The sequence below is a fragment of the Scyliorhinus canicula genome, chromosome 13 (genome assembly GCF_902713615.1).
Source record: "Scyliorhinus canicula chromosome 13, sScyCan1.1, whole genome shotgun sequence".
In the NCBI taxonomy this organism is placed as follows: Eukaryota; Metazoa; Chordata; class Chondrichthyes; order Carcharhiniformes; family Scyliorhinidae; genus Scyliorhinus; species Scyliorhinus canicula.
The window spans coordinates 90,399,836-90,544,014 of NC_052158.1; the positions used below are offsets into that span (position 1 = coordinate 90,399,836).

General features: G+C 43.6%; 2 protein-coding genes across 6 annotated transcripts in view; one reads left to right on the forward strand and one right to left on the reverse strand.

Annotated features, from left to right (window-relative positions):
* Positions 1 to 265: 265 nt before the first annotated feature.
* Positions 266 to 101,634, reverse strand: cul3b (cullin 3b). Of its 2 annotated transcripts, none has more exons than XM_038817476.1 (16): positions 101,294 to 101,634; positions 58,988 to 59,185; positions 57,429 to 57,542; positions 54,712 to 54,872; positions 47,655 to 47,769; positions 47,280 to 47,508; positions 40,016 to 40,161; positions 37,659 to 37,835; positions 26,838 to 27,008; positions 25,152 to 25,259; positions 21,071 to 21,195; positions 11,138 to 11,234; positions 7,511 to 7,645; positions 6,315 to 6,501; positions 2,915 to 3,060; positions 266 to 2,260 (listed from the first exon to the last, which is right to left on the reverse strand). In XM_038817476.1, the coding sequence occupies exons 1-16, from the start codon at positions 101,354 to 101,356 to the stop codon at positions 2,129 to 2,131; spliced, it is 2,304 nt and encodes a 767-aa protein (XP_038673404.1). In that variant the 5' UTR covers positions 101,357 to 101,634; the 3' UTR covers positions 266 to 2,128. The 2 variants fall into 2 exon arrangements, with proteins under 2 accessions (XP_038673404.1, XP_038673405.1); XM_038817477.1 differs by lacking the exon at positions 101,294 to 101,634 and adding an exon at positions 59,883 to 59,934.
* Positions 101,635 to 143,348: 41,714 nt separating this feature from the next.
* Positions 143,349 to 144,179, forward strand: part of LOC119976323 (guanylate cyclase soluble subunit beta-2-like) — a 42,786-nt gene continuing 41,955 nt past the window's right edge. Inside the window, exon 1 of one of the 4 annotated variants that reach the window (XM_038816774.1) lies at positions 143,349 to 143,580. In XM_038816774.1, the coding sequence (XP_038672702.1) occupies positions 143,578 to 143,580 (3 nt within the window). In that variant the 5' untranslated portion in view covers positions 143,349 to 143,577. Of the gene's footprint in view, positions 143,581 to 143,736; positions 143,799 to 144,159 lie in introns of those variants that run through there. The other 3 variants (XM_038816775.1, XM_038816776.1, XM_038816773.1) reach the window with 3 other exon arrangements.

Consider the following 144,179-nt stretch of genomic DNA (forward strand, 5'->3'; position numbering starts at 1 on the left):
ACATAGAAGAAAGTTTCTTGTATTTAAACCAACTTTCTTTAAGCCAAATTCAATTTCATTTCATAAATACAGAAATTTACTAATTTCAGGTTTAGCAATCAAGTCAACAGGAAAAAACCTACATAGAAACATTTTCTGTAAAGAAATAAATTATGCACTTTTACAGCAGACTAGCTTAATTCAAATATGAACGTCAGAAAATACAAGGTGACACATCTAAATAGGTGACGTTTATATAAACAATTTCTCCAGTCAGTGTTTTTATTTTAAATGGACTTCATTTCCTTTCAGTATTGTCCGAGAAGTTACATCAAAACATTCAAGTTTGTACTTTGCGAAGAACCTTTAATGTGCATTCCATTGGGTGGCACCGTCAACAAAGACCGTGGCTGAACTGGACTGATCGTAATATGCCCTTAAAAAGCAGTACAGCAAACAATCTGACATTTACCTCTAATAACAAACCTCATAACTTAAAAAAATCAATAACCCATCAAGATTAACCTTTTAAACATAAATTATAGTAGGTATACATATATTAAGTGTCCCCAAAACTTTGCTAAACTTTTTTTTTTATTAAAAAAAATAATCCCAGAAGGGATCACTTGCATTCATTCTCACTCCACTATAGCACTGAGTAAGGCTTTAAGAAAGTAACTCCAATTTAATTGTGGATATACTGAAGTCTCAATACAGAGCAACTGATTATTGAAGTAGCACCCCAGATATTTCCAGCTACAGGAAACATATTTGGCTATTCTGTTTGCATGAATTAAGAGTGTACTGTGTAAAATTAATTCCGTCAGAGCATCACGAAGAACATTTTACCAATGAATAATGTAAATTAATTGTCTGGGTAAAGGTCTGAAAAACTAGACTGTGAAATGGGTTAGGTCACATAGAGACCTGGATGGAAATCCTTCAATGCTGTGACAGGGGAAGAAGCCTCATTCGTCTTTAGCATTCTTCCAAGATGGGTATGGAATTCTACAAAAAAAAACTACCCCACTCCCAGTAAAGATGGGAACTTTCAATTTTCTGAGACAGACTTGCTTAGTTTGATACAAACATATCCAAAAGATAAACTATGAGCAAGCTTTCAGCTTATCCACGATTGTAACTAAACAAGAGTTTTTCTTTAAAGGCTCCCATCATAAAAAATGATCTATTTCATGCATAAGTCACCTCTATCTTAATGCTTCATTTCAGAATAATAAGATAGGAAAATCATCCCAAAATGTATTACGATTGTATACATCTTGTGTACAATGTGGATTTTCTCTAGTTTACTAAATAGTTTTTATTTTGAATTCCTCTGTCTACAAGAATTGTGATGAAAACAATGCCCTGTACAAGCTACTATTAGCAGTGAGTACAACAGCAAAAATATTATACATTTTATACACACGGAAATAAAACTTAATCAACCTAAGTAACTGGATATGGACTGCACTTGCCATCGACAAAATGAGAAACAATTTTTCAATACAATATTAGCGATGTAATGGGCGGTTTTACAGGGGTCCCATCCAAAGATTTTTTACTGAAATAACTCCTGCAGTTAATGATAAAATACAGCATGTTCAAACAGCACATTCTTGGCATTTGAAAAATGTGCATACTATCTGGGAGTTTCCATTCAAGGCTTCATCCAAGCAGAATTTCGCAGAAGCAGGGCAATAAAAGTGAGGCAGCTGCAGTTCATTTATATACCCAATCCGTACAAGCACAGAGGTGCCAAACACTTCAGAAAAAAATGCCATTACATCAACATTGAGAATCGGGGAAAAAGAAATCGAACAATTATTTTATTTTTATTGATGGTATTTCATGTTTTCTAGATTTTATTTAAATTTTTTTTTTTTTACAGTACTGAAAACAAAATGAAAACACATTCACATTTTCCCGAGGAACTGTTAAAGATGATCTCTACATGGGTAAAACGTTGAGCAACCAGAAGTTGGGTCCATTTTTGTTCAAAATTATCACAGGGAATGAGGGCTTGATCTGAATAATCTAGTACACTTACTGCAATTTATTTGGAGAAGGTCTTCTTAATATTTTTAAAACGAACCTCCCAATTCATGCGATTATACAGTCCAGAACAGATAAACCTGTTGAATGCATCTTATGCTACATAAGTGTATACTTTGCGATCCTCAGGTGTTCGTGCCAAATATTCTCTCTCAATAAGTCCCTCGATTCTTTTTTTAATAACCACTGGGCTTGGTAAGAAGCGGGCTTTCAGCTGCTGGGTCACCTATGGATGTAAAAGTGCAAAAAAGTTACTGAAGTCTCTAAACTGATCACTAAAAACATCTAACTTTTGAAATTTAATTGATTCCAGATTTTGCAGCTCTCACGTGGGAATCTTGCAATTTTATAAAATTTGAAAAACAGTGCAAAGGAAGATAGATGCTAGTCTTTGACAGATATGCAGATTGGGAATGAAAGACTCAATTTGTATGGGGGGGCAGGGAAAGCATGGGTAAGTGGAGTTTAAGGCGAGGAAGCAGGGTTCCTGTCGCAATAGGCTGTGGCAGTACTGGGGAGGATTCTACAATTTCACATCATAGGGGAGGTTGCTGTGATTTGGAATGCTAAAAGGACTAGCAAGAGGGCAACCGAATGAAAGAGAATGGGCCAAGTGGATAATCCCACACACCAGTTATCCCAAAGTTAAAGTGCAGAGGTAAGTAAAATCAATTGGACTACACTAGCATGGTAGAAAAACGCTACAGAAGATTAAATTATAGGACAGATGCATGACATTTAAGGACCAATGTTATAAATGATTCTTGGAATTTGATATTGGAAAATACGTACTAAAATGAACTATATACACAAAACAACCAGTTTTAATTATTAAATGTTTCACATGACGTTTTCTTTTACAAAAATTAATTATTCTTACCTCTGCTACCAGAACATTATGCTGCATCTTCTTCCTCGATTTCATGATGCGTACAATGGCAGCTTCAATTTCATGCTTTCTGTCATCATCAACTTTCTGGCGTGTTTCTTTTCGTTCTGGGTCAGACTCTCCTTGTTTGGCAGCAACTGTAAATTCAATTCAAGAACCTTTAAGAATCAACACCAAATTCACAATGTCTAAACTTTTGACATTTCAATTAATGTAAATCTAATTTTCCATTGACGAAACCAGAAGAAATGAATAATTTCAAGCAGAGCTGCAGCACAGAGTACAACACAGTAAATTAATAGGGTCTTTTCTTTGAGTAAGTGTGTTGCAAATTTTAAATGTCACCAAATCATAAGAATACTGAATTTCGCAGTGAGGATATGTACCAAAGAGTTTCTGCTCTGCACAGTATTCTGCAGTAATTCAATGAGTGAAAACTTCACTGCTAATCTACATAACGGAGCAACGGCAAGTGGGATGGCCCAAATGCAAACCATCATATACATTTGGCAGGCAGTACAGCAAACTTCTGTCCCCTATTTTGAATTAATGCAATGTAGGATCTGGAGAAAAGACCACCCTGTCATTTCAAGAAATTCTTATTATTCCTCTGCCCTATTTGTCAGATTAGCTCTTCTAGCCTCGGTCTGAAATCCACCGTTATATTCTTTGATCAGGAAAGGTAAAGTGCAAGGATCCAACGGAAATGACTTCTTCATAAAATTTAGGCTCAAACCCCTGCCTAAGGCAAAAGTGCAGATTGTAAGAAAGCAATCATAAAACTTGTCCAATATTTAATGGTGACCTACATAGAATGATTACTGGCCAGGACCAGATTCATTTCAGGCTCCATGAGAGTGGAGAGCTTTCAATTAATTTTGAAGTAGCCCATGGATCCAGCTGTCATCTTTTCAAATGCACAAGTCAGCATCTGATAGTCACCTGACGAACCTTTGTTGAAGCATTTTCCTGTCATTTAGGTCCACGTTTTCCCAGAAAATCTACCCCTGTATTTATTACTCGGATATTCAAGAAACTACACTTTGAAAAATTGAACAATAGTTAAACGTAGAGGAAAAATGATCTGAACCAAAGTTTTCTCAGTGATCCAATTGAGGTATGGAAAGTATCAACTAAGAAAACAGATACTTGGTGCAAATCTTCGCAAAAGGACGTTTGAACTTTTGACTTAAACTATTTCCTAATAAGTTTTGGTAGTTATAATGAAAGAATTATGAAATCCAACAGTCATTCAATGAGTGACAGGGGTTGGGGAAAAAGCATTTGGTTTGGAAGAGTGGAACAGCAGCTTTATGGATTAGAAACCTCATGGGGCAAATGTACTGAGGTGACTCGTCAGTGGAATGACACTGTCGTGGAAATAAGATAGTCAGATGCTTCGAGCTTTGTTTCAGGTAATTTATTTGGACACGAATCGTGGAGGGGCTGAAACAGTCGGAGGCCACTCCAAACACCTACCATACAATATTAACATATATTGATACCATGAAATAAACAACAAAGGACAAAAACAGGCTTCCCCGGGCCATGTTTACACAAAACAAATCTTGGGAATGTTCTTGGGAATGTTCTTCATAAGTTATTGAGTATGTTTTTTGTCCCTGGCTAAAACAATTTTAAAGCAGATTGTCAGCAGAAAAAAGCTGCAGCATTTGTTTATATTATTCGACCTTCCAAGAGTTTGTACTGAAGCAGAGATAAATATAGCCAAGTATCCCATCATGCTTTTAGCAAGTGCCTTTTCTTACAAAATATAGCCAAGCAACTAGATATTAATGAATGGCCTTAAACGGGCAACTAATCCGCACACTAAATTCACTTCAACAGACATGAATATTTTATTGATAAGTGGAGGCTGAATGAATGAAATAATAAAATGTTTACAACCAACTCTTACAAAGTTGTCTTGAGCATGAAATTCCTTCCTTAAATATCCATTTTGCTGCTTAATTCAACTGACATACCATTGCACACCTCTGCCTCTACTTCAGCCCCACCACCACTGAAAAGCTTGCACCCATGCTTCAGACATTTCCAGACTCAATCATAATACTCTGCCAATCTTCACTCTCTTCAAATTTCAACCTGCTCAAATCTTTGTTGCTTATACCTGCCCCAACATGTTTCATTCGCCTGTCACCCCGCTACAGTTCAACTACATTGGTTTTCAGTTTCCCAAAGTATTGTGTTTAAACTGCTTGCTCATAGATCCCCATGGCTTTGCCCACTTTGACATTTCAAATCTCTCTAATTTTGTCATAATTTAAATTTGTTGGAGAGGATTTCAGTGGCCTTGAAGCCTCAAGGTTCAACACTTAAATCAAGCTATTGGTCACTTTTGATAATCTCTATTTTTTATTCAACACCTATTTTTCCTCGTCTATTTGGACAGATTCGTGGGATGTTTCTTATAATAAATATCTTAATTACTTACAAATTGTTTCAGTTTAGTATTTCCAACAATGCTTTAAGTAAATGTTGTCACAGTCCCAGAGGACCATAGTTGCCCTTTGAGAGCTGACTGATGGTAACCTGCAGTCACCACATCACAGCGAGGGGCAAGGTTGAGAAGATTGAATAACCTTAGCCAGCACGGGAATTGAACACGTGCTGTTGGCATCCCGCCGCATCACAACCTTGCCATCCAGCCAACTGAGCAAATGTTTAACACTGTTATGGCATTATTAACGTTTTCCCACATCACCTCTGGAGATACTCAAGGGGTTAAAAAATAAAATACTTGTAGTACAAAGTACTCATCTCCTTCCCAACATTATCCTTCCCTTTTAATATCTAGCATTTTTATCATGTGTTTTTCACCCAGAACCAGGTTATCAATCCAAAATACTGCAAATGCTAAAAATCTCAAAAGTAAAGTTGGAAACACAAAGGTGGTCAGTCAGCATCTGTGGTGACAACATTCACATTTATCTTTTAGATGCAGGCTCTTTTTCATGCAATATTAATATGCCTGTGCATCACTAGAATTAGAAAAGCAACATTTCTCTCCACAAATGCCGAGAAATCTAGTGTTTCCAGTACTGGGTTTTTGTTTGATGCTATCCGCAGGAGATTCACAACATCTAATAGTGAACTTATATCAAAAAAAGGTTAGCTTGAAGTGATACCCAGTTGCAAAACAGTTGGTTTGAACTCATCAGATAGCTGGGATTCAAATCTTATCCAAATAGGATATAGGCCTGCTTACCAAAAACCTGTCAGGGCTCATAAATCATTCTATTTTGGACAATATTAATAACTTATCTATTCTTAATTTAACTGGTCAAACATTTTCATGCGTTGTTACTTTTATCTGCGGAAAAAAAAATCATTCTGGTTTAATTGATTAAAAAAAAACAAAAAAACAAACCTGTTTGAATCTTGACTCTGTGCAACTTTGATGTGAACTGATCGTTCACTATAAAAACATGGCCAGGCTCAATTTCTTTTGACTTGGGCTCTTTGCTAAGGACTCGTTGTGTTGGTTTGCCACATGCTAATGACTGAAGAGCTCTGATCAATTCTCGTTCAGGAATATCTGTCTCTTGCTGAATTTCCTGCAAATATATGATAGTGTTTTAAAAAGAGTATATTTATAATTATACCACATTTCTATTTGCATTATTTTGTTAAGCATTAGCCAAGTGAAGAGGGCTTTTATTAAAAATATCCATGTGCTTAAATGAAACAACTCTACTTCTGGCTTGGTCCACATCATTGCAAAGCTTAAGTCCGGAGTAGAACAAGCACAAATATTGGAGAATAGAAAATGTTGCAATGAGGAGACACGTCAGTGCTCTCACAAACACCCTAGAAAAACATACCATCTTTGATACTGTTGTTTGCAGCTCATGCAATGACAAAGAAGAAACATAGACATACCAACATCCCTCTTATAAACAGACTTTGGACAATTTACAAGCACGTTAGAAATAAAAACAAAAGTAAAATACTGCAGATGCTGAAAATCTGAAATGACAGAAAATCTGTTAACATTTCAGGTCGCTGGATTTTCTTCAGAATTAGAATCTCTCCTCTTTCCTTTATTTCTCCAACTTGTTTCCAGTTCCGATATTAACTCATTTTCTCTCCCTCCAAAGATGCTGCCTAACCTCAGCATTTTGTTTTTATTTCTTATCAATAATGCACACTGCTATTAACTTGAGTTGCATTGCAAGTTATAAATCACACTGTTTAAATCTTCAACTTAAAAATATGGGCTATAAGGTCATTTTGAAGCCAACCATCCTCTGCATCCACTCTGGATCCTATTAAGTGACTTGGGCTGTTTCACTTACCAGTACTGCAGTCATTTCTGTTGATAAACATTCACAACATAGGATCAGTCTATTCTGAAGCACATTTAACAGTAAAAATAGCAATTACCTATCTCATAGGGGCACTTGAACAGTCATTAGCTCTTTACATACAATCTTCTTGCTATCAAAAAGGGCATGCAACAGGAAGCCAAAATCTAATATTGTGCAGCTATGTCAGCAAGAATATATTTTTCCTAATGTGACAGTTTTTAACATGAATCACATTTTTGTCATAGTCTATTCTCACCTCAAACGTATATTTCTCTCTATTGTTGAACAGCATTAATATAGTCATCTGGAACGTCGATACTTGCAATATGTGCTTTCTGGTATTCGAACCAGTTACCTGAGCTCCACCTACTCCAACTTCAGAACCATCTTCCTGTTACGATAAAAATGTATCATGTATAATAAACATTCAACACATGCTAACAATTACTTTTGAAACATTAATATGTGACACAGCTGTTCTAGGGCAATGAAATCACATGAAACACAAATATGCCCGCTTAAAGATTTGATTGAACTTTCTGGGATTAAAATCAATGGGCTCCACCTCAATGTGCGCATAATCCTAAGAAAACAATGGGATAAAACTAAGTGTTTCTTTTTAAATGTCAATAGACCTGCAAAGCAATGCTACAAATGATTTCACATCAAGCAGGATAAATTGACTTTTGAAAATTTTCTTTAAAACAAAAGCTGAACACTGTTGCAACTGACATTTTGGTGAACTCCTAAACTGTAGTTATTCAAAACTAAACTTCAATTCACTATTGAGAATACAATTTCTCCCTGCCATCATTCAAAATGATCAGTTAGCAGCATGTTACTCAAAGTATCACCGGCTGATTGCTCTTGGTTTACCAAACACCCCATTCATCAGCACATTTATAAATTGAAATTTTAATCAAACGCTATAGCAAACTGAAAACTGTTTCCAATTTCTTAAACTTCTGAAGGGTCAGGTTTTGCTTGTTTTTTAAAAAATATGTAAATACCCAAGGACAGCTTCAACCCTTTCCCAAAGGAGAAAAAGATGCAGAGTACATCTCAGAATTACTTTTACTAAGGCTTTGATAGCTTAAACATTGTTTTACACTATATAACTTTTCTGTTGAGCAAAATACTACAGATGCTGGAAGTCGAAAATGAGAACAGAAAATGCTGGAAACATTTAACAGGTCACGCAGAATCTGTGAAGAAAGGGTTAATGTTCACCATTTGGAACTTTGGGGCAGCACAATAGCACAATGGGGTGGCAAGGTAGCACAGTGGTGGGGCGACATGGTAGCACATTGGTTAGCACTGTTGCTTCACAGCGCCAGGATCCCAGGTTCAATTCCCGGCTTGGGTCACTGTCTGTGCGGAGTCTGCACGTTCTTCCCGTGTCTGTGTGGGTGTCCTCTGGGTGCTCCGGTTTCCTCACACAAGTCCCAAATGATGTGCTGTTAGGTAATTTGGACATTCTGAATTCTCCCACAGTGTACCGGAACAGGCACCAGAGTGTAGCAACGAGGGGATTTTCATTAACTTCATTGCAGTGTTAATGTAAGTCTACTTGTGACAATAACAAAGACTATTATTACCTTGGTCAGAACCTTAGAAGAGTCACTAAACCCGAAATGTTAACTCTTTATATCTTCTTCTCTCCACAGATGAAGTTTGGTCTGCTGAATGCCACCAACTTTGTTGTTGATCTATTATGATGGAACCTATACTTACCTTTGTTTGATATTTGGAGGTCAGGAACTCTGATTCCCAATGATCCTCAGGCATTTTGTGCATGGCTGACAAGGAACCGGCCGCACACCTGTCATTTCAAGCTATTCAGACCAAAGACCAATCCTGCACAATGGCGCAAAGACAGAAAGAAGAATGGCACTCAAAGCCATGTCAGCTAACCTGATACGGAGTGCCATTGTCAAGTAGCTGTCCCAGGGAGAGGGGACAGAGAGAGGTCTGAAGAGGAAGCCCCAGGTAAGGGATAAAAGACAGGGTACATAAACAGGACCCATTAAGTTAAAAGAAAGCAGAGCAATAGGCACAAAATTAAAAGAAGAACTGCATGGAATAAACTTTAAGTGAACTGAGCATGAGAGAGGTCTTGAAGATTTGAGAAGGCAGCCAGAAATGACTCCATTCTGTGGGCCATTGAGGCAAAGGTACCCTTTTGGAGTAGTGGTGTTCTGTTTGCCACTGCCGAAGGTCTGAGATTGTATTTGGAAGGTGAAGTTCAAGTGTATTCGGAATTCCATAGGAAAGGAATCTTGGAAGGCAAGATTGAAACCCTGTGAGTTGGGTCAATTTTGAAGCCATCCTTGGAGAGACTTTTGAGAATTTCAAGACATGATCTTCAAACGTGGAAGATTGAACCCTTCTTGAGAAGATAGAAGTTTCAGTGAGACTAGTTGGCTCAACATGTGACTGGATGGAGTCTTCAGAAATCCATGGAATCTGTTTTCGTCACATCAGTCCTTTATTATTCAGTATGGTGTGCTTGACCACACTTGCTGATTCACATATATCTCATACTTGTGCTGATTATTAAAGACAGACATTGTCAATTGTTTTATCTTTCTGAACTTGTAAAGTTTATTTCTTATTTGTTCCAAACCCATGGAATCTTGTGGCTTTATTCACTTAGTAACCTTCTTGAATACCAAACATTTTCTACTTTAAAGAGAACATTATTGGTCCTTAACTGGAAGCACTAACAACTTTGGGTCTGATCAAGGATTATAGCATTATGCATTGATGAATTTAGCATTGTCTACAAGAATTGCTCTATTGTAGCAGAGCTGGCATGATTTCAAGATTTTGCTCAGAAGCATTATGATTGTCTTATTGCATGATGTCATTTGGACATATTATCTCAGGCAGGCTGTGATTAATTTTGATTATTTTTCTCCAGAAGGTATTAATACTATTGCCTAAAATGGGCTGGTGACACAATCATCCGTGTACTTCATTGGAATATGCTTATGCATTTAACTAGAATGCTTAACACTGAATTAATAAAAATAAATAAATCTATTTAAATTATTTCTGCTGAAAATGTGACTCCTTATAAAACTAGTTTACACAACTCAATATATACAAAATAAACCAAATGATTAAGCTCCAGAGGTTGAAAAGAAGCATCTTTAAAGATCAAATTCGAGATTAACAAATTCGGGGCAGCACGGTAGCATTGCGGTTAGCGCAATTGCTTCATAGCTCCAGGGTCCCAGGTTTGATTCCGGCTTGGGTCACTGTCTGTGCGGAGTCTGCACATCCTCCCCGTGTGTACGTGGGTTTCCTCCGGGTGCTCCGGTTTCCTACCACAGTCCAAAGAAGTGCAGGTTAGGTGGATTGGCCATGATAAATTGCCCACAGTGTCCAAAATTGCCCTTTGTGTTGGGTGGGGTTATGGGCATGGGGTGGAGGTGTTGACCTTGGATAGGGTGCTCTTTCCAAGAGCCGGTGCAGACTCGATGGGCCGAATGGCCTCCTTCTGCACTGTAAATTCTATTAAGTTTAAATCCTCACCTCCATTTTCAATTAAATGTGTGCAACTATATGCTGCTTGTTTCATTAACATATTTTGGATTTAATTTATAGACCACAGCATCATCTTGAAGTCTTTGATATTTCACCTTTGTGAAATTTCACTTGATATTTGTTTGTGGCAAAACAAATGCCACAAAAAGTATGCATAACTTACATTGCATACCATCAGGCAGAATTGAGAATACTACCAAGATGACAATGATTTCCTTGATTTTCTTTCTAGTTAAAGAGTGGCTTCCTTTTTCTTCTTGCCTATAATCAATTTGCAACAGTTGGTAGACGGTGAATTTTTTTTTTCATTAATTACTGTGAAGGTACTTGCCTTTTTCACAGGTCCATAGAAAGTGGCATTTAGATCTGCTGAACCCATGTGGTGTTGGAGTGTGAGCTGTCGGCCACTGTGCTTTGCCAAATAGAATCTGCAATAAAAACAGAAGTCAACATTCTATAAACCTTTATAAAAAATCTCTAAATCAAAATGCAAGGCATAAAGACTATAATAGCATTTAATTATACTTTAGTATGATTAAGCTCAAGCACTGGTTTATTTATTTATTCTTGGTTGGTGTTGACCACAATGTGTTACTAATGCGGGATTTGGGCAGTTATGTTTTAAAATGTCTCCGCTATTATGGAGCGGTGAAACAGAACGTTCTGGAGAGAAGGATGGGGGCCACACTAAACCTCTGCCCAGAACTGCAACTTATATTTCATGATTGTGGAGTTTTATTCATCTAGCTTTTAATTATTGTTGGAGATGTAAACATTTTTTCAATCTCTCTCTTGTAGCAAGTGGCTGTGGAAAAGCTCATGGGAAATTAAACAGGTACAGGAAAGTCTAAGGAACGGCACCCGAGATAGCAAATTCTAGTTTACATTCTGAACAATGCAGGTTAGTACATTACTAATTTAATAGATTCTAAAATGTGGTCAGTTTGTACTTCATAAGGGCAAAAAAAGCACAAATTTGTAAGTATTGCTATTGAAGGAAGCAAGTTAAAATAATGTTCCCAGCTGAAGGTCTGAGTCATATAAACCAGCGTTTAGAAATAGAGCAAAGTAGTCCATATGGCCCTATGAACCTATTCCACCTTTCAATATGATCATGGCTGGTGGTCAAGAGCTGATTGGTCACACACAAGGTGGGTCCGACTTGGAGGCTTACGTTTTGTCCCTTTCTACCCTGTTATTGGGAGCTTTGCAAGAAAAAAAGTGCAGAATAATTGGATGGTCTTGGTTTCTCCTCCATAGGGGAATGGCGGCAGGTTACAACATCCGGCAGAAGTCGAATACAGCTTCAACTCTAGAGGTGGAGTGCCCTTGTGGCACAGCAACAGAAAGCTGGGGTATCATTGTTGCCTACCCCACTGCCAGTGGAGTAGTTAATGGAGTTCATCAAGGGGAAATTCAAGAGACTTTGGCAAGAGTTGCAGAAGGACCGGTCCAAGGCAATCGCAAAAGCCCCTCATCGCAGGACTATGCAGCAGTGCAGCAGAGGTTGGAGTCACAGGGTGCTACAATCTGCGAGATGGAAAGGGTGGCGCCTGCTCATAGTGATTGGATCTTGGAGCTGGAGGCAGAGGTGGCATTGCTGGGAGCACAGTAAGAAGTCTTACAACACCAGGTTAAAGTCCAACAGGTTTGTTTCAAACACGAGCTTTCGGAGCACGGCTCCTTCTTCAGGTGAATGGAAAGGCTTGTTCCAGAAATGTTTATATAGACACAGTCAGAGATGCCCCGGAATGCGAGCACCTGCAGGCAATCAAATCATCAAAGATGCAGAGAGAGAGGTAACTCCAGGTTAAAGAGGTGTGAATTGTCCCAAGCCAGTTCAGTCGGTAGGCCTCTGCAAGTCCAGGCTTGTTGGTGGGGGCCGAATGTAATGCGACATGAATCCCAGATCCCGGTTGAGTCCGCATTCATGCGTGCGGAACTTAGCTATAAGTTTTTGCTCAGCAATTTTGCGTTGTCGCGTCTCCTGAAGGCCTCCTTGTAGAATGCTGACCCGGAGATCAGAGGCTGAATGTCCTTGACTGCTGAAGTGTTCCCCAACTGGAAGGGAACAGTCCTGCCTGTTGATAGTCGCACGATGCCCGTTTATTCGTTGTCGCAGTGTCTGCATGGTCTCGCCAATGTACCACGCTTCGGGACATCCTTTCCTGCAGCGTATGAGGTAGACTACATTGGTCGAGTCGCACGAGTATGCGCCGCGTACCTGGTGGGTGGTGTTTCCACGTGTAATGGTGGTGTCCATGTCGATGATCTGGCATGTCTTGCAGAGATTACCCTGGCAGGGTTTTGTGGTGTTGTGGTTGCTGTTCTGAAGGCTGGGTAATTTGCTGCAAACAATGGTTTGTTTGAGGTTGCGCGGTTGTTTGAAGGCCAGTAGTGGGGGTGTGGGGATGACCTTGGCAAGATGTCCATCCTCGCTGATGATGTGTTGGAGGCTGCGAAGAAGATGTCGTAGTTTCTCCGCCCCAGGAAAGTACTGGACGACGAAGGGTACTCTGTCAGTGGTGTCCCGTGTTTGTCTTCTGAGGAGGTCGGTGCGGTTTTTTGCTGTGGCGCGGTGGAACTGTCGATCAATGAGTCGAGCGCCATATCCCGTTCGTACGAGGGCATCTTTCAGCATCTGTAGGTGTCTGTAGTTTTTGCTCAGCAATTTTGCGTTGTCGCGTCTCCTGAAGGCCTCCTTGTAGAATGCTGACCCGGAGATCAGAGGCTGAATGTCCTTGACTGCTGAAGTGTTCCCCAACTGGAAGGGAACAGTCCTGCCTGTTGATAGTCGCACGATGCCCGTTTATTCGTTGTCGCAGTGTCTGCATGGTCTCGCCAATGTACCACGCTTCGGGACATCCTTTCCTGCAGCGTATGAGGTAGACTACATTGGTCGAGTCGCACGAGTATGCGCCGCGTACCTGGTGGGTGGTACCAGGTCAGATCATCGACATGGACACCACCATTACACGTGGAAACACCACCCACCAGGTACGCGGCGCATACTCGTGCGACTCGACCAATGTAGTCTACCTCATACGCTGCAGGAAAGGATGTCCCGAAGCGTGGTACATTGGCGAGACCATGCAGACACTGCGACAACGAATAAACGGGCATCGTGCGACTATCAACAGGCAGGACTGTTCCCTTCCAGTTGGGGAACACTTCAGCAGTCAAGGACATTCAGCCTCTGATCTCCGGGTCAGCATTCTACAAGGAGGCCTTCAGGAGACGCGACAACGCAAAATTGCTGAGCAAAAACTTATAGCTAAGTTCCGCACGCATGAATGCGGACTCAACCGGGATCTGGGATTCATGTCGCATTACATTCGGCCCCCACCAACAAGCCTGGACTTGCAGAGGCCTACCGACTGAACTGGCTTGGGACAATTCACACCTCTTTAACCTGGAGTTACCTCTCTCTCTGCATCTTTGATGATTTGATTGCCTGCAGGTGCTCGCATTCCGGGGCATCTCTGACTGTGTCTATATAAACATTTCTGGAACAAGCCTTTCCATTCACCTGAAGAAGGAGCCGTGCTCCGAAAGCTCGTGTTTGAAACAAACCTGTTGGACTTTAACCTGGTGTTGTAAGACTTCTTACTGTGCTCACCCCAGTCCAACGCCGGCATCTCCACATCATTGCTGGGAGAAGCCATGAACGAGGGTGAATAATCAAGAGAAACATTCCTGGAGGAAGAACCTGAGAATTGGACTACTGGAGGGGGCCGAGGGAACGAGGGACACATATTACATGGTGAGAATGTTCGTGAAGCTGTTTGAGGAGGGAGTCTTTGAGATGCCCTGGAGGTGGATCAGTTCCACGGGTCGCTGCAGCAGAGGCTGAGAGAGGGGGAACAGCCGTGGGCAGTGATCGGCCGGATGCACAAGTTCCAAGAGAAGTAGTGACTTCTGAAGTGGGCGGAGGTGACACAAGACTGCAGCTGGGACGGGAATCGGATAGGAATTTACCAGGACATTGGGTCTGACTTGGCCAAGTGGAGAGCAGGTTTTCACAGGGCCAAGGCGGAGCCCTTTGAAGCAAGGTACGGTTTGGGATGTTGTACCCAGCTAATTTGTGGGTGACATTTAACGGCAAGGAACATTATTTAACAATGCCAGAGGTGGCAAATGACTGTCAGGAAGCATATTGGAGGGTGGGGGGAGAACTAACGGTGGGATTTCATAGTTTTGATATGTTTGAAATGTGAATGTTTGGAAGTGTTATTGTTGCACATTTTCTTTTGTTATGGTTGATAGGGGGGGTGGTTCAAGTCCTGGGTTTTTCCATCTACAGCTGGAGATTGGGATGGTGGGGGTGGGGGGTGGGGGGGCTCCGGCAGAGGGGGGGGGGGGGGGGGCTGGGACTGTCCGAAGGGCGAAGGTTGAGAAGCAAGAGTGGAGGAGGGGTAGTTTGGGTGATGTGGGTGGTCGGTGGAGTCCTTTGTGTAGGCCTGCCTCCAGTTGGGGGCTGCCATGCTGGCAGGGATGCTAGTAAATGCAAGAATTGTGGGGGAGGGGGCTGCAGCGGGTAGCCAGAGAAGTGGGGGGAGTAGTTAGGTGGAGGGCGGGTTGGATGGGAGATTTGAGGAAGAGACAGGAGGCTTGGGAGGAGAGAGAGCCGGTGACGCAGGTGACTTTGTGGCAGGGTGAAGGTAAACATGGTGTGTGGGGGGGGTGGGGGGGGTTGGTGCCATTTTGGGTGGGCTGGAATGAGAGATGGGCCCGGATGCATTGGAAGCTTTTTGTTGAAATGTTTAATGGCAGACATGGTTTCCCTGCAGGAGACACACCAGACAGTGAAGGACCAGGCGAGGTTAAGGAAGGGATGGATGGGGCAGACATTTCACTTTGGGTTTGATTCGAAGTAGAGTGGGGTTGCGATTTTGTACAGTAAGAAGTTGGTATTTGTGGTGGCTATCGAGGTACTGGACTCGGGAGGGCGGTACGTGATGGTGATGGTGAGCAGGGTCATCAGTCGTCTTAGTTAATATTTATGCGTCCAATATTGACAATACATTTTATACATTTGAAGTACCCAATTATTTTTTTCCCCAATTAAGGAGAAATTTAGCTTGGCCAATCCACCTACCCTGCACATCTTTGGGTTGTGGGGGAAGAGCCAAGCAGACACGGGGAGAATGTGCAAACTCCACATGGACAGTGACATGGGGCTGGGTTCAAATCCGGGTCCTCGGCAATGTGAGGCAGCAGTGCTACCCACTGCACCATCATGCCGCCCCTTATATGTGGAGTCTCACCCTCCACATTTTCTGAAGTGTTTAAGGCAGTGGTCTTGGGGAGGGAGGCGGCGGGGGTGGGAGGGTTGTTAATATTTTATAAGGCCCACAGGGACAAGGTTGAGAGGGCTGAGAGACATAGGTTGGTGGAGGCCATCATGCAAGTGGACTGGTGGTAATCAGTGGCCCGGAGTATGAGAGTCGTTAGCAGCGAGAAAGAGGCTGCAGGTTGAGTTTGACTTGATGTCGACTGGGAAGGTAGTGGATCAGCTCCGCCACTCAAGCTCAAGGGGTGTGTTTTATGGGGAGAATGTGCAAACTCCACATGGACAGAGACATGGGGCCGGGTTCAAATCCGGGTCCTGCTAGCCCATCATTTGAGGCGGCAGGTGGCCACGCAGGTGAGGGAATGGGGGGGGTGGGCTGATGCAATCGGGGAAGGCACCAGGGTCGGATGGCTTTCCGGTAGAATTTTATAAACAATTCATGGCAATGTTGGTACCAAATCTCCTGTGGATGTACAATAATTTGTCACACGGGGTTGCTGGCTACGTAGGCTCAGGCATCAATCTCAGATTCCAAAAATGGATACGGTCTCAATGGAGTGTGGATCATATAGGTTCATTTCCCTGCTGAATATGAAGGTACTGGCTAAGGTGTTGGCAAGTTGACTGGAGGGGTGTGTGCTGGATATGGTTTCTGAGGACCAGACGGGTTTTGTCAAGGGACAGCAATTGTCAAGCAACAGGAGGTGGCTGTTGACAGAACAAATGTGATGAGCTAGGGATATTTCCGGCTGCACAAGCACAAGACAGGAATGCGCACTGTTGTTTACATTGGCTACTGAACTTCGGGCTATCGCATTGGAGGCACAGAGGAGTGGAAAGGGAGGTTGTCTATGCAGACAGTCTGTTGCTGTATATTGCTGTATATCTCAGACCCGTGCATAGAGAAGATAACGGGCCTGTTAGGGAAATTCAGAATCTTTTCAGAGTACAATCCCAATGTGACAAAGAGGGAGATATTCCCAGAGAACTGCCAGGGGAGAAGTGGATACTTGGGTGTCCTGCCATTCAAGCTGGTCAAAACAAGGTTTAGGTGTTTGGGGGTTCAGGTGACTCATGAGTGGGTTACAATGCACAAATAGAACGTGGCCAGTTTGGTAGAGAGAGTGAGAGGGGATCCAAAGAGGTGGGAAGCCCTCCCATTGTCCTTGGCGGGGAGAGTGCAGGCCATAAAGATGAACATTCTCCTGAGGTTTTTGTTTGTGTTTCAGCCCCTCTCGATATTCCTCCCCAAGGCATTTTTTCAGAGGGTAGATAAGCTAATCTTGGGCCTTCGTGTGTGCTGGCAAAACACCCAGGATTTGTGGGGCTTTCTTGCAGACGGTACAGCATGTGGGGGCTGGTGCTTCCAAATTTGTTATATTATTATTAAGCGTTGAATGTTGAAAAGGTGCAGCGGTGGTGGGAGGAGGTGAGGGTCAGAGTGAGTACAGATGAAGGAGGCCTCCTGTGTGGGAGCATGCTGAAGGGCTTTAGCGATGGCCCCTCTCCAGTTTTCGCCAGCCAGGTATGCAGCGAGCCCAAAGGTGGTAGAATCACTAAGATCTGGAACCAGTTTAGGCGACACTCTGGAGCGGGGGTTTGGGAGGGGGAGAGAAAGAGTGCCAGTGCTAGCTGAAATGTGGAAATCATAGGTTTGCACCAGCTAGGATGGACCGCACATTTAGGAGTTGAAGTAGGGAGGGGTTGAACGGATTAGGGACTTGCTCGTGAAAGGGATGTTCGCGGGGCTGGAGGAGTTTCGGGGGCAACACCAGTTGCCGAGTGGAAGTGAATTCAGACGCATGGTGCGGGACTTTGTGCGAAAGAAGTTCCATTCGTCCCCTCAGCTGCTGAGTCATATCGTACTGGATGATGAGTTGGGGGAAGGGAGGATTGTAGATACTTATGGGTGGCTACTGGAAACAGGGAAGGTGAAAAAAATGAAAATCGCTTATTGTCACGAGTAGGCTTCAATGAAGTTACTGTGAAAAGCCCCTAGTCGCCACATTACGGCGCCTGTCCGGTGAGGCTGGTACGGGAGGTGCCATTAGAAGAAAAAAAGAAGTGGGAGGAGGAGCTGGTGGTTATTTGCCTGGAATGAAATTTTGTAACGTGCCAAATGAGTCAGATACCAGAGTTCGAGGTGATCCACAGAGCTCATGTGACACGAGCTCGGATGAATAGGTCTTTATCCGAGGTGGAGAATAGGTGTGAGAGGTAAGCAGGGGTACTGACGAATCATGTACACATGTTTTAGTCCTGCCCGAAGATAGTAAAGTTTTGGGCATCAATCTTTGAGACACTGTTGGAGATCATGCAGGTGAGGGTGAAGCTGTGCCCTCTGGTGGCGATCTTTGGAGTGTCAGAGATGCTGGCGCTACTGGAGAAGGGAGCGCTGTCGAGGCCTTCGTTCGCCTCACTGATTGCTTGGCAGAAAATTCTGCTTGGGTGGAGGTCAGCGGCATGACATGGAGGAATTCCTACAATTGGAGAAAATTAGGTTTGCTTTTCAAGGGTTGGAGGGATTTTACGTAAGGTGGAGGCTGTTTAAAGATTTGTTTGTCGCCGAGTACGGGTGGGGTTTGGTTGGGTAAGGTTTAAAGGGGGAGGAAAATGACAAACTGTTTGTACTTTAGCTGTTTTTTTGGATGGTTGTGTATTTTTTTGGTTATGTTTGGAATAAAGTACATTTTTAAAAACCATGAGCACGGTTGATCACTGGCCACAAGCACCTTCCTGCCTACTCCCATATCCCTTGATTCTGTGTCTAAAATCTGTTTTGCAGCCTTCACTGATGGGGCATCCAGAATCCTTTGGGACAGAACTCAAAGGATTCACAATCCTTTGAGGAAAGGAACCTGCTCATATCAGTCCTAAATAATCAGCCGCTTATCTGGAGATCGTGTCCCGTGTTCTAGATTCCCCAGCCAGGTCCAACCACCTCAGTATGTACTCTACCAAATTTCTTCAGAATCTTGTATGACTTGTTATTTATTGGCTGGGTCTATTGCATTCAAGAGCTCAGAATATAAAAACACCTTAAATGGAGTAAATCTGCATAGTTTAATGATTCCACATGAAACACTGTACCAATCAACGTCAGGACAATTGTCATTCGGCAACTAAAATTAAAGCATTAGTGTAAAGTCATGGGTGCCGAAAATATGGTTGCATTATAGATGCAGATCCAATCATTAAATTTGAAATGATAATTTATTCACTCCATATAAAACATTAGCTTAGTCACAGGTGGGAGCACTTAGTCCAACTGAGCAAAAGCATGAAGAACCCAGTGAAGGACGAGAGATGATTCCAGACTGTATGTTAGCGAGAGGTGAAAAAAGCAAAATGACTCTCCATTCAAAGCAAGACAGCTGAGGATGCAATTCAAATTGAAACTAACTCAACTGAGTAGGTTAACATGGAATGGCATTCCATGTAATTCCATATTATAGATCTTAATAGAATCATAGAATTTACAGTGCAGAAGGCCATTCAGCCCATCGAGTCTGCACCGGCCCTTACAAAGAGCACCCTACTGAAGCCCACGTATCTACCCTATCCCTGTAACCCCCACTTAACATTTGTTGGACACCAAGGGCAATTTAGTATGGTCAATCCCCTAACACGTACATCTTTGGACTGTGGGAAGAAATCGGAGCACCCGGAGGAAACCCAAGCACACGGGGAGAACGTGCAGACTCCACACAGACAGTGACCCAGCCGGGAATTGAACCTGGGACCCTGGAGCTGTGAAGCAACTGCGCTAACCACTATGCTACCGTGCTGCCCTTGATCTTTTGAGCACTGCATTTTTTAAAAAAAGGTTGGTTGCAATAAGCCAGGTTGAAGGTACATAGTGACATAAAAGGACATGATTAGAGCTTATGTGGAGGATAAATAAGAAAATGGGTCAAATTAATAGGCTGTTTGCATTTTACTTTCTATGTAATTAATTCCAAGCACCTGGTTTTATGCATGTTGTTAACGTTTGCTGCCGCAAATAAATTCAGTTAAAACTAAAGGCAGATTAGAATGTCAATTAAGCAGACCCATGGAGGAAAAGGCTTAAAAAGATAGTCAGATTCCGAAACAAAAGAGTTGGATTGGATAGGATATCCTTGGGTTTCTGTAGGTCCAATTTACACAGATTCAACTCTTTAGAAAATTCAACAAACCTAGCTGCTGGAATATTTTCTATTTTGCCATCCCCTTTGTTGTGCTAAGTACCAAAAGCACCAAATTGCCCTGCAGTAATGGCGCTTGGTCAATACTTTGCAGAATTAAAATTTAAACACGTTTTATACAGATTTTATAGTGACAAAATAAGACAGACTCCAATTATTTGCTACACAATAATTAATACAAATGTTTAAATTCTACATTTAATATGTCAACTTGAGCTCGGTGGTTTTTTTTTAAAGCTTATACATGAGTGAAAATTAAAATAAACTTTTACATGCAATGCATTTAATCCTGCAGCCAAATTACTCTCATAATCAACTTAAACAGAAAACAATAACTTTTTTCCCCCCAAAAGAGAAAGTATTGATTAAACATAGAATTTACAGTGCAGGAGGAGGCCATTCGGCCTATCGAGTCTGCAATGGCCCTTGGAAAGTACACCCTACTTAAGCCCACACCTCCACCATATCCCATAACCCAGTCATCCCACCTAACCTTTGGACACTAGGGGCAATTTAACATGGCCAATCCACCTAACATGCACATCTTTGAACTGTGGGAGGAAACCAAGAGACACGGAGAGAACGTGCAGACTCCGCACTGACAGAGACCCAAGCCAGGAATCAAACCCAGGTCCCTGGCATTGTGAAGCAAGTGTGCTACTGTGCCAGCTTTTAATTTTGATTCTGTGACCTTGTAACCATAACATCTCAAGCTACTGTTGAAATAGAATAAATAAATTGTCAAATGTTCTTAAAACAAAGTTGTTTGTTCATGAAGCTATACCTTCTAAAGACTTCAAAGGCATGTCGTGGTGCTGGAGGGATGTTACATTTTGGTGTAGCAGACTGAGTAGGCCAATAACCTGTCGTCAGAACTCTCACCGTCAAGTCAACGCCCCCTAGAGAGACCTGATTAAAAAAAAAGGAGCATAACTCATTTTCACATTTTCTGAAATTACAATACGCACTGCACTAGGCAGAATATAATGGTCTAGATTTTGTGATTAGCTGCAAACCAACAATGTTTCCTACAGTCCTCTTCAGAAGACATCTCAATAAGATCTTGTGATCTTTATGGTCTTGATCCACTTGAACAGCAGCAGTTTATGTGGTGCAGGTACACACAAGTAGTGACAGTGAAAGATCAGTTCAAGTCAGAATGGTGTGTGGTTTGGAGGGGTAGATACAGGTGGTGGTGCTCTCATGCGTCTGCTGCCCTTGTCCTTCTAAGTGGGAGAGGTTATGGGTTTGGAATCTGTTGTCGAAGAAACCTTGGTGAGTTCCTGCAGTGCCTCTTGTTGATGGTATACACCGGTATACCTGGATGGTGTTGAGCTTCTTGATTGTTGGAACTGAACTCATCCAGGCAAGGGGAGAGTATTCCATCACACGCCTAATGTGTGCCTTGTAGATGGGGCCAGGTTTTGGGGAATCAGGAGGGGAGTCACTCTGCGCAGCTTCTGACTTGCTCTTCTAACCACAGCATTCATATGGCTAATCCAGTTCAGATTCTGATCAATGGCAACACCCAGGATGTTTACTGTGGGGGATTCAGTGATGATAATGACTAAATATCAAGGGGAGATGGCTGAATTCTCTCGGTGGAGATGGTCATTGCCTGACCTCTTTTGTGGTGTGAACGTGATCTGTCCAAGCTATCTGTTGCCTAATGCTACCGACTGCTTCAGCTTCTGACTTGCTCTTCTAACCACAGCATTCATATGGCTAATCCAGTTCAGATTCTGATCAACGGCAACACCCAGGATGTTTACTGTGGGGGATTCAGTGATGATAATGACTAAATATCAAGGGGAGATGGCTGAATTCTCTCGGTGGAGATGGTCATTGCCTGACCTCTTTTGTGGTGTGAACGTGATCTGTCCAAGCTATCTGTTGTCTAATGCTACCGACTGCTTCATTATCTGAGGAATTGCAAATGAAATTAACATTGAAGTCCCCAAAGGACATCTGACATGATGGAGGGAAGGTCACTGATTCTGCATCTGATCTTGGTGGGACCTGGGATGCTACCCTCAGAAATAGTTTCACTGTTGTCCTGGGACTGAGATTAAGCACCACCATCTTCCTTGGTACTAGGTATGACTCCAACCAGTGGGGAGTACACCCCCCCGCCCACCCCATCAGACTCCTATATTGTCCAGGCTGCTTGATATCACATTCCTTAATGTCCCTGCTCAACAACACTGCCCCCCCCCCCCCCCCCCCCCCCACTTCCCTCCTCCCTCCCTATTAGCATCAAGAGGAAGACGGTGTTAGCAGATTTAGTGGGCTTAAAAGCAGATAAATCCCCAGGCCTAGGTGAGATGTGGCCTAGGCTACTGTGAGGCAAGAGGAGATTGCAGGGACTTTGACAATGTTTCAAATCCTCTCTGGCCACAGGTAAGGTGCCAGAGGACTGGAGGACAGCTAACGTGGTACCGTTATTCAAGAAGCAAGCAAAAACCAGGAAATTACAGGTTAGTGATCGAGTCTAACATCAGTGATGGGAAATTATTGAGAAGAATTCTGAGGGACAGAATTAAACTCCACTTGGAGAGGGAAGGATTAATCAAGGATACTTACCATGGATTTGTCAGGGGGAGATCATGTCCACCAAATTTGATCGAATTTGCGAAGGAGGTGACTAGTGTGTAGACGGGGGCAATGCCGCTAATGTAGTCTACATGGACATCAGTGAGGCTTTTGATAATGTCCTGCATGGGAGACTGATCAAGAAAGTGAGATCCAGGGAAGTTTGATAAATTGGAGCCAAAATTGGATTACTGAAAATTGGTGGTGTGATAAATAGTGAGGAGGAACCTCACTATTTTAACAGGGCGATAGACAGGTTGATCAGATGGGCAGAATAGTGGCAAATGGAATTTAACCCTGATAAGTGTGGTGATGCATTTTGGAGGGCGAACAAGGCAGGGTGCAGAGGGTGATGCTCCAAGGTTTTTTATGTGACTGGGACTCAGTGTCCAGTGGTGTACTGCAGGGATTGGTGCCTTGCTGTTTGTAGTGTACATTAATGATCAGCAAGTTCACAGATGACATACAAATTGGTGGCGTGATAAATAGTGAGGAGGAAAACCTTAGATTACAGGGTGATAGGCGGGTTGATCAGATGGGCAGAAGAGTGCAAATGGAATTTAACCCTGAAAACTGTGGTGATGCATTTTGGGAGGGCTAATAAGGCAAGGGAATTCACGGTAGAAATCTAGGGGTACAGTGAACCAGGGGTACACCTTGGGATGCACGTCCATCGGTCCCTGAGGCAGCAGAACGTAGATATGGTGGCTAAAAAGACAAATGGGATACATGCCTTCATTAGCTGAGACATTGAATAGAAGAGAGGTTATGCTGGGGCTGTGTAAAACACTCGTTAAGCTACAGCTGGAGTAGTGTGTGCAGTTCTGGTCGCCACACTACAGGAAGGGTGTAATTGCACTAGAAAGGGCGCAGAGGATATTCACCAGGATGGTGCCTGGACTGGAGCATTTCAGCTATGGAGAGAGGCTGGTTAGACTGTGGTTGTTCTCCTTCGAGCAGAGAAGGCGGAGGGGGGTCCTGATTGAGATGTACAAAATTATAACAGACATAGATAGGAAGTAATTTTCCCCTTAGTTGAGGGGTCAATAACCAGGGGCATAAACCCAAGGTAAGGAGCAGATTTAGTGGGGACTTGAGGGAAAACTCTCTCTGGTAACAAGCTGAAAGAGTGGTAGATGCGGGAACCATCATAACATTTAAGATACATTTAGATGAGCCCTTGAAATGCCATAGCACACAAGGCTATAGATGAAATGCTGGAAATGGGATTAGAATAGATTAGAGTTAGAGGATCGATGGCCAGCGCAGACACGATGGGCCAAAGGGGTTCTTTCTGTGTTGTAAAACTCTATGACCTTTCTGACGTTTGTTTGATTCTGCCACCAAATCTAGGGTATCACTGTGCTTCCAGCAGCAATGTTATCATTAGGCAAACTGAACAGGCAATCATAATGAAGAATTTTCACAAATAATATTGATTATCATTCACTTCAGAGTGAGGTAAAGATTGGGGCATACCAGATTCCCATATATAGAAGTTGAATATCAAACTTAAAAAAAATGGAAAACCTATAGAATTTAATCATGTGGAAGTTTTGAAATCCCACAAATATAAAATTAGTTTACAGAGCCAGAGTTGTTTAACTGTATTTATGAATTTTAAGAAAAACAATTAAATCTCATTCAACAAGGTGTAACTTTTTTTTTTTAAGAACACCAATATTAGAGCACAAAGGGAAAAGTCACATCAGTTAAAGTGATTTCTAAAGACGACTGACTATGTGTTCTTCAACAGTGCACCCCAGTGGAAAAGCAGGGAATTACTAAGGTCAACTTCTGGATTTTGCATTTAACTGCACAAATGTGAGTGGTTTCATAGTTGTAATGAAATGCTGGTGGTTTTTGCTATTAATTAAAAAAAATCACACAATCTGAGCTATTGTTCATTTTACGCTAAAAATTCAGCTGGTCGTTTTTAAAATAATAGATTCAGTAATTAGAAAACTTAAATATTATTTATGTATATCATTACAAATAGGAAGCTTTTGGTGGCCTTATGCTTAAGAGGCAAAATAAGTTTATTTGTGATCGTATTTTGCTGGTGGGTGGGAGGGAAAGGAGGTGAAAGCTTGTTGAATACAGATAATCTTCTCTTCTAATTATACAATTTTTAATCAACTGTCATCTAAAAATAGAAACATTCAACAGTCAATAGATAATAAATAGTCCAATTAAAAAATTTGATTTTCAAATCACATGGTATTGTCCATATCCAGGACTATACTAAACACTTTGCTGAAACATCTTCTCACCCCAGTAGTTTGTAAGTGCTGCCGGAACTCATCCATTGTTGTATTAGAGATACTCATGTCCCTGAACATTCCTTCCAGTTTAGATGTGAACTGGCAGCCACACTCCGTCTGAGGGAAAATAAACATTTAATGCAAGGTTCATGAAATTGGATGTAATCGGAATTGACATGCAACAATCCAAGTCCCAACAATGTTGCTTTAAAAAGGGAAAAAGAGTTTTCCTCATTGAATATGTACATTTTGCAGATCCTAATCTCTGAATTCAAAAGGATTAAACAAGCATCAATACTAAATGATACTTTATATTTACTTTCTAAGATGACACAAAAGAGGTCTCATTGAAGATAAAATGTCAGATTACGATTTTAAACAAAGTTGCTTAAAATGAAAATCTCAAAATTTTGAAGAAAATTAGTTTTGAACAATGTTAGTTAAGCAAATCCTGGCAGTTAATGTATCATATTAGAAATTGCCATTCGGTTGAATAATGTTGAATCCAATTACGTACTGCGAAATTTCCAGTGAAATAAATTACCTTTGACATATTGCTGCTCTTCTGAACATTATTTTGGCATTTAAGGTATACTATTAAGCAGTATAAATGAAGCCTTATTTTAAAATCAGGCCAAGCCTGTACAGCAGAGCAAAGTTTCAGTGAGCTAGTGGTACTGAACTAAACAGCACTTACATTAGCAGTAACTGGAGGTAAATTAATTTCACACAATTAAATTCTTGATTGTCCAAACAACAGAACTGTATTTATGGCTCACAGCAGACCAGCCCTGTTTTGCGCTATAGCAATAGAAAGTTATCTTTTGCTAACGCTATGGAGTGGCACGGCGGCAAAGTGGTTAGCACTGCTGCTTTGCAGCTCCAGGGACCCGGTTCAATTCCGGCCTCGGGTGACTATCTGTGTGGAGTTTGCACTTTCTCTCAGTGTCTGCGTGTGTTTCTTCCGGGTACTCCAGTTTCCTACCACAGTCAAAAGATGTGCAGGTTAGGTGGATTGACCATGATAAATTACCCCTTAGTGTCCAAAAGGCTAGGTGCGGTTAGGGATTAACGAGGGTGCTCTTTCCAAGGGCCGGTGCAGACTCAATGGGCCAAATGGCCTCCTTCTGCACTGTAATTTCTATGATTCTATGATAACATAAGATGATGTGGAACTGAAACAATGATCACACAATTTCCTTCCAACTATAAAGCAAATTTGCATAACTGTTTTTAACTAGAACAAGTGTTTAAGTTTCAAGCTTCACTCTATTTCTGATTCAGTGACGCAATATCTTACGGCAGTTTTATGAACTAAAATTTTCACTGCGCTTTTTTACTGTACTCAAAAGATGTTAATAAGCTATAAAAAATGTTAAATTAACCAGAGTAGAAACTTAAATAATATGGCATATTGCAGCAGCGAAGATATATTTTAAAACTATTTAGGACCTTATTACCCTGGGTAATCATGTTATTCTCACCAGTGGTAATTATAATTCACTATGCAATTATTCAAGCTGCATCTTACATTTCCTTAATGTCATTCCCTCTAAATACAGTACATAAATAAACTTTTGAGTTTTACAATTATGCAAATGCTGTGGAAGATTATAGTAATAAAGTGTTCACCAACATTAATGCAAACATGACAAGAAATGGTTTAATACTATAACCGAAGATTTACATTTTCACCTTAAGTTTCGAGATCATATTTTTCTCCGAGTCATCAGATACACTTTTGTTAGTAAGAAGCCTTCTGGCCAGATGTTGTTTGTAGTAGCGTTCAAAAACATCCTTCTCCTGCATAAAACGGAACAGGACCATGGCCTTGTCCAAGATAGTCTCTACTTCCTGTTCTGTCAACTTTAAACAAAAAAATAAACAATGAATCTCACCTTTGTAACAGGACATCTAAAATTGGCGGAAATTAAATGCTACTTTAAATGCACCGATGAGTTTAATTTCAGCACAGAACATTTAATTATTTCAAATGATAGCCATCTGTACTGAGCTGTAAATATGATTGGCATTTAAATCTCAATTACACCTCACCACATGCTGCCCCAGAGAGTTAACAATTTAACTAAATACTCATGAAACTTTCAGTCTGAACAAGTTGCAAGTGGAATTTCTGAATTTATTTAATCACACCCGATATTAAAACACCTTGATATTTCTGGATGATTTCCACCAGATAAAACTGCAACCTATACTGAAATGATGGCACAGCTTTGAAACAAAATATTTGTAGCCATAACCATTTTATGCTGGAAAATGCACAATCATTTATACAATATCAAAAATCCATTCAAGAGACTTCCGGTTGCGGCTATGCGGAGCTAAGGCGCACGTTCGGCAGCTGCCGCTTTAATAGGACTTGTGGGCTCTTTTAAGGGCCCCAAACGGCGCTGATTCGACGATTCCCGGTGGATAAAGGGGTCTGGAGCAAAACCCCCCGGGATTTATGGTGCGGACCCGAAGTGGGGCGAGGAGAAAAACGGCAGCAGCTCCCCTGGAAAAGCGGGGGAAGGTGGACAAAATGGCAGCCGGTGGAGCCCCTGAGGAGTGGAGGCAGTGGGCGGAGGAGCAGCAGGCGACCCTTCTGTGCTATTTTACGGAGCTGAAAGGGGAGTTGCTGGAATCCCTGAAGGTTACGACAAGTAAGCTGCTGGAGACCCAGACAACCCAGGGTGCAGCGATACTTGAGTTGCAGCAGCAGGCCTCTGAGCGCGAGGATGAGGTCTCGGCCCTCGTGGGGAAGGTGGAGATGCACGAGGCTCACCACAAAAAGTGGCAAGATCGTTTCGAGGAGATGGAGTTTCGATCAAGGAGGAAGAACTTGCGGACCTGGGCCTCGCGGAGGGGCTGGAGGGGTCGGACCTGCCGGCCTATGTGGCTGTGATGCTGAACTCGCTGGTGGGGGCAGGATCCTTCCATCTGCCCCTGGAGCTGGAGCTGGAGGGGGCCCACAGAGTACTGGCCAGGTGGCCTAAGGCGAATGAACCCCCGCGGGCGGTGCTGGTGCGGTTCCATCGGTTCAGTGACCGGGAGTGTGTGCTGCGATGGGCCAAGAAGGTGAGGAGCAGCAAGTGGGAGAATTCGGTAGTGCGTGTCTACCAGGACTGGAGTGCGGAGGTGGCTAAGCGGAGGGCCGGGTTCAACCGGACGAAGGCGGTGCTCCACAGAAAGGTGAAATTCGGCATGCTGCCGCCTGCGTGCCTGTGGGTCACCTACAAGGACCGGCATTACTATTTTGAGTCCCCGGAGGAGGCGTGGGCCTTTGTGTAGGCTGAAAAGTTGGACTCGAGCTAGGGATTGGGGGCTGTGGGGGTTTTTTGTATCACTGTTTATGCTGTTGCTGGTTATTCTGTTTGTTTACTTTTTCCCGCTTTCGGATGATGTTGGTTATGGTTTTGTGTTTTGAGGCGGGGTGTTGGGGTCTGTGGTTGATCTGTTTTTGTTTGTACGGGGTTGGTGGATGGGTTGGGACTGCTATTTGGGAGCTGCGTTGAGGGGGTGGTGTGGGGCAGTGGGAAAGCGTGGGCTTTCCTCTGGCTTCCCGCGCTGCGGGACGAGGGGGGTGGAGCTGGAGGCAAGGGGCGTGGATATCAGATCCGTTTTCCAGCGCTGGAGCGGTGTCAAGGAACTGCTGCGGGGGGGGGGGGGTGACCCCATATCGGGAGGGGTCGGAGATAGGGCGGGAGCTGCCGGGGTCAGCAGAAGTCAGCTGGCTCACGGGAGTACTATGGAGGGAGCATCGCGGCTAGGAGTGGTACTAGCCTTGGGGGGGAGTGGGGGAAGAGAAGAGAGATACCGGGTTGCTGCTGGATTGGCCAGGGAGGAGCTGGTGTGGGTTGGGGGGGGGGTCGGGGTGAGGTTCTATCGCCGTGGGAATCGGGCCGAGTGGGTGCTGGCCAGGGGCGAGCAGTCGATGGGCTATGGCTAGTCGACGGGGGAGGGGGATGGGGTGCCCCCTGATCCAGCTGATCACGTGGAACGTGAGGGGGTTGAATGGGCCGGTTAAGCGGGCCCGGGTGTTATCGCATCCGAAGGGGCTGAAGGCGGACGTGGCCATGCTCCAGGAGACTCACCTGAAGGTGGTGGACCAGGTTCGTCTGAGGAAGGGGTGGGTGGGGCAGGTTTTCCATTCAGGGCTCGACGCGAAGAACCGGGGGGGGTGGCGATCCTGGTGGGGAAGAGAGTGGCGTTTGAGGCGTCTGAGGTGGTGGCTGAGAGTGGCGGCAGATATGTGATGGTGAGCGGTAAGCTTCAGGGGGAGAGGGTGGTGTTGGTAAATGTGTATGCCCCAAATTGGGATGATGCTGGTTTCATGAGGCTTATGTTGGGCCGCATTCCTGACCTGGAGGTGGGGGGCCTGATCATGGGGGGTACTTCAATACGGTGCTGGATCCCCTACTGGATCGTTCCAGTTCAAGGACAGGCAGGAGGCCGGCGGCGGCCAAGGTGTTGAGGGGGTTTATGGACCAGATGGGAGGGGTGGGTCCCTGGAGGTTTGGGAGGCCGAGGGCTCGGGAGTACTCTCTTTTCTCCCACGTGCACAGGGTTTATACCCGTATTGATTTCTTTGTCCTGAGTAGGGGGCTGGTCCCGAGGGTGGAGGATGCCGAATATTCGGCTATAGCAATTTCGGACCATGCTCCGCATTGGGTGGATCTGGAGATGGGGGAGGTGCGGGACCAGCGCCCGCTTTGGCGTCTGGACGTGGGGTTGTTGGCTGATGAGGTATGCAGGAGGGTCCGGGGATGTATCGAGAGGTACCTTGAGGTCAATGATACTGGGGAGGTCCGGGTGGGGATGGTGTGGGAGGCTCTGAAGGCAGTAATTAGGGGGGAGCTGATCTCCATCCGAGCCCATAGGGAGAGGAGGGAGAGGGAGAGACTGGTGGGGGAGCTGTTGAGCGTAGATAGGAGGTATGCGGAGGCCCCGGAGGAGGGATTGCTGGGTGAGCGGCATAGCCTGCAGGCTGAGTTTGATTTATTGACCACCAGAAAGGCGGCGACACAGTGGAGGATGGCGCAGGGAACAGTCTACGAGTATGGAGAGAAGGCGAGCAGGATGCTGGCGCATCGGCTTCGCAAGCGGGACGCGGCTAGGGAGATTGGTGGAGTGAAGGATAGGGGTGGGAATGTGGTGCGGCAGGGGGCAGAGGTCAATGGGGTCTTTAGGGGCTTCTATAGGGAACTGTACCGGTCGGAGCCGCCGGTGGTGGGAGGGGGAATGGAGAGCTTTTTGGACAGGCTGCAATTTCCAAGGGTGCAGAAGGAGCAGGTGGAGGGACTGGGGGCGCCGATCGAGTTGGAGGAGCTGGTTAGAGGGATTGGCCACATGCAGTCGGGGAAGGCGCCGGGACCGGATGGGTTCCCGGTTAAATTTTATAAGAAATACGCAGACCTGTTGGGCCCCCTGTTGGTTCGGACGAGGCACGGGAGGGGTGTGTTTTGCCCCCGACTATGTCACGGGCGCCGATTTCCCTGATCCTGAAGCGGGATAAGGACCCCTTGCAGTGTGGATCATATAGGCCAACTTCACTGCTCAAGTTGCTGGCGAAGATCTTGGCCACTAGAATAGAGGACTGTGTGCCGGGGGTGATGCATGAAGAGCAGACAGGTTTTGTGAAGGGGAGGCAGCTGAACACTAACGTGCGAAGGCTGCTAAATGTGATAATGATGCCGGCGGCAGAAGGAGAGGCAGAGATTGTGGTGGCATTGGATGTGGAGAAGGCCTTTGACAGGGTGGAGTGGGGGTACTTGTGGGAGGTGATAGAGGGGTTCGGGTTTGGCGAGGGGTTTATTAAATGGGTGAGGTTGCTGTACGAGGCCCCGATGGCGAGTGTAGTGACAAACAGAAGGAGGTCCGAGTACTTCAGGCTCTACCGTGGGACGAGGCAGGGGTGCCCCCTGTCCCCCTTGCTTTTTGCGTTGGCAATTGAGCCTCTGGCCATGGCGCATAGGGAGTCAGGGAGGTGGAGGGGTCTGGTGCGGGGTGGGGAGGAGCACCGAGTGTCGCTTTATGCAGATGACTTGCTGCTGTATGTAGCAGACCCGGTGGAGGGAATGCCGGAGGTGATGGAGATTCTTGCTGAGTTTGGGAGTTTCTCGGGCTACAAGTTGAACCTGGGCAAGAGCGAGCAGTTTGTTGTACACCCGGGAGATCAGGAGGAGGGGATTGGTAGGCTCCCGCTAAAAAGGGCAGTGAGGAGTTTTAGGTACCTGGGGGTTCAGGTGGCTAGGAGTTGGGGGACCTTGCATAAGCTTAATTTTACTAGGTTGGTGGAGCAGATGGAGGAGGAGTTTAAGAGGTGGGACATGCTGCCGCTGTCGTTGGCGGGTAGAGTACAGTCCGTGAAAATGACGGTGCTCCCGAGGTTTTTGTTTTTCTTTCAGTGCCTCCCCATGTTCATTCCGAGGGCCTTTTTTAGGAGGGTGAACAGCAGCATCACGGGATTTGTTTGGGCGCACGGGACTCCGAGGGTGAGGAGGGTCTTTTTGGAACGTGGCAGGGATAGAGGGGGGCTGGCGCTGCCCAACCTCTCTGGGTACTATTGGGCGGCTAACGTCTCGATGGTACGCAAGTGGGTAATGGATGGGGAGGGGGCAGCATGGAAACTGATGGAGATGGCGTCCTGTGGAGGCACGAGCCTGAAGGCACTGGTAACGGCGCCGTTGCCGCTCCCCCCAACGAGGTACACTACGAGCCCGGTGGTGGCAGCTACCCTCAAGATTTGGGGGCAGTGGAGGTGACACAGGGGGGAAGTGGGGGGCTCGGTGGAGGCCCCGCTGCAGGGGAACCACCGGTTTGTCCCAGGGAACATTGATGGCGGGTTCCTGGGGTGGCACAGGGCGGGCATAAGGAAGTTGGGAGACCTGGTCATTGACGGGAGGTTTGCGAGCCTGGGTGAGCTGGAGGAGAAGTTTGAGCTCCCCCCGGAGAATATGTTCAGGTACCTTCAGGTTAAGGCGTTTGCTAGGCGGCAGGTGGAGGGGTTCCCTTTGCTGCCCCCGCGGGGGTAAGAGATAGGGTGCTTTCGGGGTGTGGGTCGGGGATGGGAAGGTGTCTGCCATCTACCAGGTGATGCAGGAGGTGGAGGATGCGTCGGTAGAGGAGCTGAAGGCTAAGTGGGAAGTGGAGCTGGGGGAGCAGATTGAGGAGGGGACATGGGCGGACGCCCTGGAGAGGGTGAACTCCTCCTCTTCATGTGCGAGGCTTAGCCTAATCCAGTTCAAGGTACTGCACAGGGCTCATATGTCCGGGACGAGGATGAGCAGGTTTTTTGGGGGCGAGGACAGGTGTATTAGGTGTTCAGGGAGCCAAGCGAACCATGCCCATATGTTTTGGGCATGCCCGGCACTGGAGGAATTCTGGCAGGGGTGGCGAGGACGGTGTCGAGGGTGGTAGGGTCCAGGGTCAAGCCAGGCTGGGAACTCACAATATTTGGGGTTGGGGTGGAGCCGGGAGTGCAGGAGGCGAAAGAGGCCGGTGTTTTGGCTTTTGCGTCCCTAGTAGCCTGGCGGAGGATCTTGTTGCAATGGAAAGATGCGAGACCCCCAAGCGTGAAGACCTGGATCAATGACATGGCGGGATTCATTAAGCTGGAGAAGGTCAAATTCGCCCTGAGGGGGTCGGTACAAGGGTTCTTTAGGAGGTGGCAGCCTTTCCTCGACTTTCTGGCTCAACGATAAGGAACTAGGTCAGCAGCAGCAGCAACCTGGGGGGGAGGTGGGGAAAGGGGGGGGGGGGGGGGGGGAGTTTCAGGGGGGTATTCTTTATGTTAATATGTAAATTATGTTAATTTATTTTGTTCTTTATTGGGTTTGGGGGGGTGGGGGGATTAGTTATATGCGTTGTTACGGGTGCCGGAGGGTGTTTATTATTGTTATTATTATTGTTCTGTTGCTATACATTTTTCAAAATATTTCAATAAAAATTATTTTTTAAAAAATTAAAAATCCATTCACATGAAGTAGCCATCACCCATAAACTAATTATGTTCCAGATCAGAATGCAGAGTTCCTTTTGAGGTGTTCACGTGATTGCGCTAAGAATCTCAAGAACACTGGCATCCATGGTCGCATGAAATCAGGCTTAGACACTTGTACCTAAAGTTGCCTGCATCTGAAGTCTGATCCAGATTCAAATCTTCTGCAACCATGGCCTAGGTTTCACCATCAGCAGTGAAGCATTAGCATGACCTCAGAAACTCTACTCATAAAGATCTAGCCATCTGTGGCATGGATTTCCCTTCCCAGAAGTCAGTTTGAATCTGGTGTCAAGTCAATGGGATCTTCAGGTGTCCAGCAGCAACAATGTTATCAAGCAGAGTGTACAGTCAAATGTAGAGAAGAATTCTCAGGCAGCAAAACACACAGAATTTTTCAAATTTCATTTAAATATTGTAGAGGATGAAATAAATGATTGAGGCAGATACATGAAATCAAGTTAGAAGATGAATTATCAAGTTAAAATGTGATTGTTTACCAATGTAGAAATATGACATTTCACAGCTATAAAATTAGTTTGTCAGGGCCAGTGCTGTTCAACAGTAACTATGAATTTAAAAAAATTATTTCAACAAAATGCAACTTAGTTTGAACAACAGAGTTAATATCATAAAAGGATGAATTTTCAGGAGTTGAGATTTCTGCACCACTACAGTTTGGGAGAACATCCAACATTGCGCACTTTGGGGAAATATAGACTAGGAGTTTACATGCAGGCAGTGGCCCCCAGCCAATAAATGTGGGTAAGCCAGCTTCCGCCATCCTTGGAACCACAACTCAATTTTACATTCTTTAGGGCCCTTGGAGGTAAGATATCCAACACCAGCAATTCAGCCCTAGATGGGTCACCGAGACTGGTAGCAGCTGCTGGAACTGCAGAAGGCCCAGTCTAGCTGTCATCAAAAAGGCCCAAGTGCAGGGAGGTGGAGTCGGGGCTAACCAGGGCCTTCAGGCAGGCCCTGGCCAAGGAGTGGGGAGGAAATGAGGGACAATCAGGACAGCAGGAAACCCCTTACCACTGGGGGACCCCTATGAACCACAGGATGTCCAAACAAAAGAGACCATTGCATTGAATTCCAACACCTGACCCTGCAAGGAGGCCACCAAGTTTCCTCGGCAGCCTCCCCAGTTGGTGAAGTGCCCATAATCCAGTGATGGTGGGAAGAGGCCCTTCTTATGTGGCTATTAATTGGTTATTTCCGGCTGTCAATTGGCCCAAGGAGAAGCAGGCCACCTCCATACTGCTGGTAAAATGCCAGGAGAGACATGCCAACTCTGCCACCCCACCTAATTTTACATTCCATCATCTCCTAGCCCATTCCAGGTAAGGTTGTAGCCATAGAATCATTGATTCTTTGTATGCTTTGCTTAACCTAGCATCTTCAGACCCCAGAAGTGCAGTCAATTTCAGAAGTATAATGAATGAATTGCTGATAGTTTCACCCTCATCAGAGCCACATAATCATAGTCAGTTAATTTAAATTCAGTTTTAACTCATTTAAATTGAATTACAATCGAAAAGGGCACATCCATGTGTTTTCAGCTGATTGTGATATATACCAAGGGCAGACCAAAGCAGACAATTGAAGCTAATTAAAAAATATGACTCAGAGCATTAAAACTGCCAACTGAAGAACAGCTGATTTCCTGATAACTGCAATCCTGTGTTTCAATCACCAATTGAGTACACCGCTTTACTGCACTGATTCATGCCTGCTTAGTTGGACTTCGAAAATGGGTTTCTGCAGAAACTTGTACACGCCATTACATCAATAACGTAGCAACATCCTGCACATCTTTCCTGAATCTAAGAGTTTTGGCAGTTGAAAGATCAAAGATATACAAACGAGAGCACAAATTTTGCAATAAAGTCAAAAAACAAAGTCAAAATTAGAAAGTTAATGCACTGTGGAAAAATATTGAAGACTTGATAAAGTTATGGGGCTGGATTCTTTGTTGGTGGGATCCTCCGCTTCGTCGGCAGCGCACTCACGCCCACGGATTTCCCAACAGCGCGGGAGTGCACACAACAGGAAACCCCATTGGCCAGCTACCGGAACGGGGGAATCATGCTGCCGGCGGGGGCGTGCCGCATCAGAAAATGGGTGAGGCGGGACGAAGAACCCACCCATAAAATGCAAAGCATAAATATGCCAATCCTATTAAGAATCAAAATGTCAGGCAGCAAGGATATGTTATAACAAAGATTAATTTAGAGTCCTGGTAACGAATAACCTAGCTGCAATGACAGAAAACAAAGTGTAGAATTTTTAAAAATGATTATACTTTCATGTGATGTGGGTGTCGCTGGCTAGGCCAGTACTCATTGCCCATCCGGAATTGAGAAGCTGATGGTGAGCCACCTTCTTGGATCAGTCCCTGTGCTGTTGGTACACACCCACAGTGCTGTTAAGAAGAGAGTGCCGGATTTTGACTCAGTGACTATGAAAGAATGATGATATAGTTCCAAGTTGAGATGGTGTGGGACTTGGAGGGGATCTTGCAAATGCTGGAATGTTTCTTGGTTTTAGAAGTTGTAGGTTTAAAAGGTGCTGTTGAAGGAGCCTTGGTGAGTTGTTGCAGTGCATCTTGTAGGCGGCATACACTGTACCATAGTGTGTCAGTGGTGGAGGGAGTAATGTTTAATGTGGTGTATGGGGTGTCAATCAAGCGGAATGCTTTATTCCTGGATGGTGTCAAGCTTCTCGACTTTTGTGGGAACTGCACACGTCCAGGTAAGTGAGAAGTATTCCACCACTATTTTAAAGGGTCAACCACACTGGGTCTGGAGTCACATGTAGGCCAGACCAGGTAAGGATAGCAGATTTTGTTACCTCAGTGACATTACCACCATGACACCGTCTCCTCTTGCTGAAGTTCAGCAGTTTTGCCACAGTTCTTAATTATGCAAAGTGCTGGAGTATTTTTTAAGAAGGACATGGTGACAAAATTAGTAGCCTAAACAGCATCAGCAAAACCTCTGATTGTATTCATGTCAAAAAAGAGTAAAACCTAAGTTTGATGTTGGGACTAAAAGTCGAAGCAAAGCATCAGCTCAAAGTTTGGGAACTCAAGATTATTGTTGCTGGTTTACACGCATCAAGTACAATGTTCCACTGAAAACCAGCATTAAAAAACAACTAGTACGTTATTCATCCTAACATTCTGCATGTCCTTCGTACTTTGCAGATATTTAAAGGTGACTGTGGTTCACACACTAACTTGCTGCAAGTGTATGAGAACGAAGAGTAATTCGTTTGGTGAATTTATCAAGTCATTTAAAGTTAAATGGCTTAAAGATTGACAAAAAATGCCCCTGATTTTTCTCATTGCCATTTTCAAGTGGTGCGGGCAAGTTAAAAATCTAGCACATTCATGATGAAAAACCTGCAATTTAGAAGCCACCCAAAACAAAATAATCAATGCACATCACTTAAGCCAACATCTGTAAAGTCCCACATACTTTCCCTGGTATATCCAAAATTAGTGAGGCAGAGCTCCAAGCTCCAAATTCTTTTCGTTCTCAAGGCTTACTGACAACACCAAAATATTTTGACTCCCCAGCCCAGATAGTTTGTTCCATTCTCAAACTTGTTCATGCCTTCAATGCATTAAACTTAAAAAATAAACACACCCTTTTTACAACTCCCTCCTTGCACCTGGGTCCATACTGACTCTGAAATGCACCCTTTAATCTCCACTTATTGTCCTTCCTTGCACCCTAACATTTTTACCTCACTGCTAGTGGTAGAATATCCTGTCACCTCAACCCTCTTCGGGAACTCGCCTCAGATTCCGGTTTCTCTGGTACCTTTGTTTCCATCTTTTCACTGAGGGATTTAAACATCTCTCTCCCTATTGGTTCAATGTTCCAACCCTCCTATTAGAAGCACAGAACAATATCACACAGGATGAGGCTATACACTGCCAGATCCCCCTCTCCCTGCACCCCCTCATTAAAATCATACTATTTAGTTTATATTGATCTCCCATTCTTTCAACCAAAATCACAGAATCACAATTTTTCTGGGCCATGTCGCCAGTCTGTTCTGTCCTCCTGCGGTCTGCTATCATCTCCATTGCTGTCTATTACATTTCCGTGTTTCAGATGGTTTATATAATGAAAAAGGCACAAAATATGCAAATCGCTGTGGTGACACTACAAATGTCTTCAGAATTTCTAGTCTACTGAGGTGGATGAGAGTTTCTTTTGACATTGCAGGGCATCGTTACAACAGGCCAGTGACTTCCTTCCATGCTATAAAACGCTATGGTTCCATGGATAAGGGTGCTTCAGTTCTTGACTGTTATCGTACACTTCTAATGGAACTTTAACATGTAATCAGGTGGAAGCAGTGACCAATCATTATTCAAATAGCCTTTTTGACATTTAAAACAAAGGAGAAATCAGAAGGTGTTAAATTCCAGAGGTTCCAGGCTAAATGCCTCAAAGAACAAGAAGAATAAAAGGTGAAAAATGGCAAGAAATACTTACGCCTTTTACTCCCTTTTTAAGTTTGTCATCAATAAATAAGGACAGATATTCTGGGGATCTGGAGTTGAGGTTGAGGAAATATTCAAAGTCACCAGCAATTGTCTGTTTAAAAAGACGATCGTTGTTGAATGAATCCTGAAGGAAACGATCAAATCTGCCTTTCAGATCGAGGAGGCCCTGTTTGAACAAAAACATGCATCTTTAGTATGCAGGCTCATCCTGTATATCTTTATTTCAATAAGCTTGTAGTTCCAAGAACCATGGTAAACCACCATAGTTATATTTCAATCAATTATTTCAAAATCACATTTATCCTAGAATAATTTGGGTATAAAAAATATTTGAATATTTGAATATTTACTCCCTTTTTAAGTTTGTCATCAATAAATAAGGACAGATATTCTGGGGATCTGGAGTTGAGGTTGAGGAAATATTCAAATATTGACTTTGTTGATGGCTTAGTCATTCAATATTTTTAAAACTAGCTGCCGATGACCACAGCCCTTGTATTGTTCTGATCATGGGAGTGATGCTTAAACTGGTAAAGCTGGGTCACATCCCTGCAGCAAAAATCACATCCATTGAAATCTGGGTCAGCAAAACTGCTATTGAGTAAATAGAGCCAGCAACCCTCCAACCCCCGCCCCCAGGTCACCTCTCAGTTTCCCCTTTTCTTGGCTGTTCGTTTTTAAAACGCTAGTTATGCCGAGTCAGTTCTCAAATTATCGTTCTAAATCTATTTTGTATTTTTGCTCATGTTTTTGTAATATCGAGACCAGAACTGCACGCAGTAGTTGTCTAACCAAAATTCCATTTGAATTTTACATAACTTCTTGGCTTTGGAATTCTATTTGTCTAGAAATGAATCCCAGTACTCTGTACATTTTAGGGCATTGTTAACCTGCACGGCTATTTTTAAATGATATGTGAATCTGTATTCCCAAAACCTTATGTGCTCTATTCCATTTAAACATATTTTGGAAGCAATGACCGAATCTTTATTTCTCTTACCAAACAAAATGCATGACCTCACACTTAGCTATGCTGAAATTCATTTTCCATTGACATGCCAATTCGGCAGGTTTGTTTGGATCATCATATATTTTACAAATTTTCCTCAGTTTTAACTATACACATTGACCTCACCTCGCTCCAGCATAGCTATGAAGCTACTTTTAATTTTTAAAATAAATTTAGAATACCCAATTCATTTTTCCAATTACGGGGCAATTTAGCGTGGTCAATCCACCAACCCTGCACATCTTTGGGTTGTGGGGGCAAAACCCATGCAGACACGGGGAGAATGTGCAAACTCCAGAGCCGGGCTAATCCACTGCGCCACCGTGCTGCCCTGCTATGAAGCTACTTAACCAGAACCAATGAAAAGGTGCACAGCTATGAAGCTACTCAGCTAGAACCAATGAAAAGGTGCCATGATGTATAAAAGTACACAGGTAAACTTGCAGAGACCAGTCACCAAAGTCTCCTACAATCACACAAATCCAGCTCTGAATTTATAACTTAAACAACTTCTGATGTGCTATTAGTCAGCCAATGTTGGCCTTCTCTCATTTACCAGATGCTGATTCTCACAATTCAATGCAAGTTATGAGCTCTGCAAAAGTTAGACAAAGCCCCAGAAATACTTTCTCCTTTTTGATAAGAAGAAAGGAAGTTAGATTAAGTCGAGTGTGAAAGAGTGGGAACACAATATATTTCTCTCATCGTACACTTACACTAAAAGTATGTTCCCTCTTATTCAAATTCATAGGGATGGCACAGTGGTTTGCACTGCTGCCTCAAAGCACCAGGGGCCCGGGTTCAATTCCAGCCTTGGGCGACTGTCTGTGTGGAGTTTGCATTTTCTCCCCGTGTTTGCGTGGGTTTCCTCTGGGTGATCCGGTTTCCACCCACAATCCAAAGATGTGCAGGTTAGGTGACTGGCCATGCTAAATTGCCCCTTTGTTTCCAAAGATGTGCACCTTAGGAGGGGTTGCGGGGATGAGGGCAGGGAATGGGCCTGGGTGGGGTGCTCTTTTGGAGGGTCAACGCAGGCTCAAAAGGCCTCCTTCTGCACTGTAGGCATTCTATGGTTCCAAATGTATAATTTATTCTGATTGATTTATTTTAAGATTTTTAACTCAATGCAAGCTTTAAAACGGTATCATTTATGAAGTGAATGCAAATTGAAAATTGTTTCAATATTTCACCTTATACAACAGCTATAGATTAAAGTGAAATTTTTGAAAAGCGCATTGTAATCTGATTTACTTATGCATTTTGATTCATGCTGCTGGCTGTTTTCCTTTTTACTTAACAATAATTACAATGAAAGGACAGAACTGTCACATGCTGACCTGAATATAGTCCACTGGGTTCTTGCCTTCTCCTTCCTCAGACACCAATGCCTTGCCCTGTTCTCTTAGGTAGGAACTCATACATTCACACATAGTTTTCAGGCCATTTGGCACACGGCTGAAAAGCTTGTACATACAAGCTAGGTCTGAAATAGGATATAAAGGACATTTTGTACTCACTTGATTGTGCATTGCAAAGTGGCTCCACAGTATACTGGTTAAGCTTTAAAATACAGACATATAAATTTTAACTTTAAAGTCAACAAAGCTAAACATTTCTATGCGCACAACTCGTGGTTGTACAGTCAATATTATGTTAACTGCAGTGTCCCTTTCAATAAAAATACAAATTGGCTTCAAGTCAAGAGATTCAGATGTCAGCTTGACTTGAGATAACCATTCATTTTTCTAGATGGCTTTCAAGATCTTGATTACTACTGAAAGTTCAAGTAGATTTTTCATCTACAATAAATTATTGCTTCAATAACCAACAAGGAAAAGCTCAACAAAGTGATGGATAAATGCTGCAAATAAATGAAGATATTTGAGATCAGTCCACAAAGGTTTGCTCAATTCATAAGAGTGTGACCATTACCATGACAGCAATGCCTAAATTGGTTCCAATAAGAACAAATGCCTATGGACAGAACATTTTCAGATGGCTAACAAAGCACTCAAGATTGAAGTTTGAGATGTTCACATTGTCAGTTGTTCGGCATAGAAGAAAGTGGCTTTCATTCAAATAGTACACATGAAACTCCAGCCCAGCACTGCTCAGCGGTACAATGACATTCGGTCTTTACTCTTTCTGCTCAACACATTGCAATGATATTTACCAGTAAAAACTTTGTTTCTGAATAATGCAGAGACATGCAACAACTATTTCCATTCTTATGTCCCTTACCAGTTCTTCAAAATTGGCAGAGCTGGTCACATTACTTTGTTTCATATTAGTGTACGAACACAATAAATAGCAGGGGTAGCCCCCAAGCCCATTAAGCTTTCTCTGCCATTTAACACAATCATGGCTGATCATTGGCCTCAAGTCCACTTTCCTACCTGCTCCCCATGTCCCTTCATTTCCCTGAAAAACCAAAAAAATCTGTCCTCCACAGCCTTAAATATATTGAACAAAAGAACATCCACAACTCACTGGGATAGCGAATTTCAAAGATTAGCAACCCTGTGAGTGAATAAATTGTTAATTTTAGCCCTATATGATTGGTCCCTTATCCAGAGACTGTGCCCCTATGCTCTAGATTCCTCAGCCAGGGAAAACAACCTCTCAGTGTCTACCCTACCAAGTCCCTTCAGAATCTTGCATATTTTATTTAGATCATTTTGCATTCTTCTCGACTCTAAAGTATATGCCAATTAATTCAACCTCTCATTCCAGGGCAACCATCTCACCCCAGGTACCAATTCAGTGAACCTTTGTTGTACTGCCTCCAATGCAAGTATATCCTTCCTTAAATACGGAGACCAAAAAGGCAGAGTACTCCAGGTGTGGTCTCACCAAAGCTCTGTATAACTGTAGCAAAACTTCCTTATTCAACATGCCATTTGCCTTCGACATCATTCGCTGTACTTGCATGTTAACTTGCTGTGTGTTTTGTATGAGTACACCCAAGCCTCTCTGAAGGACCCAAGCCCCTCTGAAGGACCCAAGCCCCTCTGAAGGACCCAAGCCCCTCTGAAGGACCCAAGTCCCTCTGATTAAGATTGACAGGCCGACATGGGAACTGTAACAATTTCTGGGGGGCAGGAAATGACTAATTACATGAACACATAGACAGGGTATGTTGAAGACTGCAGCAATATTTGCTGGATCACAACAATCCTTCAAGTACCTTGATTACTTGGATTCAGAAACTCAGAAATTGGTCAACGGATACATTCAAAGGTGGCAGCTCAGAAGTTACACCATTAGTCAGCTAAAAACTGGCAGAGCAATGCCAGGTATAAAACGTAATGTGTATTGGTGTAAAATACTGTTCACAGGGAGAAAAAAACTGGGTAAAATGTTTACCAAGGAAAAAATATGAAAGAAAGTCTTTGACTCAAGGCGTAACAGGTTCAACCAATAGAGTAGCAAACATCAAAGCCAACCTAACACGTAACCGTTCAGCCAAACCAGAGAGCACAAGTCTGATTCAAACAGCGCAGTGGCTCTCGTCAGACAACACCGAAGGACTATTTGGTCACTAAAACGGAAATTATATTCAATCCATGCAGATAGATGTTAGGAATTATCATGTTAGAAGTCGGAGTTACGAGTAAAGATTCTAGAAACCCAAATGTCTGAGCAGTGCCCACAGAGGTATATGACAGACAGTGATCTCAATGTATTACATTAATTAGAAACTTTACTTTAAACTAAATTGAGAATGGGATAAAAGTTCAAATTAGTCAAATAAACTTTAGATTTAAATCAGGTGCCCAGAGAGAATGTTCATTCTATGGAATTAATTTCCAACAACAGAGATTGAAAGCCTTGAAATCATTTAAAGGATAACTGGATGTCGCAATGAGGCTACTTCAAGGTCTTCCGAGATAAATATGAAGCATGTCAGTTGGCTTTCTTCATTAACAATTTTCTTGTAACATGAGATGGAATAGTAAAGATTGCATCTAAAATATGATCAGTGCACTTTTCTATGGAAGCTACTATTTTAAGGCAATGGATGTCTCTTAGAGTAATCAACCTCTAGAGACAAGAAAATGTGCCTCCATTTTACAAAGTAACTTGAAAAAGATCAAAAAAGGATGAGGGGAAAAAACCCACAGCCAAGTCCTTAAAATTAGTCCAAGAATCCTATATAATTGTACAGAGCATTGCTTCCTAGTAACAGGTGGATTGCGACTACCCTTTCATCTCTGTGATAACAGCTCAAATCCTGCTTAGGTGATAGAAAGGACGTGCTGGCTATGAAGATCCTAAGTAAATATTGGCATGGTCACAAAAAGCCCTAATTAGGCATTAATTGGAGATCAGTGTCAAATCAGAAAAGAGCTGTTAATGGAAAATAGAAGAAAATATTGCAGTCGGACTGCTTGGTTAAATTTAAAACTGAGGTAAAAGACATTTTGAAAGGACAAAGTAGAGGAAAAGCTACTCTTGCCCTGTGCTACACTTGATCTATCAGATGTTTGGTACCAAAAACAGACAAGTGATCCCAGTGCCAACATTGCTGAATTTAATCAGCACAGAAATTCACCAAAAAACAAAATAAATCCCCTGCTGGTTAGAAGACTCAAGAGCTGCATACAAGAAACGTAATGAAAATGGAAATATTCAAAGTAAAAAGGATTCTGTACATATTAAACTGAATTTTTAGAGTGTGTTCAAGGCTGCCAATGAAGGGTTTGGATATTTGTAAATTGACTCGAGCATATAAACTTCAGTTTTTCCCTCATTGCTTAGATCATGCAAATTCATGTGTTACAACCATTATTCTCAATGTAATTTACGTGAGACATACATCAAACTTAAAAAAAAAACATTGGGAACAAGATTAATTACAGCCTTTAACTCACTCTCTAACAATTTATATTCAAATTAAGTTTAAAATAACTTCTGTTTCTTACTATTCTTGGAATTGTTCCAGTGTCTCCGTACTGTGACAAAAGGGTACTTTGTGGTTTCTACACAAAGGAGGCCAATAATGTAGGTTATAAACAAGACAGTCATACTTTATTTCTCATACCTATAGATTTTTATCCCTTTTCAATCACTCAGATCATTTGTATAATTTAAGTTCTTGAAAAATTTGCTGTTTGATGTTTTGGGAAAATTCTGTCTCATTATAAGAAATATGTTTAATTAAAAAGTTTTTAAAAATTGGGATCATAGAGGACAAACACGAGTTGAGTGCTCGGAATATAACAAAAAAGCAACCCCATTTTCTTTTAGTTGACAACTTAAGAGAAATTTGTAATTAGAGATATTTTGGGGACATCTTTTCAGGTACAACAGCTCCTTGTCCTAACTAAACCTATTTGTAAAACAGCAATGCAGCCAAATTATTGTCAACGGTTTGGATTGCTACATTGCATTACTTGGTAAAATCTGCAGTATACAATAGAGAATAAATGGTGACTGGGAGCAGTAAGTAACACCTGAAGCTTCAGAAAACATTAAACTATGAATTTATTAAAAGGTTATTTACTCACCTAAATCCAGAGAGTCTATTATAAGCACTGAACACATTTCCAACAGCCCAACCTCAAACCGACTAGATCAGCAATTTTCAGCTCCCTGTACTAACTGCCGAGTTCTCGTCAGACACTTGGGTTGTTTCAAACTGCTGAACAACTCAGATTTCAGTGGCGCGACCATGCCAACAAAACCAGATTGAACTATAATGCTCACTCCTACTCTCCAAAACAAAAATCCACCTAGGAATCAATTTTAAGCAAATAGGGAAGCGATTTCAAATTATGTAAGCTTCAGCAAGGTCTGACATGGGAAGAGCCAAGAGACATCTAGATGCATTATACAAAATCCCAAAATTAAAGTTAAAATTGAAGGACAAAAAATACATTAAAGGCTACATATTTACAACATTATAACAGCATTAGAAAAGCAATGCCAAGGAGATGAAATATCAAATCCATCCTGGGAGAATTCCCTGGAGCTGCTCGCAGTTAAATGATTAATATATAGTTCTGTGCCATTTACATCTTGCAGAGACCTTGTTGGAAGATTCACTAAGAGTTTACATTTTCCATTACCATCGCAAAAAGTTGATTTGATACAACACCACATAATTTGCAAAGAAAACGTTACAGGTGCAAAAGTAAACCTTTTTGTTAAATTTATACTTGGTAAAATTCCTGCTGCATTTTCTCTGTGGAAGTGTTCAGAAATATAAAATTATACTTAACAGACTGCAAACAGAAATACAAATTCACATCTGTTTCCTCAAACAGAAATAGTTTGTTAATTGATAATGGTAATCAAACCTTGCACTAGAGTTAATATCAAATCAAAACTACCAACAAAATAAACTACATTTGTGTGTGTAGTTGGACTTTCAGAAAACTTTTGATAAGGTCTCTCAAAAGAAGTTAATGGTAAAAATTAAAGCACATGGACAGGGGCAATGCATTGACATGGATCGAGAATTGGTTGACAGACAGGCAACAGAGTGGGAATAAATGGGTCTTTTTCCAAGTGGCACGTAGTGATTAGTGGGTACCACAGGGATCAGTACTTCAGCCCCAGCTGTTCACAATGTATATATAAATAAATGTCCTGGACATGGGAGCCAAATGTAACATTTCCAAGTTTGCTGTTGGCACAAAATTGGGGGGAATTGAGAGTTGAGGATGCAAGGTGATTTAGACAAGTTCAGTGAGTGGGAGAACATATGGCAGATGCAGTACAAGTTCGGTAAATGTGAAGTTATATACTTTGGTGTGAAAGACAGAAAGGAAGGGTATTATTTAAATGATGATATATTGGGAAGTGTGGATGTACAAAGGGAATTGGGTATCCTTGTACACCAGTCAATTAAAGTGGAAAGGCAAGTGCAGAAGGCAATTAGAAAAGCAAATGGTATGTTGACCCCTCATTGCATGAGAATTTGAGTTCTTACATAGGGGTGGCTTACTGCAGTCATACATGCTCTTGGTGAGACCACACCTGGAGTAGTGTGTGTAGTTTTGGACTCCCTACCTAAGGAAGGATATACTTACAATAGAGGAAGTGCAGGGGAGGTTCGCAGGGCTGATATTGGATTTGGTGGGATTGTCCTAAGAGAGATTGGTTCGATTGGGTCTGAGTTTAGAAACGTATAAAATTCTAACAGGGCTCATTTCACTTCTTCACAGTTCTGTCTCAGCACAGAGCACCATCTTCAGAAGATCAGGATCATATCAGGAAAGATGTTTTCCCTGGTTGGGGAATTTGGGGGGGGGGGGGGGGGGGGGGTAGTGGGTAGGTGTTCTACGAGTAAATACAACAAGTAAACATTTGCATTCGGAGATACACGAGGAATTGGATTTTTAGTTGTTGAATTCCAAGGGCGGCAAGAAGTTTATAACTTAGAAGAGGACATAAATAAGACAACGTTATAAAATGTTATCTTACATGGGCCGCACTATGGCACAGTGGGTTAGCCCTGTTGCCTCAAGGCGCTGAGATCCCAGGTTTGATCCCGGCTCTGGGTCACTGTCTGTGTGGAATTTGCACATTCTCCCCGTGTTTGCGTTGGTTTCGCCCCCACAACCCAAAAGATGTGCAGGCTAGGTGGATTGGCCATGCTAAATTGCCCCTTAATTGGAAAAATGAATTAGGTACACTAAAATGAATTAGGTACATGAAAGATTATTATACCCTGGCAAAGGTAAATTTCAAAGAAGGAAAAGGACAATGGGAAGATGAAAGAGAAAAACATTTAAAGCTGTACTGTGTGTGGCCATGTAAGATCTCCTGAAGATGGTGCTCTCTGCTGAGACAGAACTGTGAATAAGTGAATGAAAATGAATGAAATGAAAATTGCTTATTGTCACGAGTAGGCTTCAATGAAGTTACTGTGAAAATCCCCTAGTCGCCACATTGCGGCGCCTGTTCGGGGAGGCTGGTACGGGAATTGAACCGTGCTGCTGGCCTGCCTTGGTCTGCTTTAAAAGCCAGCGATTTAGCCCGGTGTGCTAAACCAGCCCCTGAAATAAGAAGCCTTCAGCCTCCTCAGAGAAATGTCTAGTTGTCCCAGAAGCAGAATTTTGGTTTAAAGTCTTGAATTTCAATAGCTAAGTGGGTGGGAGAGAGAGAGAGCGATAATGAGCCAGAGTGAAATATCTCCGCTAAATAAGAGTGGGTTGTATGCTAGATATTACTGGAATTTTTTTTAGATTAAATAGCTGTAAGAACTGTTGCCTTTTGTGAGTTTAACCAAGTAAGAATCCTTTGGGGAATTCTTCTGTAAGACTAATTTTAAACTGTGTAAATATAATCTTGTGTGTTTAAGTTTCTTTTCTTCTAATTAATGTTTTCATTTTAATATTTAAAAAATCTCCAAAAGTGTTACTAAATTTTGTGGTTCCTGCCTTCAGTACTCCTGACCTTTCTTGTTATATACAAATAGAAAACAGCTGTGTTCACTTAACAAGTTTCCCGTTTTGTGATTTGGCTTGCCACCTACTGGATCATAAAATATAAACGTAATTTCAGAAAACATTTATATCCCCAAAAATGAAACTTGTACACAATTAACAGTAGATGTCATCTTCAGGAAAATAAATTATCCTTCGAATTTACCTTCTGTCTTTCCATTTTTTAACATATGAACTAAGCCAGAGTTTTCCATTTCTACAATAGTCTTCATGTGTTTAGAAATTAGTTCTCTCTCCACCACCTTCACAATTGGTTCTTCTGTAGATTTATCAAGACAGTGCATAACTCGTTCAATTTCTTCATTAATCCGTGCCTCCACTTTCTTAATGTACACAGATGCACTATTTTCCGCTAAGAACTTCTGGCTTTCCATCTACGTAAAAATAAATATTTGACCGTTATACTAATTAATAAGCATGAAAAAGAATTGCTTTACACAATGAAATTTACAGCAAAGATTTAAAAATGGCACATCACCTTATTGAAACAGAATTAACATTAAAAGCATTTAACAGATACCTGGAAGAATTCAGCCGACATTTCTAAAAACGGGGCCTCAAAATCTTCCTCGTACACTGATCTGCCTTCTAGACCAAGGATCATTAGCATCTGGCAGGCATTCCGAATTGCACCTCTAGTAAAACAAAGAAATTTGAAAAACAGTTTATTTGTGAATACTATTTTAGGAAGTATCAGAACTCTCTTTTAAAAAAAAGAAATGCCTAAATTGAATGGATTATACCAGAGAAAGTAATACTTTATTGACATTTAAAATTGGCCAGGAGAAAATTAGGTTAAAAACAGTCATTTCAAGTGAAAACGTACTGAGTTCCAATGACCAAGGACTTATAACAACAGTAGTTCATGTAATCTGAAAAAAGTTTACATGTTTCCACTCTGACCGCTCTCCAGGGAGAACTACCACTTCCGACATGTGACCCTTTAAGTAACCACGTCACCACATTACCACTCAGGCTACATCTTCCCCGGTTAAGTTGGGACAACTGGTGGTAGTGAGATACAACAGTACACATGAACAGTAACTATGTGCAAATCATGTTATAACATACAGATCAGACAAGCTAACAACACATAACTATTTACTTAGAGTGAAACATAGATTAAATTGCTGCAGCTAGTGCACAGTCCACTGTGCACCCGCCACCATTTTTTTGCTGTTTAAAAGACGAAGGTCAGTTGTAGACTAGTTCATTGCTAGTCCTGGAATCTTATATTTGGTTTAATCATGCACTCAGAGCCAGTTGGTTGTGCTGGAAATGCTCTCGGGTTGGATTATCTGAAGTGTACCTAGTGGGTGCGGTACTTGCTGCACAGGCCTCCGAAGCAGCCTCCATTTCCACTGGTGTAGGGAGCCTTTATTGTAGGCAGGATGACTGGGATAATGTGATATTTGTTGGTGCTGGCTCAGATACCTGTAGTGATGCCGGTTTCGTACATAGTAGGCACAGTTGGAGACTACGACGCAACAATTTGGCTGCAGAGCATGACTGTGTACCTCTGCTAATATGTCGTGACCATTTAGGGTCTGGATCCTGATCATTTGACCAGGTGACCGTATGACCAGGAGCCTGTTGACCAGGCTGTGAAAGCCTCCTAGATAACGGCAACACCCCATCGACACTTAGAAGGCACAAACTGAAACAGCAACAACTGGGGAGGTGCCAATCACGTTGAGTGTCACATGGTGGAGCATGCAGAGGCCAAGGTAAACAACAGAAAGAGAGTGCAGAATCCAGAGCATCCCTCCCACCAACCTCATCAAACACCACCTGCCAAACCTATGGCAGAGACTGCGGATCCAGGATTGGACTATTCAGCTATGCAGAACCCACCTTCCTGGAGTGGAGGCGAGTCATGCTCAAACCTAAGGGACTGCCCAAGAGAGAGGGCCAATATGTGGGCATCACGATCATGTCAGTCCTAAATCAGCATTCCATGAGGGCACCACTCATATCGGTTTAGATATTGATCTGTGATATTGATATTGCAAGAGAGCCTTGGCACCTGGAGAACAGTCGCTGTACTGACGCGGGTACAACATTTTTTGACATGTTTCGCAGACTGAGTGCAGCATAGTAATCTGCATGATCTCGGGCACATTTTTCTCACAGATGCTTGGCTGAGCATACCACCTGTTCTGCCAAACCATTGAACTGTGGGTGTAGCAGGCTGTTTGTGATGTGCGCTATGCCCCATGTGTGGGCAAAGTTCCTAAACTCACTGGAGAGACGAACTGGTGAGCATGGTCAGTCATTATCCCCCGAGGGATGCATTGTGGGGCGAAGTGTCTCTTGAGCTTGATTATGACTGTTTGTCTGGCAGGTAGTCAATTTCAAACCATTGGGAATACAAGTCAACTAAAGCCAAAGGCGGTTTAATATTCCATTCAAAAATGTTAGTGACCATGGAAGCTCTGGACCTCATGTAGGTGCAGTGGCTCTTGGGCTTGATGCGACTCGAGTTCACTGCATGGTACACATGTGGTAGTTCCCTCTCCATAGCAGCATACATGGATTCCTTTGCCCTGTATCAAATTGCGGGCAGCACGGTGGCGCAGTGGGTTAGCCCTGTTGCTTCACGGCGCCGAGGTCCCAGGTTCGACTCCGGCTCTGGGTCACTGTCCGTGTTGAGTTTGCACATTCTCCCCGTGTTTGCGTGGGTTTCACCCCACAACCCAAAGATGTGCAGGGTAGGTGGATTGGCCATGCTAAATTGCCCCTTCATTGGAAAAAAATTAATTGGATACACTGTATCAAATTGCTTCCAACCCTGGGTGCAATATCACTGAAGAGAGTTAGGGATGATGAATTGCTGACCATGCATATCAACCCGTTCTGTGTCGTTAGTTCATCTCTGAGAGTGAAGAATGTGCGGAGCTTGTGGGGAAGCTCTCGAGGACTCAGGCTAGCCTCTCATGATGTCCTGAAGTTGTCTGCATGTGATGTCGACCTGCAGGGCATTTTAAGTTCCTGGATTCTACGAGAGGAAAGCACCTCTATGTCATGGTATTTATATCTTATGTCTTTTCCATTATCTGCCTGGTATGTAGTGAGTAAGGCATGCTGAAGCATCTGCCCCTGCACTATTCCTCAGCTCCGGTGAAACCAGGACCCCAATTATAGCCATCAACAGAAAGGGCTCTAAACCAATATTTAGGATTGCTGATGTGGTCCCAAATAGAGACACCCAAAAACCCACCAATTTGGGACAGGATCAGAACATGTGCGCATGATTCATGGACTACTCAAACACTGCTCACACCTATCCTGAGCCACCTCAAAAAATCGACTCATTCTGGCCTTGGTGAGTGCACCCTGAACATATACCTTGAACCGAATCAAACGCAGGATTACATAGCATTCACCCTGCAGAGGGACTCACTCCACACCACTTCCTCCAATATGGGTCCCAGCTCCTCCTCCCACCTGGCCTTTACATAGAACAATACAGCACAGTACAGGACTACGATGTTGCGCCGGCCATTTATCCTAATCTCAGATCAATCTAACCTATACCCCTCAATTTACTGCTGTCAATGTGCCTGTCCAAGAGTCACTTAAATATCCCTAATGACTCTGAATCAATCACCTCCGCTGGGAGTGCATTCCATGCACCCACCACTCTGTGTAAAGAACCTACCTCGGACATCTCTCCTATACCTTCCTCCAATCACCTTAAAATTATGTCGCCTCGTGACAGCCATTTCCGCTCTGCCTATCCACTCTATCCATGCCTCTTATCACCTTACACACCTCTATCAAGTCACCTTGCTTCCTTCATCGCTCCAGTGAGAAAAGGCCTTGCTCCCTCAGCCTTTCTTCATAAGACATACCCTCCAGTCCAGGCAGCATCCTGGTAAATCTCCTCTGCACCCTCTCCAAAGCATCCACATCCTTCCTATAGTGAGGCAACCAGAACAGGATACAATATTCCAAGTGTGGTCTAACCAGGGTTCTATAAAGCTGCAGCAAAATCTCGTGGCTCTTGAACTCAACCCGCTGTTAATGAAAGTCAACACACCATACGCCTTCTTTTTCAAAAAATATAAATTTAGAGTATCCAATTAATTTTTTCCAATGATGGGGCAATTTAGCGTGGCCAATCCACTTATCCTGCACATCTGTGGGTTGTGGGGGTGAGACCCACGCAGACATGGGGACAATGTGCAAACTCCACACGGACAGTGACCCAGGGCCTGGACTGACCCCGGATCCTCAGCGCCATGAGGCAGAAGTGCTAACCACTGCGCCACCTTGCCACCGCAGAAAGCCATTTACACCAAAATTCCCTTCCTTACTTCAGTGAAAGCCAGCAATACATTTCTTGGTAACACTCAGTCCTTGGGTGAATTAGGTCTGGTGTCCTGCTTCCTCAAACTTCAATCTCTTCTTTGCATGAAGGTCTTCATTGTTCTATTTTAATGCTTATCTGTCTGAGGTTTTGCAGCAAATTCCATGCAGCAATGCAGATTTGTTTTGAAACACCTTGGTTAAGGTAGGTCTCAGGAAGTGATTCCAGAATGCATTGCCCAAGCAACTGAAGGAAAAGCTGCCAACTGTCAAGCAAAGGAAGCAAATGTATAAAAGTTCCAAGGCAGTGGAGTGGAGCATAAAGTTCAAGGAGTTGTAGGAGGTTACAGCGAAAGATGAGGTCAGGCAACAAAGGGATGTAAGCATTAATGCCAGACCATCACTGATTTTAGAATATGCATATCTATTTAAATAAAATGTAAATCACTAAATTATCCAATCACAATTATTTGATCTACACAGTTTCAGGCAGGAGAATAAATTATTCAATCCACGTAATCTACTTCAGTAGGATTCCCTTGCTGCATTTTGTAATAGTTCTGATCCTCCAACTTCCTTCTTGAAACACACCATGGTTTCTTGTTCCATCAGCCATGCTGGTAATTGTTTCATATATTTACCACCCACTTCGAAAAATGTTTGTTTGTATTTTCCTTTTTTGTTGTCTAAAGATCGTAAAGGCCATATTGTGCTTATATGCTGCATACAGCAGAAAAACTTACTGGGATGCAAAGTGCCCAAATCTTTCATAATTTAAATACTGTCATATCCCATCTCAAATTTCTCTTTTGAAGAAAGATCTGCTGATAACAAAATGTTACTCCTGTCAGACAAATGTTATTCAAAAGATTCTACATCAAACCACATAGGCGACAATTTCTTGCATCTCCAAATTTGTTTCCTCAGTATGAGTCTAATCTTCAAAAATTGTACTACAAAGATTAGATCTTCAAAACTATCAACATTCCTATAACTAATAGCTACAATTTAATTCTGCCAAGGTACAAAAGTGAGGTTTTACAAGATTGTGTTTTAAACCTTCTCTTTAAATTAAGGAAAAATTAAGTAAAAAGGACTATGTTATCTCTACTGAGTTCTATCAGACAACAAGCCAGTGTCGTTTGGTTACCACGGAGATCAGGGGTCTAGATTAGGAGGTGCTGGGAGCAAGGTGCAAAATGTTCACATGTGAAGGCAAAGGCAAGAGCAGCTTCTGTCTGTGGATATAATTTCACTCTTCAAGTTTGTAGACAGGAACAAAGGGAAAGGGAGAAGCAGAGAGAGAGCGGCACAGAGAGACAGGGAGGCAGAGAGAGAGCGGCAAAGAGAGACAGAGAGGCAAGGGGGGGGAAGAGAACGGGCGAGGGGAGGGGGTGGCGGAACGCCCTGGACAAGGGTAGGGAGGGGGAAACACCCCGGGCAAGGGGAAGGGGGAAAACGCCCCGGGCAAGAGGGGGACACAGAGAGAGAGAGCGCGAGAGAGAGAGAGAGCGCGAGAGAGAGCGAGAGAGCGCGAGAGAGAGCGAGAGAGCGCGAGAGAGAGCGAGAGAGAGCGAGAGAGAGAGCGAGAGAGCGCGAGAGAGAGCGAGAGAGCGCGAGAGAGAGCGAGAGAGAGCGAGAGAGCGCGAGAGAGAGCGAGAGAGCGCGAGAGCGCGAGAGCGCGACAGAGAGAGACAGAGAGAGACAGAGAGCGACAGAGAGCGACAGAGAGAGACAGAGAGAGACAGAGAGAGACAGAGAGACAGAGAGAGAGACAGAGAGAGAGACAGAGAGAGAGACAGAGAGAGAGACAGAGAGAGAGACAGAGAGAGAGACAGACAGACAGAGAGACAGAGAGACAGAGAGACAGAGAGACAGAGAGACAGAGAGACAGAGAGACAGAGAGACAGAGAGACAGAGAGACAGAGAGACAGAGAGAGAGACAGACAGACAGAGAGACAGAGAGACAGAGAGACAGAGAGACAGAGAGACAGAGAGACAGACAGACAGACAGACAGACAGACAGACAGACAGACAGACAGACAGACAGACAGACAGACAGACAGACAGACAGACAGACAGACAGACAGACAGACAGACAGACAGACAGACAGACAGACAGACAGACAGACAGACAGACAGACAGACCTTGGAGACTAAATGCTGCAACTGGTGTGGTCTGCAAACAGAAGGCGGGTGTAAGTTATCTGCATGTTACCAGGCAGAGTTTACAACGAAAGACAGTCTCCAGTTGAAGAGACGCATTTTGTTGCTATTTAATATTTCAAAGATTTGTCCTGACAAGGCTGGAGGAAAGAAAAATGCTTCAGTTGACTTTACTGCTGATAGTCGGTTTGAAAATTCTGCAAAATCTGAGGGCGCTGCTTTGACTTTATTCAGCATTACGATTCTTGTGAAACTGGGATGTGTGAAACATTGGAAGGTGACAGTGGCTGTGGACCGTTTTCTATAAAAGCCTATATTACGGTGTAAAACATGGTGTAATGCATGTGTATGTGGCATGGGTCACTTTAACGCATTAGTAAGGGCTAACATTTCTGTTGTTCACAAGGGAATGTTTAGTTGAAATTGATTTTAGTTGGTTTGTTTTCATTTTAAGACTTTAAATCATTTTGTCAGTCACTGGGAATTCAAATTGCTTGATCAAAGTTATCGGTTTCTACAGTGATCATAACAGCCAGGATAGCACTAAAATCAACAAGTTAATTTGGTCATATCTTGAAACCATAATAAAATATAATCTAGTTTAGTAAGTTTATTTTTCACTTTCTTTCATAACACGTGGGCATCTCTGACAAGGCTGGCATTTGTTGTCCATCCCTAGTTGCCCTTGAATTGATCGGATTAGGCCATTTTAGAAGGAAAGGAAGAGTCATGTAGGTTTGGAGTCAGACTAGATAAGGATGACAGATTTCCTTCCCTTAAGGACATCAATGACCAAAACGGATTTTATGACAACTGACAACAGTTTCATGGTCACCATTACTGAGCCTAGCTTTCAATTCCAGATTTTATTAATTGAATTCAAATTCTATCAACTACCATGATGGGAATTGAGCCTATGTCCTCGTAGCATTCACCTGGACCTCTGAATTACTAGTCTAGGTGAAGTTACTACAATGTCAGTGTCCGTCTGTCCACTACCCCCCCCCCTCTCTTTCAACAGAAACAAGTAGGTCAATACATGCCGTTGCGCTGAAATCAGAAGCACTGGTACCGAATAATAAGTGATTGTCCTGATTTACCTGTCCACTACCTCTCCTTTCCTCTCCCTTGCAATCATATCCAGGAGAGTCTGACGTAGGTGGTCTCGGATGCAACCGTAACGCACAACCTGATCTCTGAAAATGATCAAGCCCAAGTTGTAAACATTCTCTACGTTATTCTGCTGTACATACACACGATCCTGCAAAGGAGAAAATAAAATTAAAATTACAATAATTTGATTGCAATTTTTTAACCAGTGACCAATTAATTTCTAGTAGTTATAGCATATTTTATTCCAGTTTAACAAAATAGAATAGTTAGCTGACAAAACTTAGATAGTAGTCGTATACCCCAAAATTTTACTGTCCAATTTCTAGCATATGGCAGTGTGGCCTGTGGGATCACAACGTAAAACCGTTGCTATATATAGTACATACCATCACACTGTACATGCAGCATATCTTTACCCAAAGTGAAATGAATAGCACACTACGATACATAAATGCCCAAAACATTATTTTCAAAATGTGATCCAACAATTTCTTATACTGAGAGAGAGAGAAAGAGATTAAAATTGGATGAACCCAAACAACTTTGGAAAAAGAAGCTTTCATTATGCAATTAAGTTAGAATAGCTATGAATATTGAATGAATACCATAGCCTGGATCTCTGCCCCCTTGACACTGCTCTGCATTTCTTCCAGGACCTTCAGAACCTGGCTTGCCCACAAATGAAGCGCACAGCATCCCTCAGAGAGCTCCGCTACAGTCCGTGTGGAGTTTGCATTCTCCCCATGTCTGTGTAGGTCTCACCCTTGCAACCCAAAAGATATGCAAGGTAGGAGAATTGGCCATGCTAAATTGCCCCATAATTGGCAAATAAAAAATTGGATACTCTAAATTTAGTTAAAAAAATAAAAGATTTCCCCAAATAGACTTCCCTGCTGCTCAGATCTTCAAGTTTGAATTGGTATATGATAAATGTATCATGGAAGGTGTAGCTTTCACTCGGCTTCTATAATGTTACAATATCTGGAGTGCATCGCAACCAGAGAGTAAAATGACTGGGGTGTTCTAGCTCATGTGTGTGCATAAATTATCCACAGAGTGAGAGGGGAATGAATCACGAGAGTTACGCTTCTTTTCAATGGAACTACAATTCTTTAGTGACAAACAGGCCAAAAGTTCACAGAAACCGTTTTGAGGAATGAGTAACAGAAAATAAATTTAAAAAAGTTAATGGACTGGGTTCAATCATTTAAAAATAAATTTGTTCATAGGATTTGGGCATCGCTGGAAAGGCCAGCAAATACTGCTCATCCCTAATCGCGCTCGATAAGGTGCTGCTCAACCATCTACTTATACCTCTGCAGTCTAAAAAAGTGTAGATACACCCAGTGTTGTTAGGAAGTGAGTTGTATGATGTTGATTCAGCCACAATGAAGAAAATCCAAGTCAGGATGGTATGTGAGCAAAGAACATGGTGTTCCCAGCTTTAATTACAGCTTAAGCAAGAATTGAAAGTACACAGTAGAAAAGTAGAAAAAATAAAATCAATCTGACATAACTAAATGGAAAAGATGAAGTTTGGGAGAAGGAAACGAATGAAGCTGATGAACTGGATAAAGGTCTTGCAAAAATTGCATAATACATATATTTGAGGCAAAAATTAGTGGCAAACAGATATCGAAAACCCAAAGCCAATTTCTACCAACCATTTATTTTTACAAGTAGTAGTTAGTGATTTACAAAATTCAATTAAAATTCAGGCGATGATTTGCATTAAATTAGGGCAATGCTACTTTTCGACAATTGAAAGATGCTAACTACACCAACTCGCAAAGATCTGAGGCCATGTTTTTATAGAACTATTCCATTTACATTTTTTGTTACTAAATAAGAAAGATTGGTCTCACTAGATTTGAAAAATTAACATTCGACTAATCACAAAAGTACACATCAGTAAAACACAAAAGCAATATGGTTACACCGTGTAAAATGTAAACACTGACACATTTGTATTATCCATATTTTATGATACCATTCATATGGTAATCATACAAAATTTAAAAACTTTTTCCACTTTAAATAGTGTCCTTATCAGTTTCTGCAAGTGACAAATCAGATTTCACCCATGCACAAAAGGTTCATCCATTTCAACCATAGACCAAAGTTCAGGTGGCTTATTTTCTGCATGTGTGTGTTGATAAAGGAATCACAAATAAGATTCAATGACAAAGTAATTATTCAAACAAAACTTATCATCCTAGCTTATTAATATTTTTCATTAAGCTCCAAATTAATGTATTAACAGTTATGCAATTTTATCGAGGAACTGAACCACTTATCCAGTGCCCCAAAATCCAGGAGGACCTGAAAACTGGTTACATTCGAAGCTGGTGCCCTGGGTAGCAATTTGAATACAACCCCACAACACTTTTGTTCTTTAATTTTCATAATTTACATATTATAAGTACAAAGGGCAAAATCCGTAAAATCCCCAAATCTGGCATGCTTGGTCCCGAGCTTCCTGGATACAGGATCCGGCACCTATACAGCAAGTGACAAATTGTAAGATCTTGTGGCTAAGTAATTCCATTAGACCCCTTCACTCACTGATTTTTCCCACTCTGATGGTTCCAAAAAACAGATTATTTCCACAATTCTACAAATTGTGAAAGCGATTTAAAGTATAGTGGAAGGAGGTAGAATTTTATTAGTTTAAGTTAAAATACATTGATGAAGGCCTACCCACCATGTACATGAGGATGTCTCTTATCATCACCATTGCTGTCTGGTGGTCGTTCCAAGCTTGATTTAAGGTCTGTAGAAAGTTATTATTTAACGAGTTCAACACATCTTCTCGTACCTATAAAAGCAACATTTATTTAGCTTGTATGGGTAATCTTTATGGTGCTAGTATCCATTAGTAGAACTATTAATAACTAACCATTAAATGCAATCAAGTCAAATTATCAAACTGCAGACAAACTGAGTAAAAATCATCTGTTTTTACCATTCAACATTAAATGAAGGGAAAAATTATAACATTAAGTGAGTGGTGGGCAACCTGCAGCCTGGGGGCCACATGTGGCCCATCAGGGTTCTGCGCGCGGCCCACAAGATATTTTGCTGACTGCTGACCACGCAAAGTTGCCACATTCCACTTGTTTCCATGCACATAGCTTTTCCCTATCGGTATAAATGAAGTGATACGCACGTACGCAGGGCACAAAAAGTGAGGTGCATGCTGATTGCACACACCATTAACTGTGAGAGCTGTGTTCCCACTCGGCGTCCAATCAAGCGTAAATATTTATTTTGTTTTTATCACTTGAAATTGAAGACAGTTCTATTAATACATGAACGAAAAAGCATTTTCTATAACTTGTGAAATATTGTGCATTAAATGCATTCAATCTTATTCAAGGGTCATAGTTAGGGACCATGCCAGATTTCAATATTGCGGCCCACTGAGATGGAGGAGGGCCACTCAGTGGCCCGCTCACTAACCTGGGTTTCCCATCACTGCATTAAGCACTCACATCCACATCCCTGACCCAAGAGTTCCTCACTGATGAAATAACTTGTTATGGGCCAGGTTTTAGAAAACTCCAAAGTATATCATGGAGTTTACCTGACCTACAACTTTTAATAGATTTTGGTTATGAGGAGCACAAGGGCCTACTTTCCAGGTGTTATGCAACAGAGACCTTAAATATTTTAAAACAAAAGAATGTTTATTCTATGAATTCAGTTAACATTTTATAAATACACAGTAAACATTTTATCAACTACCAACACAACTACCCCCCAATGATACAGTACTCTATATGTAATCCTTAATAACTTTCCTAACAGCATCCATAAGCCAAACCCCCTTTTTAACAAAGCAGTAGGTATAAATTATTTACACAAGACAGTTATCACTTTTGAATTATCAAGTGATCTGGACACTTTTTAACATAGAGAGAGAGGAATAAAATGAACCTTCCTTGTCTGAATTCAGCTTTCAACTGCCTAAAAACGAAAGAAAAACACAAAGCCACAGCTTCCAGCTCAAAACGAAAGTAAAAGCCAGAGTCACAACCCAGCTCCACCCACACAATGACATCACTGCTGCTATTTGGTAAACACCCATCTCTTAAAGGTACACTCCCATGACAAATTTTACCTTATTGTTTAATATGGTTCTTTGCTCAAATTTAGACAGTGGGATTTATGAACTTATATAAAATCAAAGTAAACTTCAACTTTTCTCACAAAATACTGAATTACTTTTTAAGTTTCTTAATTTGAAAAAGGCACACATACCTTATTGATCAGATGTTCAGTTACAACTTCTCTCAGTCCAGTATATAATTTCTCACCATGCTTATGCAATACCATTGTATATGCGTTTCTGTAGAGTTCCTCAAAACTGAGCCCACTATTATTTTTGCGCTGAATCTCTTGGATAGCATTCTTCAATAAGTCCCAGATACTATTTACATATTTCTCATCCATAGTCATCTGCAAGGCAAAATTCACAGAAAATTACAAATTTAAAATTTCAACATTTCAAGTGCAATGAGGATTTGGGAGAAAATTCTACACTTTTAAGGCCTTGGCAGCTGAAGGCATGATTTCCAATCATGGCACAATGAAAATTGGAGATGTGCAGAACAGCAGAACTGAAGGAGAGCAGGGGTCGAGTGTTGTGAGGCTGGAGGATGTTACCACGTTAGCGAGGGATGAGAAGTTTAAAATCAAGACATTGCCTGACTAGTGAGTGAATGGGACTCGATGTGAGTTTTGGATGAGTTCAAGTTTGCAGGGGATACAAAGGAGTGTGGTTTAATATTAAATCTTTCATAAATAAAAAGAAACAGGAGTAGACCATTTGGCACTTTGACCCCTCAGTACAATTGTGGTTGATCTATGTTAACTCAGCTTTTCTGCCCACTCCCCACATCCCTCAATTTTCTGAGAGAATACGAATCTCTCTCAGTCTTGAGTATACACAACGATTGATCATCCACAGCCCTCTGGAGCAGGCAATTCAAAGATTCAAGGCAAGTACACGTTTCCTTAAAAATGGAGCCCAAAGCTGCACACAGTACTCCAGGTGTTGTCTCAGCAAAGCCTTGTACAATTGTCGATAGAATACCCCAAAACCCCTTGTAACAAAGGCCAATGTGTCATTTGCCTTCCAAATTGTTTGCTGTACCTGTAAGCTAACTGTTGTGCGTGTTCCTTGTACGAGTAACATCCAAGTTTCTCTGAAAATCAACATTTAAAAATTTCACATTTTTAAAAACATATTCTGGTTTCCTATCTTGCTACAAAATGAAGAATCTCACATGAAACTCCATCTTTTAACTTATTGCCCACTTACAACCTTTCTATATCTCTTTCCAGCTTTTCTGTTTCTTTTTCAGAGCATTGTGTCATTAGCAAATTTAGGTACGTTTGTTGCTGGTCTCAATTAATTAATTAATATAGATTGTCATTAGCCGAGACCCCAACACTATTCCTTGCAGCACTCCACCAGTTACAGCCTGCCAACTTGAAAACGTTGTTTATCCTAAGCTTCAACTTCCTCTCCCATGACCAATCATCCATCCATGCTAATGTATTACTCCAAAATCCATGAACCCTTATCTTGAGTATTAACTTTTTAAGTGGCACCCTATCAAATGCTTTTTAGAAATCCAAGCTTGCAACATCTACTGCTTCCTTTTTAACTGACCATGCTCGTTACATTCTCAAAAAACTAATACACTTGTCAAAAATGATTTCCCTTTCACAAATCTATTTTGACTTTGTTACTGTGATTTGTTAGGTCTTCCTTAATATCTGATCCCAGCAGCTCCTCAACAACTGGTATCAGACTAACTGGTCTGAAATTCCCAATTTTCTCTCTCACTCCCGAGTTACATTTGCTGACTGCCAATCTGCTGGGACTGTTCCAGATTTAGAGAATTCTAGAAAACCATACATCAGCATAATTGGTGATTAGGAATAACAAGAATCAGAAAAGGAAGGTGAGAGTAGTTAATACATTCCCTAGTCATATTGTTGGACAGAGTATTAAGCAACAGATTATTGGCACTTGTAACAAAGGCAGTGCAATAATCATTGGGGGCTTTATATTTCATAGTCTCCACCAGTGTTTCCCAAACATTTTCAGCCACAAAACCCTTTTGACCTCCCAAGACTACTGAAGGAATCCTTGGGAAACATTCTTATCCAACTCACAAAATAGATTGTTTTCACACAATTGATATGGATACAAACATATCAAATTAAAATAACAAATTAGGTTTTTGTATATTTATATGTTTACTATAATTAAAAAGTTCTTTATTAAAAATGTTAGGTCTTCCCCGCTCCCATCTCGCTGGCCCCAACCTCCCCAACCCTTACCGGCCACGCTTTCCCCTACCCCCACTCGCAGGCACCGCTTTCCTCCCCTTTCGCAGACCACCTCTCTCCCGCTCCCTTATGGAGAAGCCAACTCTGACTGGATGAGCTGGAAACTGCACAAAACTCAATTTGTATCGATCTGCGTGGGCTGGAACCCTGAGGTTCCGTGGTACCCAGATTGAGAACCACTTGTCTGGACAAATAAAATTGGCAAACGTAATCTGGAAGACAAGCCTACGGAATGCTTTTGTGTCAATTACCTTGAATCAGCTGGGGATAAAGCTATCATAGATCTCATATTGTGCAATAAGACCCATTTTAATTCACAATTTCACAGTAAAAGAAACAGCAAAAAGTGATCACAATATAATTGAATTCCTTATTCAGTTTGAAAACAACATTCGCCACCCAGTCCAATTTTAAATTTAAAAACAAAAATCTTAAATAAAAACCATTACATAGGTTGTGAGGGAGGGTGACCAAGATTGATTAGATTAGCAAGCCAAGAGGTATTACAGTAAATTAAGAGCAAAACATTTAAAAGAACAATTCAAAATGTTTAATGAAAACATTAATAAAAAATTCAGCAAGCAAGATCCATCTATGATTCATGAGCAAAGTTTAATAAAAGCAGTTTATAACGTTCCAAAGAATAGTAGTAAGACCGAAGATTGGAAGAAGGGGAAAGTAAACTAGCCAGATTGCAAGAGATTTTACAATACATATAAAAAAAAGAGAAATGAGGAAATGGGAGACATTGATGAATATTTTGCCTGTCCTCACATTAGGCAACACAAGTTACATACCAGAAGTAAGAGTAATCAACTAGCTGATAACTTAAGGCCAGAAAAAGTATTGGGGAAAATTAAGGAACTAGAAGGTGAGAAACATCTGATGACTCTCCAGCTGAAAGGGGTAGCTGCAGATTGTGGATGCATACTTCCTGACCTACTCAGCCAAGATCCTTTGTTACTAATGTCCTTGCGTTATAATTAATTAGGGCTCTTCCACCTTTTGATTCACTGGAATATTTACTTCCTATCCTTAGTGACCGTGTACACATGTCACTGTAATAGTGATTAGATGTAAACCATTTGTCTTTACTTGGGCTGCTGTTTATCAGCCTTATTACCAGTACTTTGTGCATATTATTCTTTGCATGGACCTTATTCGCTGATGCACTTTACCATTAAACTCTATTCTGTAGTTGTCACACTCTACTTGACTTTACCCAAATCACTGTCGTGCTCTACTGCCTCGGTTTTTCCCTTTAGACTTCTATATCGCTCATCAACTGATCACTCCCCATGGCTTTTTAAGCTTAAAGCCCTGGTTATATGATTTGCTAGGACACTTATCCCAGCCTAGTTTAAATGCAGTCCATCCACCCAATTGAACTGCTCCCTCCTTCCCAATACTGATACTGTGCCCTACAAATTTAAAACAACTTCTTTCCACACCATTCTTTAAGCCACATGTTTAATTGTTTAATCTGTTTGACTTTATGCCAATTGGCACATTGCTTAGCTAACAATCCAGAGATTACCACCTTTGAGGTTCTGCATTTTAATATGGACCCTAACTCCTCAAATTCTCTCAACAGAATATCAATCTTAGATCTCCTATGACAGTGCTGCTTCCGGATGTGGAAGGGGAGAGAAGAATTGGAGATATATACAAGTGACTGGGGAGCAAGGAGGCGGGCGGGTGGTGGAGAAATGGGAAGCGGAGTTGGGAGGGGAGATCAATTGAGGAGTATGGAGTGCACTGCGTAGGGTAAACGGGACCATCTCTTGTGCAAGGATGAGCCTGATACAGTTTAGGTGGGCTTATGACTTGGGCGAGAATGAGTGGGTTCTTTCAGGGGGTAGCAGATGAGTGTGAGAAGAATGGGCAGGGGCCAGCGGATCACACGCACAAGTTTTGGGGTTGCAAAAAATTGGGAAGATTTCGGGCAGGAGTGTTCGCGGTCTTAGCCAGGGTAGTGGAGGTGGTGGAGGATCTGGACCCTTTGGTGGTGATATTTGGGGTTTCAGAGAAGCTGGAGCTCATGAAGAGGAGGAAGGCCGATATCTTTGCCTTCGCCTGTCTGATTGCACGGCGGCAAATTTTCTGGAGTAGCGGCTTGGTTGGGTGACCTGTATGACTTCCTGCGATTAGAGATAAAGTTTCGTTAAGGGGCTCTTCGGGGCGGGTTTGAGGAAAGGTGGGGGATATTTGTGAGCGTGTTTGATGGGCTGTTCGTTGAGGGGGGCGGGGGGGGGGGAAGAGAAATCTGTACAGACTGTATAGTTGATTGTTGGCAAGTATGCTTTCCGGGGTAACACGTTTTGATACAGGCTTGTAATAATCTCCTGTGACAGTGTTCCTGTAAGGACCACAAGGTTCTCCCACACCAAACTTTATCTCCAGTTGCAAGGAGATGTCTCTAACTCAGCACCGGGCACGGAACACAGCCTTCAGAGCGTTGTCGGAGCTGCTGAGATTATCTATTCCACTTGCTGTTCCAGAATCTGGAATCTATCGCTTCCAGATTCCTTGTGGCTCACCACTGCCACTTGAATGGCTTCATGGTATTATAGTTCATTTGCACACCCACCCTGCTGTCCTTGTGGTCATCCAAATAGGTAACTAGGACCTGGTTAAAACCAAAGGCCGGCTTCTGGTGGCAGCATGTAGGAGGAGGTCGTGCACTAGGTAGCTCCCGTCAGGATACTTGGTTTTTGACCGTTTTTGCCAGGTTCCCAGGGTTTCTTGGTGGACAAACTCTACCCGCATGTAAGTAGAAGAAACCTACTGTTGAAGAGTGTGAAATAAAAGCTGGAACTAAGAAATCTGCAGGTGGAAATTCTTCAACTGCCTCGAAGGCTTTGTGTTGAGCCTCAGCTGGGAAGTTGGCAGCTCCAGCGGTGACGACCACCCCAATCGTGGCAGACATGTTAACTGGAGAACTGGCTCCTGAATTTGAAAAGCATTTTGAGAGGCAATGGAGAGTGAGATTTGAAACCCTCCGTAAAGCAATTGAGGTGGTGCTGGGTCCTGTCCGAGAAAAGATGGAAAGCTTTGGAAGCTGTGAAGCAGCATGATGAGGAGATGGATCTGTAAAGACACAGCGACCAAATTACCTTGCTGGAGGCCAAGATTTCGATGGCCTCAAGTGTGGTTGCTGAAGGATGTGGAGGACCGAATCCTACGGCATATTTTTCACAGATGTTCAATAAGGTGATGGGGGAGGGTGCACTGTCGCCTCTTCCAGAATTGGACAGGGCGCATCAAACATTCTGGCAGAAGCCTCGGGCGAATGAACCACCACGAGCAGTTATCATACGATTCCACAGCTTTCAGAAGGAGCAGGTTCTGAAGTGGGCCAAGGAGAACCATGATTCGAGGTGGGAAGGACACCACGTTAGAATTGATCAGTATGTCGGAGGGGAGCTTTCAATGAGGCAGGCAGCCTTCAATAAGGCCAAATTAGCATTGTACGAGTGGAGTGCAGTTTGGTATACACGGTGAGGCTGCAGTTTACCTTTGGGTCAAAGGCCTATTACTTCGACACTTCAGAAGAGGCTGAGGCCTTTGTCACAGAGCATGGTCTGGTATCAAGTCAAATGGGCCGTGTGTAGACTTTTATGGGAAAGAGTTTTAGGGTATTTTGCATATATTTCTTGCTATTTCTTTGTTCTTCAGATGGGATGGGCGTGTTTTGCATAAGTTGTATTGTGGGGTATGGGAGTTGACTGTTTTGAGGTATATTGTTTACAGTAGCATTTCTTTTTTTCTGAGGAAATATATGACTCCCTGTGGGCTTTTCTTCTTTGTCGGGGTGTTGAATTTTGTTGTATTCTTGTAGCCAGGACGGATAGGGGTGTTTCCTTCTCTTCTTTTTTCTGCCCTTGGCAGGGGCTACCTCGCTAGCAGTAAATGTTTAGTTAGCAACCGGGAGCGAGTTGGGTGAGATGGTGCGGCCTGTTGGGCCTGTTTTCTGTGGTTCGATGAGCCTAGCATCATTGTTTTCTTCGGGGTTGGTTAGGAGGCGGTATTGTTCCTTCGTATGTAATCAACATGTACATTTTGGTGGGTTCTAGTTCGGGGGGGGGGGGGGGGGGGGGGGTTAGTTTTCTGATGGTGACTATGGGGTTTTCTTTGAAATTCTTCAAGGATGTGTTTGGCAGCCATTTTGAGTGTGCCTTGGATCTACATCCTCTGGACAAGTACTTGATAATCCTTCACAGTGGAAATGGCTGACTCCGGGTTGAGGGGGTGGGGGCGCAATCCGATTGATCACCTGGAACGCAAGGGGATTGAGGGGCTCAGTAAAAAGGTCGTGTTTTTTCTCTTAACTAAAGATTCTGAGGGCTGATGTGGTGTTTTACAGGAGACATGTTTGCGGGTGAGGGATCAGACCAGGCTACGGAAGGGGTGGGTGAACCAGGTCTTTCACTCGGGCTTCAACAGCAGCGGCGGGGGGGCAATTTTAATCAATAAACAAGTTAACTTCCTGCGAAGATGGTAGCGGCAGACCTCTACTTTGACAGTTACGCTGGTGGTATTTGATATGCCCCAAATTAGGACACACTGTTTAGCAGGATGCTGTTGGCTTCTATTCCAGATTCAGATACACACAAACTGATTTTTGGAGGTGATTTAATTTGCATTCTGGATCCAAAGTTGGATTGTTCTAAGCCAAAATAGTTGGCGCCCTCAGGAGTGGCAAAGACCCTGTTAGCGTTTATGGAACAGATTGGGGGGGCGGGGGGCGCATATCCATGGTGGTTTATACACACGGGCGGCAAAGAATTCTCATTCTTTTCTCCAGTACATAATGTGTATTCCAGGATTGACTTTTTCTGGTGGGTAGGTCTCTTCGCCCTTGGGTGAAGGCAGCAGAGTACTCGGCCATTGCAATCTTAAATCCTGCCCCACATCTGGTGGATTTGGTTTTGGAGTCAGGCCCTGCTCAGTGCCTACCACGGAGATTAAATGTAGGGTTAATGGCAGATATGGGTTTCTTTGGGCTCATGTCTAAGGCCACTGATGAGTGTGTAGAATTTAACAGGAATGTGTTTGTCTCGCCTTCCACGCTTTTGGAAGCCTTGGAAGCGGTGATTAGAGGAGAGATTATATCATATAAAGCTGCATATAGATAGGGAGGTATGGTGAAATGGCAGAGGTTCACGGATGATATCTTGGAGGTGGACTGCAGGTACTCATTGACCCTACCCTGGAACTCCTGCTGAGCAGGAAGCTGTAGATGCAGTTTAATCTGTTGTCAGGCCACGTAGTGAGCCAGTTGCAGTGGTTGAGGGAGTATGGGGAGAAGGCCAATTGTCTGTTAGCTCAACACCTGAGGCGGCAGGCAGCCTCCCAGAAAATTATTCAGGTTAGCTACTCGAGTGGAAGCTTTGTTTGCACCCCAGATAAAGTTAACGTTGCGTTTGAGGCCTACTACAAGAGTGCCTATAGGTGAGCGCCTTTGGCGGGTGAGGCGATTGCAGAGGATCAGATCGACTTTGTTTAGTGCCAGCATTGTCAGCCAATATTTGGTGGTTGTTGAATGCTGTTCTCTCCCCATCTGGTGGGTCCGAGCCGGAGGTGATTGTGTCTTTGGATGCCGAGAAGGCATTTGATAGGGTGGAGTGAAGGTACATTTTTGAAGTTCTGGAGAAGTTTGGTATAGGGCCAAAATTAATTTTGTGGGCATGGTTACTGTATAGGACTCCCTCGGTTAGTGTTCATACCAATGCCTTGAGCACATGGTATTTCCAATTAAATAGGGGGACAAGTCAGGGATGTCCCATATCTTTCCCCCTATTTCCGTTGGCAAATGAGCCCTTAGCCATAGCCATGAGGGCTTGGGTCAAATGGAAGGGGATAAGGAGGAGAGGGGTGGAACATAGGGTGTCCCTATATGCTGATGATCTGCTACTTTATGTTACGGACCCAGCCCCCTGTATGGGTGAAATAATGGAGCTACTGAGGTGCTTTGGTTCATTTTCAGGTTACAGTTGAATCTGGAAAAGAATGAGTACTTTCCAGTTAATCCCCAGGGGAAGGAAGCCAACTTGGGGGTGTTGCCTTTTCACTTGGCTAGCTCTAGTTTCCGGTATTTGAGTGCCCGGTGGAGCACGATTGGGTCCAGCTTCATAAATTGAACTAAATAAGACTAGTGGACAAGGTTAAGTCAGATTTGCAGAAATGGGACATCCTTCCTCTGTCCTTGGCAGGTAGTGTCTAGTCTACTAAAATAAATATTCTTGCAAGGCTTTTGTTTTGATCTCATTGTTTATATGGGCGGGCAAGACCCCGAGGATCCGCAGGGCAGTTCTTCAAAGGGATAGGCTTTGGGAGGCCTAGCATTCCCGAATTTGCTTTATTATTGGGTGGTCAATGCTGGGAATGTGCTGGGCTGGTGCAGCGATCTGGGTTCTGTATGGGGAGAAATAGAGGCAAGGTCATTTGGGGATCTAGCCTAGTGGCACAGGTGATGGCCTCGCTTCAGTTTTCTCCAAGCCCGATGGTCGTATCCACTTTAGGGAGACAGTTTAGGCAGCACTTTAAGCTTGGATCAGTATTGCAGATGACCCCAATTTGTGCCACTCACTTGTTTGAGCCGTCGAGACTGGACGCCACGTTTGGGGTGTGGAAAGGGAAGGGGCTCGAGAGATTCAGGGATTTATTTGTGGAGGGATGATTTACTACCAGTTACTACCAAGAGCCTTCCCAACATTTTTCATGGCACCGCCGACGTCTCTGATGGAACAGATCCTTTCGCTGGCAGGGTCAAAGTAGGGGAACGGGGAAGACATCCGGTATTTGCGGAAAAATCTGCCCGAGGACTCAGCAGATGAGGTGAAGGCGAAGTGGGAGAGAGAGTGGGACCTATGTGGATGATGAAGTGTGGAGTGAGGCCCTTCATAAGGTCTTCACGTGGATGGCTTGGTCTGATCCAACTTAAGGTGGTGCATAGGGTGCATCCGACTAAAGCCAAGATGACTTGCTTCTTTCCGGAGGTAGAGGATAGGTGCAAGCGGTGTTCCGGGGGGCCAGCTAACTACACACACATGTTCTGGTCATATAAGTGTCTTTAGCACCATGTCAGTGATTCTGAATATGGATCTGGAGCCTTGGCCTTTGGTGGCCATTTTTGGGGTCTCGGATTTGCTGGGGCTACAGAGGGAGTGAAGGCAGAGGTCCTTGCTTTTGCCTCGTTGAATGCCCGAAAGCGTGTCCTGCTGTGGTGGTGGTCTCCTACTCCACATCTCAGTATGATTGGGTGACCTAAAGGAATTCTTGTACCCGGAGAAAGTGATTGGGGGCAGGGGTGTCGGTTGAAGGGTTGTACCGCAGATGGCAACCATTCATCACCTACTTTAAGGAATTAGTCAATGTCAGTTGTTAGCTTGGAGAGGGTTCTTTTTGTTTCTCTCTTTTCTTTATTGGTGAGGTGTGTATAGTTGGTTGGGTTTTTATTATGATAGTTTTGAATGCCATCTGCTGTGGGTCATATGGGTTTGGTTGTAAAATGGAAAATCTTAATAAAAATATTATTTTTAAAATAAAGAGCGAAGGCTCCTCCATCGCTACAATCTGGATCCTCATATCTACCTCACTTGCAGTCACACCTTTATCTATTGACTATACATATTCTACTTAATCGAAGAGATGTAATTGCCCCCTGGAAGAAACATCCAAGTAACTAACTCTCCCCTTCCCGGATGCCTTACAACTGCTGCATCTCTGACTCCAATTCAATAACTCCAAACCAAAGTTGCTCAAGCGACAGACACTTAGTGGAAATGGCTCTCTGGGATCATAATGCTTTCCATAAAGTGCCACATGTTCCAGTCATTACACAAGCATGTTTTGCCATGTCTATCCTTAGATTAATAATTTACAAAATTAGTAATGGCAGTCATAACATTGCTCATACTTGATTCAGGAACACAAAATCAGGAGTAGGCAATTCTGAACCGCAAGTCTGTTAATTAGATTACAAACAGTCTGTGCCTCATTTCTAATTATCTGCCTTTGATACACATTTCTATTTCTCATCCATATGCTCCCCCTTGAACCCAGCTCATTCACTAATGTAATTCATGGAAACAATTCTGCCATCTTTACCTGGTCTGGCCTACATGTGACTCTAGACCCACAGCAATGTAATAGACTCTTAAATGCCCTCTGAAATGACTTAGCAGATCATTCAACTGCACCGAAACCGCTACAAACATTACAAAAAGAAACTAAACCAGAAGGATAAGGCAGCATCGATTTAGGCAACAGAAACAATAATGGCAAACCCAGCCCTGCCGACCCTGTAAAGTCCTCCTTACTATAATCCAGGGGCTGTGCCAAAATTGGGAGTGCTAGCCCACAGACAGGTCAAGCAACCACCTGAAATTGTCCGTAACGTATGGTCCCGAGTATGACTATACCCCATTCACCACCATCCCTGGGTATGTCAGGTCACACCTGAGGTGGCTGCACAGTCATATACAGTGAGGAGGGAGTTACCCTGGGAGTTCTCAACATCGACTCTGGACCCCATGAAATCACAATGCCACAGGTCAAACAGGAGAAAGAAAACGTCCTGCTGATTACCAGCTACCCGAGAGACGAATCCCCCTACCCAGCTGATGGATCAGTACTCCTCCATATTGAACACCACTTAGAGGAAGCACTGAGGGTGACAAGGTCACAGAACGTACTCTAGGTTGGGGACTTCAACACTGCTGACTGAACTGCCAGAGTCCTAAAGGATGTAGCTGCTAGACTTTGTCTGCGTGAGGTAATGAGTGAACCAAAAAGAGGGAAAAACCTAGACTTTGTTCTCACCAATCTACTTGCTGCATATGTCCATGACAGTACTGGTATGAGTGAGCATTGCAGTCCTTGTGGAGACAAAGTCCCATCTTCACACAAAGGATACTCTCCAGGGTGCTGTTTGGAACCACCACAGTACTAAAGGAGGTAGAATTCAGAAATATATAGCAACTCAAAACATTGCATCCATGAAGCGTTGTGGGCCATCAGCAACAGCAATCTTTACAACTACAATTTGTAACCTCATGGCCTGACATATCACCTACTCAATCATTATCAAGCCAGGGAATCAACCCGGTTCAAGGAAGTGTGCAGGAGTAGCAAAGACATATCTAAAAGCAAGGTTTCAACCTGGTGATGCTACAACACAGAACTACCTGCACCCTGGACAGCAAAAGGAGCATGCGATAGACAAATCTAAGCGATCCCGCAGTGAACGGATTCAGTTGCCATAGCCAGTCATGAATGATGGTGGACAATTATACAACTAAATGAAGGATGTGGCTCCACAAATATCCCCATTCTTGATGATGGGGAAGCCCAGCAGATAAGTGCAAAAGGTTGAAGTATTTGCAAACCACCTTCAGTCAAAAGTGCTGAATGGATGATGCATCTCAGCCTCCTTCCGGAGGTCTCCAGCATCAGATGCCAGTATCCAGCTAATTCAAGAAACACCTGATGGCACTGGATAGAGCACAGGCTATGTATGAGCCCTGACAAAATTTCAGCAATACGACCTGTGCTCCAGAACCAGCTGCATTTAGCCAAGCTGTTCCAGGACAGGTACAACACTGGCATCTACAGAGCAATACAGAAAACTGTCCAGGTATGTCTTGTCCACAAAAAAGCAGGACAAATCCAGCTCACAGACAGAGGGTCAACTATCTTAATGGTTTTTGCTCAGTCAAAAGTTCCAGTTTGAAATTAAGAAATAGCAATCTATATATATACATTTTAATAAAAATATACAATGTTAGGTTCTGTTTTGTCACACAACTGTTTTATGGTGTGGTCAGTGTATTTTCAGGGTCAATTGGCTAGTAATAGAGCTCAATTGATCCATAATTATTTATTTACATCTGGCAGGCTGGCTACCAAATTTAAGTGCCCATCCACCTAATGCACTATAGGGGTGAGCTTGGGCGTGAGTGGGAAGGTGTAGGCTAGTGTCCCAACCTTATTATGTGCTGCCACCAACTACCACCAAAATCATACCCAACGGGGCACATAAAATACAACCATCTCCAAGTATCTCCATACTTGCTAAATTAGCAGGCTGCTTATCTGACATCTAGCATTGGATGAGCAGAAATTTCCTCCTGTTAAATATTGGGAAGATGGAAGCCATTGTTTTCTGTAAACTTCATTCTTGAGCTACTGACTCCATTCCTCTCCTGGCAACTGTCTGAGATTAAGTCAACCTGTTCGCAACATTGGTGTCACATATAATCCTGAGTTGAGCTTCTGGCCTCATATTCATGTAATCTCAAAGACTACTATGGGTGGCACGGTATCATGTGGTTAGCACTATTGCTTCACAACACTAGGGTTCCAGGTTCGATTCCGGCTTGGGTCACTGTGTGGAGTCTGCACGTTCTGCCTGTGTCTGCGTGAGATTCTTCCGGTGCTCCAGTTTCCTCCCACAAGTTCCGAAAGACTATGCTGTTGGTCATTTGGATATTCTGAATTCTCCCACCGTGTACCTGAACAGGCGCCAGAATGTGGCGACTAGGGCTTTTCACAGCAACTTCATTGCAGTGTTAATGGATGCCTACTGTGACAATAAAGATTATTTTTAAAAAAGACAATCCTTTTCCATCCCTCTAACAATGCTTATCTTCATCCCCGTCTCAGCTCATCTCCTGTGAAACCCTCATCCATGCCTCTGGTTCATTTAGACATAACTATCCCACATTTCCTCCTTAAGCTTGTCATCCAAAATTTTACCACCTATGTCTTAACGCCAACTGGCTCCCACAGTGCCTTGATTTTAAAAGTATCATCTCTGTTTTAAAATCTTTCCATGGCCTTGCCCCTCCCCATTTTGTATCTGCTGCAACCCCTCAACCCTCCGAGATAGGTATGCTCCCCTCATCTTGGCCTCTTGTGCATTACCAATCTTAATTATTCCACCATTGGTGGCAATGCTTTCAGGTACAGAGGACCAACGGTCTGGGAATTAGTTTCCTACACCTCTCTACTTCACTTCAGACACTTATTAAAACCTACCTCTTTGGCCAAGCTTTTGGTCATCTAGCCTAATAACTCCCGTCACTCATTGCTATATTAGGTTTTATAATTTTCCTGTGAAGTGCCTTGGGATGTTTCAGTATGTTAAAGGCACAATATGAATATAAGCTGCTGTTGTTGCCCAAGAAAGACGCCTGTCTAAGTCTTGAACTCTTCAGTTAACCAACATCCTCGGTCTGTTTGCTGGATGCTTGGGTATGTGGGGAAAGGGTTTCATATTTCTAAAAATTCCTGAATTAATTTTAAAACTGTGTCTCGTGCTCTGCATTCGCTACATCAGATGAAATAGTTTCTCTGTAGCTAACCCAACAACTTCTGTCATTTTAAATATCTTGATTAGCTCCCCCTGAACTTTTCAAACTCAAAGAAACACATGCTGTTTGCTGCAACCTGTCCTCATAGTTAAAGTCCAAGTACCATTCTGGTGGAACTACACTGCACTCCAGATTGGCATGCACAACGTATTGTGCCTCTCAGCTTAAGTGTCATCTGCAAACTTGAATATACAATCGTGTATACAAGCATCCAACTCACAGATGCAGATGGTTAAAGACTGAGGGGTCAGTACAGATCCACGACGAGCACCACATGCTGCTAATTTAAGTTCTCTTTACCTCATCTTCTGTCTATTCTGTCTCAAACAACTTAGAATGCATGTTCAAGGTTAACTCCAAATCTGTAAACTTTAATTTTTGCTAATAATCTTTTGTGTAGAACCTTGCAGCCTTCTGGAAATCTGTACAACCTCTATAAACAATCCTTTATTCCATACAAAGTTCCTCAAAAATCCAACTCAATTAGTCAGATGTGATCTATGCTTTACAAATCTACATTGACGCTCTAGTCCCAAGATTATAGCCCGTCAAGTGTCAGTCACGTTGCCCTTGGGGCAGATTCCAGTAACTTTCCCTACAACTAATTTAGGATTAATAAGTCTACAAGTTAACCATTTTCTTGCTCTTCCTTCTGCTTTAAATTGTGCAATTTTCTCAAAAAATTCCTAAATTGTGACTTTTAGAAAATTACAATACGATGCAAGATATTCTATTAAAGCTTGAAAGTTTAACTAGTATTAAGTAATCAGTGGGTTTATATTGGTCAATTAAGGCTAAGACATTGTTTCTCCAGTTTTGTGCGCACCAAGAGTTCCTTTTTGTTTATAGGCCTGTAACGTCATTGCTCCCCAGTGTTGGGGGCTTCCTGAAGATACACTGGGGAATCTTCATTGAAGCTCCCAGCTAAAGGTTTACCTGGCAATTGCCCAGAAGCGCCAATTTTCCCTGGACAATAGCACTGTACTGGGAACCATCCAAACAACAAAGCGATTTTAAATCGCTAACTTTGGTTGGTTCTGCAAGCGATCTGCTAATAGTTGCTCTGAAAAACTAAGAAAAGCTTCTTAATTTTAACATAACTATTTTAAACACCCAGACCAAGCCTCCCCACCCCCTCCCCCGTATTCCCACCTCGACCTCTCATGGGATTTCCCCCAACTGTACAGGATTCCTTGTACACCCCCCCCCCCCCCCCCCCCGCAGCTTGACTCCAAATTCTACCTTCCGGCCATCCCAACCCACCCTCCCCCTACTAATCTATCCATCTCCTACCCCTAATGACATAACCCTCCCGACCAATCAAAACCCAACCATTTACCTTCTCCTTGGCCCATTAGTTTCACGGGGTCATTTAAACCTACCGGCCTTACAGCATCCAGTGCAGTAAAAAGGGGGAGTGGCATAGGCAAGCTTGCCAGTGTTGCACTGCGCTGGGGCCTGCTGGATCTCTTTCACTGCAATCTCCAAGAAGTTCCAACCAACAGAGGTTTGAATGAAGTTTTCCATGCAGATAAGTGCAGTATGCACTGTTTAGTGTAGAAAGTTATGGCCCTACTCTTCGATGATGTGCAAAAAAAGTTTGAACATGACATTTATATTAAAGGTACCGGCGAGACTGCAGTGTACTGGTAATGTCACTGAAGGAAACCTGCTACCCTTACCCTGTCTAGCCTCCATGTAACTTCAGACTCTTAACTACCCTCTGAAATGGCCTAGCAAATGACTCAGCTCAAGGGCAATTAGGGATGGACAACAAATGCTGGCCCTTCCAGCAATACTCACATCTCATGAAAGAATAGTGTGCTATAAATATCATTTTTTATGTTCTAATCCAACATCCTATACATTGTTCACAGTTAATGGAATGTTTTGAGGCTTTACAGGGCAAAGTATTAAACAATGCAACCCAATATGCACTATTCTGCTGTTAAAAGTCAAGCCGCTTCCCTAATAGATTACAAAGTCTAATTTTGAAGATCATACTGGGTTATTTCATTCAAAGGCAGCCAGCATAAATTTGTTGAAATAAATTAGCATTAAAAGTGTCAATTAAAATAAGTGATAAGGTTGGACCAAGGTCATTGTAAGATGTCACTCGAAAAAAGAACATGGTTAAGACATTTCAGCCATGCAAGATACTTTGCCACAGGAATAGTTTAGATAGAGCCCACTGCACTTTTTAAAGCAACAGTGGATAGATATTTGAAGTCAAGATAGATGGCAATTGGAAGACAGTATAGTTAGTTCTGAATTACTTTAGCAAGGAACTAGCACAGATATGAGAGGATTAATGGCCTCTTTCTGTGCCATAAATCTCAACGATTAATTGCAATGTCTCAAACTTAGCAGTCCAGTAAATTAGCATGTAAATAAATACCAGAAAATTACAACTTGGGGGCAAACATGTAAAAAGACCTGTTTAGATGCACAATGTTTACTAAACAAAACATCCTCTGAAATTATTGCAAGCAGCACAGATTTACTTGTAACAATAAAAATTGTGAATCTACTTAATATTTCCAGTTACATTTCTCCTTCACACTTCAAACTTGTAAAAGAAAATAGTGAAACGGAGTGTCCAGCTGGGGTTGTTTTCCTTGAAGCAAAGGGGATTGAAGAGAGATTTGATAGAGGCGGATGAGATTATAAGGTTATTTATGAAGATTGCCACTCCATTCCAACTTTCCTGTGTTTAAATTCTTAAATGTCTGCCCTGCCTGACCTTCATGACTCAGGCCGGATGAGATTCCCGGCAGCAGGTCCCTGGCTCTAGCAGTGAAGTGTAAAAGAAGCAGAGCAAAATAGAACCCGCCTCTTTTTTACTGCACTAGCTGCTGTGAAGCAGGTGAGTTTAAACATACCAATGAAAATAACATACCACGGTAAGGTGAGTGTCATAGGAAGTATATGGGATGGTGGGGGAGGGGTGGTATAATCCCATGCGGGGTGTGGTCTGAGTATTTGGAGGGAAAAAAAATCACTTGTCACAAGTAGGCTTCAAATGAAGTTACTGTGAAAAGCCCCGAGTCGCCACATTCCGCGCCTGTTTGGGGAGGCTGGTACGGGAATTGAAACGTGCTGCTGGCCTGCCTTAAAACCCAGCTCTTTAGCCCTGTGCTAAACCAGCCCCTTAAAATAGTTATGCTGAATTTAGAAGCGTGCTTATTTCTTCCAAGTATTTTGGAGTAACAATTGAAGTTAACTTTGTCAGATGGTTCGCAGCGTGATTGTCCAGCACGGTAAACATTTCAAGACAACTGCTGGGTAAACCCTTACCCTGGGAACATCAGAGAGGTTTTACCCAGCACATATTTGGGCTATCCCCCCAAATCCGACGCTGGGGAACCAGGAAGTTAGGGGTCCCAGATTCTAAATCAGGATTTATCTAGGGAACCATGCGAAAAAAGATAATGCCAAGATTCAGACCTGCAGTCTGAATAGTAATTAAACCTTCAATGAACTCACCCAATGTTTATTTAAAAGCTCATAGGTCAAATCACTTAGCTGGCAACAGGCCCTTCTCCAATTGGCATTTTATGTCAATCTAGCAGCTTACATTGTTATTTTTCTGCCCACAAATTACCAGATTTATTGAATCCAGTTTCATAATGATGGATTTGAACTCCTAAGAGCTGCACGTTCAATACCATAACCACGAAGCCAAATGTTTATCTGGTAATTTACTGCTAGAAAAACATTTAAATTAAACTATTCAAATTAAGCAACAAGTTAACTTCAAGTTAAGCCTAGATTCTATTTAAGGCATTCACCGCAGTATTTTCTTAGGTATGATATCAAAACAGCAAATTGAAGTATAATTATTGAGCCAGAAAATGCTGGAGTGATGCACCTGATGACGCGTGAAGAGGAAAAACGGGGAATACTTCATGAAAACAATTTTTAACTTTCACACCTCTTCCTTTGTTGAATGTGTATGAATCCTGAACATCTGGGGTTGATCGGATCAATCACTACGTTAAACCATTAATCCTACATTACACACAAAACAAGACCAAACAAGCCCTTCTCCAATTCCACTATCAAAATACAGTTTTGCAGCTCGTCAGATATCATCCTGGCCTCTACCGGTAGCATTACCACTAATGCTGAAAAGATGGCAATGCTGAATGTGCAGAGTTCAACAAACAGCATTTCAATTATACAATAATAACATTTCAATATTCGGATAATAATTATACTATGCTATAACTTCGAAATTGAGGCTTCTAAGAGGGAAATCACAACTTTTATAAAAACAATATGGTCACAAGTTGGTATTCACAAGCTGTTTAGTTATGCTCGGCTGACTGGTTTTAGTGACTATGACTCCTCAGAAAAGCACCTCTAAGTGATTTCTGAGAGGAGTGACAAGCCCATATGCATGCTGCATGTTCAACAAATGAAATTAGTTGGACAACCCCAACCTAATTTAAAGTAGATATGAAACAGCCTATTATATAGCATGAATATGACAATCCTACAACCAGACAGGTAATATCCAAGAATATCAACACTATAAATCAAAAGAAAAAGATCAGCAGGCCATGTATGCAGCAGACTGGCGACAGTTACCCAGGTAAATAGTCTCTGTACGAACTTACATAGTTTAAGCAATAGTAACAAGTTTAAAGGACAAGGTCAACTTTATGGGTATGATATTGTGGCCAATACAGGGACCGGACTACAACTTGAGCACTTGCAGAAACAAAATATTCCAGTTTACGGAATCTTTAGTAAGGACACGGAAATTGGGGAAGGAATAGCAACTGATGAGAAACAAATAAAAAGAGTACAATAAACGAGTTTGCGATAACAGCTGAATGGGCAGTAGAAGCAGTGTGCATACAGTCAAGAAACAGCAAAGGATGTAAGGTTCAGATGGGAATTGTCATCAAGAGTTCCAAATACTAATGTTTTAATGGAAATGTATAACGAGAGATCATGGCAGCATTCAGCAAAGAAAGTGATTATGAGATTTTTTTTATTGTCACACAAACTGGAAGTGAAACAATTCAAGTAAAGACTGTCTGAAAATCCACTTGTGTTGGGACAGTTTTCAAGAACAATATCTTTTCGAACCAACGAGGGAATAGGCCATACTAGACTTAATTGATGAACAACAAGCCAGAATTAGATAATAATCTGACAGTTAGACAGTATCTTGCAAATACTATTGAATTTATTACTGGTTTGTGATTCTCGCTTCGTGAAACTAAAGTTTTAAATTTAAGGCAAACTTTGAAAGGACGAGAAGTAAATTGAGCACAGTAAACTGGGTCGATCTGTTAACAATAAATCTACAAAGGGTGCAAAGTATTCATAGTATTTGTTCAAAAAAATCTAGTACAGACCCTTAAAAGGCAAAGGCTTAATTTGTGTAATTAAGCAACCATGGTCAAGATGTATAATAAAAGACAGTAACAAACAAAATGAAGAGACTTAGGGCAAAGAAAGGAAATCCAATAGGTTGGGACATTTGTAAAAAAAAAACATCAGCATACAACTGTTGCAAGTAATAAAAAGAAAAGGAATATTGAAAATTGCAAGGAGCATCAAAGCTAATATTTAAAAGTTTTATAAACATATTGAAAGAATAGTAGAGTTGAATGTGGGATTTTTTTCCAGATGGGTGTGGGCAAGAATGTAAATACGTTAGAAGCAGTTCAGAGAAGGTTTTGCACACTAATACCTGGAATGGGTGCTTTGTATTATGAGGAAAGGCTAGGCTTCTAGAAGAGTAAATGTTGACTTGATTGAAACATATCAGATCGTGAGGGATCTTAACAGGGTGGATGTGGAGGATGTTTCCTCTTGTGGGAGAATCTAGAACCAGTGGCCAATGTTTTAAAAAAAGGGTCACCCACTTTAAACAGAGATGAGGCAAAATGTTTTCATTCAAAGGATCATGTGTCATGTGTCTTTGGAACACTTCCTGAAAATGTGGTGGAAGCAGAGTCTTTGAATATTTTTAAGGCACAGGTGGAGAGATGTTTGGAAAGCAAGGGGGTGAAAAGTTATCAGGGGTAGGCGGGATGCAGATTTGAGGTTACTGTGAGATCACCCATGATCTTATTAAATAGTGGAACAGGCTGGAGGGGCGCAATGGCCTATTCATGCTCCTTGTGGATATGTCGTATGTCAAGACAATAATGGATGGGGCGGCATGGTGGCGCAGTGATTACCACTGCTGCCTCACGGTGCTCAGCCCCAGGTCACTGTGTGGAGTTTGCACATTCTCCCCGTGTCTGTGTAGATCTCACCCCCACAACCCAAAGTTGTGTAGGTTGGGTGGATTGACCACGCTAAATTGCTCCTTAATTGGAATAAAACTTTTCACTAAAAAAACCCCCCCACAATAATGTATAATAATATGCTTAATGCGTGTGCTGCATCTGATTCAAAATGGAGGCAGACAAAATACCAGTGCTGCAAAGGAGCCTAAAGGATAGAAAAATAGCATTTAATATAGACAATTGTCTCCACCTCAGGATATTAGGCCGCGGCATTGAAAGAAATAGGTGAGGAAATGGAGAATTTTCCATAATTTCTCAATGCTATCTAGATTCAGGAATTATGTGCTAGATATGTCCGGAGCACGTGTCTAGTAATACGACCAAAACTTTGGCAGTGCCCACACACCGATGCCCCGCCCGGTGAGGGGCTAACAGCTACGCCACGTAAAGCCCCCAGCTTTCCCTACAGATATGGACAGAGAATTGCCGGGTCCATGACCGCGCATGCGCACGGTGGCAAACTACAGCAGTCGCGCCGTACATGACACCGGCCGCACATGGGCCTGCCAGATAGTGTCCCCCTATAACCACCCCCCATCAGCCGCCACGCGAGGTGGAGAAAACCTCAGACCACAAGGGATCGTACCATTGGGAGGTCGGCCCATTGGGGGCGGAGCATCAGGGAGGGCCTTCGTGTGACGTTCTGAGGCCGTCCCAACGGCATGCAGCATACTCATTGATGATGCCATTTTGGAGGGGCAGAGCATCTGAGAACAGGCACTGCCCCCAATTTCAACATCAAAAGGAATTCTCCGACCAATCGCCAAATGCGATTTTGGTGTCGGCAATCAGAGAATCCTGCCTTATACCTTTGGATTCAAAAGCTGAAAATGTCACTTCAGTTTCTAAAAAGGGAGGTCAGAAGGAATTATGCAACCACAGACCTGTGAGCTTATCAATTGGGGGTTGGTGGTGATCAGTTAGATTACTGAAATCTAATCCGCAACAAAGTACTTGGATAGATATCCGTTACTGAATGAGTGTCAACATGGTGGGGATGTCACTTTTTTTTTTAAATGTTTTTATTCTCCATTTTCACATTTTCCTTCAAAATTTACACCCCACCCACAGACAGTAAACGGTAACAAATACAAAATCAATCCCCTTAACAATAACAACGATCCCATCCTCTCACCACCCCAAACAACGGCCCACCTGTCAATACATGCATCCAATAAAACAAACCTCCCACGGTCGAAACATAAAACAAAGGAGAAAAAGAAAAAGGAGCCCGGGAACGCCCATGGTCACCATAGAGTCCACTCCATCCCCCCCCCCCCCCCCCCTACACACACAACGCCATCCAACCTCTGAAAGAGTAACGTACATGATACGCAGGAGTTGTAAACACCCGCCCCCTCCCTCTCCAACTCCTCCCGTCCACTACCTCTTGTAAAACTCCTCCCCCCAACCTCGGTTCCTTCCCCCCAACTTTCCACCCCGGCTTGACCACTCAGACCCTGTTCTGCCAGGCTCCAATGGCCGCAGCCCCTCCCCCCACCTCACTCCCGTTCACTGGCCGGCTTAAACCGGCCAGCATAGAGGCCCCCGCACAGGTCCCTTTCCCCCTTGCCCGCCCCTAGGAAAGCCCAGAAATCCCCTTTTAACACACAAACCCCGCATATCCACCTGCACCGAAAAGAGCCCTCACTTCGAGTGAAAGTTCCATCACTTCCCTTGTCCAAATATATACAACATTGGCTCATTTAGCCCATACATCCACACGCAGTGAAACAAAAACGAAGAAAATACAGTCATGAGGTTACATCGGCACATGGCCATTTCTCAATCTCTCAGTTCTGCCACAGTCCTTCTGCCTTCGCAAACTCTTCCGCTGCTTCCGCTGTTCCAAAATAAAAGTCCTTGAGCTTTTAAGTCACCCTCAGCTTCGCTGGATACACAATGCCGCACTGCACCGTGCTAATGTACAGTGCCCTCTTCACCCGGTTGAAAGCAGCCCACCTCCTCGCCGGCTCCACCGTAAAGTCCTGGTATACACATATACCAGCTCCAGCCCACTGCACCACCCGCTTCTGCTTGGTCCAGCACAGGACTTTCGGGGATGTCACATTTGATTAATCTAGCTGAATGTATTTTAAAAAGGGAATCATTAACAGGGTGAAAGAAGATTGTATGTATGGACTTCCAGAAGGCTTTTATTTGCGATTAGTTTCAGAGGCACCAATTACTTATTGTGTGTTCCCCTAGTGACGAAGTTTAAGATGGTGCACAAGTTCACTGTGGACTGCAGCACTGGGCTCCCTGAATACCTACTCGGAGCCATTGGCAATGCTGCCGGTACCATAGACCTCAAACTAGATCCCTTACAAGGTTCCTCCTCCATCCGAACCCACTCTACCCCTTCACCTTCCCACCACCGCCGCACCTTGTCCACATTCGCCGCCCAATAATAATGAAGCATGTTCGGCAACGCCAACCCCCCCCCCCCCCCCCCCCCCCCCCCCCGCTGCCTCTGCAGCAGGATAAGACCAATTTAATATTGATGGAATGTCAAATTTCTCCATTATGACAAAATCATTTATTTTAAAGTTATGACATTACAACTCCTCCCGTATGTACATCCCAACCATTTATTTTGCTCTGTGTAGTATTTTAAAGAGTGACAGCTCAATGCCTTATTTTTCCTGGTTTGTTCTGTGAGAATACTTCAACATGACTAGCTGTTCACCCTGCTAGGTGAAACTATTACTGGATGCCTGGAGATCAGCTTGATTTGATGCCAGATTTAAACTGGCACTGGGAAATGGGAAACCTACACCACAGAGATAACTGGATCTTTGTGAGCAGCTTTCTTCAAGGCCATTGGCAAGCATTATCTTTTTGTTGCTGACTGCAAAATCCAAGCAATTGAAACAGATGCATTGCGTTGAAATTGCCTTATATCTCCAAAATAAATTTAAACTGCTGACTGCTAGTGATTATACAGGAAAACAATATGTTTGGTTTATTTCCAGCAAACTCAAATATGAAGAACAGCATATGCTCTCAGATGTCAAGTGTCTTGGCAGTCACCCAGAACCTAAAAATTAGGCTGTTGCCAGCTGCAAGCATATACTATATGCCAGAACATATCAAATAAGAGATGCAATATCAATTTGTTGACAATCCATGCAGTAACTCCAACACCTTACCAGCTGAAAATTAATATTCAGGATTCACTCTTACATTACCTCCCCACTCCTTTCCATTTTATGCCTACCCATTCTACAAATTTTATTTATCATAGAATTTACAGTGCAGGAGGCCATTCGGCCCATCGAGTCTGCACCGGCTCTTGGAAAGAGCACCCTACCCAAGGTCAACACCTCCACCCTATCCCCATAACCCAGTAACCCCACCTAAACTAAGGGCAATTTAGCATGGCCAATCCACCTAACCTGCACATCTTTGGACTGTGGGAGGAAACAGGAGCACCCGGAGGAAACCCACGCACACACGGGGAGGATGTGCAGACTCCGCAGACAGTGACCCAAGCCGGGAATCGAACCTGGGACCCTGGAGATGTGAAGCAATTGTGCTATCCACAATGCTACCGTGCTGCCCCTTCTACATACATCTTACATACTCCAAGGAGCTTTAAAATTTGAAAACAGCAAGTTACTTTATGCCAGTTAGTTCCATCTTTAAATTGTGAACAGCAGGAGGATTTTTATTGAATTCTGCCTGTGTTACTATGAGTTCTATAACCACAATTACTACTTATTTTTCCTTAACAATTTCTCAACATTTCACGTTTACTGTACCCGTTTCAAATAATTACATAATTCTTTAAATTTCATATCTGCTCAATAGTTACTCGTTTAAAACATATATTTTAATATAGTGGACCACTAAACCTTTTTGGTTGAAGAACTGCTTTCCAAATGCAGTAATCATCAATTAAATTTAAAATACTGAGATCTTGGCGTGCAGGAGATAGTGTTCAGCCTCTGAACCAGGCACTCCTGGCTCAAGACCCACCCCGAGACTTAATGGTCAAGGAAGGTTAAGAAAATGCCTTGATAAAAAAAATACTTTTAAAGTTTAAGTGCTTAGCTACTACGGAACACTTCCCTTCATTCCCTAAACAGTTAGATTTAAATCTGTTTGGAGAAGTGAGTGCGCAGGAAAAGTGTTGTTCCCCTTGTGAAGTCTAAAGTATTTGTATTATGCGCACTTAAATGTCACTTACTAAATTAACCCTTGCAGAGCTCCCAGTTGTTGAAGTCGATCATCTGTTACTGGGTTACAAACTGTAATGTTGCAAAAATACCAGGCTACGTTCCTCCTCTATCTGCAGTGATGAATTAATCCTTGCCTTGCTCAAATACTTCTATCTGAGCCTCAAAAGCATTTCTTTAAAAATAATGTTTTAATTTAGATGAAAGTTTTTTCAATTTTACAAACACCGATACAACATACAAGAAAAAAAATACTAAAAATACAAACCCACACAACCCATACCCCCCCTTCCCCCAAGCGACTGATTAGTTCCTTAAAAAAGGCAATGAAAGGCCGCCACGTTCAGGAGAATTCCTCGACCGATCTCCTCATGGTGTACTTGGCCTTCTCCAGGTCCAGAAACTCCATTAGGTCCCCTAACCATGCCAAGGTGCTGGATAGGGTTGGAGACCTCCATGTCAGCAGAACTCACCTCCAGGCAATCAACGAGGTGAAGGACATCCGCCTCCGCCCCTGTCTGCAGCCTTGGTGATCTGACATCACAACTATGGCAACCAGAGGACAGAGCTCCACTCCGACATTTAGAATCGCCAACGTGGTGCTAAAGGAGGAGACCCAAAGCTCACAAGTTTGGGACAGGGCCAGAATGTATACGTATGTGTGTGTGCGCGTATGTGTGGGTGATTGGCCGGCACCTGAACATTGGTCACACCTATCATCCACCTCTGGGAAAAATAACGCTCATTTTCGTCTTGGTCAGGTGTGCCCTAAACACTACTTCAAAGCTGGTTCAAGCCCAGCCTCGCACACAAGGATGCGAAGTGCCTTACTCTCGTTATCTACTATAGGCTCCAGCTCCCCCTCCCACCTCTCTTTCACCCCACCCACTTCTTCCAACACAATCTACCCATAGATACCAGGTGTGCTAACCTCCTTTGACCCCGCAATCGAAAGGATTCTTTCCATAAGACAGTGGCGCCTCGGGAAACATTGGGAAGGCCTTCCATACAAAATTCTAAATCTAGAGATATCTAAACAAATTCGACCCCACAAGCCCGTATTTCAGTCAATTCCTCCAAACTGCAAATCGCCTTTCCAAAAACAAGTCTAATGTCTCCAGCCCTTTTCTTCCCCATTCCCCAAACAAGGCGTCCAGCCTCGCCAACCCAAACAGGTGGTTGATACAAATAAGGGCCAACTTCAAGAGACACAAGCTTAAAATGTTCCCTGAGCTGTCTCCATATCCTCAATCAAAAATAATCATCGGACTGGTAGAATATTCTGTCGATGAAACGAGAGCGAAGCTGTCACCAATGGCCTAACACAGACTCCTTACGTGACCTTGCCTCATGTGGAGGCCAAGTGGCCCCAGGGTCACTACACCAAACCAGCACCAGCTCCTTTTCCACATTGGTCACTACACCAACCAGCACCTTCTCCACGTTGTTCACTATACCAACCCAGCACCAGCTCCTTTTCCACATTGGTCACTACACCAACCAGCACCTTCGCCACGTTGGTCACTATACCAACCCAGCACCAGCTCCTTTTCCACATTGGTCACTACACCAACCAGCATGTTCTCCAAGTTGGTCACTATACCAACCCAGCACCTTTTCCATGTTGGCTACCCAATAATAAAAACAAATTAGGCAACCCCCTCCTTGTCTGTCCTCTGTAAAACTGTCCTACGAATTCTTGGAAATTACCCGCCTACATAAAAGCTGCTATCAATTTGTTAACCATCTCAAAAAAGGATTTAGGGAGAAAGACAGGAAGACATGGAAAAAGAAACCAAAACCATGGAAGAATATTTATTTTGACAGACTGGACCCTACTCGCGAAGAACAGGTGAAGGGCATCCCACCTTTGCAGATCAGACTTAACCTTATTCACCAGATTGGCATAGTTAGAACAGAATTTAAAGTGCAGAAGGAGGCCATTCGGCCCATCGAGTCTGCACCGGCCCTTGGAAAGAGCACCCCACTTAAGCCCACAGCTCCGCCCCATAGCCGTAACACAGGAACCTCACCCAACCTCTATGGACACTAAGGGCAATTTGGCATGGCCAATCCACCTAACCTGCACATCTTTGGACTGTGGGAGGAATCCGGAGCTCCTGGAGGAAATCCACGCAGACACAGGGAGAACATGCAGACTCCGCACAGTGAACCGAGCCAGGAATCTAACCTGGGACCATGGAGCTGTGAAATGACAGTGCTAACCACTGTGGTACCGTGCCACCCCAAGTTCAATTTATAGAGCCTGGCCCAGTCCCGGACTCCCAGGTACCTAAAGCAAGACGAAAGGGAAGCACCCATCAGTTGCCTCCCCTCCCTGTGAGGTCCACTGGAAAAAACTCACTCTTTCCCAGATTCAACTTGTATCCTGAAAAAGAGTCAAAGCTCTTCAGTAGCTCCATGATATCACCCATAGTGGGAACTGGGTCCATCACATAAAGCAGTACGTTATCAGCGTATAGGGACACCCGATTCTGCCCCCCCCCCCCCCACCGCTCCATTATCCCCTTCCATTTTCTCAAAGCCACAGCCAGGGGCGCAGTCGCCAATACAAATAGGAAGGCATACATCAGACACTCCTGTCTTGTTCCCCAATCCAGTTGGAATTACCCTGAACTCAAAAGTGTTGCTATGCATACTAGCCGCCGAAGGGGCCTTGTACAATAGACGTATCCACAAAACAAACTCTGGTCCATGAACCTCTCCAAAACTGTAAACGGTACTTCCACTTCACCCAGCCAAATGTCTTCTCAGATTCCAAGGATGCCAACTCTGAATCAGTCCCCGCAGGTGGGGAGAGAACTACATTTAACAGTCACTGGAGGCTAGACAACAGTTGGATTTGGATTTGTTTATCGTCACGTGTACCAAGGTACAGTGAAAAGTATTTTTCTGCGAGCAGCACAACAGATCATTAAGTACATGAAAAGAAAAGGAAATAAAGAAAATACATAATAGGGCAACACAAGGTACACAATGTAGAACGATTGTACGATAAGTAAAAAGTGGATCTGTTAGGGAGATCCAAGCTTGGCGCATGCTCCGAAATGACTATAGCCGAATATTCTGCTTTCCTCACCCCGGAAGAGGAGACCTACGCATCAGAAATAAATCTATGGAGTATAGAATCATAGAATTCTCAAAGAACTAACCCCAACTCTCCCATCCCCCTCCTCCATGAACCTGCTGATCACCTCCCAGAGAACAATGCTCCCTCCTCACCAATCCCATCTCCCCCACAAACAAACAAGCTAGGCTAATTGAACTACGTCTAAACAGGTCCAACAGGCCCATCGATTCTGCACCGGCCCTTGGAAAGAGCACTCCACTTAAGCCCACTGCTCCACCCTATCCAGGTAACCCAGCAACCCCATCTGCTCTTTTCAGACACTAAGGGCCATGGCCAATCCACCTAACCTGCACATCTTTGGAATGTGGGTGGAAACCGCAGCACCCGGAGGTAACCCAGGCAGACATGGGAAGAATGTGCAGACTCCACACAGACAGTGACCCAAGCCACGAATCAAACCTGGGACCCTGGAGCTGTGAAGAAACAGTGCTAACCACTGTGCCACCAAGTTTCATATCCCTTATGAACTGGGGAACCCGCCCCATCTCATCCATAAATGCTAACAGCACCTTTGCTACCCCAAAAGGAACCACCGACTTCAGCCTAGAGCGGTCTATCTTCGCTCACAGTTTAAATCTCCTCCCCAGGATCATGTGTGTGTGTCCAAATCTGGCATGGAGCCCAATAAATGCCACATCATCCCAAATCAGAGCATATACATTTACCAATCCCACCAACATACCAGCCAATAACCCAGTACCAATCACTTACCTGCCACCAAAGTCTGCCCCGATCTTCAAACGCACTTGTTAATTAAAACTGCCCCCTCACACGCCAAATGAGTCTCCTGCAGAAGCACCACATCGACCATTAACTTCTTCAGGTGACAGAAACCTCTCCACTAGGTACCCCAACCCCTGAATGTTCCATGTGACCAACTTGATTTACATCATTAAGGATTATCCCGCACACACAAATATCTAGGCCCAAGGCACACCCACGATGGCTGCCAACCCCACCCAAAGGGTGAGACAAAGAAAATCCCCTAGTCACTATCAAAGAACTAACCCAAAGTCTCCCATCCCCTCCTCCATGAAGCTGCTGATCACCTCCCAGAGAACAATGCTCCCTCTTCATCAGTCCCATCTCCCCAACAAACAAACAAGCTAGGCTCATTGAACTATGTCTAAACAGGTCCTCAGGCTGCAATCCCTCCCCCTAACACCCTCCTGTTCATTAGCTAAAACCTTGCTGCTAGCGAGGTAGCCCTTACTCAGAGAACAAAGAGAAATAAGCTCCCTAGCCCGTCCCAGTTACGAGCGTAAAAAAACCAGAACCTAGTACCCCTACAATGCTCAAATTCTCACCAGGGACCATGTATTTCCATTACTATAATATTAACCACTGCCCCCTACCCACTTTGACCTCCACACATCCCCAATACAACATATTCAAACCCAAGTAACAAATATATGCAGCATGCAAGAAATCCCAAAAAACCATCCCATCAATGATCATTAAAGTCCCCACAGAGAACCACTTTACCCGAGTCCAAGACAGTGTTCTTTAACAAAGGCCTCCGCGTCCTCCGACGTATCGAAATATTGGTCTTTCAGCCCATTGGTACACCGTATCGTTGAGTACATCACCCCAAAACCTCACTCTGCTCTGGAATCACACTGCCTTTGCCTTATTAAAGCTCACCCGCCTCTTCGCCAGCCCCGCTCCAACATCCTGATATATCTAGATGATGCTCCCTTCCCATCCAGAGTCTGGATTCTCTTTGGCCCATTTCAGGGCCCACTCGCTCTCTTGGAAACTGTGAAATCTTACAACCCCATGATCAACAGGAGCTTCTGCCAGAAAGCTATGTGGGCCCTATCCAACTCTGGAGGGAGATATCGGTCCACCCCCACCCTCCCACCAGCTTCCCAACTGTCTGAGAAAAATACTCAATGGGATTCAGGCCCGCTATCCCCTCCGATAACCCCACAATTCTGAGATTTTGTCTCATCGACCTGTTGTCTAGGTCATCCACTTTCATCCTCAAAATCTTGTTTCTCTCCTCCACCAACGAGATCTCAGCCTCCAACCAGGTGATTTGATTGCTGTGCTACGACAAAGTTGCCTCCATTCCCTTCAACGCCTCTCCGTGCTCCTTCACAGCCTCCGGGATTTTCCCCACCTTCTGCCGAATCAAGCACCTCCTCAATGGACTTTTTGAGGGTTTCCATCATCTGCCCTTGTTTCTTGAAGTGCTTCCCAAAATCTAAGGCCAGTTCCACCATCAGCATGTCTACTGGCATAGGAACGACAGCACCCGCTAGAGTTGCATCTGCCATCTTCCCTCCCAGCGAGCCATGCAAACTCCCCAAATTCGTCAAAGGATTTCCACTCACAACCTTCTTTCCACCAGTCTTTTGAGAATTCCGACATAATTTCGTCAACAGGCTCGCTAAACCTTTAGATGGGCTAAGTTTGTTCACCAAAATTCCCCTGGAACCGGGCGAAAAAGGAAAAAAAACAAAAAGAAGTGCCCTGGTTAGAGCTACCTAGTGCGCGACCTTCTCCTACATGCTGCCACCGGATGTCCCAAAATAATTTCTTACATTGTTCAGAATTCTAAGATGTTATGAAGGTAGATTACGATAAATGCATGATCCCACATTGCTTGATTTTGGATTATCTACATCCTCTTGATCAATGGGTGGCTCAGTGGAGCAGACTGGGCAGAAGCTTTGTATTGTCTAAAGAAAATTCTGCGGGTGGCTCTATACATCTTGTCAGAGGTGTTTCAGTTTGATCAGCCTCTGAGATACAACAGCTGAGCTTTAGATCTTTCGACTCCTGAAGTATTAAAAAACAAAAAGCATTTCCGATTAGTCTAGTTTTCTTGGACTAGAAAATTAAATAGCTATGGTTGATGCTTTTTTTTTACAGCTTTTTTTGCTTAAGGAGAAGCAAAGGATGGTTTTCAGAGATTGGAAAGATGATGACGGGAGAAGAGAGAAAGAGTTGAGGACAGTAGGGATAGCAGGTATCCTATGTGTTTGAGTGTTTGGATTTTTGTACACAGGATCTTGATTCTTTTCATTTGGCTGGGTGGGTATAGAAGGAAATGGGCCAAATGTGGGCATGTGGGACTAGCTTAGGGATAGAAACTGGGCGGTATGGACAAGCTTGGCCAAAGGGCCTGTTTCCATGCTGGTAACATCTATGACTATTTATTGCCCATACCTAATAAGGTGACAGCACATCATTTTCTTGAACTGCTGCAATCCTTATAATGTAGGAACACCAATTGTGCTGATAGGTAGTAGCCTCCATAATTTTAAACCAGCAATATAGCTATAGGTTGGAATGATGTGGGACTTGGAAAAGTGGGGTTTCCATTTGCCTGCAGCCCTGGTGTTGAGAGACCATAGGTACATAAGATGTCAAAGGAGCCTTAGCCACATGCTGCAACGCAACATGTTGATGGTACTTAATGCAGCCATGAAGCAACATTAGTAGAGTGAAAGAAAGGTAGTGGATGGGATGCTGACCAAGCGTACAATGTCTTAATGGTGTTGAGCATCTTCAATGCAGTTGCAACTACACTCAACTAGCTTAATGTTCAATATGTCATCACTCTCCTGATTAATGCTTCGTAAATGGTAGACAGGATTTGGGGAGCAAGGAGATGATTCACTCAATAGCATACCCAGGTTATGAACCTGCTCTTATAGCCACAGTATTTATGTGGCTGGTCCAGTTAAATTTTTGGTCAATGGTGACCTCCCAGGATGTCGCTGGTGGAGAATTCAACAATAACAATGATGTTGAACGTCAAGGGAGGTGATTAAATTCTCTCTTATTGAAGATGGTCATTGCCTGATACTTAAGTGGTATAAATGTTACTTGCCACTTATCAACCCAAAATTGAATGTCACTCAGGTCTTGTACGTTGGCACAGACTGCTTCAGAGTTGGTATCATCCAGACTGCCAAGTCAGATGACCATCTGTTTTATAAAGACAGACATGTTAAAACACTAAATGTGCAACATATTGTCACGGTGAACATACATTTTTCATGGCTGTAGCATACAACCTGAACCAACACCAGTCCCATTTCTCATGAAAAGCACATAAAAACTAGTCAGTTTCATTGCAAGCTAAAAACAACTGCAGTTGAAATCAGTATTTGCCCTTCATGGAAGGGGCTAGATGAACTGCTATTAATACTGGGTGCCAGTTAAGGAACATAGAATCATCGAGTTCGTACAGTGCAGAAGGAGGCTATTTGTTCCATTGAGTCCATACCCACCTTCTGAAAGAGCACCCTACAAGGCCCAATCACCCACCCTATCCCCGTAATCCCACCTAGCCGTTGGACATTAATTGGCAATTTAGAATGACCAATCCACCTAACCTGCACATCTTTGGACTGTGGGAGGAAATTGCAGCTCCTGGAAGTAACTCATGCAGACACAGGGAGAATGTGCAAACTCCACACAGACAGTTAACCAAAGTCGGAATCGAACAGTGAGCCTGCACAGTGCCACCCAGGATGGCCCAGGTCGTGTTACTCTTTGTATTTGTATCAGACTGTTACTTGTAACATGTGCATTTAAGTGTCACTAACTAAATTAACCTTTGCGGAGCTTCCAGTTGTTATAGCCAACCAAACGGTCTTCTCACGAGCTTTAACATAAGAATCCAGCAGCTGAGACACGCAAATGCAAAGGCCAGAAAGTTGAACCGTTGAGCAAACACAGCTTCCAGTCAGATTTTAATTATTGTTGGTGAGGATACTATGGAACATGTATGCAAGTTTCAGGCTCCAGATCAGAAGTAACGAACATTTAATAAAATTGTTTTTGTTTTAAAAGAAAAAATACATCGGCAAAACATGATGGAAAAATCTTAGCCCATGGTTTTTACAGAACAGGAAATAGACTGTGACATTACTTCCAGTTCGTTGACAAATACCAAGTTTTACATAAAAGATGACAGAGTTAGAAAATACTTTGGAGTGCATAATGAACTTATGGTCAAGAGGTTGCAGACATACTTGAATGTTGACTTAGTAAATTTCAATGGAAATGTTGATTTAACTATTTATAATGTTAGATGTTGACTCAAAAGTATGGGCAGAATATATGGCCACAGGAAATACATGCCCTACCCAAGACTTTTTGTGTATAATTAACCATGTATAAATATCTTTGAAGCAAAATAAAAATAGCAGTTTGGGCTGTTTCATATAAACTTGCTCCAATGTTGCATTTTGGTATCGTTTCTATGTGGATGATACCTAGTTTTGCCTCACCACTATCTAGGTCAACCCCTCCACTCTTGCCAAATTATTGAACTATTTTCTTGCTCTCAGTGCCTGAGAGGTAAAAGTTTCCTCCAATTAAGTATCGGAAGTGTAACAGAGCCAAGACTTCATAATATATTGTTATAAAATATATACGTCTATCCTCATGGCTAATTTATAACATTTTTCAAAACTGGACAAAGATTTTAAATGACTGAAGCTGTGTCTGACTTTCAATAAAAGGAACTTTCTGGCATTCAGGGAAGCATACAGCTGGCCTCCCTTCTACACCATTTCGACTGGGTCTTCTACATTTCCATACCATTACCTACGAGATTAATTCATCTCTACATGCCTATCCCCATTGTGGAATTCGTCTCTACTACAAACTGGAAAAGTAAGTTATCCAGCATCAATCTTCAACCTGCCAACTGCTGGACTTTGATTCTGGGCTCAAGTGGAACAATAATTCTTTACTCTGTGGTCTTTGCCCTGTGAATTTTTCTTTCTCCATTCCCCCCTCTTTTATTGTATGAATGGAAAAGGAGGCTACATTGCAATCATCCTCTTATGCATGAGTGGGTGTAAATAAACTATCCCTCCGACCTTACCATATCTTGCGTTTGCTGTGGCACTAATAGAAATTGAATCACACCAAAACTGAGCGGTTGGAAATCCCCCCCCCCCCCCCCCCCCCCCCCCCGGCTAATACAAAAGAGAAAATCAAAATTGAAACACTTTTCTGTTTACAGGCAGATCAGAAGAGGAGAAATCAGGGCTGCTTAAATTAAACATCCTCCTGCCTATAACAGGAGACTGAAGCCACCATCTTTAGTGTCTGCTTCAAACGTTGTTCCGTAGTTACCAATTCCATTCATTTCCCTAGAAACCAAAGCTGAACCAGGCTCGTCACAACATTGGCATCGGAGACAATGGAACTCAAGATCAGCTATTGACCACACACTCTGCCCAGCCTAAGTTCATCTGCTGCTTAACCGCTTCTTCATGCCATCACCTCTAGACTTGGGTATTCCAATCCATTTCTGGCTGGCCTTCCACAAACTTGAAGTCACCCAAAACTCTACAGCCATTGTCCTTACTTGTACCAAGTCCTTTTCACCCATCACCCATATGCTCGTTGACTTACATTGGCTCCAAGTCACCTCCTTCATTTTTAAATTCTCATCTTTGGTTTCAAATATTTCCATGGGCCTTGCCCTCCCTATCTATCTAATCTCCTCCAGCTCAACTTTCTAAGATATCAATGCTCCAATAATTCAGAGCTCTCGAACATACCCAATTTCAATTGTTCTACCATTGGTTGTGCCTTCATCTGCCAAGGCCTCAATCTCTGGCATCCCTTCCATATACCTCTCTCCTTCTTTCTTTCCTCCTTCAAGATACTCCATAAAATCTACTCGGATCAAGCTTTTATCCTTCTGCCCTTATTTAACCTTATACAACTCATAAATGTTGCTTTATAATTCTCTGTGAAGCGTCTTGGGGAGTTTTATTACATTATAGGTGCTGTATAAATACAACTAGTTGTTGTAGCAATATTTTTTGGTATTAAAACGTAGACTATAGACAACAATTCTGAGCCAAACTATAGAGGAGCAAATTCCTTAAAAAAATTATTCATTCATGCAGAAACAGGAAACATAAAAGCAGTTGTGAAGCTATGCTTGACAAATTACGATTGCCAGAAAATTAATATTTCCAGGAAACATCATAAACGAATCCCAGAGGGTGAGAAAGTCCAGTTCACAAATATTTAGAAATTAATAGTCCCAAAATTGGAATCACAACCTTGGTCAAATCAAGAACACCTAACAGCAAAATGACCATTTAGGCAAAACTGTCTGCTTCACTCAATAAAAAGATCTGAATGGAAGAACTAATCTCCTTGGCTGTAGCTGACTAGTAGTGGCTTGATCCCCGTGGCTATTTTTCGAGGACTGCCTGAAAGAAAATGGTCCATGGAGTATTGATGTTCTTTGGTGGAGTCTTTCTTCAGTTCTCTGCCTAAAGGCAGGTCCGACCCCTAATGTCACAACTGTCACCACAGGTAGTTCAAGGAGGTAGGCCCCAAATCCACTCCAGCTGAAACAGGGTTTGAACCCCATGCTGTTAGCAACAATGAGATCCATGCACCAGCTGTCCAGCCAACTTCGCCAACTTTTGCAAGCATGTTGTAGTCTGGAGATGTTAGTAGTGTTAATAGAAACTCCAACCTTCTTTCCATCACATTGCTGATCAGGAATCTCTCCCACTCTTACAACATGAAGGATTTGTAGATCGATTTTGAACCACTTTGGTCACATTATGAACACACCTGCATCAAGTCCTGGAGTGGGACGCGAATCCAGAGCATTTGGCTCAGAAGCAGGGAAGCTACCCATGACACCACAGGACCTCTTATGAGGAATATTAGCAGATTATTGTCATGGATCTGTCCAGCAACATGTACAAATCTGCTTCGAAACAGTAGTGACATAAATATAACAAGGCACGTTGGGATGAGATTTGCCCAGCAACAGGTGTCATGGGTCTGCTCAGCAGCAGGTAGAAATCTGCCCAGCAATAGCAGTAGCCAGCATTCAAAAGGCACAATGAGATGTAATTTTTAAAATAATGAGATACAGGTGTCTAGACAAGTGATATATCGCTTCCTCAGAAGCAGAGAAGCAGTTTACTCCTAATAGCTAGGGAGGCCAGTTTTACATCTAACAGCCTGTGAGACCAGTCCCTAATCTAATAACCAGGAGTCTACGCTAGCATCTAAGCTTTAGAGCTAAGGTAGTGCAGAAACCTACATAAAAGACAGTTTAAATATCTATGCTGGACCAAGAAAGGGTGTTTCCCAGACTTGAATATCAGCCCTGTTTTGTGTGGCAAATATAAGGTGTATTTGACTTCAGATTTATTTAATTTGGATGTTATTTGGGAAAGGGGAAGCCTGAAGGAGTTCAGGGATCGTAAATATAGTCTGGGAGATGGAGTACGTTCTAAGTGTCCTAGAATGTTGTAGGCCTGTTCATGCATATTTGTCTTTTCTTGAAGTTAATAAATAGTCTTTAATAATTGCTGCACAAAGACTGAGCTGGTAATTTTCACTGGGGTTTCACTTGACTCCTCACACCATTTCAAAAAATAAAACTATACACCCCACAAACCAGTGTTTCAAGTTGGGATACCCTCACAGTTACCATCAGCATGGTTCATGACACTATATTGATACAAATTTCCGGATGCAGATCAGTGAAATGTAGCATGCTTTTCTCTCCAACTCTCTCAAATAACCCTCAAATTTAAAATGTTGAAAAATGTCAAAACATACGCTGCACATCTGGTGGGTTTCCCCACAAAAGTTAAAGACAGGGTGAACCTCCACACAGGGTTTAGTTGTGTTGCTTATGTCAAAATTCATGACTGTATTCAAAGAATGTTTTTGCACTAATATTGCCCTCCTTTGTGCTCAGGAATCGCATAAGATGTGGGAACAGAGTAGACCATTTGGCCACTCAAGCCTGATTCATCATTCAAAACGATCATAGCCAATCATCTACTACTTTCGCACTCTCTCCCCATATCCGTCAATGTCCCGGGAGATCAAGAATCTCTTGATTTCAGTCTTTAACAGACTTAACAAGGGGGCATCCAAAACCCTCCAAGGTAGATAATTCCAAAGATTCACAATCCCCTGAATGAAGAGGTTACTCCTCATCTCAGTCCCAAATGATTGACTCCATATCCTGAGGCTGTTCAAGATTCACAGCGAAGCAACCTTTTGAGTGTCTAGTCTTCTCAAACCCATTAGAATCCAGTAAGCCTCAATGAAGTCACCTCCTGTTTTTCAAAATTCCAGACAGTATCTGGCCAATTTCTTCAGCCTATCAGAGGACCCAGGCAGCATATGCCCAATTTCCTCACTGTATCAGAGGACAGGCTGTTCATCCAGGAACCAATCTATTGAAACTTCACTCCTACCTCCAATGCAAGTATATCCTTCTTTAGATACAGACCAACAGTGAGCACAGTACTCCAGGTGTGGTTTCCCCAAAGACCTCTTCGCCTTTAGCAAGGCTTCCTTAATTTTGTACTCCAATCCTCTTGCAATAAAGGCCAACATGCTACTTGCCCCCTTAAGACTATACACAAGCCTTTCTGAACATCAATATTTAAGTCTCACGCTTTTTAAACAAAATCCTCCTTTTCTATTCTCATGGTAAAGTAAATAACCTCACACACCTCTACATTTTACTACACCGGCAACCTTGCTAACTCAATCTACATGGAACAGGCGCCGGATTGTGGCGACTAGGGGCTATTCACAGTAATTTCATTGAAGCCTACTTGTGACAATAAGCGATTATTATTATTATGTCTTTGCAAGCTAACCGTGCCCTCAGAATTTGCATTCCCACCAAACCTTTAATATTGTCAACAAACTTGGACACATTGCTCTTGGTCTCTTTGTTCAAGTCATTAATATAAAGTGTAACTCCCAGCACGAATCGTTGCGGCACTCCACTAGCTACGCCGTTAACTTTGTCTTGTTTAAACCTACTCTTTGCTTCTTGTCCTTTGACCAATTTTCCATCAATGCTATTCCCCTCAAATCCATGGGTCCTTAACTTGTGTACTACACTTTTGTGAGCCTATTCCAAATCCATTACATCTACAGGTTCCTCTTTATCTATCCTACTAGTTATATCCTCAAAAAACGAAAATGAATTTGTCAAATAGGATTTATCCTCAGTAGAATCATGTTGACTTTGTCTGGTAGCGGATTATTCAGACTTCCTGAATAATAAATTCTAATATTTTCATACAAAGATAAGAACAAGGAGGAGGAGGCAGATATTTGGCCCCTTTAATTTGCTCTGCCATTTACTAAGATCATGGCTGATCTGATAGTAACCTCAAATCTGCATCCCACCAACCCCTGATCACCCCTTTGCTTACCAAGAATTTATCCACCTCTACCGCAAAAATATTCAAAGTTTCTGCTTCCGCCACCTTTTCAGGAAGAGTTCCAGACATATGACCCTCAGAAAGAAAAAATTGTCTCACCATTTTAAATGGGCAATTCCTTATTTTAAACAGTGACCCTAGTTCAAGATTCTCTCACAAAAGGAAACATCCTCTCCACATCCATTTGATGTCAGGTTAATGAGTATGTAGTTCCCTGTTTTCTCTCTCCCTCCTTTCTTGAATCATAAAGTTTAATTTGCTAACTTCAAATTCACCAGGACATTCTAGAATCTACAGAAGTTTGGAAAACCATATCCACACTCTCTGCAGCTACTTTTTTTTTTAAAACGTGAGAATGTATCCATCAGGTCCTGGGAATTTTTCAGCTTTTAGTCCCTCAAGTTTCTCCAACAATTGTTCTTTACTGACATTAATTACCTTAAGTTCTTCACTCTTGTTAGCCTCTCAGATATCCTCCATTTCTAGTGTGTAATTCTACTGCTAATGGGCCATTAAGGGGAGGACCTCTCATTTTGAAACTGTCCCAAGTTCTAAATTCCTCCATGAGGAAAAATACCTTCTCAGCATCTACCCTATCAGGCCTGGTCAAATTGTATATGTTTCAATAAGATCACCCTTCATTCTTCTAAACTCCCAATGAGTATCGGCCCAATACGTTCCTCATTAAAAAAAAAACTATGATCCCAGGAATCAGCAAAGTGAACTTTCTCAGAACTGCTTCTAATGCAATAGCACCTGAAATAAGGAGACAAAAACTGGAGATAGAACTCCAGGTGTAGTCTCACCAAGGCCCTGCACGGCTGCAACAAGACTTTCCTACTTTTATATTTTATCCCCCCCCCCCCCCCTTGTAATAAAGGAAACATTCCATCTGCCTTCCTAATTACTAGCTGTGCCTGCATGCTAACCTTTTATGATTAATGTATAAGGACAGTCAGATCCCTCTGTACCACAATATTCTAGTTTCTTCATTTTAATATCCTACCTTTTTATTCTTCCCACCAAAGTCGACAACCTCACATTTTCCCACACTATATTCCATTAGCCAACTAATAGCCCACTCGATTAGCCTATCTATATTCTTTTACATACTGTGTCCTTCTCATAGGTTGCTTTCTTACCTATTTTTATATCATCAGTAAATCTGGGTACAATACCATCAGTTCCTTCACCCAAATCATTAATACAAATTCTAAATAGTTGAACATCAGCACTGATACCTGCAGTGCTCCATTAGTTACAGTTTGCCAACTTGAAAATAACCCATTTACCCCAACACCTTTTTCCCTGTCAGATAGCCAATCCTCCATCCATGCAAATATATTAGACCCAACAGCATGAACTCGTGTGTTGTAACCTTTTATGTGGCGCCTTATCGAATGCCTTTTGGAAATTCTAATACACTACATCGGCTGGTTCCCCGCAATCCACCCTCATACTGAAGATAACATATTATGTGTATTATTCAATCACTCAGCTACAGTAGAAATTAAACTTTCTACTTTTGATGATAGAAATATTAATAATCACCGAAGCTCTATCCGGGAGATATATCCTTTGTTCCACTATTCTCTCCAGTCTCATGAGTTTACACGAATGAAGTCTGACTGCCAAACAGAATTTGATGCGCATCAACGTCACATCATCAACAACCTATGGACTCTATTAGCTACATACACCATGTTCATCACCCTGCCCAGTGCTGATAAGAAAACTGAAGTGTTCTTACTAATTTTACATAAATGCTCATAAGGCTAACTATACTGTAAATAATTCAGCTAATTACACTAGATTCTTCATTTAATCAAAAAATGGTACTTGTGTCCAATTGAATGGTCTTGGTAATTAGATTGTTGCAGATGGAATATTCTGATTTTCAAGTTATAGCCAATTTAAAACAAATGGATCAATGCAACCAAATAATGTTTTCAAACTGTCGTTTTTTTGCCCCATTAAAAATGCATGTTCTGCATTAAAATCAGAATCACGTGACAATTCTGATGCATAAATTGGGCGACAATTTTTTCATTATGAGATTAGGGGCCTCACGGTAGCATGGTGGTTAGCATCAATGCTTCACAGCTCCAGGTTCCCAGGTTCGATTCCCTGGCTGGGTCACTGTCTGTGTGGAGTCTGCACGTCCTCCCCGTGTGCGCGTGAGTTTCCTCCGGGTGCTCCGGTTTTCTCCCGCAGTCCAAAGATGTGCTGGTTAGGTGGATTGGCCATGCTAAGTTGCCCGTAGTGTAAGGTTAATGGGGGGATTGTTGGGTTACGGGTATACCGGTTACGTGGGTTTAAGTGGGGTGATCATTGTTCGGCACAACATCGAAGGCCGAAGGGCCTGTTCTGTGCTGTACTGTTCTATGTTCTATTGTAAATGGTCTGCTGAGGGTCCATATCTTGAATATAACAGACTAAATTAGGTAACTGTACTTTTGCAGATTAGATAAACTACTTCTGTATTATTTAGAAAAACCACAACTGTATAGGTAAAGCAACATAAATATAATTTAAAATAACTATCATTACAGCATTATTTAGTGATTTTACTTTTAAAACATGTATGACATTGGAATTGAATTTTTGTTTTAAGAAAATATCCAGATTTGCAAGTCAACATCACCAATTCCCATACACAAGATCCTGAGTACTGCTATGGAAAAAGGCTCTCAATGCAGACCGCAATAAAACATCTCAATACCTGCTGTTACCCAAAAGAACCGGTAGAAACCTTGAGGCAAGTGATCTAATCACCCTCATTTGAACACAAGTGTGCAGCATGAGTAACGTTCTTTTTAAAATACAGAAATATCAAAAGCCAAGAGAAAAAAAGCCTTTCTGCTTCTCAAGTTATTTTCTAGTCCTACCTTCTAGTTGTGCTTTGATTAAACACAGCTGATTTTCATTTGGACATCCTGAACTACATCGGAAAGGAAGTCTATGGGGAGCACTTGATGGCAGTTGCACAAAGCTCAATGAGTGAGTGGACTCCCTGGACAATGTCACTGCTGTCCATTTTCACAAATGTCTGTGAGCTAAATGTCAATCAGCTTAGCTTTACTGTGCAACTTTTTAGCAGGATAGTAACTCCTACAAAGCGAAACCTCTCTAGAAAAAGTGGCAAAGGAATACAAAGAATTTACATTGGCAATATATAACACTATTCGACCCTTTTAATCGTCCAAATGATGAACAGTGATCTTTTACACTATTTAGATAAGACCATAACTCCACTTAGCAGAATCATCTGAGAACTGTCCAATCAATATTTGGCTAGTAATGTTTAGCTCCACTTTAGTAAGTAATTAAAAGTTAAAATATCTTTGACAAGACACAGCACACAAATAACATTCATCAAACACTGCAACAATTTCAAAGATAGTACGCAAGACCAGCAGTGTCAAAATATTACAAAAAGCCGTGCTAGAAGCAACATGACTAACACTCAACACAAATTACATCCAAAGAACATATTCCACTGGTCAACTCACTGCTGTGAACAAATGTCATGCGGTAAGCTGGTGCTTCTTTTGGGTAACCAAATGAACTAAATCAACAAATTGAGGGATAAATTAAAAGGCAACCCCTTAAAGGGATATTTCAAAGTAAACGGTGCGCATTGAACTTTATGTAAGTGAGTGGAACTTCAACTGTAATGTCTACAAAAGCAGAAGAAGAAACAGTTCTGTGTACAAAGGTTATTTTGCATGTTCAATTGTTATTTATCCAGGTCAAAGGCAAAAACTGCATGATTTCAAATCAATTTGTGCTTATCATCAATAAGTTAATGCTAGTTAATCTGCACCATTTAAAATGCATTCATTACGGTGAACCTTTGTAAAATATTTTCAAGTAGGAATGAGCTATTAATTACAATGATAACTAGAATTTACAAAGTATTTCTTAACATAACAGCACCGCTGGAAATGGTTCGGTAAGGTCTATTTCAGTTTCCAACTTACGTCAATTCCAAAGGAGACGTTCATACGCATTCATCGCAACTTTCAACTAATTCATAGTGCAAAACATTGATGACCAAATATCCCGCGCGGGACTGGGGAAACACTAATTCCGCTCACAAATATCTTGTCATTTACATTTTTACACTATAAACTAAGTTCCTCGGTTGATACAATGCAAGTTGGCTTGCTGGTTTAGCTCAGTGGGCAATCAGTGGGCTGGACACCTGGTTTGTGATGCAGAAGGCGGCCAGCAGCACGGGTTCAATTCCCATACAAGCTTAGAATTCTCCCTCTGTGTACCCAAACAGGCACCGGAATGTGGCGACTAGGGGCTTTTCACAGAAACTTCATTGCAGTGTTAATATAAGTCTACTTGTGACAATAAAATTATCATCAGTAGTGAATTCAGCCACCCTACATTACAGATCATCCACTGATGTTAGAAGCATTTTTAGTTGATTGAAGGCACAGGAAATGGGTAACCCTCTACATCCCCATCCAACACCTTCAGAAGCAAATGAAAAAAATCACAGAGTTGTGAAATTGTTTCAGAAAATTAAAGCCACGCCTTGCAACTTATTTCCTTGTGTTTCAATTGTCATGACCGACAATATCCTATTGTCCCAGAAATCTGTCATGAACAAGGCCTTCCTTTGGGGGGGGGGGGGGGGGGGAGAGGTGGTGAAGGATGACAAAAAAAAAATACCCCATCCCCCCCAAAAAAAAGGGAGACGGCTTCGTGCTCCACTATGGGGGGGAGCAAACAGCCAAGGTAGGATTAAAGAGCCTCCCTGTTTGGCTTCCAGGGAGCACCATGAATATTAATCAAGCGATAAGGGGCCTGCTCCCGTGTTGTCATCCGCAGAAGCCCGGGCCCTCGATTTGGAGCATTCGCAGCCTCTCCTATGTCTGTGCGCGGGGGAGGCGTTCTTTGGTTCTGTCCCTGTCAAGTTGCGGCTGCCGGGTCCTCACTTACGGGAAACGCTCGTATCCTCATCTTGGTGTCTTTCTTCGTCCCAGCTTTGCCCAGGTTTGACATGTTGGCGGATGGCTTCTTTCACATAGGACTCACTTACAGGGGAGGAGAGAAAAAGAAAGGGGGGGGGGGGGGGGGGGGGGAAGGTTCCGATAAAACACCGAGCTTCAATTAAACGTCTCAATTAGACGGGATCTCCGGCCGGTGATTCGGGTCGATCCGACCCCTTCAACAGTGAGGCGACGGCAGCTTCGACCATGAAACTGCTTTTAATATCAAATTAAAAAATCTGTTGAAAAATACCAGCCCGGCTCTATGGCGGCCGAAACCCTCAGTGCGCAGGTCACTCGGCGGCCCCGATATCGCGAGAGCTCGGCCGAATCCTCGCAGAGACTCGCGCGCGGCCCCGGCTCGCCCCCTCCCCCCCCCCCCCCCCCCACATCGCCGATAGCGGCTGTCAATCACCCGGAGCTGTCAGTCACCCGGGAGCTGTCAGTCACCCCGGGAACGGCTAATCACCCCGGGAGCTGTCAATCACAGCGGGAGCTGACAATCACCCCGTGAGCTGTCAATCACCCCGTTAGCTGTCAATCACCCCGTGAGCTGTCAATCTCCCTGGGAGCTGTCAATCAATTCGGAAGATATCAATCACTCAGGGAGCTGTCAGTCAGTCAAGTAGCTGTCAATCACCTGGGGAGCTGTCAGTCAATCAAGGACCTGTCGATCGCACTTTGAGCAGTCAACTATCACAGGTGCTGTCAATCAAGCGACATGATGGCACAGTAGTTAGCACTGCTGCTTCACAGTACCAGGGACCTGGGTTCAATTCCAACTTAGTTGACTGGTGCTCTTTCTCTCCCGTGTCTGCGTGGGTTTCTCCAGGTGCTCCAGTTTCCTCCCATTGTCGAAAGATGTGCAGGTTAGGTGGATTAGCCATGTTAGATTGCTCCCTTGGTGTCCAAAGGTTAGGTGGGGTTACGGGGATACGACGGGGAGTGGGCCTAGGTAGGGTGCTCTTTCAGAGGGTCAGGACTAACTCAATGGGCTGAATGGCCTCCTTCTACATGTAACAATCCTATGATTCTGGCAATAAGCCCGGGCGCTGTCAATCACCCGTCAGAACCTTGGAACTTTCAATAAACCTGGGAACTGTCAATCATCTGCGAGCAACCGCTGGCAATCTTCAGGGAGTTGTCAATCACCCAGTGATCTGCAATTGTCTTTGGTTGTCTCCTGATTCAAGGATGTCTTCTACTCAGGGGCCTTGTTTCTGCCATGCATTTTCATCTGATTGCTGAACATGCCAATTATCAACCCACACAACTTTGGGCGCAAGTAGCAGGACATCCTAGAAGTAGTGGGTTTCAGAGTGCAAGATTTGCTTCCTTTTCTTTCCCTCGCTGCTGTTGCTCTGCTTCATCATTAAGATATTGGGATTCAAAGCAGCTTGATGGTCAAGTTGCCACCATTGTGAACAACTGGTAGCAAGCTCCTCCCAGTCATTAACCTCAATGGTGCCATTCTTCAAGGAGAGCTTCTGGGTGTCTTTGAAGTGTTTCCTTTCTCCTCCCCATACATTGGCATTTGAGATTTGAAAAAAACAGGATGTCACAAGGTAGATGGCATTTGGGCATCTGGACATAGTGCCCAGCCCATTGAAGTTAATTTTAAGTTTTGTCTGAATGCTTGTGGAGCACACTTCAAGGAGGGTACTAGCATATGTTGAATGGCCCTCCAATTGAAGCTGGAGGATGCGGTGGGAACATTGCTGATCGAATTTCTTGACTGTTCATACGTGTCACATACATGGTCTAGGTCCCACTGCAGAACAGGAAGATGGTGACAACAATTGTTCTTTACACTTGGACTTTTGTTGACTTGCAGAGATATTTGATGTCAAACACTCACTGCAGTAATTCAGGCACAGCTGACCGGGTGTTGAATCAATAGTGGCCTTTTGAAAGAAGTGCCTGCCTAGATATGTGAAATTTTCCACATACTCTAGAGTCTTTCCTTCAACATATATGGGAGGTGGAAAATTTGCTGACCAGATATTGGCTGGGTTTTTTGACAACATTCAAGGGTAGGCCAAGTTTCCTGTATGGAGAATGTAAGAGATTGGGAGTGGCTTGAAAATCTGGTGCAGAATGGGCAACGGCACAACGGTCATCACAAAGTGTTGATAATGAATGTTTTGGCATGGTGCCAACTAAGAGTTTTCCATCTAGGTGGTATTTAATACCTGAGGCAGTTGATCTTGGATGAAGTGAACAGCCACTGTCAGGTAGATAGTAAATTGTATGGGTCTCACCATACAGCCTTGATTAATCCCAGTCTGGGTTTTGAAGGAATCTGTTTCAGATCTCCCACTCAAGTTGCAGTTATATCATATCAATCTTTGCAGCAGAATCCACAGAGCCTCGTGATTTACAGAGTCAAGTGCTTTTGACAGGTTGATGAATGCAATGAAGAATTCCTGGTGTTATCTCAACATTTTTCTTGGATTTCTCCAGCAACCAAGATCATTCAGGAAGATTGCCTGGAAGTTCTAAAAGCACATTGTATCTCTGGGATGATTTCTTCAGCCACAGGAAGTAGGCAATTCAAGAGAACAGATGATAGAATTTTCTCTGCTATGGACAAGAGGGGAATAGACCTATATTTGCCACAGTATTTTTTAGCTCCCTTCTTGAAAACAGTTACAATTGCAACTGAATTGAGCAATTAACAAACTGAGCAATTGAACATGCAGCTGTCAATCGCCTAGCGAGTTGCAGCTCTCAATCACCCGGATGCTGCAGCTATCAATCACCCGAGTGCTGCAGCTATGAATAACCCAGAGTGCTGCGGCTGTCAGTCACCTGCGGAACTCCAGTTGTCAAACCTCCTGGGGAGCTGCAGCTGTCAATCACACAGATGCCGCAGCAATCCATCACCCAGAGTGATGTGGCTGTCAATCACCTGGAGTTCTGCAGCTGTCAATCACATGGGGAGCTGCAGCTATCGATCACCTGGGGAACTGCATTTGTCGATCACCTGGGGAGCCATGTATGTTAATCACCCGGGGAGCTACGGATGTTAATCTCCCGGGGAGTTACAGCTGTCAGTCAGTCTGTGAATTGCAGCTGTCAGTCACCCAGTGAACTGCAGCTGTCAATTACTCAGGGATCTGCATTTGTCAATCACCTGGGAACTACAGCTGTCAATCACTCGGGGAGCTGCAGCTGTCAATCACCTGGTGAGCACAGCTGTCAATTAACCAGGGAGCTGCAGCTGGCAATCACCTGGCAGGTGCAGTCATCAGTCAGTTAGTGAGTTACAGCTGCCAATCACCCAGCGAGTTGCAGCTATCAGTCAGCCAGTGAGTTGTAGCTGTCAATAACCCAGCTGTAAATCACTCAGGGAGCTACAGCCACCACTCAACCAGTGAGTTGAAGCGGTCAAGCACCCCGGGAGCTGCAGCTGTCAATAACTCAGTGAGTTGCAACTGTTAATCACCTGGGGAAGTGCAGCTGTTAATCACCTGGGGAGAGCTACAGCTGTCAATCACACGGGGAGCTGCATTTGTCGATAGCCTAGTGAGTTTCAGCTGTTAATTACTTGGGGAGCTGCAGTTATCAATAACCCAATGATTTGAAGCTGTTAATCATCTGGGGTCTTCAGCTGTTAATCGCATGGGGAGCTGCAGCTATCAGTCAGCCAGTAGGTTACAGCTGTCAATCACCCAGGGAAGTGCATCTGTCAATAATCCAGTGCATTGCAACTGTCAATCACCTGGAATGTTGCAGCTGTTAATTACCTGGGGAACTGCAGCTGTCACTCAACTGGGGAGCTGCAGCTGTTAATCATCTGGGGAGCTGCAGCTACGAATCACCTGGGGAGCTGCACTGTTCATCATCTGGGGAGCTGCAGCTGTTAACCACCTGGGGAGCTGCAGCTGTTCATCATCTGGGGACCTGCAGCTATGAATCACCTGGGGAGCTGCAGCTGTTAATCTTCTGGGGCGCTGCAGCTATGAATCACCAAAGGAGCTGCAGCAGTTAATCACTCATGAGCTGCAGCTGTCAATCACTCAGTGAGCTGCAGCTTTCAGTCACGAAGTGAACTGCAGTTGTCAACCATTTGGGCAGCTACAGCTGTCAATCATCCATGGGGCTTCCACCACAGGTTTGTGGTTCACATTGCACAACTAACCACATCATAACATTGCTGGTGGGGAGGGAGCAGGATTGATTGTTCGCAGTCCTGCTGGATGATGCAGCTTATCAACAAACTGTTGGAATTTATGGAGAAATCTCCATTTTAAACATTGTTTCAACATTTTTGATTGTTATGCAAAGAGAAACACTGGTACATCCGATTGAACACTGTCTGTGATATGTATTGATTTGTAAGGAAGCCTGTAACCTTATCTCAATCAAGTGGGCTGCTTTGTCTTGGATGATTTTGGGCTTCTTGAGTGTTGTTTGAGCTGTACTCATCCAGCCAAATGTAGAGTATTCCACACTCCAGACTTGTGCCTTCTGGGTGGTGGACTCATTTGGGGAGTCAAAAGGTGAGGTACACAATTCAGAATTCCAAGCCTCTGACCTGCTTTTGTAGTCACAGTATTTATATGGGTAGTTCAGTTCAGTTTCCCATAAATGATAACACACAGGGCGTTGATAGTGGGGGATTCAGCAATGGTAATGTCAAGGGGCGATGGTTGGACCTGTCTTATTAGAGATGGTCATTGCCTGGCACTTGTGTGGCAGGAATGTTACTCACCGTTTATCAGCTCAAGCCTGAATGTTGTCCAGGTCCTGCTGCACATAGACATGGGCTGCTTCAGTATCTGAGAAGTTGGGAATGGTGTGAGCATTGTTCGCTAACGTTTGCATATTCCACTTCTGACCTTATGATGGAGGAAAGGTCATTGATGAAGCTGCTGAAGATGGGTGTGCCTAGAACACTACCCTGAGGAGCTCCTGCAGTGATGTCCTAGACGTGAAGCTGATTGACCTCCAACAGCCATATCATCTTCCTTTGTCTACATATGACTCCAACCAGCGCAGAGTTTTTCCCCTGATTCTCATTGCCTCCAATTTTGCTCAAACCCCTTGATGCAGGACTCAGTAAAATACTGCCTTGATGTCGGGAGCAGTCACTCTCATCTCACCTCTCAATTTCAGCTCTTTTCTCCATGTTTGGACCGAGGCAATAATGAGGTCAGGAGCTGAGTGGACCTAAACTGAGTGTCAGTAAGCAGGTTATTTCTGAGTAAGTGCAGTTAGGGAAATGCCATCAGGAATCACCATGAATAAAACAAACAACTGTGTATCCTCAGCCAATTCGATTGAAGACTTGTGAAAGAAACAGCAGAAGCACTGAGAATTCAGTACCAAATCAGCTGCAGAGAGAAAAATAAAAGGAGCAAAATAAAGATTGATGTAAGAGAGGGAGGAAAAAAAATCAGAAATAAGGAGTAACAGGTTAAAAAAAAAAGTTTGAAATTTCTATGCCTCAAACATTAATTAATTCTTGTAGGAATAAGACTCCACACTTGTAATAGGTAATTTTCAGTAACATATAACTTAAAAGTTATTGAAATGACGAAACCTAACTTCCTCTGGTGAATTTAGTTTGTATCTATCATACAATACAGCAACTGTGCGCACTCAATGCATTTCAATCCTGAGGCCATTTCAACAAAGTCCACAGCAGAGCAGAACATCTCAGACAACGGGCGCAATTCTCCGCACTCACGACGGTGCGGAGAATAGCGTGGCTCGTAAAATGTTACGGCCACGCTAGTCCGACGCCCTCCCGCTATTCTCCCCCCCCCCCCCCACGCCCGACTCCCGATACGAATCGCTGCTGCCGTTTTTTTACGGCCAGCAGCGATTCTCAGCTGGCCGATGGGCCGAGTTCCCAGCCCTTTACGGCTGTTTTTACGAACGGCAAACACACCTGGTCTGGCCGTTCGTAAAAACGGCCGTAAAGTCCCGATTTTTAAAACCATGGCACCGATTGGCACGGCAGTAAAATGGCCGTGCCAAGGGTGCCATGGGCCCGCGATCGGTGGGCACCGATCGCGGGCCCGATGCCCGCGCACTCTTTGTCCCTCCGCCGCCCCGCTGTATCACTTCGCGGGGCGGCTGAGGGGCATCCCGGCCCGCGCATGTGCGGGTTTCGCGCAAATGCGCGATGATGTCATCCGCGCATGCGCGGGTTGGAGTCTTTCAATCCGCGCATGCGCGGCTGACGTCATATGACGCGTCAGCCGGCGCAAACTCTGGCAAGCGGGCTTAACGAAATTCGTTAAGCCCGCGATGCCGGAGTTTACGGCGGCGGCATGCTAGCCCCGACCGGGGACCAGAATCGGTTCCCGGTCGGGGAGGGGGGGGCTGGTGTCAAACCCGCCCGGATTTGACGCCAGCCTTACGATTTCTCCCTGTGTGGGAGAATCGCGCCCAACAACTTTTGGAAATCCACAAATCTGTACCTCACCTAAAATTGCTGCACCATTTCTGCATAAATTATAGCAAGCACAATTAACCTCCCCATTATTTTAACAGAAAGTTCTCGCTCAATTGTTTATTTATATCTGCGCACCTAAATTATGACAGTTGTGGAATTGTTATACATTTTTTAAAAATGTTTTTATTGAGATTTTTGTAGTATACAAAACAAGGATAAGCATGGACATTCAGAGACAGAGGATAAAGAAAAAGATTTACTCATCGGTTTGCTTTTATAATTTACATCGGTCTTGTTACATTATTTACAGCGGTGGTTACGATTTCCCATTTTTCGTTCCACAGTAGTTTTTCGATTCTGGTTGTTTCCCCTGTCCCCCCTCCCCTTATTCACATCCCCGGCCCCCTCGCCATCACTTATCTTCCCTTCTTCCCTCATCTGCTCTGATACCCTGCTCCAGTTATGTTATGTTTTGTCTCATGTTATTGTTGGTCATGGTTGGGTTCCATTTCCATGTCTCCCTGCCCCACCTCCTTGCTGTGGCATTACTACCCTCTCCTATTCTTTGGCTTCTTGGCTGTTGGCTATGAACAGATCTTGGAAGAATCGAGTAAATGGCACCCATGTTTTGTGGATGCCCTCCTCCGACCTTCAGATGGCGAATTTAATTTTCTCCATTTGGAGAAATTCTGATAGGTTTGAAAGCCAGTCTTCAGCTTTGGGTGGTGCTGCCATCTCTGCCAACCAGCTGAGCAGGATTCTCTCGTGGGCGATTGGGGAGGCAAGGCAAAGGTGTCGGCCCTCCTCCCCATGAAGAGATTTGGCTGTTCTGATACCCCAAAGATTGCCACTCTGAGTAAGGCTCCACCCTCATCCCCACCACCTTGGACATTGCCTCAAAGAAGGCTGTCAAAAACGCAACAAGTCTGGGGCATGACCAGAACATGTGGTGTGGTGGTTGACCGGACCTCCTTGGCACTGATCGTATTTCTCCTCCACCTCCGGGAAGAACCTGCTCATTTGGGTTCTGGTTAAGTGAGTTCTGTGTACCACTTTCAGCTGCATTGTGAATATGGAGGTGGAGTTGACCCTGTACGATGCTTCGCTCCAGAGTCCACTGCGCAGGGTCAACTCCACCTCCACATGCGCAAGGAATTGTTACACAGGCACTGTTTGACTATATACTGTTGACTGTTGGCAATTCAACGCAATGCTGTGTCATTGAGTCCTGTTCCATTAATCAAGATTTGAAAAATATTACTTTTAGTTTTTACATTACTCTACCTAATTGTGTCAATCTTAGCCAGTCGACTTGGGGATTGCAATGGATTAATTGCCCTGATTTTCTAATTTTCAACCCCACCTTGCAAAACAATGGGCACTGCGCATTACTTAGAAACTGAAGAAGTCTAAGCATGCCTGTTTTCAGAATGCCTGCTAATTTTGTAGCTGAACCAGTTTCTGGATATGCATAAATGTAGTTAAGCCAAACTCATCTGCTGACATTGTGCCACATCACTGCAGTGTTGGAATATACAGATGGCAATTTCTGTGCAAAGCGGGCATCGGACATGTTGTGGGTGGAACAATTGTGCCACTCACCTAAGGCACGAGCAAAGAGGCACAACCTATTTTCATAGTTGGTCCTCATTTGAATTTGATTGGTGATAGTGATGGGGGCAGGAAGTTGGTGGTGGTGGTGGTGGTGGTGGGGGGGGGGGATCTATTGCCTCCTCTGCACAGCTAATCCTAAATTCATACCGTAAAAATGGGGGGACAATTCCAGGTGATGACTGGTATTTGTAAACTTTGCTACAAATTTATTTTTTGTCAAAATTTGGCAAGTTGTACTTATTTAGAAAGAGAGACAGAAGAGAATTTTTGGTTTCCAATTTCAGTTTCTCTTTTCTAAGTTTGTTCCTTTTTTCTCTATGGACAATGACTCACCCTATGGAGAATAATTTTCAACTTCACCATCTAAATGGTACTCTGGAAGAGTGGAAGACTTTCCCAGATAGAATTTGTCCCATTTTTATTCCAATAAAACCAAAGGGGTACCTTCTTCAGGGGGTGGGAGATTTGGGGCTGGATTCTCCATTTGGGAGACTATGGCCTGGATTCTCCGATTTTGTAGTTAAGTGCCAATGCCGGCATGGGAACTGTGGCATTTTACGATGCAAAAATTGGCGCCGGACCCGCATCGATCCTGGGACTGGAGAGGGACTAGTAGCCACGCCGGGTAAAATCCCCGGCTCCCACAACAAATACAGCAGAAGGATGGCCGGATCCCTTGCGGTGCATGCACACGGCGACGACCTGCAACGGACCCGACCTGCCAAATATCACTCCCAGGCCACCCCCTCCAGTCCCCCCAGCACTTGTGGAAGCCCCATTGGCCAGCAACATGGCTCCCAGCTGACTGGTGGCATTGGACCCAGTCCATGGCTGCCACACTGGGTTTCTAACCGCTGAGACCACACGTCCCTAGCGCGCTTGGGAACTCGGCCCATTGGGGGCGGAGCATCGGGGGAGGGCCTTCCGATGATGCGCCAATGCCGTTCCACCTGTGTGCAGCGCCCGACGTGATGACACCATTTCAGAGGGGCGGAGAATAGAAAACCGGTGTCAAACTGGCGCCATCCCCGATTTGGGCATCGGAAGGAATTTTTCACCCGATTGCCGGGGAACAGAGAATCCTGCCCTATGTTCTCCCACCAGAGCTAAATTGCACCAGTTTTATGATCCCATACGGCCATAAAGCAGGATGCAATTCAGTAATGTTCAATGCCGTGCACATTTATGCATGGCGTGGAATACGAGGAATTCCCAGGGAATCCTGCTATCAGGCCCCCTGATGTTTGTAAATGTTGACCACATCAAAGAGAGGTAAGTGCAGTGGAATCACATGCTTGAGTGATTGGAATGCACTTAATACAACTTACATCCCTTCTATGTGGTCAATGTTTACAAACACTGTGGTTTCACCACTTAGGCCACTGAATCATGAAAGGGTATGAATGGATCTAACCTGCAGATGGTTTTTTACAAGCTGTCAATCACAGATCACTACTCCAAATCTATGAAAGGCCTGCAGATGGTGGATCTGTGGGAACCAGACACAGGCATATCTGCTCTCCTTTAAGGAATGGATACGGGGAGCTGCAAGGTAAGTATTACAGCTATAAGGCTTCTCACTCTGGACTGCTCTTTAGTTCCCAGGCAGGGGTCCCTTTTCTGGGGAGGGGTCTGTGTGAAGTGGGGTCTAATTGGGGGGTCTGTGTGTGGGGGAGTCTGTGGAGGGGCATCTTATTACAGGGGTCCCTGTGGTGGGTCTCCCTATTACATCAGACTCTGTGGGGGTCTCCCTATCACAGGGGACCACAATAGAACCACACCCATGTGATTCCCGTCCACGGGGACCAGAGAATTGTGGGAGGGCAGACCATTGGGCACTGTGTCCACTAAATAAGTGCAAACGGATCATAATGAGCCATTTGCATTTATTTAAATGCTCCATGCATGGCGTGGAACTCATACATGCCACCAACCGGGGGGGGGGGGGGGGGGGGGGGGGGGGGGGGGCGTCGAAGCATAGCATTCGGGCGCCAACCCGAATTTTGCCTCGACGCCTGATTCTCTGTTCCAACGGGTAATGTATTCCGGGTGTCTTGGGACGGAGAATCCTGCCCCTAGCCTTCCGGACTACTATCCAAGTGGGTGTTGAAAATTGTCCCCTATAGTTCTACGGGTGACGGCAGATGTTTGCTGTTTCATACAAGTAGTCATTCTGTGGTGTGAGTCTAAATAGTGATAGCCAAGAATCAGAACTGAACATGACATTATTTTCATTGGCCATATTGCACTCTCTAGCAGGTGTCACTGGAACGTATATGGGAGCAAGAACCATAAAATGGCCCACATTAACTTTCAATATTGAAGGAGTTGAAGTGCCCTATTATTACGTAACTGAAAACAACAGATTCAGCCCATATCAAGGTTCAAACTGAGAACGTACTGGGCTAGGGTGGCTAGGCACCACAACACAGTCGAAATAACTGTTGAACTAATGGGGGATTTTTAAAATCAGCGCATTTATAATAAAATAGGAGATAACATTGTTATTTTAAATGTGACCTGACTATGAGAAGAGCTGTCTTGTAAAGTGTAACCATTCCTACAGCGAAGGAACTGAGAACCACCAGTACGGAACAACGCCAGTAGCTGGCTAGTGTGCCAAGTAGGAGAATAAGAACAGAATTCAATAAAAGGCATCTTCAACTCTTTCTGTGCCGCAGAGTTCTCTCAGTCCCACACTAGCGCTACAGATAAGAAAATTCAGCAGTAGCAGGAGTCTAAGTATGAATTCTTGACAGAGCAAATAATTTGACACCTGCACTGAAATGACATCACAGCTGAGATCTCATTTTATATGTCAGTTCAAGCACACTTTCAGGTTGTTTGTCCTAACTGATGGAGTGTTTGCAATCAATAATGTTAAGTCAATCAGTAAAGGAAAAATGTTGCTCCAAGGCAAGCATGTTAATACTTTACTAACATGAGGCAGTCAACCAGACTGAGGAGGAGTCTTATGAACTCAAAATATTCCAAGGACATCACGCAACTTGTCCAATCTCATCATTTGTATTAAAATGTTGCAAATAATGGGCTGTATATGTAACTGGTTCATATCGGAAAGTATTTTGGCGTCCTAATAGACAAGATGCTAATTTGAGACTTGTCTATCTGCTGGTACATTGTTGTAAAAAATAAACCTATTCACCAATCTCTTTTAGGAAATGAAAACTGCCGTCCGTACCTGCTCTGGTTTACGTGTGATTCCAATTCAACAACAATGTGGTTAACTCTTAATTGTCCTGGAATTGATCTAGAAAGTTCCACTGGCACACGTGAGACCTTTTGCTGCCAATGTGCACCATAGGAGCTGCAGTGCATTATGAGCCACAAAAAAGACATTTTGATTTAGTTCGCTAAATTTCTTTACTATTTTATCCTTTGTTACATTACCCCTTTAAGGGGGGGGGGGGGCGAGGGGTCCATGTTAATTAGTTTATTTTATTGTAGTTTTGTATTTTAAAAGAGTGACCTAGAAACCCACCGGAGGAAAATTGTTATCGATTTACTTTCCCCCTGGGAGTGCAAATTGGGAAGCGACTCCGTTTCCCTTGCCAGGCAAATTCATGCATGGTATGACAGAATCCTTCTATCGGCCCGCCATTTCAAGCAGGCAGCCCAATAGCGAGGCCCCGTACCCTAATGGGGGGGGGGGGGGGGGGGGGGGGGTAGCAGACGGGTGTTGGAAATGTGGGAAGGGGCGGCGAATCTTAGAATTCATGGAATTTACAGTGCCGAATGAGGCCATTTGGCCCATCAGGTCTGCACCAGCACTTGGAAAGAGCACCTTACTCAAACCCACGGCCCCACCCTATCCCCGTAACCCAGTAACCCCACTTAACCTTTTTGGACACTAAGGACTATTTAGCATGGCCAATCCACCTAACCTGCACATTTTTGGACTGTGGGAGGAAACCAGAGCACTCGGAGGAAACCCACGCAGACAGGTGCAGAACGTGCAGACTCCGCACAGGCAGTGACCCAAGTCAGGAATCAGACCTGGGAAGCTGGAGCTATGAAGCAATGATGCTAACCACTGTGCCAGCATGCCACCCATTGGTTATCTTGATGTTATCCAAATAAAATACCCCATACATATTCCAAGCTTAGTATGTATATGATATGTACACTGAATGCAATGTTTTTTTTTAATTGTGCCCATGTCAATGTTTTAAAAGAGCTCCCTCCAAAACAAAGAATGATAGAAATGTTCAGAAGGTCAGACAGCATCTGTATTGAGAAACAGAGTTGGTATTTCAGGTCAATGATCTTGCATTGGAAAGGAAGGAAGATAGAAATGTCAGGGGTTTACAGAGTTTTAAGCCAGTGTAAGTGGTGGTGGGGTGAGGAGTGGGGGAGGAGAATGCAGGAAGAACAAAAAGAGGTCTGTGATGGGGTAAAGGGCAGGAAAGATTAAGATTTCAGGATGCAAAACGCCAAAGAGAGGCATAATGGGTACAGTAAACGGAGAAAAGTTGTGTCCACATGGTTTGCTACTTTGCAGCCCCTCCAGAATGGCAACATCTTAAATCAATAGTGGGCAACCTATGGCTCAGGTGCCACAGGTTACCCATTAGTGTTCTGAGTGTGGCCCATCAGACATTTTGTTGACTGTTGCCCACATGCAGGGATGCCACATTCTGCTGGTTTCCATCCGCATAGCATTTTTCCTACCAGTATGACTGAAGTGATACATACGTAAAGCAAGTGAACCAAGGTGCGTGCTGATGGCACATGACATTGACTGTGAGAGCCATGTACTTCCTCTGCAACCAATCAACAAATACTTATTTTGTATTTTACTGCTTGAAGTTGATGACAGTTCTATTGATATGTGAATCATTAAGCATTTTCAATAACTTGTTCCAAAATATTTGGTGTGCAGCAAATGTATTCAATCCTATTCAGAGGTCATAGTTAGTGATCTTGTGACCCAGTAAGGTGAAGGAGAGCCTGCTCGCTAGTCTAGGTTGCCGATCACTGCTTTAAATAAATACCACAGCAGAAAAGATTGTGATACTTAGAATTGCCAACACTTTTGGAAGTTCCATTGCTATTAACCTGGTACAAAGCTGACACTTGGAAAGATTTAATAAATAGATAGGAGGATAGACACAAATTTCAGGAGGGTAGAGGCAAACTGGCAAAATGAGCAGACACATAGAATATAGAATATTACAGCGCAGTACAGGCCCTTCGGCCCTCGATGTTGCGCCGACCTGTGAAACCCCTCTAAAGCCCATCTACACTATTCCCTTATCGTCCATATGCCTATCCAATGACCATTTGAATGCGTTTAGTGTTGGCGAGTCCACTACTGTTGCAGGCAGGGAATTCCACGCCCTTACTACTCTCTGAGTAAAGAACCTACCGCTGACATCTGTCCTATATCTATCTCCCCTCAATTTAAAGCTATGTCCCTTCGTGCTAGACATCAACATCCGAAGAAAAAGGCTCTCAATGTCCACCCTATCTAATCCTCTGATTATCTTGTATGCCTCAATTAAGTCACCTCTTAACCATCTCTCTAACAAAAACAGCCTCAAGTCCCTCAGCCTTTCCTCGTAAGATCCTCCCTCCATACCAGGCAACAACCTAGTAAATCTCCTCTGTACCCTTTCCAATGCTTCCACATCCTTCCTATAATGCGATGACCAGAACTGCATGCAATACTCCAAATGCGGCTGCACCAGAGTTTTGTACAACTGCAACATGGCCTCATGGCTCCGAAACTCAATTCCTCTACCAATAAAAGCTAAGACCGTACGCCTTCTTAACAACCCTCTCAACCTGGGTGGCAACTTTCAGGGATCAATGGACATGGACACCGAGATCTCTCTGTTCATCCACACTACCAAGAATCTTACCATTAACCCTGTACTCTGTCTTCCTGTTATTCCTTCCAAAATGAATCACCTCACACTTTTCTGCATTAAACTCCATTTGCCACCTGTCAGCACAGCTCTGCAGCTTATCTATGTCCCTCTGTAACTTGTAACATCCTTCTGCACTGTCCACAACTCCATCGACTTTAGTGTCATCTGCAAATTTACTCACCCATCCTTCTACGCCCTCCTCCAGGTCATTTATAAAAATGACAAACAGCAGCGGCCCCAAAAAAGATCCTTGTGGTACACCACTAGTACATGGACACCAGTCTGAACATTTCCCATCAACCACCACCCTTTGTCTTCTTCCAACTAGCCAATTTCTGATCCAAACTGCTAAATCACCCTGAATCCCATGGCTCCATATTTTCTGCAATAGCCTACCATGGGGAACCTTATCAAACGCTTTACTGAAATCCATATACACCACATCAACTGCTTTACCCTCATCCACCTGTTTGGTCACCTTCTCAAAGAACTCAATAAGGTTTGTGAGGCACGACCTACCCTTCACAAAACCATGTTGACTATCTCTAATCAAATTATTCCTTTCCAGATGATTATACATCCTATCTCTTATACATCTTTCAAGACTTTGCCCACAGCAGAAGTAAGGCTCACTGGTCTATAGTTACCAGGGTTGTCTCTACTCCCCTTCTTGAACAAGGGGGTAACATTTGCTATCCTCCAGTCTTCTGGCATTATTGCTGAAGACAAAGATGACTTAAAGATCAAAGCCAAAGGCTCAGCAATCTCCTCCCTAGCTTCCCAGAGAATCCTAGGATAAATCCCATCCGGCCCAGGGGACTTATCTATTTTAACACTTTCCAGAACCGTTAACACATCCTCCTTATGTATCTCAAGCCCTTCTAGACGAGTAGCCTATATCTCAGTATTCTCCTCGAGAACATTGTCTTTTTCCTGTGTGAAATTCAAAGCAGATGTGCGTGAAGTGATTCGGAAGAGTGAGAAGAGGAAATGCCAACTAAATTGCAAGGCACTATTTTGTAATTTGCAGCTGGTTCAAAACTTTGATGTATTGTGACCTGTGAAGATAATGGTGATAGACTTCAAGAGAGGATAGGTGGGCTGGTGGAATGGGCGGACAGGTGGCAGACAAAATTTAATGCAGTGATATGTGAAGTGAAACAATTTGGTAGAAATCATGAGGAAAGGAGTATAAAATAAAAAATGCAATTCTAAAGTGGGTTTAGGAACAGAGAAGAGTGTTAACAAATTGTGCAGAGTAAGTTAAGAAGGTTGTTAAGATGATGCACGGGACGGGTCTTTATAAATAGAGGCATAGGGTGAAAAAAGCAGGGATGTTATGCTAAACCTTCATAAACACTGCTATGTGGCAGCTGAAGGATTGTGTCCAATTCAGGGCACCACATACCTTAGCCAAGCTGTCAAGGCCTTTGAGAGCATGCAGAAGAGATTTACCAGAATGATACCAGGGGTGAAATACTTTAGCCATATGGAGGAACTAGAGAAGCTGGTGTTGTTCTCCTTAAAGCAGACAAGGTTAAGGGGAGATTTAATGAAGGTGTTCAGTATCATGAAGGGTTTTGATAGAATAAATCAGGATACAATGCCTGGGTATTCCAGCTGTTCACGTCAGTGGGATCCCGCCGTCAGCATAGCCCTGCCACGGGCTTCATGGTGGCAAATTGCGCATTCAATGGGAAACCCCATTGACAACAGCCGAACCAGAAGATCCCACTGTGAAACATGCGGCAGGTTGTGTGGAAAATCCTGCCCAATATATCCAGAAGGGTTAATATGCAGAGCACACAAATTTAAGGTAATTAGCAAAAGCACGAGCGGCAACGTGAGAGAAACATTTACGCAATGAGTTATGATGATTGCATTGCTAGAAAGAGTGCTGAAGCCAGACTGAATTTAAAAGTTAATTGGATATAATTGAAGTGGAAAGAATTGCAGGGCTAACAGCAGGGAAGTGGAATTACTGGATTTTGTTTTCAAAGTCCTGCCATAGGCATGATGGGTTGAATGGTCTCAATCTGTGCTGTATAATTATATGATTCTAACAGCAGCTGAGATTGCCCCTTAAAAAATTTAAAGTCCAATTATATAGACTGTTATGCCATTCACTTTCCACCAGTGCAAACCAGCTGCACTTTTATATTGACAAATAACCTACAGCCCAATTCTCAAGTGAATTTTCTGAATCAACAACAATTTGCATGTTCAAAGAGCTTGTTCTCAGCTAATCTCACACCCCTTCAGATTCACCTCAGCTATTGCATAACTAAATGGTTGCTAAACTACATTTAAAAAGATCTCAACTATTCATGACCTGAAAGCTTGTTGAATGTAATATTTGATCTTTCCAATGTTAACACAGTCGCCTTCCAAACAGAAGTAAAATACCACAGAAGTTAAGGAGTCTCATGTCATGATGAGGATATATTAGGAATTTAGGTCCAGAAATGGGATCTAAGATGTAGCCGGCAATTTAGGGGTTAAACAAACTGAGGGAAAAGACTGATTTGAAGCAGAGACTTATGAATATGCCCACAGCCCGAGTTACCTTATCCCATTCAGATTTAACCTCATTAGTGGGAATACATAGGATGCATCAGATCAGTCAGGATGAACCACTCAAGGTCCATTGTCAGTTGGGCCAACCTTGTATGATGAGCCATTATCCCATCACAAGATCTGATGACCTATTTTTCGATCAAGGGAAGGTTAGTTGCATATGAATGGCATAGCTCTGTTCTTTTGTATAAATGGGAGTGGGCAATCAACCAAGATAACGATAAGGTTGGTTACCTCGGGGAAGAAGCTTTGTTTGAGGGGGCCGTCAGAGCTTAGAGACAGAAGGAGATAAATAAATTTTGTTTCGAACATTTACAGGACAGAATGCTTTGGAAATCAACCAGAGAGGTCATGAAAGTTGTAATCAAGGCAGACGTTGGAAAAGGGTTCTGAACAAGGGCTTCACAAACAAAAGAAAAATTGCTTTGTAAATGCAATATTACCATGGTCTTTCTGTGTAAGCAGCATGAGAGAAGCATGTTTATTGAAAGTGATGTTTAATGGGAACTAGTGGGCTAAGGTTAAGAAACTGCATGTAATCTGTTAGTGTTAGAACTGAAGTAAAAGTTTAAATATTTTTGATTTGTTTTAATAAAGTTTGGATATAAAATAACCAAACCATATTTCTTATATTATCACTGCTGGGACAAATCGATCGTTCCACACCACAATATGTTTTATTCTCTAAAAGAAGAAACATATTTTATGGGCGCAATTCTCCGCACTCACGACGGTGCGGAGAATAGCGGGGTTCGTAAAATTTTACGGCCACGCTAGTCTGACGCCCTCCCGCTATTCTCCCCCCCCCCCACGCCCGACTCCCGATACGAATCGCTGCCGCCGTTTATTTACGGCCAGCAGCGATTCTCAGCTGGCCGATGGGCCGAATTCCAAGCCCTTTACGGCTGTTTTTACGAACGGCAAACACACCTGGTCTGGCCGTTCGTAAAAACGGCCGTAAAGTCCCGATTTTTAAAACCATGGCACCGATTGGCACGGCAGTACCACGGCCATGCCAAGGGTGCCATGGGCCCGCGATCGGTGGGCACCGATCGCGGGCAGCGGGTCCGATACCCGCGCACTCTTTGTCCTTCCGCCGCCCCGCTGTATCACTTCGCGGGGCGGCTGAGGGGCATCCCGTCTTCCAATCCGCGCGTGCGCGGCTGACGTCATGTGACGCGACAGCCAGCGCAAACTCTGGCAAGCGGGCTTAACGAAATTCGTTAAGCCCGCGATGCCGGAGTTTACGGCGGCGGCATGCTAGCCCCGACCGGGGACCAGAATCGGTTCCCGGTCGGGGAGGGGGAGGCTGGCGTCAAACCCGCCCGGATTTGACGCCAGCCTTATGATTTCTCCCTCTCTGGGAGAATCGCGCCCTATATCTTTCCAAATTTTCAGATATTTTATATCTTTAAAAATCATATGGAGCTTTCAATATTATTGCCACTCAAATGCAACTCCGTTGACCTACATGATGTTTTTGAGGAGCAGGAATACTCTTCAAGTTAAAAATAATCTTGGCTGTTTTAATTGATTCATTATTTTTCCAAAATGGCTCTCCAGATCAGCAAGGCCTTACTATACAATAAATAAAAACAGCTTTAAGTTATCACCAAATAATTAAGAAGTCTGCCTTAAACGCAATGTGCAATCCCACAGAACCTGTTTATGAAACATAGTTTGCAGGCGAATGCCAATGTGTTAATATGTAATTTTGTCTTGTCCTGACATGTCTTTGTTCCTCACTGGAAGATAGGCCAAACAAGTTCACCGTGACAAGCTCATACTAGAAATTGAAATAGTATAATTACACAATTTTCAATGTCATGTACATGACAAAACGTAATCATTTTTAATAGCAAAGCTCCAGATTTGGTGCATCAATGAATCATATTCTTCCGAAAACAGACTTCTATAAAAGTTAATCACAGAGCATGGGTATTATGGTCAAGCAGGTCATTTATTGCACATCTGTAATTGCCTTCGATGAGATGGTGCTTAGCTGCCTTCTTGAATATGACTGACTGGACTGCCAGGCCATTTCAGAGGTCATTTAAATCACATACAGGCCAGATTGGGTAATGACAGCAGATTTCACATTTGTGAACCAGATGAGTTTTTGTCATTTTTTAAAAAATATTTTTATTCTCCTCCTTTTTCACATTTTTTCCAAAATTTACACCCACCAATAATAAACAATAATCAGTAATGAATGAAATGTCAATTCCCTTACCAATAACAGTAATCCCATCTTCCCACCAAACCCCCAAACAGCAGCCCGCATGTTAACATATACAAATAACAAAAACGAATCAGGAGTCACCCATAGTCACCATTAACACATTCAGTCCCCCTCCTCCCAACCGCCCTCCACCCTAATGTTCGATGTAATCCAATTCTCAAAAGTGCATAATGAATAATGCCCATGATTTGTAGAACCCCTCCATCCTTCCCCTCAGCTCAAATTTGACCTTCTCAAGAGTCAAGAATTCCAGCAGGTTCCCCCCCCCCCCCCCCCCCCCCCCCCCGCTGTTGCTCTGTTTACTTGCTATAAATATAGCAATCAATATGGTTGCCTTTCTTAATCCTAATTATGTGTATACTTTCAGAGTCGCCAGGTATCTCTCGATACCGCCACAAGGTTCAACCCGAATACCGATCAAAGAGCCAATGCACCAGTTAGTTAGTTCAAAGTCAATGGTATTTATTTACACATGGTAAGATGTACCCATGCACAATAATACTACAAACTAAACTATCTCTAATGCTAACGCCTATACTTAACTTCGGGTGCCCACTTAGTCAGAGGAACAATGGCCGTTGTTCGGATCTGAGGCTGTTGGGTTCGAAGAGGTAACAGGAGAACAGCTAAGGTCGTCCGTCTGGTAGTGAGCGTTGACCTTGAACTTACTTGCTTCTGGTGATGCTGGTGGAAGGGTCTCGCCGCTTGAGAGCCGAATCCAAGAGGCTGAATCTTTGTCAGGGGTTCCTTCTTATACTTGGAGGGGCTTCGTGTGCTTTTAGGCAGGCCTTAAACTTGGCCCCAGCTTCTTAATCATTGTCATCGATCTAAACCAATAAAGGGGTGGGTGCCCTGATGGCTGGGCGTGTCCTAGGTGGCTGTTGGCCTTGCTTTGTTTGTGTCTTTTGGTTGGGGTAGTGGCGCCAGTCTGTCTACGACAGTATCAGCTACCTGAGTACTCGTCCTTTGTTTCCCGGAGATGGGCCATCAATATGTAAATCGACTCAGAGTTTTGATTCCGTCTGCAAACTGCCTTCCAAATATACATTCAGGCTCTGTGCCTGCTTGTTGCTTATTATTGTCCATATTTCCCTAGAGTCTCTGTTAGCGTCCATTTTGTATACCGAAAGTGGCCTTCCCAGATGGCTACACTGCCACGCCAGGGCACAGGGTGGATAGGTTGATCTCCATCCCAGCAGGATCCGCCTCTCCTCGACACAGCCGCTCCGCTCGCGAGCGCCACCAGAAGTCGGGGTTTTTATCATAATCCTGTAGTTTCATTATCATCATTACCAATACAAGCTTTCCATTTCAGATTTGTTTATTGACTAAATTTAAATTTCCTTCCTGTCCTGAGGACATCTGAAATAGTATCCTCTGATCATTAGTTCAGGCTTCGGGATTATTACAAAACTAAAATACTGTGTATGCTGGAAATATGAAGTAAGAATAGGATATGCTGGAAATACTCAGTAGGTCAGACAGCATCTGTGGAGAGAGAAAGCAATGTTTCAGATCGGGGACCTTTCATCAGATTACTACTCCAGTAACATAACCACAGTGCTCAGGTGCCTGTTGTGTTGTTTGGCATGTTATGACGTAGAATTTGGGTAGTTGGATGACAGGGATTGTGTTTCATGTAATAGAATGGATACAGCACAGAAGGAGGCAATTCAGCCCAAATGGTCAGTGCTGGCCCTCTGCCAGAGCAACTCAGCTTGTCCTCTGCCCCCACCACTCCCCTCCCTTACCTCATAACCCTGCAATTTCTTTCTTTTCAAGTGCTTATCCAACTCTACTTTGAAAGCCCTGATTATATCTGTCTCCACCATATTCTCCAGTTGTGCATTCCAGAGTGTAACAACATGCCACAGAAAAGGTTCCCCCACATGTCAGTGTTGGTTCATTTGCCAATCGCCTTAAACTGGTATCCTCTGGTTCTCGACCCTAGTCATAGAAAATCAGGTACAAGTGTAGACCATTCATTCCTCTGATCCACATTAACCTGGATATTGTGGCCACAAATCAGGCAGTAAAATATGCTGTGATGATGTTGGGTCACCAATGTAACCTCATCACACCAGTCTCAGATATTACATAAAGTGAGTGGGCACTGAAATTGGACATCCACCCACCATTTTTAATTAACCAATTTACAAGCTATTAAGTTTGTTAAAGAGTCAATTGTTTTCAATTTTTTTGTTGCCCACTGTGTTTTTCAACCATCAGATGGGAAATGATTTTGGAGTGCTTTACGACAGGTATAACAAAGCAGCACAAGGGTCAAATAAAAGGCCTGTCTGATGTAGGGTCCTTGCCTGCACGAAGCAACAGACTTTGGTAGTGATGGTGGCAAGGTCCCAAACTTTTTCCTGTCTGAGGAGCACATTTGTTGTACCTGCCACCTGTGCAAACAGAGTAAAGCACAGCATTTTAAAGAGGGCAGAATTTTTAAAAATAAGTCAGAAAAATTATGGATCTTCCAGGCCATCACCACAGTCTGGAGACCTCTGTGACCACCATTTCTGCTGATCTATGCACCTGAATGCCACTACCCTTCAGGTGTCCAGGTTACTTAATATTCAGGAAGTGGGAGCAACAGGAAAATCTGTAGCTGACATCATGAATGAAATGAAATGAAAATCGCTTATTGTCACAAGTAGGCTTCAAATGAAGTTACTGTGAAAAGCACCTAGTCACCACATTCCGACACCTGTTCGGGGAGGCCGGTACGGGAATTGAACCGTGCTGCTGGCCTGCCTTGGTCTGCTTTCAAAGCCAGCTCTTTAGCCCTGTGCTAAACCAGCCCCAACAATCACCGACAATCTTTCAAACATTAGGCCTTTTGTGAGGCATGGTTGGGTTGTTCTCTTTGCCTCAAAAAAGGCTTAGGAGAGATTTGATTGAGACATACAAAATTGTGAGGGGCCTGGATAAATGGATGGGAACACCCTACTCACCTTACCAGAGATGTCAGTGACTCAAGGACATAGATTTAAGTGATTGGTAGAATGATTAGAGGGGAGGTGAGGAAAAGCTTTTTCACCCAGAGGGTCTTAGGGGTCTGAAATCACTACCTGAGAAGCAGAAACACAACTTATTTAAAAGGTGGCTGGATATGCAGATCAAGTGCTAAAAACTTGGATAAGGCTGGGTGGCTCTATTTTCCAACTCACGCAGACACAATAGGCCAAGTGGCCTCTTGCTATTCTTTAAACATGTTATTTTTTTTGCAATGGAATAATTACCCTCTTTCCCTCTGCAGGAAGTTTCACTTTGGAAACTCAACATTTCTGTGTCCCTACTGGTCCCCTCCTTCTGCAGGAATCCTGTGGCGGAAGCTAAGGAAATTCCGGGTCATGTGTCACTTTAGAGTAGTGGATGTAGTGGGACATCAGGTCTCCGCAACTTTAGGGGCCAAGCCCTCACATTGAGGGGCTAAGCCCGCACCGGAGTGGTTCCCACTCCGCCGGCTGGCGTGAACGGCCTTTGGCGCCACGCCAGCCGGGACTGTAAGGACTTCGCCGGCCGGCGTAAGTCCGCGCATGCACCGGAACGTCAGCGGCTGCTGACATCATACTGGCGCATGCGCAGGGGAGGGGGTCTCTTCCGCCTCCGCCATGGTGAAGGCCATGGCGGGGGAAGAAGAAAAAGAGTGCCCCCATGGCACAGGCCCGCCCGCCGATCAGCGGGCCCCGATCGCGGGCCAGGCCACCGTGGGGGCACCCCCCGGGGTCAGATCGCCCCGCGCGCCCCCTGCAGGACCCCGGAGCCCGCCTGCGCCGCCAATCCCGCCGGTCAGGTAGGCGGTTTAAACCACGCCGGCGGACGAGACTAGTCAGCGGCGGGAGTTCGGCCCATAGTTGGCTGGAGAATCGCTGCAGGGGGCCCGCCGACCGGCGCACCGCGATTCCCGCCCCCGTTGAATCTCGGAGGGCGGAGAATTTGGGACAGGGTGGGGGCGGGATTTACGCTGGCCCCGGGCGATATTCTCCGACCCCCGGGGGGTCGGAGAATTCCACCCGAGGTCAGCCAATGTTCTGTGTTATGATTCAGACAAAATAAATAGCGCATTTGCTGAACCTTAAAATTCTCAGTTGTGATCAAAACGCGGTCTTGAGTCTAACATAGATGGCAGCACATAATTGGAGGTCATTGTGACTGTGTTGTACCCTGTGGGCCAAATATGAGCTTCCTGACTCTCACTAATCTTTTGACCTTATACCTAATCTCCACTCATTTCACTTTTATGGTACAATCAAGTGGTCTAAAAGTATAATTGAATGGCTATATTTTCAATATATCTGTTCTAGCTTTTGCACTATTTCCATTGCTCCAAAAAATCTGCATAAATCAGTGACTTACAGTTAAGTCACAGTACACCCGTGTTTGCTAAACAATAAAAACACGGCACCAACTTACTTTTATACAGCACCTTTAACAACATAAACTACTCCAACACATTTAATCATGATAAACCCCAGGAATGAATGCTCAAATGGTTTATTAAATTCATCGTACTGCTGAATTGTATAAGGTGAGGGTTACTGCTTTGTTATTACTGGAGCCATTGACAAAACCAATTTGAGAGAATTTGATTTGTTTTATGAAAACCAGAAGGGGGCACCATAGCCAGTAATGTGCATCTGTGAAACTTTCTCATTTAATGGGTATCAACTTTATGTTTACTTTCAATTATTCTAGTAAGGAGTTTTCCACAAACAATGGAAAAATCAGTGATTCCTACTCTATTACATAGAAATAATGAAACGTTAGGGCATTGTATTTAACAGAGCTGGTCTAAAGAAAATCTCCCTAAGTACTGTTCTGATATTGAAATAACAATAGAAGACCAAGTTGAAATTAATGCTGACAATATGAATTGTTTTTGGCATGGATCTTGATCAGTTTTGTTATTTTCTGTTCCAGTAAATGTGCAGATATCATCCATGCCTGAGATGCAACTTGCAAATGTTGTTCTTCCAGGTAACCTGATGCAGCATTTTGACCAGCATTTTTAAAATCCCGGCCGGGATTCTCCATGCCTGCGCCGGGTCGGAGAATCGGCGGGGGGGGGGGGGGGGGGGCGTGAGAATCCTGCCACGCTGCTTCGACGCCAGGCCATTGATTCTCCGGCGACCGGACAATCGGCGCCAATCGCGCCTGCACGGTCGCCGCGGCCCCCGCAGCAATTCTCTGCACTCGACAGGCCAAGTGCCGAGTTCCGTTGAGTCCCGCCGGCGTGTATTACATATGGTCTCACCCGGCGGGACCTTGGTGTTCTGGCTGCGGGGGCCGTCCGTGGGTCGCGGGGAAATCCGACTCCGGAAGGGGGCCTCCACTCTGGCCAGGCCCGCGATCGGGGGCTACCGGGGGGCTCATTCCGGGGGGGCCTATGTTCCTCCGCGCCGGGTCCCTGTAGGGCAACGCCATGTTGTCCGGGGGCAGACGCGGAGACGGCAACCACGCGCTTGCGCCGGTGCGGAGACGACCGTGGCGCAGATGTGCAGGCCTGTGCTGGCCGTGGCGCAATGCGCGAACCCACGCTGGCATTGTAGAGCCGGCTTTCAGCGCCGGAGCAGGGCACAGCATTCTGGCACTGTTCTAGCCCCCGAAGAAGAGGAGAATTACTGAGACTGGAGGCCCATTGACGCCAGCGTTGTTCGCGCCGGTTTTGACGCTGGCGTCAACACTTGGTCACAATATCGGTGAATCCTGGCCAGATATTTCACTTGGTGATAATAGACAAATCCAGGCAAATAGATATGTTTGTAGTAGAGGAAAGATTCTTTTATTCTAATAATGTTTGAATGCATGATAATGAACAATGACAAAACTTATCTTTAATGTAAAAAACAACATCCCATGGGGTTTCACAGAAGTGTGACCAGAAAAAAATGGATGTCGAAGCAAAGGAAGAGATATTATGAGCAATGACCAAAAACCTAGTGAAAGTAGATTTTAAAGAGTATCTTAAAAGAGGAGTGAGGTGTGGAGGCAGGGATATTTAGTGAAGGAATTCCACATCATAAGGTTGAGACAGTGGAAGACACAACCACCCATAATGTGGGGAAGATATGGGAATTATACATAGGCCAGAAAGGAAACAATTGAGGATTGCGAGGAGGTAGAAAGTCCTCTTGAACACATCAGGGGATTGGAAGAAGCAAATGAAGCTCAGGAAGGGCAGATGTAATGGATGAGTGGCATTTGATGCGGGATAGGGGCAGCAGGGTAGCATGGTGGTTAGCATAAATGCTTCACAGCTTCAGGGTCCCAGGTTCGATTCCCGGCTGGGTCACTGTCTGTGTGGAGTCTGCACGTCCTCCCCCTGTGTGCGTGGGTTTCCTCCGGGTGCTCCGGTTTCCTCCCACAGTCCAAAGATGTGCGGGTTAGGTGGATTGGCCATGCTAAATTGCCCGTAGTGTCCTAATAAAAGTAAGGTTAAGGGGGGGTTGTTGGGTTACGGGTATAGGGTGGATACGTGGGTTTGAGTAGGGTGATCATGACTCGGCACAACATTGAGGGCCGAAGGGCCTGTTCTGTGCTGTGCTGTTCTATGTTCTATAGATTATGGGCAGCAGTATTTTGCAATGAGCTGAAGTTAATGGAGAGTGGAACATATGAGGCTCAAAGTGTTGGTGGAAACAAAGATACTGTTGAAGATTTCAGCAGTAGATAAGCGGAGATAGGGTGCAGATGGGTAGCATTATGAAGATTAACAATGCAGGATGCTTTCCAACAGAGTGCAAAACAGCTGTAAATTGCAAGATCAGTGTTCAAGTGTTTTGTACATCATTTTCATGAAAAGTGTCAAGTTTTTATCTTAAAAATAAATTACTTTTAAAATGTTAATGTCTAAATGATCTTTCAGGGAATTAGGTATATTTCAGTTCCAGACAAGGTTCAAGATGTTACAAAATGCAAATTTATCAGAGTTAATAAAGTATAGATTTTTGCAAGATGGAAGAGTTTTCTTTTCAAAAGGTTATGGACGCGATTCTCCCAAAACGGGAGAAATCGTAAGGCTGGCGTCAAACCCGGGCGGGTTTGACGCCAGCGCGCCCCTTCCCGCCGGGAACCGATTCTGGTCCCCGGTCGGGGCTAGCAGCCCGACGCCGCAAGCTCCGGCATCACGGGCATAACGAGTTTCGTTAAGCCCGCTTGCCGGAGTTAGCGCCGGCTGATGCGTCATATGACGTCAGCCGCGCATGCACGGATTGGAAGACTCCAACCCGCGCATGCGCGGATGACGTCATTGCGTATTTGCGCGAAACCCGCGCATGCGCGGGCCGGGATGCCCCTCAGCCGCCCCGCGAATGGATACTGCGCGGGCATCGGGCCCGCTGCCCGCGATCGGTGCCCACCGATCGCGGGCCCATGGCACCCTTGGCAAGGCCGTGGTACTGCCATGCCAATCGGTGCCATGGTTATAAAAAGCGAGTTGTTCCCGCCGTTTTTACGAACGGCCAGACCAGGTGTGTTTGCCGTTCGTAAAAACAGCGTAAAGGGCTGGGACTTCGGCCCATCGAACAGCTGTGAATCGCTGCCGGCTGTAAAAAAACGGCGGCAGCGATTCGTGTCGGGAGTTGGGCGGAGGGGGGGGGGGGGGGGGGGAGAATAGCGGGAGGGCGGGAAAAATGTCGGGAAGGCCCTCCCGCTATTCTCCGACCCGTCGTGGGGGGCGGAGAATCGGGCCCTATATTTGTCAATTCTTTTTAAAGCAATGCACTTTTAAAATTCTGCAAGCATAAGATTGGAAAATTCTGTCAATGGTGTGGCAATAAAGCTGACACTGTCTCCCTTAAATCACCTCAGGGCAATTTTGCCCCGGAAAAGAGTGCAAATCGGAAGTTTGTTGCACCTCTTGAAAACACAGCATGGCGGGTATAATAGTTTGGTGCAATACTTTTGTTCATTAATAATTGCTCTTATGATAAACTTGAACTTTCAGAAAGCTCATCAGGTACCCTTCATACGGGATGTGACATTTGGCTGCTTCACATGATGGACAAGGTGGTCAATAGAAATTTGCAACACAGAATTAAGAATTGTCTCCAACCCCACAGTCCAAAACATTGGAGTAAACAGATATGGATCAGCTTGAAAAGATCTCAACAGTGGCATCCACCTGGGATCGATCCCAGGCTCGCTATTCTTCATGAACTTTATTAATGATCTCGGCAGTGGTATTAGGAATATTTGCAGCTAACACTAAAATCTCTACAAACCCCTGAAAGATCCCAGAAATGCAAAGGACACAAGGATCTAACATTACAGACTTCTTTTCTTTTGCACTGAGGAAAAAAATGTTCCCCAGACATAAAGTAGAACTAGAACATAGAACAGTACAGCACAGAACAGGCCCTTCGGCCCTCAATGTTGTGCCGAGCATGATCACCCTACTCAAACCCACGTATCCACCCTATACCCGTAACCCAACAACCCCCCCCCCTTAACCTTACTTTTATTAGGACACTACGGGCAATTTAGCATGGCCAATCCACCTAACCCACACATCTTTGGAAATCAGTCTTTCCGAGTAACACTGAAACTGTGATAACAAGCTTCAAATTAATACTTCTGAACTAATCTTATAATGCAGGATATAAACGTCATATTGATGAGAGTTTCAATTAACAAGAAAGTGAATATCTAACAGTACTTGATATATCTATCAAAGTTATTGTTGACTAAAATGTTCACATTTAATTCTGAGGCTTAAAATATTGTATCCACAATTTAATACTTAAATTAATAAATATCTTTCACAAGATGCAGATAAATATCAATGGGTACAACCCTTGTCAAACTGCTGTGGATAAAATTTTGCATTGGCTAAAATGGCTGCTGTCAAGATGATTAGCAAAACATTGATGATGGAGGAATTAATCATTCTTTACAACTTGATTTTGAAAAGGCCGAAGGTTAGAACTATTTTGGTTGTTCGATAGCTGGTGAAGTGGTTTTGGTGCTAAATCCTTTCCCTGTTTGCTGCATATATTTTACAAAGGGATCATAGGGGCTGGTTTAGCACACTGGGCTAAATTGCTGGCTTTTAAAGCAGACCAAGGCAGGCCAGCAGCACGGTTCAATTCCCGTACCAGCCTCCCCAAAAAGGTGCCAGAATGTGGTGACTAGGGCTTTTCACAGTAACTTCATTGAAGCCTACTTGTGACAATAAGCAATTTTCATTTCATTTCATATGCATTTTTCAAAGTTTAGTTTAACTATAAATCTGGTCAGGTGGGTGAGAACATTCATTTACTTCAGGATGGACTAAGTCAGCCAGGCTGAATGGGCCAGCTGCTTCACCGCCATTGTAGGTTTTCCGTGCAGCCATGGTGCTATAGATTGCACCCATATGGCCATTAAGGCACCAGCCGGGCGCATATGTGAACAGGAATGGCTTCCACTCAATGAATGTTCAAATTGTGTGTATGACCACAGGACCAAGTTCAGTACAAGGTACATGGGAAGTCCTCAGGATGCCTACATACTACAGCACTCGCAAGCACCAAGGCTCTTCATTGCTGCAGCTCACCTCAAATGTTGGCTGATTGATGACAAGGGATATTTTCTGAAGAGGTGGTTGAAGACACCTGTCAGTCACCCAAGAACAGATACAAAGGAGAGGTACAACTGCTGCCATGTATCCACCAGCATGGTGATGGAGAGGACCAATGGATTGTTGAAGATAAGTTTATAATGCATAGACTATCTGGGGATGCCCGAGGGAGTGCTGCTCATTGTAGCTGTATGCCGCACTTTTCATGATCTCGCTCTCGCCAGGGTTGAACCTCTGGACCAGGAAGACAATGTCGCTGATGCACCTGAATCAGAAAAGGACACTGACACCGACCCAGATGCAGATCCCAGGCAGCCAGAAGGCAAGTACGAGCAGGCTGAAATCAGGAGTGTTCAGGAGGGCAGGAACACAAGGGAGGCCCTTATTCAGTACTTTTCCGGGTAGCTTTCCATGTCCTCCCTTCCCACAGAGTCCATGGGAATCATCCCAATCTCAAATACCTCACACCTAACCATTCCATAAGCCCAATTACGTGACTAATTAAAGTTTATACCCCGGATGTCTATCCACAGCTATTTAAGAGGCTGAAACCATTCAAGCACACAAGACATTGATGTTTTGTGAACAAAAATAATTTAATAGTGGCAACAGTCATATAACACAAAGTGATAACGTCCAGCTGGATAATCGACAAAAAACGGTGAGAAGGAAGGAAACCAAAAGCACCCTGTGTAAACCCCTGGATGTGCTCTTTGTGACTTAAGTTTACGTTTGTGGGTGCTATTCCTTACTGTCAATGGTTTGAGAGGCTGGTTGCTGACATTGATGGCTGTTGGTGCAGATTACTTTGGTGGTCATCCTATGATCAGCAGGGCCTGAGCAGACTCTGAATGGAAAGGTTTGTTCAGCGACATGGCTGACCACTTCTCAGTCACCGCAAACTCAGGCAATGTGCAGAGACTATATGTGGGCAGCATGGTAGCACAAGTGGATAGTACTGTGGCTTCACAGCGCCAGGGTCCCAGGTTCAATTCCCCACTGGGTTACTGTCTGTGCAGAGTCTTCTCTTTCTCCCCGTGATGATCAGGCCTAGGCCATTGCCTTAAGCAACTCCTCTAGTGGTGTCCTAAGACTTAGATGATTGACCTCCAACATGCAGAGAGGAGAATTTTTCATCTAATTTCTATTAACTTGAATATTGTATTTTGGGTGTATGTCATCTAATCCTCAGTGTTATCATTTTCTAATACTTCTAGTCTCTGAAGAATGGTTTCTCTCAGTTGTCCTCTTCATTCGCATCTAAAGGCCTTGACATACTTCCTTCATTCTTCTTTGTAAATACTGAAGGAAATGTTAATTAAAAAATCTATCATGTCTCTCTATGCTCATTTGTAGGAGGCTGCATTCCATTCTTAGTTGAAACTTTAGAAATAGGAGCTGAAACATAAAAGCAATAATAAATGTTGTCTCATTGATTATACTTGTGTATAAGTAGCCACAATCACCTAGAATTAGCATGGTTAAGAACAACAGCTCACGCTCGTACAGCCGCAGGACATCCCCCAGGGCTGCAGCGATTAGCAGGGAGGCCACCAATTAGCTCACTGGGCTAAATCGCTGGCTTTTAAAGCAGACCAAGCAGGCCAGCAGCATGGTTCGATTCCTGTACCAGCCTCCCCGAACAGGCGCTGGAATGTGACGACTAGGGGCTTTTCACAGCAACTTCATTGAATCCTACTCGTGACAATAAGCAATTTTCATTTCATTGTAAAAACATCTCCTTCTCTGCCCTTATGATGACTGTGAGTTGTTTTATATCCTCTTAATGCAATCAAGAGCTCCCTAAATCTTTTGGGAAGCCTGCTCGCTCTGTCTGGATATTCTAATGTGTTCTGAAATACATTAACCCTTCTGAAGAGTGCATCCATGACAAGTGTAAAGGAACTATGAATTGTGGATTGTGCCACACCATAGAGATCGCCTACATGACCATGGAAGCAACCTGAGGCATAGGAATTGAGGGCAACAGTCACTTTCAATGCCACAGGCATACGTTGCCCCAACGTAGTTGCATGCAATGTGAGGCCTTATCATCTCACAGATGAAAGTCACTGGGCGGAATTCTCCGTTTGCTGACACTGAAATCGCGAAATGTGATTGGGCAGAGAATAGGTTCCGCGTCAAAATAGTCACGGGCGCCTATTTGATGCCAATTCATGATTCTCCATCACCTTTTCAATGGCGCAATGCATACCGGAAGGCGTGTACAGTAAACACTGTTTGCATATCATTAGCGTGGCCGACCAGGTATTCTCTGAGGCCTCCGCGATTCGCCTCCTCTGATTGGCTAAGTTCCCGACGGCGCAGTTCACTTGTGCTTTCAAAAATTGTGAAAACGGTGTGGTGCCTGCTGAGGGAGAGAGAGAGGAGGCAGGACTCAGAGAGGAGCGACTGCGGGCTGCCGGGCCGGTCACTGGCCAGGCTAGCTTGGGTTGGGGGAGGAGGCACTGGGAAGTGGAGGGGGGATGAGGGTAACAGGCCGAATGCCTGGAATTACCCCCATGGTACTGGGGTGGTGCCCAGGCACGGTACGCCATTATGGTTGCAATCTTGCAGCGCATCCACTGACCACACACCTTGCCTATGGTTCTGCATAGTGACACTGGCCATATGGGTGCCCCCACCCCTGCACCCCACCCCCCTTCACCTGCCCATCACCCACCGACAGCCCACTAAGGGCAACACCCACAGTAGTCCCTACACCCTACAGGGGTGTAGGGATGGCAGGGCAGGGGATGGATGCGGGGGCAGAGTGCGGTGCCAACTGGGTCCACCGTGTGGCCCATTGGATCTGGTTGGGCAAGGGGTATGCACCATGCAAACATGTTGGTCTTTCACCCCCTGCAGACAATGGATATTGGAATTGAACCAGCAATGGGTGGCCTCCCTGCTAATCGCTGCAGCCCTGGGGGATGTCCTGCGGCTGTACGAGCGTGAGCTGTTGTTCTTAACCATGCTAATTCTAGGTGATTGTGGCTACTTATACACAAGTATAATCAATGAGACAACATTTATTATTGCTTTTATGTTTCAGATTTCATGTCTTAACTTTCTCAATTTTTTAAAAGATGGTTTTGCATTTTTTTAATCAAGTACCATATATAGTTTTACCCAGACTCCATATCCAATCCAGGAGGGAACAATTTTTCACATGTTGTGCACCCAGTTTCACGTGAGAACGAATTATCATTCCAAAACGAGGCAAATAGAGGTTAACACTGCATCAGTGGTCTATTTACCTGGTGATACTGCTGTTGGAAAGAGTTTGAAATTAGTTCATATTGTAATCAGCGGAAACATTTAGCTCTTTGAGGATACGACATACACTGGAGTAGAAACACTTCAATGCTGATACAGTGCACAGCACGTATTTTCTTAATAAAGGAACTAAATTAAAACCCGCGATTAATTATGAGGTTAGATACTAGTAAGAGTTCAATAAGAATGATAGTCGATGGTGTGTTAATCTCACTTCCCAACAGTGAAATATTGGGTTGTGGGAAAGTTGTCTTAGTTTTATTGGTCTGAGCGAGTTGTATATTCTTTTCATGCAGTTTTAAAACAAACTGTTCTCATTGCCAAACACATTTGTACTTTGTAACCAGGACTAAAGTTAAATATGAAGTTTGTTCTAATTTTGGGACACTATTCACCTCCCTAGAAAATGTGAGCATACTACAGTATTTCCGTCCATTGGTGAAGATCAAGGCATCACTTAAGGAAGTCCCTAGTATTATCATATTATTTCCTTTAACAATTTCCAATTTCATTCTATTCAAATGAGCCACTTTTTTGACCGATTCTTGCCCCATCCACAACCCTTCCTTTCGCTTCTGCCGCCCCCATCTCCCGCATCTCTGCCCCTCTCTCTCAAACACCAGGCCATGGAACACACGGGTAGAACTTTGATATATACTTCCCCTTGGTTCAAATTTTCATCTTGTGAGGGAGTAGAACGGAAGAAATCTGAATTGAAAGTAACACAAAACCTTACTACTCCAATGGCTGTATCCTGCAGTGTGCAGACCCATACACCACCGGGGCTTCACGGTAGCATGGTGGTTAGCATCAATGCTTTACAGCTCCAGGGTCCCAGGTTCGATTCCCGGCTGGGTCACTGTCTGTGTGGAGTCTGCACGTCCTCCCCGTGTGTGCGTGGGTTTCCCCCGGGTGCTCCGGTTTCCTCCCACAGTCCAAAGATGTGCGGGTTAGGTGGATTGGCCATGATAAATTGCCCATAGTGTAAGGTTAATGGGGGGATTGTTGGGTTACGGGTATGTGGGTTTAATTGGGGTGATCATTGCTCGGCACAACATCGAGGGCCGAAGGGCCTGTTCTGTGCTGTACTGTTCTATGTTCTATGTTCTACCAGGAGTCAAAGGTTAGATAGAAGTGGTTCAAGATTCGCGACCTCCTCCGATTCAAAAAGAGATTTTATAAACACATTTAGAAAACAATCTCAAATAAAATTAATAATCAGGCAGCACATTTTATGACTTAACAGCAAGAAGGGTTCTGGGTTGTCATGTGACTTTGAGTAAAATAAAATGGGAAGCACAGGAAAGAAAGTAAATTGCAGTGGCAAATTTAAACAAGCCTGGTCTTCTTAGCGCCCCTGGAGAGCGCGTGCTTAGTTTATTTTATGCCGGGTCCTCACTTCTGGAGAGGGTCGGATGCAATGTTGCGTTAGTCGTTTTTTGCTTTCAGAAGTTCGCATCTCCATCCTGATAGCTCACAATCGCCCATTTCTTGGTGCTGCTTGTCCAACAAACCCTTGGTCTTCCTCCGCCCCCTTTATCATTGATGTCTCCTTCAAAAACTGTTCTGTGTGTTACCAAACGACAGAAATAACTTAATGTTCAGCCCTTGATGGTGCACCAAACGTTTTCGGTCATTTTCTCGCTTGTCCAGATTTCACGTTTATAGTTAGCAAACATTGTCCATCTTCGAGGCCTTACAACACCAAGTTAAAGTCCAAGAGGGTTATTTGGAATCACTAGCTTTCGGAGCGTAGCTCTTTCATCAGGTGAGTGGCATCTCCACATCTTAGAAGCATGTAGACATAAGTATGAAGCCTATCAGTGTAAGGAACTCAATTATCACGGTTTATCCACACTGGAACAAATTAACACTATAACTGTAAGGCACTTGTTGTACCGATTCCATATTATGGGTGATTCAAAGATGGGGCTCGTAAAGATATAAATACATTATGCAATGATTTTTTTTTATTTGTAGGGAATTTGTTGATCTCTGCTAGATCTCGTTCTACCTGTTTTCATGTGTGGCCGTTTACCATAAAAGCAAAATGCTACGCATGCTGGAAATCTGAAATAATGCCTGTTTGTCACCTTTCGTTCCAGAACTTTTTTGTTAACTTTCTGAGTAGTACGGTAATTTTCTGTCTTCTTGTCGCGATAGTTTTATTCCACACATTCATTAATGCTCATTTCCTCACCCGGCCCCGGAGTGCAGAGAGCACTTTAAAACTGGATGCAAACATTTAAATATATTTTAAATCTCAATATTGCGGCTCATTAAACGCGCACATCGTTACAGCTCCTTTTGTGGCTGTGGTATATTTAGTCTCTGTTCCATCTGGAGATTCTGACAGCCCATTTTCACAGCAAGGTAGTAATGAACTCCAGCAAAGCAGCACCTGAAATCAACGCAGTACGGAGTGTAACATGTGCTCGCAAATACATTTCCTCGTCCCTTTGAGCTGAAGCGAGTGAGCTGTTTGTGTGGATTTCATTTTAAGCGGGACATTAATAGAGTATCTATTAGCTATCTTCACCTTCTATTGTTCTGTATTTTAAGATAACTAGCTCCAATATTTATGTTATGTCCCCGTTTCTAACGAATGGAAGTCCTAACTGGCTGTGGCATTGTGAAGTCCTGTGGCGCACTGCACACACTTTTTTCTGAACTTGTAGATGCAGAGATAAGGAGGAGCGACAACAACTTGAGTTTAATAGTTTTATAGCAAAATGATTGGCAGGGGATTCCGACCAAAAGGGAATGGAACATCGTGGCGACCCAAATGGCAAAGCGGTCGGGTTAAAGGCCAGTTTTGAAGACACCTGAAGTGTTGAGGGGCAAACTGAAAATTTTGGTAGACGAGAGGATGTTGGACAGTTTATTATTTGGTTCCATAATATGTGTATGTATAGTGTATATAAAAGAATGGCAATTATTTAACTGCTTCAAATTTAGGTTTAAATCTAGTTGCGAATAAAGTTACGAGCAGAGTTTTATCATGAAGACGCCGCCTTTTCAACCTTGCCTCTCGCCTGAGGTGTGGTGATCCTCAGGTTAAATCGCCACCGGTCAGCTCTCCCCGTCAAAGGGGAAAGGAGCCTATGGTTATCTGGGACTATGGCGACTTTACCTCACCATTGTCTGTAAAGGGTTAACTCCAACACTTTCAGTCGTGAGCCGCAGAATGCAGTAAACAAAACACTTGCGATCAGCAATTCACAAAATAATTATAGAATGTTTAAAACCTGTTTTTATTCATTTTCTTTATATTGAAAAGCTAGTTGAATTCACCAAGTTTGGAAATATCGGTGCTTCCGAGTTGTTTGGGGTTTCTGCAGGTAATCAACTGTTACGAGACCTAAACGTTTCAAACTCTAAACGCATTCCCTATGGATTTTTTTTTGTTTCACTTGGTTTCACCCTGCCTACATCCATGAAGCTCAGCATATCATCGAATTGTTTAACAAACTGGCTGTGCTTAGCCCCACAGCTACGATTGTAATTAGTTGCAAATGTTTTGTGCACAGATTTGTGCAAACATACTCGGCAATCGTTCCCAGAGCAGCATTTGTATGATTTCAGTAAACTGCTGAGGAATTGTCCTGGATCATACTATCACCTGAATAGCCCCACTAGATTGCTTCCCATTGCCCGATGCAGCTAAAGTGAAAAAAGGGCCAACCAACTTATAGAAAACGATGCAATGAAAATCAACAAGAAGCAAAAGTTTAGACCAAGATACATTTACATAACCTTTATAGCATTGGTTCCAACGAAGTTATATTAGCCAACAATGTTTAGCAATTTCTTATAGGACAACGTTTAGGCATTGACTTAACAATGGCAGGAACTAACTGTTTTACTGGAATTCGCAGACTTTCAAGTATTAATCACGATGGAAGCGAGTGCAACAATAATTGACACAACTGAAGCCAGTTACAAATTCAATAACATAAAATAAACGTACTGACAATAATCACGACTTTCATTGTTTTAGTAGAATAGTTGATAGTTGATGTCCAGTCCACACATCGGGAGTCCACATTTCTTTTATTATTCAAACCACTTCTTCCGTTTCTATCTAATTGCACCCCACTGGTACTTGGTAGATGTGTTCTACAAATACTAAAATATCTATTCTGGTACGTCCGGCAGTGAAAGTACGGTATCTTTTGTGACACGAATCAAGATTATTATTATTTAATAAACTAGTGCTTAGAATAATTCATATAACCAAAATAATTAATCAACATGATTGACCCATTTGACAATGAACATTTTTGTGTAGTTAATTAAATGGATTGTTATAAGGGAGGCAGTGGCGTAGTGGTACTGTCACTGGACTGGTAATCCAGAGACCCAGGATAATACTCTGGGGGCTTGGGCTTGAACGCCACCAGGGCAAATAAGTCTGGAATTAAAAGTGTATAACGACCATTGTTGATTAATATAAAACACCATCTGGTTCACTAATGTCCTTTAGGGAAGGAAATCTGTCATCCTTACCTGGTCTGGCCTACATGTGACTCTAGACCCACAGCAATGTGGTTGACTCTTAAATGCCCTCAGGGATGGGCAACAAATGCTGGCCCAGCCAGCGACGCCCACATCCCATGAACGAATTTTAAAAATACATAGATTTCACCAATTGAAGTTTCACGGCCATACTTTTACTCCTCTTTGCCATGGCCGATTTTGATCCATTTCGACAGCATGAAATTTACTTTCATGACTAATTAGGAACAACAACTTGAGCCAGAGCACAAAGAGCCCCTGGGTAGAACGGCAACGCTCGAATCGATATTTCACCTCAGCCTTATTGAATTAGTGGCGGTGAGTGATCACATGCACACAAGCCGGCTCTAAATCACCAGTACACATTCTGCAGAACAGCTCATTTACTCAATTTACTGCATGTTGACTTTTAGTCGCCTTTTTGTGATAATATGGAAGGTGGACCCCATTCACAATGTCCCCGTGAAGTGAAACTTTGTGGCAGATAATTTGGTTCTATACTATTATTTCGTGGAAGAGCTTCGACCAGTTCGCCTCTCGGGTAAAATTTTAACCTTTCACCACGAAATGGAATAGTTGCGCTCCAATGAAGCGCACTGGAAATTTATTACAATCTCGCTAAGTGGTTTAGCTCAGCATTTCAGCACCACTCCCTGTGGACAGCGATAGACCAGAAAGCGGGTGGCGTCAGCGGTTCCTTATATTTGCAATTTCCCACAGTCGTTCCACAGGATTTTGCACTGGAACTTCATGGTCCGATTTTGCGAATGAAATCACAGTGAGGCGAACAATCCCCACCGTTTCAGTTATTAAAGGGCAACATAGAGGGCGCTGTCTTCAATTGGTTTTCTAATTGTGCAGATTCTAATGCAAAACTCCAAAGTAAGTCGATGTGTAATTGCAGTGAAGAGCCTGAAATAAGTCAGAAGATGCTGGAAATGCTCGGCAGATGTGGCAGAGTCTGTCAGCGAGTAAGAGAGTTAAAATCTAAGGCCAATGACCTTTCGTCAGAACTGGGAGAAGTTAAAAACGTAATACGTTTTGCGTCTGTGGAGGGAGAAAGGTGTGAAGAACAAAAGGAAATGTTTGTGATCGGGTGGAGAACAGGGGAGATTAAATGACAAAATATTTCATGGTGTTTAGTCAACCAGAGTGGTGATAGGACAACTAAATAAATAAGTTTTTGAGGAGATGCGGATAGTACCATCCAAACACAAAGTAAAATAAATAAAAATAAATGAGAGAAAGAGACAAAGACACATGGAAAAAATAGGGGAAAATGTTATGATCTGAAATTGTTGAACTCAATGCTTTTTAAAAAATGTTTCCAATTAAGGGACAATTTAGCATGTCCAATCCACCTAATCGGCACATCTTTGAGTTGTGGAGGTGAGACCCAGCCAGGCACGGGGAGAATGTGCAAACTTCACATCGACAGTGATCCGGGGCCAGGATCGAAGTTGAACTCAATATTGACTCCAGAAGTCTGTAAAACATCCCATCTCAAGATCAGGTATTGTTTCTTGAGCTGGCATTGTGGTTCACTAGGACACCATAGCAGGCCAAGGACAGAGAGGTCAGAGTGGGAGTAAGGTAGGCAGGTAAAATGATGGCGACTGGCAGCTTGGGGGTCATGCTTTTTAAAAAAGATATTTTTATTCTCCTCCTTCTTCACATTTTCTCCTAAATTTACACCCACCAACAATAAACAATAAGCAGTAATGAATGCAATATCAATCCCCATATCAACAACAACAATCCCATCCTCCCACCAATACCCAAACAGCAGCTTGCATATTAACATAAACAAAGAACAAAAAAAAATCAGGAATCACCCATAGTCACCATTAACACATACAGTCCCCCCTGCCCCCAACCCTCCCAGCCCCCCCTCTCTAATTTTTGATGTAATCTAATTCTTGAAAGTGCATAATGAATAACGCCAATGAATTGTAGAACCTCTCCATCCTTCCCCTCAGTTCAAATTTGACCTTCTCAAGAGTCAAGAATTCCAGCAGGTCTCCCCGCTACGCCAGGGCACAGGGTGGAGAAGTTGATCTCCGCCCCAACAGGATCCGCCTTCAAACGATCAACGAGGCAAAGGCTACAACATCTGGCTCCGCACCCGTTTCCAACCCTGGCTGGTCCGGCACCCCGAATATGGCCCAGGTCCAGTTTCACGTACACCACTTTAGAGATTGCCCTAAAAATCGGCTTCCAGCAATCCTCCAGCTTTGGACAGGACCAAAACATATGAATGTGATTTGTGCCCCCCCCCAACACAATGTTCACACACATCTTCTACCCCCTCAAAGAGCAGGCTCATCCTCGCTTTTGTGAGGTGTGCTCTATATACCACCTTCAGCTGTATCAGCCCCAATGTCTGCATGAGGTGGAGGTGTTCACTCTCCGGAGCACCTCACACCAGAACCCCTCCTCCATACCCTCTCCCAAATCTTCCTCCCACTTTGCCTTGATCCCTTCCAGCGTGCCTTCTCCTCCTCCAAAATAGTCCCATAAACCGTCGACACTATCCCCTTCTCCAGTCGTCCCCAGTTGTCAGCACCTCCTCCAGAAATATGGAGACCAGCTCTACTGGAAGCTCTGTATCTCCTTTCTGGCAAAGTCTTGAACCTGCATGTATCGAAATATTTCCCCCTGCTCCAACCCATACTTCACTCCCAGCTCCTTCAATCCTGCAAACCGACCCCCAAAAAACAGATCATTTGGTGTCCTAATTCCTTTCTCCTCCCATCTCTGAAAATTTCCATCCCACTTCCCTGGCTCAAATCTATGGAGCTTGGGGTCATGCTTGTGGGCCAAATGGAATGTAGCGTGAACCACATGTGAACAGCCAATACAGAACAACACTTGGATGGAGTACATGTACCTGACTTTTCACTTGGAAGGTGTGTTTACAGCCTTTCATTGCAAGAAGGGAGGAGGTAAAAGAGGAAATTATAGAATCATAGAATTTACAGTGCAGAAGGAGGCCATTCGGCCCATCTAGTCTGCACCGGTTCTTGGAAAGAGCACCCTACCCAAGGTCAACACATCCACCCTATCCCCATAACCCAGTAACCCCACCCAAACTAAGGGCAATTTTGGACACTAAGGGCAATTTATCATGGCCAATCCACCTAACCTGCACATCTTTGGACTGTGGGAGGAAACTGGAGGACCCGGAGGAGACCCATGCACACATGGGGAGGATGTGCAGACTCCGCACAGACAGTGACCCAAGCCGGAATCGAACTTGAGACCCTGCAGCTGTGAAGCAATTGTGTTATCCACAATGCTACTGTGCTGCATCCTGTTGCATCCTGATTGAATGGTGCCTTAGGAAAAGGTGGCCTATTCTCAAGTGACTGAGGAGTGGTCTGGGGCATCTTGGAGGGGACAGTCCCTTCAAAATGCTGAAAGGGGAGGGGAAGATGTGTTTGATGGTGGAGGAAATGGTGGTGGATCATCCATTGAATACAAAGGCTAGTGAAGTGGAAGACAGGGGTGAAGGAACGCAGGCAGTCATAGTCCTGGAATAGAGGGGAAGAGATAAGAGCAGAATTGCAGGAAATAAGACAGACTTGGCTGAAGACCCAGTCAGCCATAGTGGGTGGAATCCTTGCCTGAGGTAAATAGAAGATATATTGGGCAAACTAACTCAGTTGCTCTCAGTCAGATGCCATCGGATCTGCTGCATATTTCTAAGATTGTTGGCTCTTTTTCCAGTTTTGCGGCAGTAGATTGCTTTGGTAATGAAAGCCTACTGAGAGCAAATGCAAATTCGCCAAAAGGATGAGGCTCTCTACAAGGGGCCTGTGAGAACAGAGCATATATACTTCCTGTTGCTCACTGACCTTCAGTGGTCATTTGTGCTGGACGCTATGATCATTAAAGTGCAATTGTAGCATGGTGCCCTCCACAGAGATATAACAGAGAGGTGTGCAAACACGAAAGCATGTCTCTTCAACTGGTCATATTGGAAAAAATCCTTACTGAGCCACACAGATTCTAAATGAGTTAGAATATTTACTGTAATATAAAATAATGTAATAAAAGCAAAATAAAGAGAGGGAAAAAGATCAGATTAAAGGGGAGAAAAAAAATAGAAAGAAAAATTGAAAAAGTAAATTTTAAAAAATTTAAACCAACATGCAACTTCCAATATGTAGAAGTCAATTTTCAGTATCAGTTAGGCTGTTTGATAGTCATTCATATTTACAATGCTTGTAAAATGTTACCTGTCCATTGAATAAGTAGTGGGTGAGCACCACAATATCACATCCTTCATATGTTTGAATGCTGAGTCTCTTAGCAAAGTAGCAGTTCAATACAACTTGTTCAGGAGCAGGCCATCCTGGACACCAACTTTTTTATATTTAGGTTCAACTATGTATGGTAATCTGAAATTGCTTTTGCATGCACCCTGTAATAATTGTAAACATGGATAACCTCATTACTATTCTTACTACAAGGTGAATTCAGTGTTTATTTTGTAACCCATTAATTTTTTCCAATTAAGGGGCAATTAGCATAGCCAATCCACCTACCCGGCACATCTTTGGGTTGTGGGGGCGAAACCCACGCAAACACGGGGAGAATGTGCAAACTCCACCCGGACAGTGACCCAGAGCCGGGATCGAACCTGGGACCTCAGCGCCGTATGGCAGCAGGCTAACCATTGCGCCACCATGCTGCCCATTGGATTCAGTGTTAAATCAGGTATAGATAGTGAACAAAGAGTGGAAGGATGGAATGGGGCACAGATCAATAAAAAAAAAATATGCAGTATTTATTTTTTTTAAATTTAAATCTCGAATAATAATTCAAATGTAAAGGAATGCGACTCCATGCGTGCAAAATTTATTTCCCATGCCATAAGGTTTTTCTTTGGCAGTGGATCCTCAGTCATAGACATAGAATTTACTGTGCAGAAGGAGGCCATTTGGCCCATTGAGTCTGCACCATCCCTTGGAAAGAGCATTCCATTTAAGCCAACACCTCCACCCCATACCCGTAACCCAGCAACCCCATCCAACCTCTTTGGACACTAAGGGCAATTTAGCATGGCCAATCCATCTAACCTGCACGTATTTGGACTATGGGAAGGATCTGGAGCTCTCAGAGGAAACCCACGCAGTCAAGAGGAGAATCTGCAGACTCCACACAGACAGTGACCCAAGCCAGGAATCGAACCTGGGACGCCGACACTGTGATGTGACAGTGCTAATCACTGTGCTACTGCGCTGCCCTAGATCATAGAATCATAGGATTCGTAAAGTGTAGGAGGCCATTTAGCCCATCGAGTCTGCAGCGACCCCCTGAAAGATCACCTCACCAAGCTCACTTCTATACCCTATCCCTGTAACCCCCCCTAACCTACACATCTTTGAACACTAAGGGACAATTTAACATGGCCAACCCACCTAACCTGTACTGTGGGAGGAAACCGGAGCACCCAGAAGAAACCCACGCAGACAGGGGAGAAAGTGCAAACTCCACACAGTCACCTGAGGCCGGAATTGAACCTGTGTCCCTGCGGCTGTGAGGCAGCAGCGCTAACCACAGTGGTTCAGATTTTAATTATTGCTGTAGATTAAAAATAGAATAACATTCCATATGTTTAAAGCAGAGATTGGCAGATTTTAAAATCCCAATAATGTAAAGGGATGGGGGAGCATTGAAGGTGATGATCAACATGACCACATTGAATGGCGGAGCAGGTTGGACGGGCTCTTTCGCTTACTCCTGTTGGTATGTTTCAACCTTTTTTTCTGTCTCCTTTATCCTTCCTTCTTCCATCTCTCTCTCTCTATTTCGCTCCCCCTACTACAGCTACGTGCCCCTGTTCGTACAACCTCTCGATGCTAGAGGGCGCCTCGAACCTCCAGTGCAAAAAACAGAGTCTGTATGTAGGCACAACGAGCGGGAACCGCAAAATCCGCCCACCCAGTCGCCCCGGGTGTGTCTGCCAATGTTTCTCGGCTTGGTTGTCTCCGAAGGACGGCTACTGGAAAAATGTGATGTATTGAACCAGAAATTCTCCTTGAGATGTGACTTTTAAGCGAACAAGTTAGCGTGCCGGTCCAATTTGCTCACTGGCTGGACTCGAGTCGCAGTCCCTTCATTGAGGATGGTTAGTGTTTGGAAATGAGTGGGAAATCCGAGAGCTCATTCATTTCCTTGGGGGATAATAATTCGCGGCAATAATTCGCACTTGTGTGATCGACCATTGGTGGAGTGAGTGTTCCCCATTGTGCTTGTTGTTCGAATTGTAACAACTGATGTCTGCGCTGCCGATAGAAATAGACTTCCGTGACCTTGACAATTCGGGGAAAGCGGCTGTTTTTTAAAGTATGCTAAAGCGTCTGCAAGTGGTGTATATACAGGTCAAACTACCGCTTGTGTGTGTGCAGTGCATTTTACATTTGTGTCATCTGCTTGACTTCCGAGCGCAATGCTGCCCTGTTTGGGAGAAAGGTTTAAACGTCGCATGCGGTCAGCCGTGATGATATGAATGCAAATTATTCTCTCCGATTTCATGCACCCACAACCGAATGAATGCACTTTAGGCGCTTGGAAAGCGCAACGTTAAAATGGCGAGCAGAGCGCGAGAGGCAAAACAGATTGAACATTAATGTTCTTGCGGGTTTATCACTTCTGAATGTGCAATGCAAGATTGTATCAAAGGTCGCAAATTCTTGTTTGAATGTCACTGCAACCACAGCACCCAAT

Excerpts from the sequence above, each read along its gene's own strand:
- cul3b (XM_038817476.1), bottom strand. The coding sequence starts at position 101,356 with ATGTCAAACCTGGGCAAAGCTGGGACGAAGAAAGACACCAAGATGAGG. Across the intron at positions 40,162-47,279 it reads AAAAAATGGAAAGACAGAAG|ACCTAGCTTGTATGTACAAG; the intron begins GTAAATTCGAAG and ends ATCCTATTTCAG. Across the intron at positions 21,196-25,151 it reads AGCACTTACAAACTACTGGG|GTCTCTCTAGGGGGCGTTGA; the intron begins GTGAGAAGATGT and ends TTTTTTAATCAG.